Source organism: Scyliorhinus canicula, chromosome 16, assembly GCF_902713615.1.
Source record: "Scyliorhinus canicula chromosome 16, sScyCan1.1, whole genome shotgun sequence".
In the NCBI taxonomy this organism is placed as follows: Eukaryota; Metazoa; Chordata; class Chondrichthyes; order Carcharhiniformes; family Scyliorhinidae; genus Scyliorhinus; species Scyliorhinus canicula.
The window spans coordinates 131,505,337-131,645,339 of record NC_052161.1 but is presented as its reverse complement, the minus strand read 5'-3'; the positions used below and the strand labels follow the sequence as shown (position 1 = coordinate 131,645,339).

At 49.7% G+C, this 140,003-nt stretch overlaps 1 protein-coding gene across 1 annotated transcript; it reads right to left on the bottom strand.

The window, feature by feature from the left end:
- Positions 1-19,120: 19,120 nt before the first annotated feature.
- mmel1 (membrane metallo-endopeptidase-like 1) lies at positions 19,121-131,456 on the bottom strand. The gene is made up of 23 exons (XM_038773851.1): positions 131,303-131,456; positions 131,057-131,220; positions 99,543-99,587; positions 97,707-97,868; positions 96,140-96,220; positions 83,530-83,625; positions 82,723-82,841; positions 71,043-71,108; positions 69,301-69,435; positions 63,221-63,310; positions 62,391-62,527; positions 57,752-57,845; positions 40,773-40,901; positions 37,517-37,615; positions 36,714-36,797; positions 35,527-35,630; positions 33,330-33,388; positions 31,140-31,259; positions 29,865-29,998; positions 26,788-26,853; positions 25,601-25,696; positions 24,174-24,250; positions 19,121-19,570 (listed from the first exon to the last, which is right to left on the bottom strand). Exons 1-23 carry the CDS (start codon positions 131,347-131,349, stop codon positions 19,471-19,473), a joined length of 2,304 nt encoding a protein of 767 aa, XP_038629779.1. The 5' UTR covers positions 131,350-131,456; the 3' UTR covers positions 19,121-19,470.
- Positions 131,457-140,003: the final 8,547 nt, after the last annotated feature.

Sequence of the window (140,003 nt, the reverse complement as noted above, 5' to 3'; positions counted from 1 at the left end):
TATTCTTAAACCCCCTTCTCAGGCAAATAAAGATGAGACCTCGGGAAGTTTCTCTGGTGATGTGATGCAGAATAGAGGCTTTTTTATTGTCAGCAAAAGGGAGTAAACATTCACCTCAGAACCGTTCTGCAAGGTTCAATAAGGGCAAAAAGGAAAATCACTGTACTGAATGAAGTCACTCCTTCAGTTGAAATGATTTAATATTCTCAGTGAGAAGGTTATGGACACGTACCTTTGCAGCCATCCTTCAGATGTGACGTTAAACTGAGACGGACGGACGTCCTCTTGGACGGACGTTTATGATCGCAGGTCACTGTTGTAGGCAGTTCTCCCTGGCGTCCTGACTTATCCCTCAGCCCAAATCTCTAAAAGGGATATTCTGCTCACTTATTTCGATGCTGTGTTTGGAAACTTTCTGTATTACAAATTGGCTGCCACATTTCCTCATGTCACAACAAGGGCTACACTTCGAAAGCACTAATTGGCCACAAGCACTTATAATTATTTTTATAATGATCTTTATTGTCACAAGTATGCTTACATTAACACTGCAATGAAGTTACTGCAGAAAGCCCCTAGTCGCCACATTCCGGCACCTGTTCATGTACACAGAGGGAGAATTCAGAATGTCCAATTCACCTAACAGCACGTCTTTCGGGACTTGTGGGAGGAAACCGAAGCACCCGGAGGAAACCACGCAGACACGGGGAGAACGTGCAGACTCCGCACAGACAGTGACCCAAGCCGGGAATCGAACCTGGGATCCTGGAGCTGTGAAGCAACAGTGATACCCACTGTGCTACCGTGCCGCCCCTTTGGGCCATCCTAAGGTCATAAGAGGCCACTGTACAAACGTCCACCAATACTTTTTCTGATGGCAAAGTACTTTCCCAAACTCATCCCTGGATGTATATTATGTTAAAAATAGATTAAGTATATTTTTATGAAAGGTTGTTTTCCAGAGGATCTTTATCAGCAAGTGATTAAATCAGGTTTAAAGCCATCCTGGTAAATGGTGAATTATCTAAATCTGTTCAAAATTGAGCTTATTTTTATTTTTATTTTTAGTCATGTCAAAACAATGAAAGTGTCTGGCCACAAGGTGGTGCAGTTACCCAACTACATTCAGCCAGAGCTCCTGCTCTGGGATTGATCAGAGATCCCTGGGCATAACCAACCACAGCCACAAGATCATGGATATCTGCAGCCGCCAGTGAATTTGAGTTGGTGCATGCTTTGGTATTTAATAGGAACATTCAACACCTGTCAATTTATCTCTTAGTTTCAAGTTATTACACAATCCCAGCTCAGCGCGATTAAGCTGATATCTTACCACCTATTCAGACAGATGTAAACGGTTCAAAGGCACTCTTTGAAGTAGACTAAGATCTCCCAGTGTACTGGCCCACATTCCTCTCTCAAACAACACCAAGTAACAGTATCAAATGTGTTGTTTGTGGGATCTTGCTGTGCAGAGATTAGCTACAGTCCAAAAATAATTAATTGGATTGGAAACACTTTGGATGCTGTCATGTGAAATGTAACTCCTACCCCTTTTCTCTCCTTGAAGAAATAGTTTGATGTTTGATTGAAAGGTGACACCTGCGACCGTACAGAACAGCTTCAATACTATCCCGGACTGCCAGCCAATCATTGTGCTCAAACCCTGGAGCAGGGTTCGAACCCGTAAACAATACAGTCGAGAGGTAACTGAATGCATCCAACTGAGCTGAGCCATCACGCAGTTAAACCAGTCCTGTGTTGCAGATAGAGAGAAGTTGTTTCATTCTGTCCAGGATTCTCCTGGTGAACATGTTCCACCAGAAATCGTCCTCCAGATACTGGACATTTTAGCCAGGATTGAGGGCGGAGAGGCAAAATTCCTCACCTGATGAAGGAGTGAGCTCCGAAAGCTAGTGATTCGAAACAAACCTGTTGGACTTTAACCTGGTGTTGTAAGACTTCTTATTGTGCTCACCCAGTCCAACGCCGGCATCTCCACATCATAACCTCCACTGTGGGAGAGAGTTGCCACATCTTGGAGTGCCTCGTAACAAATGTGGATTTAAAGGGTCCGTCTTCATTTTGATCCAGTAATTGGTTTCATTGTAATTAATCATGACCTTCCTAGTGACCTGGGATATCCACGCCTATATAGCCAAGTGAATTCACTTCAAAATAACTTGGGAAGGGGGTGGGGCTTGGGCTGTGAAAGATGCTTCTTCCTCTGTTTACAACTGGAATTGTGTCATTGCAAAGTCCAGCACAGCACTTGCTGAACAGGGGCAGGATTCTCCCCTACCCGGCGGGGCGGGGGGGTCCCGGCGTAGCGGAGTGGCGCCAACCACTCCGGCGTCGGGCCTCCCCAAAGGTGCGGAATTCTCGAATTCTCCGAATGCCCGAATTCTCCGCACCTTTGGGGGCCAAGCCCTCACATTGAGGGGCCAAAACCGGCACCAGCAGCCTTTGACGCCCGCCACCCGGCACCGGGGCTGGCCGAAAGGCCTTCGCCGGTTCGCGCATGCGCCGGTGGGGGATTCTCTTCCGCATTCGCCATGGTGGAGGCCGTGGCGGCGGCGGAAAGGAAAGAGTGCCCCCCACGGCACTGGCCCGCCAGCCGATCAGTGGGCCCTGATCGCGGGCCTGGCCACCGTGGGGGCACCCCCTGGGATCCGATCGCCCCACGCCCCCCCCCCCCCCCCCCCAGGACACCGGGGACCCGCTCGCGCCGCCAATCCCGCCGCCACCAGAGGTGGTTCAAACCTCGGCAGCGGGAGAGGCTTCCCAGCGGCGGGACTTCGGCCCATCGCAGGCCGGAGAATCGCCGCAGGGGGCTCACCGCTCGGTGCAGCATGTTTCCCGCCCCAACCAATTCCCGGGTGGCGGAGAATTTCTGCCACGGCGGGGGCGGGATTTTCGGCGGCCCCGGCGATTCTCCGACCCTGCTGGGGGTCGGAGAATTTCGCACCAAGTTTGTGAAGTAAGAGGCTATCCACCTGAGTTATGTAAACATTGCACTACCGATGCAATGATTTGCAGTAACACCAAAGCTAATCTCCAGTTATTAGTTATGTGCCATTCTTTGCCCAGCCATGAGATTGAGCCACACTATATCACTGGAAGGGAACATTCCTGCCTGGTGATTGTCGCGCGATGTCCGTTCATTCACGGGGAACACTTCAGCAGTCAAGGGCATTCAGCCTCTGATCTCCAGGTAAGCGTTCTCCAAGGCGGCCTTCAGGACGCACGACAATGCAGAATCGCCGAGCAGAAACTTATAGCCAAGTTCCGCACACATGAGTGTGGCCTCAACCGGGACCTGGGATTCATGTCACATTACATTCATCCCCCACCATCTGGCCTGGGCTTGGGAAATCCTACCAACTGTCCTGGCTTGAGACAATTCACACCTCTTTAACCTGGGGTTACCCCTATCTCTGGATCTGTAAAGACTTAATCACCTGCTAATGCTCGCATTCTAAGCATTGTCTGGCATCTTTGACTTTGTCCACATATATGTTTCTGGAACATGCACCTGAGGAAGGAGCTCAGAAAGCTAGTGTTTGAAACAAACATGTTGGACATTAACCTGGTGTTGTAAGACTTCTTACAGGATGGGGGGACATTGACAGTCAGGGACCTAGACACCGATGGCAGGGTCACAGCACTGGATGAACTGACAGAGAGATTCCAGCTAGCTAAGGGCAACAAACCCAGATATTGGACACAACGAGGAAATAAGAGGAAGACTTGGGGTTCAGAATAGAGTGGGGACTCTAGAGCGAAGCACTACATAGGGTCAACTCCACCTCCACATGCGCAAGACACAACCTAACGCAACTAAAAGTGGTACATGGAGGCCACTTAACAAGGACCCGAATGAGTAGGTTCTTCCCGGAGGTGGAGGACAGATGTGAACGGTGCCAAGCAGGCCCAGCCAACCACGCCCACATGTTCTGGTCTTGTCCCAGACTTGCAGGGTACTGGACAGCCTTCTTCGAGGCTATGTCCAAAGTGGTAGGGATGAGGATGGAGCCATGCCCGAACGTGGCAGTCTTCGGGGTATCAGATCAGCCAGATCTCTTCATGGAGAGGAGGGCGGATGCCCTTGCCTTTGCCTCCCTGATCGCCCGCCGTAGAATCCTGTTCAGCTGGAGGTCAACAGCACCGCCCAGAGCTGCAGACTGGCTGTCCGACCTATCAGAATTTCTCCAAATGGAGAAAATCAAATTCGCCATCTGAGGATCGGAAGAGGGCTTCCTCAAAACATGGGAGCCATTCACCCAACTGTTCCGAAACCTGTTTTGGCCAACAAACAACCTAACAAATAAACAAGTAGTCAAGAGCTGGGGAAAGTAGCCAGGGCATGATAGAAGAGAGGGATGGGAGGGAGGACCAGCGGGGTGGTGGTGGGGGGGGGGGGGGGGGGGAGAAGGGGAATAGGGAGGGGGGGAGAAGGGGAGTAGGGAGGGGGGCGAAGGGGGGTAGGGAAGGGGGTGGGTGGGGGAGAAAGGGAAGATAAGGGAACTAGATCAACAGAGGGAGCCAGGAAGGAGGAGGGAACACAAACTGGGGGGAGAGCGCAGGAAATGACAACGACCACAAGAAAGCACAGCAAGACGAAAGGGAGAAAGAAAGAACCGGAAGAAGGAACGACAGGCGGCCGAAGCTGAGGCAAATGGCCACAAACAAAAAAAACGACCATGAGATACAAGTGACATCCACATAACCCTTTCACCCAGTTTTGGTTTGTATAAAAAAAGAGAGGGGAGGGAGAAAACTGTGTCTGCTATGTGCGATGGAATTTTCTTTTTCACTTACTCTGTTTTTTTTCTGTTTGTACATTTGTAAGTATATCGGGCTAGATTCTCCCAAAATGGGACTATGTCCCCACGCCGACGTTAAAACGGTGGACTTTTACTGCCGAAATTCCTTGAAAAAAGTTAGACTAAATCATAGCTCTGCAGGGGGCGAGCAGGGACCCGGAGTGAATTGATGTGCCATCAATGAGCGCACGAAGAGTGGCGAACGTAACTGAGGCTTTAATAAACTAAACTGAAAGCCTCCTGGCCTCAGAACCTGAACTGGATCGGAGGCGGAGGCCAGCCACCTTTATACCGAGCCTGAGGGGAGGCGGAGCCATCAGGCAGAGGTTTACCATATTACATATAATACAGTGGCCTTTACCATAATACACATACTATACCTTACAGTGGTTTACCACATGAATTTTGCAGCTTTTGCCGCAGACACGGGCTCCCGCACTTCCGGGACATTCAGGGACATTCCGGGACCTCCAGTGGCCGTGCCTGCTCCATGGCGGACTTGGACCAGACAAAAATAAATCCTCGATCAGCCGCGCAGTCGAGCCTCAAACCCCATGCCTTTAATCGCCAGCCGCCTATAAGGCCCCTCCTGGTCTCCGATCCGCCCGCCCCCGACCAGGGCAGCTGTAGACTGACTCCGCAGCCACCACACCAGCATCCCGACCGGCAATAGGTGGTTAGTTCCACGCTGTCGGGAACTCAGCCAATCGGGAGTGGAACGTTGCTGAGCGGGCCTCTAGCAATGGGCCCCCGGCCACGCGGCTTACTCCGCGGTGAAGCTGATTTTTGGTGCCCGAAGAGTCGCTGGACTGGCGCCAGGCCCAATTACTGCATCAAACCGGATTCTCAGCCCCGGCGCCAGCCGCGAACACTGCGTCGGACTGCGGAGAATCCAGCCCATCATGTATAAAACCCAATTAAAAAATGAATTCTCGACAACCCCATTATAATTGTCCCAGAAAATGTCAAACCTCTTGAGAGTTTTTGGAGCTATTAACACTCTGGGTTTGACCATAAACTGAACTGGACTAGCAATACAAATACTGCGGCTACATAAGCAGGTCAGAGACTAGGAATCCTGCAGCGAGAAACTCAGCTTTTGGGCGCGATCCCCGGAAAAACTTCCAAATATACTAGCGATTGGGAATTATTGCGAGATTCCCGGTGCTAGGCCCAGCGAGGCCAGCAACGCTATTCAACGTTAATTGGTCCACTTAACGAAGCCTCATAGGTTTCTCACCCTGAATGCTGGCACACCAGCTGATTCGCCGGGACTGCGCTCACCAGCCCCCTGCTAACCAGGTCGAGCAACACTTAAGCTGCACTTACTCAGCCAACCCCAGCCAGTTAACAACAATGGCGTTGAGGAGACCAGATTCGGGGTCACTGACCGAGGGAGGCTCCTGAACACAGTGAAGGCCAGGAGGGAAGTCCTATTCCCCCGAGGGTCCTGGAGGGTGAGTCACAAGGCAGCCAGTGCTGCCTAGGACGAGGTGGTGGCAGCAGTCAGCTCGGGCAGTGTGACCAGGAGGACTGGCCTCCCGTGTCGGACGAATGTCAACGACTTACGCAGGGCAGCACGAGTGAGTAGACACCAACTCCACCCACCCTCACCCACCAAGGAAACATCTCTCCCGGCAACCCCAGCCCTCCCTCCATCCCCGTCCCCCTTCACCCCACTCTCCACCTTAACCCTTCCTTCACCCCACCCCTCCCACCACTATGAACCACGCCTGCGTCCCCCCAGTGTGCTGAGTAGCAACCCTGACCCATCCCGTGGGAGGGCGGCGGTGACCATCAGCTCTCCCGTGTTCCACCCCTCTGATGTGGGGAGGGGGGGTGGGGGGGGTAGAATCCTGACAACCAGAGAATTCTGGCCAAGGTGTTTGGTAACAGATGGCGACAAGAGGAAACACTTTTATTTTGCAGCAAGTGGCTAGGACCTGGAATCATAGATCATAGAATTTACGGTGCAAAAGGAGGCCATTCGGCCCATCGAGTCTGCACCGGCTCTTGGAAAGAGCACCCTACCCAAGGTCCATACCTCCACCCTAACCCCATAACCCAGTTAGCCCACCCAACACTAAGGGCAATTTTGGACACTAAGGGCAATTTAGCATGGCCAATCCACCTAACCTGCACATCTTTGGACTGCAGGAGGAAACTGGAGCACCCGGAGGAAACCCACGCACACACAGGGAGAATATGCAGACTCCGCACAAACAGTGACCCAAGCCGGGAATCGAACCTGGGACCCTGGAGCTGTGAAGCAATTGCGCTAACCACAATGCTACCGTGCTGCCCAATAATAATCGCTTATTGTCACAAGTCGCCTTCAATGAAGTGACTGTGAAAAGCCCCTAGTCACCACATTCCGGCATCTGTTTGGGGAAGCTGGCACAGGAATTGAACCCACGCTGCTGCCTTGTTCTGCATTACAAGCCAGCTATTTAGCCTAGTGTGCTAAACCAGCCCCTTAATGCGCTGCCTGAGAGGGCGTTGGAGACAAGGCCATGGAGCCGTTCAAGAGGAAATTGGATTATTGTCTGAAAAGGAAGAATGCACATGGCTACAGGGAGATGGCTGTGAGTGGTACAAGGTGAATTGCATCTTCAATGAGCCAGTACAAACACCACGGACCAAATGGCCTCCTCCTGGGCTACAGCCATTTTCTGATTCTAAACACTGGAATGTGAGTGAGGGGGGAGTTGTGTTCATACTTTACAATGCTCTGGTCTGACTGCGCCTCGAATATGATGTAGATTGGTGCTTTTCACCCAGAAAGACTATCTGAAAGTGGCCTGATAAGAGGCAGGTAAGATAACAGTACGGAAAAAAACCTCAAATAAAAAAAACTTAAAAAAGCAAAGTTCCAATGAAGGGCCAATTTAGTGTGGCCAATCCACCTACCCTGCACATCTTTTTGGGTTGTGGGGGTGAGACCCACGCAAATATGCAGAGAATGTGCAAACTCCACACGGACAGCGACCCAGAGCCGGGATCAAACCTGGGACCAAGGTGCCGTGAGGCAGCAGTGCTAACCCACTGTGCCAGCGTGCAAAAGCATCCGATTTTACTTTACATTAACATGGCTGTAGCAGTATCAGCGCAGGTTCAAACTAGTAATGGGCAATGTCAGGATAGTTTCAGTGAAATCTTCTTCACACAGTGGAGACAAAAGGAAATCCTGGAAGTGTTTTTTTTTAAATTGGATCCTCCAACCAGGAGAGGTTGGGGGTCTCTCTGGTTGGATGGCTGAATTTGGCCTTCCTCATCTGGTCATGAGGGGAGTCAAATCTCAAACCCACAGGATCGGGTGGAATGGCGATTTGACCATCACTGCTTCAGCCCAAGCTGGGTTAAAATAGCCCCCCCCCCCTTGCGAAGAGATCTTGTGGTGTGTGAGAGGTGGGCCGCAGAGAGGCTGAGACATCATTGGCTGAGTGGTTGGAGGCTGATTGTTTACTTGGCAGGGGCAGGGGCTGCAGCATGTGAAGCAGAAAACGTTTCCCATTTGCTGCTGCTTCCTCGCTGGCTCGTGGGAGGTTTATTGATACCGATTTCATTCTCGAGGCAAGCGATTCAGAAACCAAACACTTTGCACCAAACGTCAGCGCACAACAACAACCTGCATTTATATAGCGCCTTTAAGCTAACAAAACAGCCCAAGGTGCTTCACAGGAGCACTGCTCCAAGCCACATGAGGTACAGTTGACCAAAAGCTTGGCTAAAGAGCTGGAGGTTTTTAATAAGAATCTTAAAGGTAGAGAAGTTGACGGCAGAAGTTCCAGAGCTTAGAACCGGGGCATGATTTAACATTTTGGGATACAGTATGTGAGTAACTTGAGACATGGCAGTGATACGACTTTAGACTTATGGATTCACAAAACTTTCCCTCAGTGGGGTCTCCCTCACCTCAAACCTGGCTCTGAGAGCTGTGAGCAGTAAACAACTCTCATTGCTGTTGGATCAGACCACAGGGATGTGATGAGACCATCAGTTCACGAGACATGTGCTTTAAGATATGAACAGTCGTTTTAATCTACTTACAACAGAGCCAGCCTGCAAGACGATGAACTCTGGATGAACTGGTCGGCTGGTTCTCGGCATCAATCTTTTGTACAGCAGTCCAGGGGGAGGAGCCGTGGGCGGAGCCAAGGGTGGAGCCCTGTACAAACTCCTATGCATTCCCAGTGCTACTCCCCCTAGTGGTAGGGCAACGCAACTGCTCGTATGTCGAGCTTACAGTGACATGGTATAATATGTATTACAGTGTGAATTACATTCACCACATTCACCCACTACAAAAAAATCAAGTCCGGCGGGGGTGGTGGTTCACAAGTTGAGTCTGTCCGGTGGTCGAGTCGTCCGCTGCGATCTGCGGAGCACCGGGGTTGCAGCCTCTTGTGGTGGCTGGGTGAGTGTTGTGGGTTGGGGTACGATAGCGGACTGCGGGGGTGATTCCGTCCGAGCTCCATACCTGTCTGGTTTGACTTGGGACTGGGGGCGTGGGGGTTAGCCGGTGCGGGTGCGCGAAACAAATGTAGCGAGCTAGTAGGCGCAGGGGCACAGTTGGGTAGGGTGTAGAATGAGGGGTACCTCTGCAGTAATAGTGGGGATGCTGGATCCTGCGGGTGCTAGATCCCGGAGGGATACGGTGTCCTGACGGCTGTCAGGGAACTCTACGAAGGCGTACTGGGGGTTTGAGTGAAGCGGGCGCACCATCTCTAACAGGGGGTCAGTTTTGTGCGCCCTGACGTGCTTCCTGAGGAGTACAGGGCCCGGTGTCTTCAGCCATGCCGGGAGTGAGACCCCCGTGGTAGTGCCCCTGCAATAACTAAAGAGCCTCTCGTGAGGGGTCTGGTTGGTCGCGGTGCATAAGAGGGAGCTAATAGCGTGGAGCGCGTCTGGGAGGACTTCCTGCCAATGGGAGATTGGGAGATTCCTGGACCGGAGGGCCAGTAGGACGGTCTTCTAGACCGTCGCATTCTCCCTCTCCACCTGCCCGTTCCCCCTGGGGTTATAGCTGGTAGTCCTGCTCGAGGCGATGCCCTTATCGAGCAGGTACTGACGCAGCTCGTCACTCATAAAGGATGAACCCCTGTCGCAGTGTACGTAGCTGGGGAAACCAAACAGGGTGAAGATACTATGCAGGGCCCTAATGACAGTGTGGGAGGTCATGTCGGGTCACGGGATAGCGAAGCGGAAGCGGGAGAACTTGTCTATAATGTTTAGGAAGTAAACGTTCCTGTTAGTTGAGGGGAGTGGCCCTTTGAAATCGATCGCGAGGCGTTCAAAGGGCCTAGAAGCAGGTGGGCCCTGTCTGGTCTATAGAAGTGCGGTTTGAACTCCGCACAGATCGGGCAATCCCTGCTGACAGCTTTTACCTCCTCAGTGGAGAAAGGTAGAATCCGGGCTTTAATGTAGTGGGTGAGCCGGGTGATCCCTGGGTGGCAGAGGTCATTGTGGATGACTTTTAGGTGGTCGCTCTGTGCGCTGGCACACGTCCCGCGGGACAGGGTATCTGGGGGCTCGTTGAGCTTCCCCAGTCGATACTTGATATCGTAACTATAGGTGGAGAGTTCGATCCTCCACCGCAGAATTTTATCGTTTTTAATTTTGCCCCTTTGCGAGTTGTCAAACATGAAGGCAACCGATCTTTTGTCGGTGATGAGGGTGAACCTCCTACCTGCGAGGTAGTGCCTCCAGTGATGAACAGCCTCCACAATAGCTTGTGCTTCCTTTTCGACTGCCGAGTGTCGGAGTTCCGAAGCAGAGAGAGTTTGGGAGAAAAATGCGACTGGTCTCCCTGCCTGATTTAATGTGGCTGCAAGAGCGACCTCTGAGGCGTCGCCCTCAACCTGAAAGGGGGTGGATTCATCCACCGCCCGCATGGCCACTTTGGCGGTGTCCTCCTTGATGCAGTTGAAGGCCTGGCGCGCCTCAGCTGACAGGGGAAATAGTGTGGCCTTAAAGAGTGGGCGGGCTTTGTCCGCATATTGAGGGACCCACTGGGCGTAATAGGAAAAAAATCCCAAGCACCGTTTGAGGGCCTTGGGACAATGAGGGAGAGGGAGCATACGGTCGGGGCCCAGGACTCCATTTTCCACGACATAGCCGAGGATGGCTAGTCTGGTCGTGCGGAAAACGCATTTCTCCTTGTTATATGTTAGATTTAGTTTCTGAGCCGTCTGGAGAAAACAGTAGAGGTTGGTGTCGTGGTCCTGCTGGTCATAGTCGCAGATGGTAACGTTATCCAAGTACGGGAACGTGGCCCGCAGCCCGTACTGGTCCACCATTCGGTCCATTGCTCGTTGGAACACTGAAACCCCATTTGTGACGCCGAAGGAAACCCGGAGGAAATGGAAGAGGCGGCCATCGGCCTCGAATGCCGTATGGTGGCGGCCCTCCGGGCGGATTGGGAGCTGGTGGTATGCAGACTTCAGGTCCACCGTGGAAAAAATCCGATACTGGCCGATCTGGTTAACCATGTCTGCAATCCTGGGGAGGGGGTACGCGTCAAGGAGCGTAAACCTATTAATGGTCTGACTATAGTCGACGACCATGCGGAATTTTCCCCCTGTCTTGATGACCACCACCTGAGCTCTCCAGGGGCTGTTACTGGCCTCTATGATCCCCTCACTGAGGAGCCTTCGGACCTCCGATCGGATGAGCACCCTATCCTGCAGGCTGTACCGCATGCTGCAAGTGGCTACGGGTTTACAGTCCGGGGTGAGGTTGGCAAAGAGAGGAGGGGGGGAGATTCGCAACGTGGCTAGGCTGCAGATAGTGAGTGGGGGTAGGGGTCCGCCGAAACTGAGGGTGAGACTCTTGAGATTACACTGGAAATCAAGGCCTAATAAGAGTGGGGCGCAGAGTTCGGGCAGGACGTAGAGCTGGAATTTGGCATAGCTAGCGCCTTGGATTGTGAGCATCGTGGCGGTGCGCCCTTGGATCTGGACAGAGTGGGAGCCCGAAGCGAGGGAGATAGTTTGCCCCGCAGGGAAAACGGGGAGCGAACAGCGTCTTACCAGACCTGGGTGTACGAAGCTCTCAGTGCTTCGCGGAGTCGAAAAGGCACGGCATGCTGTACCCGTTGATTTGGACCGTCGCCATCGAGTTGTGGAGATGCTTTGGGCGCGATTGGTCCAGTGTGTCTGCGCTGAGTTGTGGGTAGTCGGCGGCTCGATCAGCTGTGCTGGAGTGGCCCTGTGATGACTGCCCTCTGAGTTTGTAGTCGTCAAGGTGAGTTTCAGAGTTTGAAGGGGATGGATACCAGGATGGCCGCCCCAATGAGTCGCACATGGCCGGCCGCATGGAGGAGGATTGCCAAGATAGCTGCCCCCATGAGTCGCACATGGCCGGCCGCATGGAGGAGGATTGCCAAGATAGCTGCCCCCATGAGTCGCACATGGCCGGCCGCATGGAGGAGGATTGCCAAGATAGCTGCCCCCATGAGTCGCACATGGCCAGCCGCATGGAGGAGGATTGCCAAGATGGCAGCCCCCATGAGTCGCACATGTCGGGTGGGGGCGCAGTCGGCATACAGGCTGCAGCACTTCGGGGCCTGCGGGCCTGTGAATTCAGGGAATGAGTGCTTTGAGCCATGGGAGGGTTAGAGGCTGGGGCTTTCTTCGCCAGACACACTCTGGCATAGTGTCCTTTTCGCCCGCAGCTGCTGCAGGTCGCGTTGCGGGCTGGGCAGTGCTGCCGCGGGTGCTGGGGCTGGCCACAAAAGTGGCAGGCTGGGGTAGCATTGTGGCTGGGCGGCCGCGCGGTGCAGGCCTGGGGGAGTCGCTGGTCGGGGGCCCATGACGGGGTCGCGGGGTCTGCGGGGAACGAGGTGAGGCTGCGAAAAGAGGCCTCCATAGTTGTGGAAAGTTCAACAGTCGCTTCAAGATTTAGAGCCCCCTTTTCCAGCAGTTGCTGGCGCACGTAATTCGATCTTAGGCCTGCAACAAAGACATCCCGGACAGCAAGTTCTCTATGCTCTGCAGCAGTTACAGCCTGATAGTTACAGCCCCGAGATAGAGTTTTTAGTTCTCTGAGGAATTCTTCTAGCGATTCCGTAGGCCACTGGCGGTGAGTAGTAAACACGTGTCGTGCATAGACCTAATTTACAGGCCTGACATACATTTTGTCGAGTAGCGCTAGGGCTTCAGTATATGAGCCGGTACAGTTTAGTTGAGTGGATATACGGTGGCTCACCCTTGCGTGCAGTAGGCTCAGTTTCTGCTCCTCCGTCGTTTCAGCTGTGCTTGCTTCAGCCAGGTAGGCTTTAAAACATCGGAGCCAATGCAAAGAATTGTATTTTGCCTCTGCATCCTGTGGGTCGAGTTTCAATCGCTCAGGCTTGAGGGCTGATTCCATAGTGGTTCCTTACTGTTTCTTAAGTAGATTAAATTGATGAGACCATCAATTCACGAGACACGTGCTTTAGATATGAACAGTGGTTTTAATCTACTTACAACAGAGCCAGCCTGTAACACGATGAACTCTGGATGAACCGGTCGGCTGGCTCTCGGCATCAATCTTTTATACAGAAGTCCAGGGGGAGGAGCCGTGGGCGGAGCCAAGGGTGGAGCCCTGTACAAACACCTATGCATTCCCAGTGCTACTCCCCCTAGTGGTAGGGCAACGCAACTGCTCGTATGTCGAGCTTACAGTCACATGGTATAATATGTATTACAGTGTGAATTACATTCACCGCAGGATGGTAGCAGTCGGACTCCGTGGATCTTGGTCTTTTACTGTGTGCTGGTCGAAGAATGGAATCGTGGAAACGCTGCTATGTGAAATGGTTTGAGTGGGAAACATGTGGCTCAGACTGTGCAAAGTTAACCCCCTATTTCCTCACCCTTGGCTCTGTTTAGAATTGCAGACCGGTGTATGATGTGTCAATCAGCCTGGCTGTCCTTAATTTGCCCTTAGTTATCCTGTCGCTATTGCATCACTGCTTTCATCAATAGTCTAAACCAGTCATTTTCAAACCCAGGGTCGCAGCCCACCGGTGGGTCGTGGGCGGTTGTCACTGCGTTCCCGATCGTGGGGGTCATGTGTCGCGGCATTCCCGATCGCGGGAAGGAGTGCCTAACGTTGTGACCAGCTTTTAAAACTGCTGGCTTTCAGAATGGCGGCTGTTCCACTCATGCGTTCTCCCTCAGCAGTGCGAAGGCCCAGAGCCTAGCAGGGCCGACGCCTCCTCCTGACGTCAGCACCCTGACCCAAGAGCAGATTTTTCTTTTCAATCGCTTGAGTCTTCCTGCCTGGAACGGTGGCAGAGAGCAAGTCACATGGTCCTTACATCGACGTCACATATTCAGGCCGCGAGAGAGATTCCTCCATTTTGCAGCTGCCAGCAATGCTGGTGTGAACTCCAGAGCCTCTGGTGAACAACCCATGGAGAAGGTGCTGAAAACAGGAACAAAGCAGCCTAAAGATGATTGCTTGAGGTATGGGTCATTAATTGTGCCACTGCAAATCAGGATTCAAAGTTCATCGGCCAAATTCTCCGTTCACGAGACAAAGTGTTGATGCTGGGGCAGGATGCTGGGACTGTGGACTTCTATGACAGCAAAACTGGCGCTGGACCTGGACCGGTTTAGCGACCGTAGAGGGGCTAGCATGAGGGACTAGTATTACGTGGTTGTGCTGGAGCGTGCCTATCCCATTCTTGGGCCAGCTAGGGCCTGAGGGCATCTAATGGTGTGGCCTGGAGGAACACCCAAACGACCCATGGTACTAAGTTCACAATGGGCAGTCAGCGGCATGCGCAGCTGCATGGCTGCCTTGCCGGCTGCGGAAATGGTGTTCTGTGCCCGTCCACCCCGACCCCACAGCCCACCTCCTGGCCACCCCCCGCTATTCCCCCCAGACCTGGCAGAAGGCCCCCCCAGCACAACTGTCAGTACATTATGGCGATGTTGGACACTTTCCGTACAGCACCTGTTTCACGATTTTTAAAAGCACACGTGGACCTCGCCGTCAGGAATTCCCCCCAGTAGAGGCAAAGAATTGTGGAAGCCCTGGAAAATACCTGGTCAGGCCCACGAATGATGTGTAACCAGCGTTTACTATTGTGCGGAGTCGAACGCATTGACGCCGCTGTCAATTACGATTTGGCATGAACCTGGTGCCCGCCACAATTTTGGCGTTAAAATCAATTCTCCGCCCAGTCGCCTTTCCTAATTTTGCCGTCGGCTGACAGAGAATCCTGCCCCATGTGTGTTGTATGCAGGGAAGTACTGGCAAATGAAAGTTTAAAACCCTGAAACCTTCAAAGACATTTACGAGTTCAAGGACAAACCTCTTGATTTTTTTTCAATGGATGCAGTGAGATCTTAAATCACCAGCTGAAGTCATGATCAGAAATGTAACATTGATTAACCAAGCAAGTGAGATGGTGAGGACCAAGCAGGCTCACCTGTCACATTAAAGGTAAGTGAAAATGGTGGGTCACAAAGTTTGGGCGGCGTAGGTCGAGAAGGTTGGTCGGCGTGAGACATGAAGGCCGGTCGGCGTGGGTTGTGAACGTTGTCCAGCGCGGGTGGCGAATGTCGTCTGGCATGAGATGCAACGGTCGGCTGGCATGGGCCACGAAGGATGGCTGGTTGGTAAGAATGGGTCCCGGGTAAAAAAGTTAGAAAAAACACTGCTCTATACTCAGACCAGAAAGAATCTAGTTACTAATTTCTTTAGTCGGCATGTTGAACATTGAAGATAAGAAAAATAGGATGGAATTCACCTTGGGCAGTAAATCAAAACAGCCCTCTGCAATTCTCTTTGTGCACACCACCCGATTTTCTTTTCCATAGGAATGTTTTATCATTCAGTTGGATCCTGGTGGATCTGTACCTTAACCTCCATCCACCTGCCAATTGGATTGTATTCCTTAATATCTTGAATCACAAATTGCCTGCAGTGCAGAAGAGGGCCATTCGGCCCAGCGACTCTTCACCGAGCCTCTGACAGAGCACCCTACCTGGGCCCACTTCCCCACAACCCCACCTAACCGTTAGACACTAAGGGGCAATTTTAGCATAGTCAAACCACCTAACCTGCACATCTTTGGACTGTGGGAGGAAACCCACGCATACACGGGGAGAATGTGCAAACTCCACACAGTCACCCAAGGTTGGAATCGAACACGGGTCTCTGGTGCTGTGAGGCAGTAGAGCTAACCACCGTGCCGCCGTAAAACACTCGACCATGTCGCACATTTTGCACGACTGAACACGATCAATTTTGCTCCAAACATGTCCTCATTTAGAATAGAATTTGCTCAAACCATAGACGGGCAGAAATAGAACCAAGGAGGATTTCATTTCAGATTTTGGGTGTGGGGGAGGCAGGGTTTAAATAAAATGTTCAACATGTTTGAAATATCAAACTCCCCCAGTCTTGGAAAGAAATATCTCGGATTCTTGAAAAGTCCTGTCATTTGGAAAGTGGAATGCTCAAATGCCCTTCCCACAGATGCAAGAAAACCCGTGCTGCCTTCTAAGAACTGAACCGTGTGATTAAATTTGTCATCTGCCATGTAAATAAATGCTGCATTTTGTTAGTGGGTTTCAATGTTAGACTTCAATAATATTCCTCAGAATTTCATGGTGCAAGTCCCTCCCCATGCAATTTTAGAGAGATGAATGTTCACATCGTGATACTTTTTGCAAATCTCTGTTGATGCAACTTGTTCTGCCTGGATTTGTAATACAATAATAATCTTTATTGTCACAAGTAGGCTGACATTAATGCTGCAATGAAGTTACTGTAAAAAGCCCCTAGTCGCCACCTTCCGGCGCCTGTTCGGGTACACAGAGGGAGAATTCAGAATGTCCAAATTACCTAACAGAACGTCTTTCAGGACTTGTGGGAGGAAACCGGAGCATCCGGAGGACACCCATGCAGACACGGGGAGAACGTGCAGACTCCACACAGACAGTGACCCAAGCTGGGAATCGAACCTGGGACCCTGGCGCTGTGAAGGAACAGTGCTCACCACTGTGCTACCGTGCCGCCCATCATACACACCTGGAAGGCCTAAAAGGTCAACTCCTGGCCTTTGCTGAGTTACTTGATCTCGGCCAAAAATGGTAGGGCCACAGTGAGAAAAATATCAATTGTGTTTTTAAAAGATTCTACAATGTAAGTTGCTCACACAGGTAAAGTTTTTGAAGAATAGGGGACAGAAAACAATTAAGAGCCAATAGGGCAAGTCTTCCTCTCTGAAGGTATTGAGTCCTTGTCCATTAACCAGGGTTGAGCCCAGACTGTGAGTGTTCTTCAGCTATTCAACTGCTGCAGGCATGCTTTGGTCTGTTAGTTGGTGCTGTGACTATGCCACCAGCCCCGTGTACTGTTTCTGATGCTGTGTGTCGGTAGCATCCAGTATTGTTGAGGTGATAATGATGAAAAGGTGAAAAATTCCCCTGTCATTATTGGCTCAGTTAAACGTGACTGCTCATGGTTGGGTGAGCATCTCAGGCATCTGGTGCCATTTTGATCTAATTCATTCTCAGGATGCAGATGGTCCGTCCCTTTTTACAACTGAGTGGCTTTCCCTGTCTTAGTTAAGAGCCACTTATTGGAACAGGAGTGAAAGCAGACAGCATGCTCGTTCCCTGCTCAATCCTTTACCCCTGCCCAAACTACCTCTGCTAAACTGAAGCCACAGTGGAGGCTAATCCCGACTCGTCTTGTGCTCTGTGCACGTCTGGGAAGTCCATCAGAAACCCATTTTAACGTCTCTCATTAAAAAGCAGCAACAATGCATAATGTTTATTACGTATTTATCTGAAAATACCAACAGAACAGGAATATATTAAAATTGGTACAGTGCAACAAGATTAAATAGAGCAATAAAAGACAATTTGCCAAATAATTTTTCTGGATATAAACAATACAGTATAAATCATAGATATACTTTTCAAATATACTACAAATAAGGTGCAACTATTAAAAAACTTAAAGCACATTGAAGTGAATGCTATTATAAAAGGTTTTCAAATACCGCTTATTGAAATTTATGTTTAGAGCAGCAATACGCCTACAGCTATGAGCACTTTGGGAAATATAATAGTTGGAACAGTTAGAAGCAACTGGGACACATCATTTTAACAAGTCATAGCATTGGCATGCAAAAACTGGACATTCATTAAGTCTTGCTCTTAGAACATAGAACAGTACAGCACAGAACAGGCCCTTCGGCCCTCAATGTTGTGCCGAGCAATGATCACCCTACTCAAACCCACGTATCCACCCTATACCCATAACCCAACAACCCCCCCCCCCCCCCAACCTTACTTTTTAGGACACTACGGGCAATTTAGCATGGCCAATTCACCTAACCCGCACATCTTTGGACTGTGGGAGGAAACCGGAGCACCCGGAGGAAACCCACGCACACACGGGGAGGAAGTGCAGACTCCACACAGACAGTGACCCAGCCGGGAATCGAACCTGGGACCCTGGAGCTGTGAAGCATTTATGCTAACCACCATGCTACCGTGCTGCTCTTGAGACTGACCCGAGTCGGTGTGTACAATAGCCCCAGTTAGTCTTCCTGTACCCATCTACAAATACCGTGGTCTCTGTTCTCAGATCAAATGATCAGAGTTTGCAATTTGTGTAAAACTCCCCAGAACTACAACTCATGAACACATAGCTGTATCTTTTCGAACAAGGAACACTTAGTGGACTAAAGCACCTCAATGTTATTACTGAATGAAAGTATTAGTTAACAGTCATGTTAAGGTACCAAACGGTCAGTGTTGAAAGCACTTGCTTGACCAGCCTAAAAAACAATTCCCCTTTAATTATCTCCTCTCTTTAAATCACGTTCATATGTTTTGGTCCTGTCCAAAGCTGGAGGATTACTGGACGTAGGTTTTTAGGGTAATCTCTAAAGTGGTGCACTGGACCCAGGCCCTTGGGAGCCAACATTCGGGGTGTCGGACCAGTCGAGGTTGGAAACGGGTGCGGAGGCAAATGTTGTGGCCTTCGTGTGATCTGAAGGCGGATCCTGTTGGGATGGAGAGCAGCCTCTCCACCCTGTGCCCTGGTGTGGCGGGGGGACCTGCTGGAATTCTTGACTCTTGAGAAGGTTAAGTTTGAACTGAGGGGAAGGATGGAGGGGTTCTACAATTCATGGGCATTATTCATTATGCACTTTCAAGAACTGGTTAACATCGAACTTTAGTGGGTGGGGGGGGGGGTTGGGAAGGTTGGGGAGGAGGGGGTGTTGGGAAGGTTGGGGGGAGGGGGACTGTATGTGTTACTGGTGACTATGGATGATTCCTGATTCCTTTCTGTCATTTGTTTATGTTAACATCCGTCAGTAGTTTGGGGGTTGGTGGGAGGATGCAATTGTTGTTGATTTGGGGATTGATATATTCGTTACAGATTATTGCTTATTGTTGGTGGGTGTCAATTTGGGAGAAAATGTGAAAGAGGAGAACAAAAATATTTTTAAAAAAATTATCCCCTCCCATTGTAGACACATAGAGCAGCAGAGAATGAGAGAAATAACCTTGGCTGTGATTGATTGCAGAAGGATTATTAGGCACATCTATTGGCTTCTGTCAGCGTTCATGTAATCCAATGACATAAAAGGTTTTGATGGTGTGAACTAACTGTGGGTCTTTGGTTACCACACCCGGCATTTCTTGCCTGGGTACATCGTATTGCCTTTTTTACACTGGAAGGCCTCAGCAAAAGCTTCAAAGTTCTGGAGAGAGCCAATGACTCTGTATAGAGGGAAAAAAAGGACAGAACTTACATTCACCTAGCGCCTTCCATGGGCTCAGCAGTTCTCTACAGCCAATCAAGAACTTATGAAGCAGGGCATCTTATTTATTCCATATGTAAACTAGTTGATCACAGCAAGGAGACTTTTGGATGGAGTTCCTTTCAAGAGCAGATGCAGTACACATCTGCTCATTTGGTAAAACTGCTGTTCAACTTAAAATCTGATAACAGCCTGCAATACAACAGACCTGGCTTCTCCCATTATTTACATTTACATAAGCTATATCCCACTATGTTCCATGCCCTGCTTAGCTGGAACTAAACACCAATCCCTCATAAATTATCTATACTCCAGGGAATCTCCAGCAATCAAAACATGATTCCATTCGCCCTTTATCTGTAACCAAGTAAGTGGTTAAAATCAATAATTGTCTCACTCTTTTATGACTCCTTAATTACAACTTTGGCAGACACACGCCAGGTTCTTTAATAATATTACTGCAACAAACATATACCATAACCCAGGATTTTAATAACATTACTGCAACAGAATATATAATATAATATATAATAATTTCCACATTCATAACAATTTCAATACCTGTAGATTTGTGCTACGCAGCAGTACTGTTTACATCTACAACAGAGATTCATTGTGACTGTATATGGATGAAATCCTACATTTTGGGGCCACCCGCAAAGTGACTTCGCGTGTCGGGGGTATGAAGGGCAAGTTGGCTGTGGTGGATTGGGGAAATACATTAAAAGGTATGACGGTGGACAGGCAATGCCGAGCGTTTAAAGAATTAATACATGGTTTACAACAAACGTACATTTCTTTGAGGCACAACAACGCAACAGGAAAAGGGAGTCAATTATGGCTAACAAAAGAAGTTAAAGATTGTATGAAATCATAGGAAGGCTATGAGGATTGGGGGAATGTTATAATTCAGCAAAGGAGGACCAAGTATCTGATAAAGAAAGGAAGATAAGAATGTAAATTAGCAAAATACAGAAAAACAGACTGTAAAAGCTTATATAGGAATACAAAAAGGAAAAGATTAGGAAAGACGAATGTGTGTTACAGGCAGAGACAGGAGAATTTATAATGTGGCAGAGAAGCTATATAATTCATTAGACCAAAGAAAAACAAAATACAATGGGTGCGATTCTCCGCTGCCCACGACGGGTCGGAGAATAGCGGGAGGGCCTTCCCAACATTTTTCCCGCCCTCCCGCTATTCTCCCCCCCCCCCCCCCCCCCCCCACGGCCGCCCCACGACACGAATCGCTGCTCGCCGTTTTTTACGGCGAACAGCGATTCTCCCCAGGCCGATGGGCCGAGTTCCCAGGCCTTTACGGCCGTTTTCACGAACGCAAACACACCTGCTCTCACCGTTCATGAAAACGGCCGCAAAGTGCCGTCCCGGACAACCATAGCACCGATTGGCACGGCCGCACCGATCGTGGGCAGCGGGTCCGATACCCGTGCACTATTTGTTCTTCCGCCGCCCCGCAGGATCAGTCTGCGGGGCGGCTGAGGGGCATGACAGGCTGTGCATGCGCAGGTTTGACGCATATGCGTGATGACGTCATCCATGCATGCGCGGGATGGAGCCGTCCAACCTGCGCATGCGCGGCTGACGTCATCGTGCGCGTCAGCCGCCGTGACGCTTGGTGCGCGGGCTTAGCGGCGGTCGCTAAGCCCGCGATGGCGTGCTTCACGGGGCCGCGCTGCTAGCCCCGCCCGGGGGGGGAGAATCGGTCCCGGGAGGGGGCGCGGAGGCTGCCGTGAAACACGGCCAGTTTCACGGCAGCTTTTACGACTCGCTGCATTTGCGGAGAATCGCGCACAATATTTCTAAGTTTGCAAATGATACAAAATTAGGTGGTGTGTGTTTTGAGGATGATGCCAGGACGCTTCAACTCGATTTGGACAGGCTGAGTGAGTGGGCAAGAATATGGCAGATGGAATATAACATGGCTAGGTGTGAAGTTACCCACTTGGGAAGGAGGAACAGAGGTGCAGAGTATTTCTTAAATGGGGAGAGATTGGGAAGTGTTGATGTTCAAATAGACCTGGGTGTTCCTGTTCATAAGTCACTGAAATCTAACATACAGGTGCAGCAAGCAATTATGTTGGTCTGTATCACACGAGGATTTGAGCTCAGGAGTAAAGATATTTTGCTTCAATTGTGCAGAATTTTGGTTAGACTACATTTGGGGTATTGTGTAGTTTTGTCACCTTACTCAAGGAGTAATATACTTGCCAGAGAGGGATTGCAGCGGAGGTTCACCAGACTAATCTCTGAGATGGTAAGATTGTCATGCGAGGGGAGATTGAGGAGGCTGGGCCTCTATTCTCTCGAGTTTAGAAGAACGAGAGATGATCTTATTAAAGTGCACTAAATTCTCAAGGGACTGCAGGGTAGATGCAGTAAGACGTTGAGATTGACAGCCACCATCTGGAGCAGACTCGAGGGGCTGAATGGCCAATTCCTGCTCCTACATTCAAATCCAGCATACTGGGTCATCCCATGGACTTATTTTTGTTTAGTATTAGAGTGACCAGCCTCTGCCATCTCTGAAGGTTGTGGGTTTAAGCTTTGTTGAACTGACTGTCTCAATTTGCAAGCTGTTAAAGCTGAAGCTTGACATCACCTGACCATTACATCTCAATGAATATACAGTACGCAAATATACCATTCAGTCCACTGGTCTACATAAGTGTTTCTGCTCCACACGTGCATTCTCCCACCCTTCTTCATTACCTTATTTCTTCATCCTTCAAATGCTGATCTAGCTGTCCATTGAACGCATCAATATTATTCACCACAATTAATCCCCTTGGTTGCAAGTTCCACATACTACCACTCTCTGGGTCAAAATATTTGTCCTGAATTCCTATTGGATTTATTAGTTTTTATGTTATACATTTCAGAATGGGAGAAGAATTTCTGGTGGGCAGAATCCACATTCCCATTGAATTTCTAGTGGAAATGCACCCACAATGTTTGTTTAACCTTAAGTCACTGCATGTTCACTGCTTTCTGCTGATGTCCTGGGTGATTTGTGTCCATAGAGTAAATCTACCCAATGCTACACCCAAATCACCAGTTTTGAGTTCAAATAGGCTCAGGATTAAGACTATGAAGAGGAGAATGGTCATGCTACAAATTCAGTGCTTGCTCTTCCAGGCTGGAAGCAAAGAAACAGATATATTCTTTCCTCAGCCAGGTAATAACGGTACTAAACATGTTCAGTGCCTCAGTAAGTTGATGTGCATTGATACTAGGCAGCATTCTCTCTTTGTGACTGAACTAAAGGGTAGATGTTAAAATTTAATTTCCACATTGCACTGTCAATGAATCTCATGACTGTGCTGTATGCCCTGAGTGCCTGCCGGAGCCTCCTCTTGGCTGCCAATCAGCAGCACCATCCAAGGCTGCAGACTGGCTGTCCAACCCGGCGGAATTTCTCAGGCTGGAGAAGATATCCGTGGGTGGGAAGAAGGCTTTCACAGGACGTGGAAGCCATTCACCAACTTGCTTCAAGACCTGTTTGCAGCCATCAACTAATAATGGTCCGATTAGTAAGTTCATGGATGACTCCAAGGTTGATGGAGCGGCCGATAGTGTTGAGGATTGTCAGAGGATACAGCAGGACATAGATAGGTTGGAGACTTGGGCAGAGAAATTGTAAATGGAGTTTAATCCAGACAAATGTGAGATAATGCATTTTGGTAGGTCTAACATGGAAGGGAAATATACCATACATGGCAAAACTCTTCGGAATATAGAAAGTCAGAGAGATCTGGGCGTGCAGGTCCACAGATCTTTGAAAGTGGCAACACAAGTAGACAAGGTAGTCAAGCAGGCATACATAATGCTTCCCTTCATTGGACGAGGCATTGAGTATAAAATCTGGCAAGTCATGTAGTTGTGTAGAACCTTGGTAAGGCCTCCCTTGGAATATTGCGCACACTTCTATTCGCCACACTACCAGAAGGATTTGGAGGCTTTGGAGAGGGTGCAGAGGAGGTTTACCAGGATGTTGCCTGGTCTGGAAGGTGTTAACTATGCAAAGAGACTGAATAGACTCAGACTGTTTTCATTAGAATAACGGAGGTTGAGAGGTGACCTGATAGATTATAAGGGGCATGGGTAGAGTGGTTAGGCAGGCACTCTTTCCCAGGGTGGAGGGGTCAATCACCAGGGGGTGTAGGTTTAAGGTCCGTGGGGCAAAGTTTAGATGAACGCACCCAAGAAGAACATGGGTGACATGCAGAAGGGAGGAAATTTACAAGAGATGGGCTTGCAGGCAAATTAATGCCTGACCACATTGTACATAATCCACTGTAAATACGCATTTTGACTAAGCCTGGCAATGTAAATGTAAAGTCCGCAGGTGAAGTATTTTCATTAAGGGGGGTGGGGGTGGGGGGGGGGGGGGGGGGGGGGGGTTGTTACAGTCGTCGGTTGGAACTTCTTCTTTTGTTGATACATGTGTTGGTTTTGTTTGGCTTTGTAAATTTGTTAAAAGTTCAATGAAAAAATATTTTCAAAAGAGAAATGATTGCACTGTATGGACAGCCGTTACATACCTGAACGTCTGGGGACTGTGTTCACCCGTTTGAATTAATTGAAAGGCATTGTCAGGCTTGTGTATCGCACAGCATATCTGGTGAATATAAATAATTGTTATACAGAGCAGTAGCAGTTTTCATACATAGATGTGATATCTGATGGACTGAACGAATGAGTGAGCATGCAAACCAAATTATAGCTTTATATCAGCCAGGAATTTGGATGAAGGTTTCCTCCTGACAAGCTATTCCAGCAGCATGGGAGTTTGAAGGAGATGGATTTGAATTTGGATTATGAATAATGTTCTCAGTTTGTGCTACGACTGGGGGAACCTCGCCCGTTCACAGTAAGCCGGGAGCTTCAACCCTAGGCCACATGTATTTGACACCGTGGGCGTACCACTCCCAACTTGCTGTCAAGGAGTGAGTTTTCTCTAACAGTAGGAGAAATGGGGAAATCAGTCCTAAAATGAGAGACCAAACAAGTCTTGAAATGTTCACTGACTTAGAAATAAATTTGGTTCCTAAGATCCATCAGATTGGATGAGATAAGTCCATACCTGGGACGAAATTCTCCGACCCCCAGCAGGGTCGGAGAATCGCCTGGGGCCGCCGAAAATCCCGCCCCCGCCGTGGCAGAGATTCTCCGCCACCCGGGAAGTGGTGGTGTCGGGAATCTCGCCACTCCGATCGGAGAGGCCCCTGCGGTGATTCTCCGGCCCGGATGGGCTGAAGTCCCGCCGCTGGGAGGCCTCACCCGCCGCCGAGGTTTGAACCACCTCTGGAACGGCGGGATCAGCGGCGCGAGCGGGCCCCGGGGTCCTGGAGGGGGCGGGGGGCGATCGAACCCCGGGGGTTGCCCCCACGGTGGCCTGGCCCGCGATCGGGACCCCCCGCTCAGACTCCGGGCCAGTGCCCTGGGTGCGCTATTTCTCCTTCGCGGCCGCCACGGCCTTCGCCATGGTGGAAGCGGAAGAGAAACCCACATCGCGCATGCGCCGACCGGCGAAAGCCTTTCGGCCAGCCCCGCTGCCGGGGGCGCCTGTTTTTTGCGCCAGTCTTCTGGTGCCAACCGCTCCGGCGCGGGGCTGGCCCCCAAAGGTGGGGAGAATTCCCCACCTTTAGGGAGGCCCGACCCCTGAGTGGTTGGCGCCACTCCCCTACGCCGGGACCCTCCGTCACGCCGGGTAGGGGAGAATCCCGCTCCTGGTTGTGATACTTGGGAGACCTCTTTGTTAAGGTTCAACATTACCCCATTATATATAAAATGAAGGATTCAGAGAAGTCCAAAAATCATTTCATTAATCCCCACTTTACTGTTCTACATATACAGTGATGGCAAAGGTAAGAACCCTTCTTTAAAGTCACTTCACTTGGCCCCCATTACTGCCCCATGTGCCTCATTCTGCAGACTTAAACGCATGACAGGGCTGCCCCCGTATTACCTGTCCAAAACTAAGGAAGAAAAGTTGTTTGTGTGTCAGATCCAAGCCGGGCAGTTTCAATTCTTCACCTTCTTTTGTCACCCATTTTAAATAGGCCTGAAAAATACATGGTGAAGATAATAAAATCCAAACTGATGCAATGGGAAATGGGAAGAAAGAATATTCTTCTGCGTACAACATCCTGTCAAACTGCCCTCCCATGTAGTGGCCCTAACCTGCAATCACATGGTTCCCACAACAAGCAGCTGAACTACTTTCATCTGAATTTCCTTTTAAATCCTGTTGCGCTTGTTGACTCTCCTCTCCTGAAGCAGATGATTTGAGCAATTCCATAGTGCTGGCATCTGTGTGATACAATGTGTGCATAGATAGTAAGTAGTGGCAGGCAACCTGACCAGAGAGAATTGGGTGGAGTTTGTATCACAGCCCACAGTGATACTGTTCCCACCCATTATTCAAACAACTGGCTGATTTTATTTTAGCCTTAACCTGCATGGGTGAGACCAATTGTAGAATGTCCTTACCTATTCTGGCGGAAATGGACTAGCTCGGAGCTCTTTATAGTTGGTTTGGCACCAGGGTAGTGGAAAGTAAATTCAGTAGTAACTTTCAATAGGGAACTGGATAAATAATTGAAGAGGACAAACCTACAGCTAATGAGGGACGAGCAGGGCAGTGGGATTGATTGCAAGAGTAAAGCAAAGTCACCAATGATCATCACACTTCAGGTGAGAGGGCAAGGTTGTGAAGGCTGGGTCTACAGCCGGTTATGGGAATTGAACCTGTGCTGTTGGCCTGCAACACAAACCTGCGTTGGCCTGCGCTCTGCATCACAAACCAGCTGCCCAGCCAACTGAGCTAAACCGGACCCCAGGGATTGATTTGTTTTCCTCTTTCAAAGAAACGGCATGAGTGCTTCAGGCCAAATGGACTCCATCTGTGCTGCGTCATTCTGAGACATTGTAAACATCTAATGCAGCCAACACAATAATGCTTGTTAAAGCAAACTCAATCAAGCATGGCACTTAACAATGATCTTAAACAGAACTAGCCATGACTCTGCGATCTGGTATTGTCGATGGGGAGTGGCACTCACAGGAGTTTGTATAACCTGTGATTTTGTCTGTTCATTATACTGGTGGGGATTACAGAATCTGAAGCACAGTTAGTGGCCTTCCGTGCTGTACCTTGTATGCCTGTCTGATACCTCCATTGTCTGCGATATTTTCTCCCAAAGTACTGATCCCGTTCACCTGTTGTCAAAAGAAATTCCAGAATAAAGTGAAACATTGCATACCACGCACAGGAAAACAAACTGCCAGCTGCTGGCGACATCAGATAAAGGATGGGGCATCTTGAATTCTTTCTTCAATTATATTGTCTCTGAAAGACATGCACAACATCGTTCTCTAGATCAGGGAACCGAAAGGAGTTAGATTTATGATCGAAAACATTGCGACAGGCGCAGCTTAAAATGACTGATGTCAACAATAGAGGACAGGTACTGCCCGCCTGCCGGCCTCCAGTTAATACTTTAAAGGGAAGAATTAACTTGTTTAAAATGAATGGATTGCCTTCATTAGTCTCGCAGACATGGCGATGCAACCTGAACACCAGCATTGGTTCCCGGTGGTGGGCAAATGTAACACGGACTTAGAAAATAAATGAGAACTAATAGATCTGCATCAGGGCATTCGAAGGGAGAGGGGGTGAGTGATAGGACAGTCAGTTTCTGTGGCAAGCTTCCATCTCGGAGGTTTATGCCGTGGTGGTCAACTCTGTGTCAAGCATTGCCTGGGGTGGCTGTCGAGAAAGGAAGTGGGCTGAGAAGGTGTAACAATTCGCTTGGCCTTTGTTTTCTCTGGGCTTTCTGTTCAGCCAGCTGAACTTTCTCATTTCTGCTCACCTTTCCCAATGCCCTTCCAAACAGTCAGCCTCCAGAGGTCAGCGGCGTCAGCGACTGCCTCCCTGCTGTCAGTGTCACTTTCAACCGTCTTCATATCTCGCTGCAGAGGTCAGGGCACCCAGTAGATCGTGGTGCAGTGGCCAATGTACAGAAGCTCTTTGGGTACAGTGCTGTTATCCATCTAAAGAATGTGGCTGAGCGAACATAGCCATCATTGGCTCAGCAATGAGTGTTTGCTGGTGTAATTAGCATGCTGCAGGACTTCTGGACTGGTGAACTTGTCCTGCCAAAAGATACAGGGGGACTGTCTGAGACAGCAAAGGTGCAAACTGTTCAGCCTTTTCGCCTCCTTGGCATATGTTGTCCATGTCTCACCACTGTAGAGGAGTGCATTGCGGACGCAGACTTGGTAGACGTGCAGTTTTATGTTTTAGTCAGTTTGCTGTTGTGCCACACTCTATTACTCAGATTGGCTATAACAGCTGAAGCTTTTGCATTGTATGTGCTGATTTCAACATCGAGGTGACAGATTGTTGGTGGGTGTGGAGACCAGATATGTGAAGCTAGCAACCTCTTGTGTCACTTTGTCAATGCTGATCGATGGCAGTGTGGCAACATCCTGGACCATGAGTTCATCTTCCTGATGCTGATGGCAAAACCAAACATTTTAGAGGCGCGAGAGAGTCTGTCCATTTGCTGCTGAAGGTGTTCCTCTGTGTGGAATGTTAGTCCAGTAGCATCGCAATAGAGCACTCTGATGAGAACTTCATCCATCTTTGTCTTGGATCTGAGGCAGGCAAGGTTGAAAGGCAGCTTTCCATCAGTTTTGATATGTAAGTGGACACCCTCGGTCAATGACCTGAAGTCATATGACAGCAGCAAAGGAAAAAATATGTCAAAGTGTGTTGGTGCCAGAGCACAAAAATATTTGCTCCCACACGGGTTCTGATACTGCCCATCACAGATGACCTCATCCATCACATTGCCAAGGAAAGAGGTCACATCTGGCAGCCAGATTTCTCCAACAGCCAGCTTATTGACGATACAAAGATATTTTAAAACAGAGAAAGGTTACATAATTGGAGAGAGTTTGCAGTTCAGGAAGGTGGGTGTTGGGAGGATATTCTTAATATTCCCATCATTACAGGGGCAGCCTCCTTTTTGGGGGATGGGAATCCTGCCAGGGGCCAGCTGTGAATAGTAACGGCCAAAGCATCTGGAGCAGAAGGGAGGTTGGGGGTGGGGTAAGGCCCCATCAAAGCTTTAGCTTAAGGAGAATTCCAGAAAAGCATGTCAGTGAAGCAACATCATGATACATTTGATTTTGAATGGAGAGTGATTTGAAAGAAATTATTGCTCAAAACTCTGAAGAGAAAAAGTCAATAACATCAAAGGGAAATTATTGACAATAAAGTGAGAAAGTCACGTTAGGCTGGAAAGATGAAAGAAAACCAAAATTTGCATTCATATAGTGCCTTTCCCATCTGCAGGATGAGCAAAAGCACTTTGTAGCCATTCAATTTATTTTATAGTGTAGCTACCGCTGCAGTGAAGGGGGTTGCAGCAGCTAACTTACATACATCACGGTAGCACAGTGGTTAGCACTGTGGCTTCACAGCACCAGGGTCCCAGGTTTGATTCCCCGCTGGGTCACTGTCTGTGCGGAGTCTGCACGTTCTCCCCGTGTCTGCGTGGGTTTCCTTCGGGTGCTCCGGTTTCCTTCCACGAATCTCGAAAGACGTGCTGTTCGGTGAATTGGACGTTCTGAATTCTCCCTCTGTGTACCCGAACAGACGCTGGAGTGTGGTGACTTGGGGATTGTCACAGTAACTTCATTGCAGTGTCAGCCTACTTGTGACAATAATAAAGATTATTATTATCATCAAGGCTTCACGTACAATAATGAGATAATTTGTCTGTTATGGTGATGCCCAGGCGGCACGGTGGCACAGTGGTTAGCACTACTGTCTAACAGCGCCAGGGACCCGGGTTCGATTGCGGCCTTGGGTGCCTATTTGTGTGGAGTTTGCATGTTCTCCTCTTGCCTGCGTGGGTTTCCTCCGGGTGCACCGGTTTCTTCCCACTGTTCAAAATATGCAGATTAGGTGGAGTTACGGGATTACGGGGTTACAGAGCTAGGGCCTAGGTAGGGTGTTCTTTTGGAGGGTCAGTGTAGACTCGATGGGCCAAATGGCCACCTTCGCACTGTAGGGATTCTATGGATTCAATGTCTCATCACTATTGACTGACTAGGAACACTGCCCCCATTTACCAGTTGAGTAGGAATTCCACCACACGTACTGCTCCTTGCTCTCACTTGAGAAAGAATAAAACAGAGAGCGATAACACCATACTTACATTCTGTCCACCAGCCAAATCCCATGTGTAGTTTCCATACTGATGTACCATGCAACGCGATTGGTCATTGAAATTTGTGGCTGAGAAATTGCTCCACCCGTCATACAAGGTGCCATCTTTATCGAAATTTTTTCCTGGAGATTACACAATGTGATGAAGACAGTTTTTTCGTTTTGAAACAAGAGCCAAATTAAAATGTAGCTTTATGCTATTATGAAGCATAACAGACAATGTAAATTGACTTTTGCCAGGATGATCCTCAACTCGATGTTGATTAACACTCACAGTCTTCCAAATAGAGCAAATACTTTATTTTAAGTTTTTAAAAATAAATTTAGAGTACCCAATTAATTTTTTTCCAATTAAGGACAATTTAGTGTAGCCAATCCACCAATGTGCAAACTCCACATGGACAGTAACCCAGAGCCGGGATCGAACCTGGGACCTCGGCATCGTGAGGCAGCAATGCTAACCACTGCGCCACCGTGCTGCCCTGAGCAAGTACTTTATTGAGTAATGTTAACAAATAAACTGTGAGTTTGTTCTCTCTCCAAAACTTATACTTATACTAGATGTTAAATGAACAAGGTTGAATAAGAATTAACTATGATTAACTACACCTACACTCTGAGTTGTCTCTCTCTACCTCTGGTCACTAGTCACTGTCCACATGAAGAGGCGGATCTTGGCTTGAGACTGTCTTTTCATACCCATCTCTAGTGCTGCCACCTAGTGATTACTTAGCTGTTATGTCTGTACATTAACTCCTTGTGTACAAACAGATATGCAGATAACTACAAAAACTAACAATTCACGTAACAAGCCCGTCTTACGGGACTTGTGGGAGGAAACCGGAGCCCCCGGAGGAAACCCACGCAGACATGGGGAGAACCTGCAGACTCTGCACAGATAGTGACCCAAGCGGGAATCGAACCACAATTGTAGGGTATTAGTCATTTTCTGGTTTGTAGGACGGTCAGTAGGCAAGGAGCTCCCTAGGAACAGGCATTTAGGTAGTCTGCCCACTTAAATCATGACAAATCAGGCCACACCTCTCAGCCTGCAACCTATCAGAAGGTCAGCTGTAGAAGCAGGACTCCATTCATTTCAGAAGCTTGGCAGTCAGGCTGGCAACTTTATTTCTAAAACTAGTTGCATGCTTCAATGTCAGGATAAGAAAAGCAACAAAGCAACATGGGAAAAGTAGCTAATTGACACATCAGCAATGTCTTTTAACATAAGTCACAGGCAGATAACCAGTCTATTGATGCCCACCATTGTTATCAAATCCATGTGTTATCTCATGGCCAATCACCACGCCGATTCCTCCAAAGTTAAGTGCTTGAAGCTGCTGTTTATTGACGAATGGAGGCTGTAGAATCCCAGCCGGAAATACTGCAGGAAGCAAATAATCTGATCAAGCATTGGCTATCCAAAACCATGGAGATGTGCTGTTGCATACATAGCGTTGTAGAAATAATATGAAATACGGAAGAAAAAATAGGAAATGAAAAGTGGAATTATGTAAACATGAAAAAAGTTAACTCAATTCAGTTTGTGGCTCATTCTGGACTAGTTTTCAGACAGTAAATAGGAAGAGACTGTTTCCACTGGCGGGGGGCGGGGGGCGGGGGGGGGGGGGCAGTTTTCTTATTTTGCACAGCAAGTTGCTATCATCTGGAATACATCAGCTGAAAAAGGTTCAGTGGTAACTTGCAAAAGGGAATGGGATAAATACCCAGAAAGAAAAACAATTGCAGAGCTATGGGGAAAGAGTTGGAACAAGAATAATGGCCACCTTCTGTGCCACACCATTTTAGTATTCTATCTAATATATTGTCAAGTGTCAGTCCTGGCTGGTTGGTAGCTCCCTCATTTCAGAGACATACATAAGTTTTTAATTCAAGAACCACTTAAAGACTTTAACACATGATAGGCCCTGATATTTCCAAGCAATGATGATTGGTGGGAGGTAAAACATTTAAAAGGGGTAAAAGGAAGGGAAATGGGACTCATTGTATAGTTCACTGTAAGAGCTGGTACAGGCATAACAGGCTGAATGGTTTTGTCTATGCTGCATGACTCCAATTCAATATAGGATAAGGTGAAGCTGACCTAATTGTTTCCCAACAAGATGGAAACTCAGCTCTATACAAAAAAACAACAGAATAAAGGGCATCTTTGTGCATCTGCAAACGTGATGCAGCTCAGTGAGCCCATCTCAAATTAAATCAACTCAATATGCGAAATATAATTTAAATGGGAATCGAACCCAATCCAAAATCAGCTCAGTCTCTAGCTTCATACAGACTCAAGTCAATGCAAATCCAAATTAATATGGATTCAACTCCAACCAGGGGCGGGATTCTCTGTTGGCCACCACCAAAATCGGGGCATGCAATCGGGCGGCGAATAGCATTGGCGAATCGTGGCAGATTCTGGTTTGACGCCGAATCGCAATGCTCCGCCTCCCCTAAAATGGTGTCAATGCGACGCATGCGCGCATAGTTGAAACACCGTTCGCATATCTTTAGTGGGACCATCCGCAATTCTCCGCCTCCGATGGGCCGAGTTCTCAATGGTGCGGTCCATGTGTGCTCTCACAAGTAGTGAACCTGGCCTGGTGGCTGCTGAGAGAGAGAGAGAGAGAGAGAGAGAGGACGTATGGACAGTGTCCAGCACCGCCATACTTCACCGACAGCCATGTCGCTGGCCGGGGGTCTTCTGCCAGGACTGGGGGGAGTCGTGGGGGGTGGCCAGGAGGTGGACAGTGGCATCGCGGTGGACGGGTATGCAACACCATTACCTCAGTCGGCAAGGCAGCCATGCAGCTGTGCATGCCTCTGACAGCCCACTTTAAACCGGGTGCCCTGGGTTGTATAGGTGAGCCCATTGGGGCACCTCCGTGGGTGCCCTCTGGTGTCAGCCGACCCATCAGCTGTATGGGCGCGCCAGCACAACCTGTCCCATCTTTGCTGCCGCAATCAGTGTGTGTGTGGGGGGGGCGTATGGTCTACGCACGGCTGCAACTTGTCAGCCCTACAAGTGTCCATCATGGACCCGGCAATTCCCGCACCGTTTTTCATGGGTTTCGATGATGTTCTACGCAACGCTGGTGCCAGTCCCTTACCAGTAGCAGAATCGGTGCAGGCGTGGCACCATCCTTACCTGATCTGGCCTGGCCTACATGTGGCTCCAGATCCACGGCAATTTGGTTGGCTCTTAACTGACCCCTCAAGGGGGCAATAAATGCTGGCCCAGCTGGCGTCGCCGACGTCCCATGAACAAATTTTTTAAAAGTCAGCTGAGTGAAGCACATAATGAGTAGTGAACTTGAGACCTTTTTGTCTCCATGGCTCTGCTCTTCACAGCTTAAACAGCTTAAGCAGCTTAAACAGTGAGGGGAGGCTTCAACATTCACTTCCACAGTGAAACCAATATTAATTTTTCAGCATTATGACATACGTATCTGGTTTTTATTAACCGAATAAAGAGCCTTTACAGCTGCAGCTCCCACAAGCCATCTGAAATAAAGCAGAAGTCGTAGCGTGGGGTCAGAAGTATAACAACCAGCTATTATGTCTTTTATTTGCATTTATAAAAATTGAAAATTAACACGGTGAAAGTGATAATGGTTCAAAACAATAATGCAAAGGAGGGAGCAGAGAGCCAGCTTTATAACTATGACCCACAGCGACCTGATCATAAGGCGGCTTCAATGTTGAATTCTTTTAAATAGTAGGAGCTAAAGACTTGCAGGTAAATAAGTTTTATTTAAGTTCACAAGACTAAAGAATTGAAAATTCAAGCCAAGAAACGCCAGGCCCACTTGAAATTCCATTAGGAATGTATTTTCTCATAATGCTGGATGGGATGGTTGGACATCAAGGCCTGTCATTAAGCTGGTTCAAAGCAAGTTTGAAAATTATTTGGTAGCAAGTAAAATAAAGGTAATAAGGTTTATGGAGGGCAGCACGGTGGCCTAGTGGTTAGCACAACCACCTCACGGCGCTGAGGTCCCAGGTTCGATCCCGGCTCTGGGTCACTGTCCGTGTGGAGTTTGCACATTCTCCCCGTGTCTGCGTGGGTTTCGCCCCCACAACCCAAAAAATGTGCAGAGTAGGTGGATTGGCCACGCTAAATTGCCCCTTAATAGAAAAAATAATTGGGTAATCTAAATTTAAAAAAAAAAGGTTTATGGAGGCACAGGTGATTTTATCCTTTGGGGACAAGGTGATATGGCATTTTGTGCATGACAGGAATGTTAAGAGGAAGTCTTCTGGAAGTTTTACTTGGCCTTTCTGAAGAATTGGACTGAGTTGGTTGGAGTACATTGGAGAGATTAGGCATAGTGAGTCAAATGGCCTTTTGCATCTATATATATGTACAAAAATTCTTAGTACAAAAAGAGGTGTTAATTGCAGTAATGCCTAATAAGATTCTTTTATCCCACTTATGTGGCAGGGCCAGCCCACAAGTACCTTGTCTATCATTCATGTCTGAGCCAAGGCCACAGTCTTGTCAGGCAAAGCATTTATAGAAGAATTACAGATCAGCCCATTGTTACTATCAGCTGGAATTCATAATAATAATAATATTAGCGTAACAAGTAGGCTTACATTAGCACAGCATTGAAGTTACTGTGAAAATCCCCTAGTCGCCACACTCCGACGCCTGTTCGGTTACACGGAAGGAGAATTCAGAATATCTAATTCACCTAACAAGCATGTCTTTCAGGACTTGTGGGAGGAAACTGGAGCACCCGGACGAAACCCATGCAGACACGGGGAGAACGTGCAGACCCCGCAAAGACAGTGACCCAAGCCGGGAATTGAACCAGGGACCCTGGCGCTGTGAAGCAACAGTGTTAACCACTGTGCTATCGTACTTACATCTGTATATTGAGCAATTGGCAGAATTTCCCAACAACTTCTGCATTAAACCTGGGGTGAGACATTTTTGCTTTTACCAAAATACTGAAATAAAATTGGCAATTAAACTATAAAAGCTTTAATTCATGCACCCTCACATTCCAGCAAGCGTCAATGGATGGTGATCAGGACCACAGGCATTGGCTGTTACTTTCCTTCACATTTAATAAGGCCAATTCTAATACTTTAATGATTGTTCAGATTGTAAAATGTAACTCAGAGCAGATCGGGAAACAACCTGAAACATCCGTGTCTGTATGGCTTAGTGCTACACCAGTATGTTTAATCATTAGTAAATTCATGCAACTGTGTAGATTCTGAACCAGTCGGCTGCTGCTATAAGGATGCACATACCCCATTTAATGCAGTAAAAACCTTATGGCCATTCACAGGCGTGTTGTCCAGCTTTGAAACTGTGTCACGTAAAGAGATGTGAGGGCAGTTGACTAAACATTTGGTCAAAAGGGTAAGTTTTAAATAGAATCTTAAAGCAGGAGAGAGGGTGGGGGACGTGCATAGCTTTCGGGAGGGAATTCCAATGCTCAGAGCCCAGGCACCTGAAGGTTGGTACAGCCACTTATGATGCAGCAAAGGGATTCAGGGATGGGCATGAGGCCAGATTTGGAGAGCACAGAAATCTCAGTTGCGGGGCAGAAGGAATTTAGGAGCGAGGGAGGAATGGTTCCTTGGAGGGGTTTGAACACACGGACTTCTACTCATTTGACACTTACTGATCTGGATCCACTTTCTCCCGTAGTTTCCCGAAAATTGCCTGCGCTGTCGCCTTCAGATTTAGAAGGACATTTTCAAAGTATTTGTTCTCACTGATGTTTAGCTGAATAAAGTACAACAATTATAAGTCCCACAGTTTGTGACTTCTGTCAACGCATCCATAGATTGAATTTTGATGTGAATGATAGAGTTGGTATCACTAAAGTATAATCTGTAAAGACAATGCGACTGCTTTGTCAATCCACTGCGGTTTGCCACTCCAGAGATTTGAAACAATTGGTCACACTCGATAATCCTTCAGTGTGATATATTTTTGATAAACTGCATGAAATATACAGGCACATGCTAGTTGCTATGACACCTATTGTCAGCAAGTTGAAGAAAGCATTACAACAGGATCAATCTCCTTTTGGAACTCTGTAGTATGTATATTATGAAAGATAATGGATGTATTGGAATGGTTACAAGTCGCTGACCTCACCTCTTTGTTTGGGCACACTAAGAAATCTCACAACGTTAACGTCCAAAAGGTTTGTTTGGAGTCACACTTTGTTTGGATAATAGTTACAAACGGCCTGAGTTATGACATTACCGTAATCATTTATTGAGATCACTGTCTTGTAATCATTATTATCTTTCAATCTTATCATTCTCCATTGACATCAATTTAATTCTCTCATGTCCAAGAGATTTTTCCAACAATGGAAAGATGCATTCGGTTTCCCAGAATACACAACCAACTCTGGACGATCATTGGCAAAGACCAAGTAATCAATTGTCCCAAATTAAAAAGTGTAGAAGCCAATGGCATAAAACCGACATGGGGATAAAGGAGTGAAATCAGTTTAACTAAAAGGAACCTATCAAAACCACTTTGGAGAACAATGTGACCATTGGTCACAGGTGTTTAACAAAGTTGAAGATTCATTCGGCAAATTTGCTCTGAGGTTCTTCTCAGACCTCCCTGGGTTCCTGACAAAGATTCAAAAAAATACTTGCCCTGCACAACTTAAGGACAATATCTGTACCTGCAGACACTTGGGAGTCTCTGCACAGGGGTGCCATCATTCTGATCCCTCAACATTTATCAAGTGTTACGTCACCAGATGTCATACAGAATTGATTCTAGCTGGTCAACACAAGGGTATGTCCATCGTGGATCCATCGCATAGTCCATTGTACTCACGTGTTCATATTCCTGATCCAGTTTGGGATTGTTGTCCTCCAGTATGTAATCCGGATATCCAATTTTCTCTTTTATTGCCAGAGCCTTTAGGATAAACAGTTACAAAGGGATATTCAAAATAATGAACAAGACTCTGATGCTAGAATCCTTGCTCATTACCTACTGATATCTTTATGGTTAGGGTTAGGATTGTACAATTGGCCTCAGTTACACTGGAACAGGCTTCCTGCTGCTGATCACTATTCAGTGGTTTCGGATATGAACATTGGGGTGAGGACAGGGTCCAACTGCAATATTGGTCATTCAAGGACAGCCCAACGCTTTCCACAATCTGAGGTCTTGCATGGCCATAGAATTGAGGCTCACCAAGAGGCCATTGCTTTCAAGAACAGAGAGGAGAAGGAAAAAGGAGAGTAGGATCACCCTGATTGATTTTCTTTTCTCCACTCTCTGATAAGGGGTGCTGATACCTGTTGTTGGAACCCAACTGCTACCCTACTTGAGAGAGACCTGCCATTGGTCTCAATGGATGTTTAGCCCAAGGCCAGCTGGCCTGTATGGCTCAATACCAAGATGGCTGATTCACTTTCTAAATATAAAAGAGAGCTCAGGATTTATGCTTTCCCCGAGACAAAGATCAATTGAAATCATTGAGGCAACAACATCTTGGGATGCAGTCTGATTTATTCAGAGTTTCACTGAATGGAAAACACCAACGGATTTTACCACCCCCATTCTGGCAATAACCTTTAGCTATCATAGGACGTTAAAGCCATGTGCCAGCATCATTAATAAAAACTGACCTTTTCCCGTACTTTCTGCTTGGAAGCTGCATCCATCCACTCCAGCTCATCCAATGTTTCAATAAACACTTCTCGAATTTTATCAATTAAATCCCTTACCTGGAAAAATGGAAAATAGTATCCAATGAGCGACACTAACAATAAGCTCACAACTCAATCTCTTGAACAATCTCCTGCCACCTCTCGGTCATTGGGTTGTGGGTTCTACAGAGACGCGGGTGCATAATTCATGCTGGCACTGCAGTGCCAACGATGAGGGAGTGCTGCACTGTCAGAGGTGCCCTCCTTTTGGATGAAATGTTAAATTAAGGCCCCACTTGCCCTCTCAGGTGGACATAATGGGCGGTATTCTCTCAGCCCATGCCGGGTCGGAGAATCGCCGGGACGGGCTCGAATCGCGCGACGCCGCCCCAACGCTGGTCCACCGATTCTACGGTGAGCGGAGAATTAGCACCATTGACGCAGGCGCAGATGGTGCAGCGCCAGTCAGGGGCCGCTATACGAGCCCCCCCCGGCAATTCTCCTCCCGGGATGGGCCGAGTGGCCGCATAAAAATCCGAGTCCCACCGGCGCCGTCCAAGTGTGGTCTTACCCGGCGGGATCTAGCCGTGCATTCTTTTGGGGGCGGCCTGGCTGGGGGGGGGGGCGGAGGGTCCAACCCCAGGGGGGGGCCTCTGCTGTGGCCTGGCCCACGATCGTGGCCTACCAATCGGCGGGCCGGCCTCTTGGCTGGGGGCATCTTTTGCACCGCGCCGGCCCCTGTAGCCCTGCACCATGTTGGGTCGGGGCCGGCGCAGAGAAGGACGCCACTGCGCATGCGCACAATCGCGCCAGTCGCAGCGCGCATGCATAAACCCGCAGTGCCCATTTGCCGCCGGTATCGACAGCTGGACTTGATTTGATTTATTGTCACATGTACCAAAGTACTGTGAAAAATATTTTACTGCGGCCGAGGAACATACACAGTGCATACATAATAGACACAAGAATAATCAGCAGGGAACATTGACAAATGGTATATCGACAAAACAATGATTAGTTACAGTGTGGAACAAGGGACCAAACAAAGCAAATACATGAGCAAGAGCATCATAGGGCATCGTGAATAGTGTTCTTACAGGGAACAGATCAGTCCGAGGGGGAGTCGTTGAGGAGTCTTGTAGCTGTGGGGAAGAAGCTGTTCCTATGTCTGGATGTGCGAGTCTTCAGACTTCTATACCTTCTGCCTGATGGAGGGGTCTGGAAGAAGGCAATGCCTGGGTGGGAGGGGTCTCTGATAATGCTGTCTGCCTTCCTGAGGCAACGGGAGGTGTAGACAGAATCAATGTGGAGAGGTGGCAAGTTTGTGTGATACGTTGGGCTAAGTTCACCACAGGCTGCAGTTTCTTGCGATCTTGGACTGAGCAGTTGCCAAGCTGTGATGCAGCCGGATAAAATGCTTTCTATCGCACATCTGTCGAAGTTTCTGAGAGTCAATGCAGACATGCCAAATTTCTTTAGCTTCTGCAGGAAGTAGAGGCATTGTTGGGCTTTCTTGACTGTTGCATCAATGTGAGTGGACCAGGACAGACTGTTGGTGATGGTCACCCCCAGGAACTTAAAGCTATTGACCATTTCCACTTCGGAGCCATTGATGCAGACAGGGGTGTGTCGTGCTGCACTCCCTGAAGTGTATGATCAGTTCCTTGGTCTTTCCAACATTTAGAGAGAGGGCATCATGCAACCAAGTGATTTATCTCCCTCCTGTAGTCTGATTCGTCGTTGTTGGAGATGCGGCCCACCACAATCATATCATCCGCAAACTTATAGGTTGAGTTGGAGTGGCGTTGTTCGCTCCAGTGCCGTGCTGTCCATCTGTAGGGCTCAGAATCGCTGTTCCTGGGGGCCTGTTGACGCCGTCTTAAAACGCGACGGCATTTACGACGGCGTCAACACTTAGCCTCAGGATCAGAGAATCCCGCCCAATACAACCCACAGAACAACTGAAAGAAGAGCAGGGGATTTCTCCCAGTGTCCAGGTCAATATTTATCCCTTAACCACCATGACTGAAACAGACAATCAGGGCACTATTTCACTGCTGTTAGCGGGACCTTGGTGTGCAAATTGGCTGCAACATTTCCCAACATTTCAACAGTGATTACACTCCAAAAAGTACTTCACTGGCTGAAACGCACTCCGTCAGTCTAAACCTCTCTTTCCTTTTCTAATATCTAGAGAGAAAATATCAGAAGATTGACCTTGTTACCACCACATGGTCAGTTCAATTTTTTAAGTTCTGAGGCTGGAGTGGGTGAGAATCTGACATTTGGAACAGGTTTTCTGTGCCAGTACAGTTGATAGCAGTCACACCTCTGGGCCAGAATCCACAGAATTGCTGCAGTGCAGGAGTAGGCCATTCAGCCCATCGCGTTTGCACCCTTCCTAGGCTCACTCCCCCGCCCTAGCCTCGTTATCCCATAACTCCACCTAACCTGCACATCTTTGGACACTAAGGGGCAATTTAGCATGGCCAATCCACCTAACCTGCACATGAAATGAAATGAAAAATGAAAATCGCTTATTGTCACGAGTAGGCTTCAAATGAAGTTACTGTGAAAAGCCCCTAGTCGCCACATTCCGGCACCTTCCGGCGACATCTTTGGACAGAAGCTTCAATTCACAGAGCAATTTGTAAACTTAGGTTACGTTCCCGTACTGTACGGAGAGAGTGATGCATTGCTAAAAAATACGCCGAAATTCACCGGCTATTGCGATTCGCTTTTCTCCTGACATCGCACCCCTGCCCGTTGAATTCCTGGTGGAATGGGGTGGCATCAATGGGAAATCCCATTGACAAGCGGCAGGGTTATAGAATCCCGCTGCCAGTGAACGGTGCGCCGCTGAGAAACGTGCGGCTGCGACACAGGAGAATCCTGCCCGTGATCTTTTGGAGGAGTCTTCAAATTTATACCCTGTCTGACAGTTATGCCCATTTCAGAGCAAGATGAAGATTCTTCTGATGGCACATTGCTTTACATAATAAGTTATTGCATGCAGCAATTTGAAGACTGATTTGGGAGTCACCCAGACCACTGCTGTTATTCTCACTCACATTTTGTGCTGACAGAATATATACCAATTAAAATGGGACAGTTGAGAAGTTTGACACAATTTGCATCGTCCTTGAGAAAGGCTCCTGAGTGAAACCTTGGGTGGGATTGTTATTCTTGCCAAAAAGAAAGGTTAATTACTGACATTGATTTGACATCGCCGTACCATTCTCTTCCTCTCGCCTGAAAATGCCTTTCTTACATAAAGTGCTCCCACTGCACTTTCCATTTGGTCGTTGGTGTAGCTGGCACATTCTCGCCAGCGAGCTTTTTCCTCACTTTTATCATACAGTATCTGTGGTAATGAAGGTTAATCAGGTTAGTTATTACAGTAAAATATATATTCACAAAGATTGATCCCTGCATTACAAAGTATGAGGTGGTTTAAAAGGATTCCACCATCACGATAAAACAATCGATTTTACCCAACTTAATTATCTCAATTTATGATCACTATCAGTTATAACTCGGAATTACAAATGTCATATGCAAAGGATTCATTTGGTAGTGCGCTTGCTTTTGGTAAGGAAGGTAATGGAATCAGAACTGCACAAGTATTTAAGAGGGTTACATAGGGGACTGGGCGGCACTGTAGCGCAGTGGTTAGCACAGCTCCATAGTTCCATGCGCAGTGGTTAGCACAGCTCCGTGGTTCCATGTTCGATTCCCGGCTTGGATCACTGTCTGTGCGGAGTCTGCACATTCTCCCCGTGTCTGCGTGAGTTTCCTCCGGGTGCTCTGGTTTCCTCTCACAGTCCAAAGATGTGCAGGTTACGTGGATTGGCCATGCTCAATTGCCCTTTGTGTCCAAAAAGGTTCGGTGGGGTTACCCTGTGAATAGTTAGTATAATGTTCGATAAAAGTTAGAGACCCAGATTCTCCATTCTCCAGAGGGCAGAATCCCAGAGATAACCTGGGACTGTACAGTATTTCCCAGCAAGTTTCAACTTTCAATGGGCAATTATTGTGTCTGGAACCCTCTAAAACTCTGATTTAAAGTCCGAGGCTTTGGATGGTTTGAACCTACTTAGCAGAATAGTTACCCAGGAAAATTCAGAAGGATTAAAACCAGTTCCAAATCCTGGGTGCAGCCTTCGTTCAAACATGAGCAAAAGAGCTGAAGTCAAGAGGTGAGGTGAGGGTGACTACCCTTGACATCAAGGCAGCCTTTGATTGAGTGTTGCATCAAGGAACCCAAGCTAAACTGGAGTCAATGGGAATCAGGGGGAAAACTCTCCATTAGTTGGAGTCATGCACTAGCTCAGAGGAAGAAGATTGTGGTTGTTAGAGGTCAATCGTCTCAGTCCCAGGACATTATTCAGAGGTTCCTCATGATAGTGTCCCAGGCCCAACCATCTTCAGCTGCTTCAATGACCTTCCCTCCATCATAAGATTGGAAGTGGGAATATTCACTGATTGCATAATGCTCAGCTCATCTGTGACTGAAACAGTCCAGGCCATATGCAACAAGGCCTGGACAACAATCAGTCCTGGGCTGATAAGTGGCGAGTGACATTTGCACCTCACAAGTGTCAAACAATGGCCATGATCAACAAGAGAGATTCTAACCATCTCCCCTCTACATTCAATGGCATTACCATTGCTGAATCATCCACCATCTACCCCTGGGGATTACCATTGACCAGAAACTGACTGGACTAGCCATATAAATGCTGAAGCTACAAGCGCAGGTCAGATACTCGGAATTCTGCAGCGAGTAACTCATCTCTTGACTCCCACTGTCCACCATCTACAATACACAAGTTAGGAATGTGATAGAATACTGTCCATTTGCTTGGATGAGTGCAGCTCCAAACAACATTCAAGAAGCTTAATACCATCCAGGACAAAGCAGCCCACTTGATCGGCACCCCATTCTTCACCGACACACAGTGGCAGCAGTACAATACCATTCAAGATGGATGGAAGGAATTCACCAAGGCTGCTTCAACGGCACCTCCCAAACCCATGCTCTCTACCACCTAGAAGAACAAGGGATGCATGGAAACCACCAGCTGCAAGTTCCCCTCCAATTCCCAAACCTTCCTGCCTTGGGAATATATCGCCGTTTCTTTCCTGTTGTTGGGTCAAAATCCTGGGACTCCCTCTCCAACAGCAATGTGACTCACCTCCACCTTCTCGAGAGCAAACAGGGATGGGCAATAAATGCTGGCCTAGCCAGCAACGTCCAAGAATTAAAAAATAAACTATATTGCTAAACCCACCTGACCATCCTTCTCACCTCTGATTACCCCACCTGACAACCTCCCCTTCCTCGAACTACCCCCAACTACCCTCCAAACTCCCACGACTAATAGCCCTGTTAGCTCAATGTTGCTTATTCAAGGTACAGTGTTCAGCAAGATAATAAGACTTGAGGCATATCATTCTTTTATCTGATTGCAATTATAATTCTCAGGCGAGCATTATATGCCAGTGGAATGGCAAGAACCGTGGAATACCATTCTTTTGGGTGTGTGAATTCTCATCGGTTAATTCATATTGTTGTGAAGGAAGTTAAAACTTGCTGCTTTTGCAAGCACAAATTGACTCTTGTTAAAATATGTTTTACTGTGAATTTACTGAAAGTAACTTTTAATCTAGTATTCCTGTATTAATTCCGCATTATTTGATTGTTATCCCTGCACAGCAATGGTTAAACATGGCAAAGGGTGCATCAAGTAAAGAGCATAACGCTTGGAAGGAACAGCAGGGCAAAGACAGTGCAGGAAAATCTTCAGCCGGACTCCAGAAAAGGAAGCAGTGAAAGGAAGAGAGAGGAAATAATTTAACTTTGCCCTGGCGCTGCGACCACAAGGAAGGCTCAGATCTAGCAGAGAAATGGCAGAACTGGTATAGCAGGTTCACCAAGTACAGAACAACATTGGGATGAGCAAAGAAGACTAGCAAGGAGCAGGTCAGCACCTTACTCTATTTCAAAGGTGTGGTGAATGTAACTTGGTAATTCACACTGTATCTTTGCAGTAGCGTTATCCGACCACTAGGGGGAGTAGCTCTGGGAATGCTCAGGAATTTGTACAGGGCTCCACCCTTGGTTCCGCCCACGACTCCTCCCCCTTGTGCTGCTGTATAAATACCCTTGTCCAGAGTCAGCCTGCAGTTCACCGAGAGTTCATCAACGGGTAACAGGCTGGCTCTGTAGTAAGTAGATTAAAGCCACTGTTCATATCGGAAAGCACGTGTCTGGTGAATTGATGGTTCCATCAAAAGGCAATCGATGTTCTGGTCAGACATGGCTTAAACTAAGTCACAGCGACATATGAAGGAGTTATCAAAGCCTTTGGTACTTCAGTCTTCAGAAAAACACCATTAGAGCGAGCAAAATGTAACAGGCAAAATGCTGCATTGACAGGAAGAATGCCTGCCAAACATGTGGAGTGACATTCCTGCAAGGAAGCCATTTTAAATCAGTTTGATTGAGCAAACACCTCATAGCACAACAATTAAAAGGAAAAAACTGTCAAGATCAGATACCATTGAAGAAATTGAAGGTATATAAGAGCGCAGATATTATGGCCGGCAAACTTCAAATTAGACACTGGAGCAGAAGTTTCAATTCCGTCAGACACAGAAAAGTGGCTCAAACCAGACAAACACCAGTGATCAACCATAAACCTCCATTGGTCCAGGAGGCATTCAACTCAGTCAATTTGATTGCTAAATTCCAGCACAGTGGAAGAAACTCTGCATGTGATTCACAATCAAGAACATTCACTCAAAAGTAAAAAGCTTGCACAGATCTGCAACTCGTCTTTAAAGAAGACAAATTATAAAGCCTTGGGGGAACTAGCCTTCCCTGGAACAAGAGATGAAAGAACTTGCCAAAGATGTACAAGGCAAGCTGTAAGCAACAGCAGATGCATCATCACACCTTCCTGTGGGACCGCCTGAACAAGGGGACATCAATCTTGTTGAGGAGACAGAGACTTTGGGGGTAGATGCAGTGCAAAGGGTTCATGATAAATATATAAATATACAGGGTAAGAACTTCCATGGAGCAGCAATCAATGAGATTGCCACTCCAGTGCTATTTACTTACCCTGACATGCAGCTGCCCGACCTTCCGGCTCAGACTGGGTGAGAATAGTGCATCATTATGGGTTCCTGCAGTTGAGTGAAGGGAAAGGAAGACACACTCCCATTTTACAGACATGCTGCAGCAAAATACATTTTAAAAACTCGAGGAAGAAATTGTCACTGGTAGGAATGGGGTTCGAAGGCTTGAATTGTTTCCTTTCTGGTCCTTTTTGAGGTTGAACGGCTTTGCAGAAATATAAATCTCATCATTAAATGGGTTTCTAGACTGCAAAATAACAGCCCTAATTTTCCATGGCAAATCTAGTTTGATTTAACAATGCAAATGTAGCAATTCCTTGAAACTCACTGAGAGCTAGATCAAAACTATACAAAGTCATTGCAGGCGGAACTGCACAAATCGTTTGAACCGCAGGGCTGGCCTTTTTCTTCCCACAAGTTGCTTATTTTGTTATTTTTTAAGAACACATTTATAACAATAACTTGCAGTTATGACTACTTAGCAAGTTCACATCTTACACAAGATTTCTAATAACATTTACTACTGTCTGTGGTCATGTTAATAGGCAGCACATAATGGAGCCTAAGTTATTTGGCTGCAGGTTTAACAAGCTCTCTAGTCTCCTCCTTCATGTTCTGATTGAAGTCATGAATGTCTAAAAGCCTTTACATACGCAAGCAATGCACTTGTAAAACCCTTCAAAGTTATAACTTCTTAAATGGCAGAAAACTTGGCAACTAACTTGAATAACGACGAATGTCCAATTCTGAAAACAGCTTTTACAGTTGCGTTCTGAGAAAGTATTGTCCCCAAAATGTTAACATGTCTTTTATCTTAACAGAAGTTGGCTGATCTGTTTCATCTGTTACTGAGTAAATGTTTTGATGCAGCTGTGAAACTGTGCTCCACTGGAGATTATTCCTTGGTATTTGGATCAATTCTAAGGACATAAGCAGAGATGATTTAACCTGCTTGCGGTGCATTAGCAAATGTAACTATTGGCCACAAGAAACTGCCAAGACTACTAGGTTGGATGAGAAGCTGGGTATTCTCAAAAGCCCTTCCATCACTTGGAAGGCACAATTGGGAGTATAATAGAATAGACTTGCTTGTCTAGGTGGGTTCAACTACAACAACACTCAAGAAACTTGGCACCATGCACGACAAAGCAGTCACTTGATTGGCTGCCCATCCACCACCTTAGGCATCCACTCCCATCATCACTGGTGCACTGTAGCAGGATTATGTATCATTCACAGGATGCATTGAGTAACTCACAAAAACTTCTTCGACAACACTCAGAAAACTGTGACCTCCACTTCCTAAAAAGACACAGACAGCAGGTGCCTGCAAACAACTTCACTTCTAAGTATCCCACCGGGTTGCACACCATCCCAGCTTGGACATTCATCACTGTGCCTTCATCGTCACTGGGTTCACTCAATGGATCGCAGCAGTTAACGTGAGGAGACTCGGCATCACCATCTCAAGGAAAAATAAGGGTTGGACACAAATTTTGGCCTTGCTAGCCGAGCCCATATCGGAACAACAGGTTACTTAGACCTTCAGATATTTTTGGTCACTCAATGAGATTATCAATGAGATTATGTCAGCTGCAATTCAGTTATTAGTGCTGTCATCTCTGAGACACAAGGGGTGTGATTCTGAGCACTAAGTGCATTCCAATCAAGCATGTAATTTCACTGCACTTACCTCTCTTTGATGTGGTAAATGTTTACAAACGTTGGGGCTGGGCTGACTGGGCCCCCGCATGGCGGGAGAGATGGAAGAGGAGTGACCCGGACTCCAAGGCGGAGTGGGGCCGGAGACCTGGGCGGTCGGGAATGGAGCGAGAGGCAGGAGAAGCACGAGGAGAGAGAAGGAGAGGAGGCTGCAAGGAGCCGGAGGGAGGAAAGGTACGCAGGAGGAGCCGGGGGCCGGAGACCAGGAGCGACCGGAGAGTCGCGCCTTCCCCGAGCGGAGATGGCACAGCTGAGCGCGGGTTTGTGAGCCGGCCCGACTAATGGAGCCACTCCCCTCACCCCCCGCACAGCAGAACGCTGTGGTTGGCAGCGGGGCATGCAACAACAACGCGGGGCAGCGAAACACAGGGCAGGAGGAGCGGCGGCCTGAGCCAAAGCGGGGTCCGAGCCAGCAGCGAGGCCTGACCGCCCCCCCCCCCCCTCCTCTCAGCGGCAACCAGCATGAGGCTGGCAGCAGTGGAACAAAGGAGGACTCCCATCCCGAGAAGCCATTCTCTCTCTCTCTTGTTCCAGGTGAGTGAGGAGGGGGGAAAAAAGAAAACAAAAACTCCCTCTTTTTGAGGGGGAAAAAAGAAAACGAAAACGAAAGGAAAAAAGAAAAAAAACAAAAGAAAAGAAAGACTCAGAAAAAAAAAACTGTTAAAGGGACAGAACACTCCCTCTCTCCTTCCACACTTCTCAAAAAGGAAAACCAAACTTACCTGAAAAGAGTCTCCTCAGAAGGGAGAGGGGAGATAAAAAGAGGGGAAGTGGGGGAATAAGGGTGAGAGAAAAAAAATTCCAGAAGGGAGCCAAAGCAGATGGGGCACCAAAAGCAAACGGGGCAATACACGAGCCCACTCAGACGAGCTAATGGGCACTCGAAGCGGCGGAATGGAAACTTTTCCGCAACTAAAAGAACTGGGCAGACAGGAGCTTCTACCCCCTGGGCCAGAGGGTAACTGGAAGGCAGCCTTTGCCGAGGTGCTGAGGGAAGACCAGCAGGAAAGCAAGGCAGGGGCCAAAGCAGACATAGAGGCCACAGTACAGACAGCAATGGCCAAGGCCCTGGCAAAGGTGCAGCTCGCCCTAGGGAGAGCAGAGAAGAAACTGGAAGCCCAGGAGGAGAAACTGGAAACCCAAAAGGTGACCATTAAGAAGCTGGAGAGGGCAGCGACTGACATGAGCGACCGGATCACGGCCCTGGAGAAGGAGGTGGCGAGACTGGGCACAACGCAGGGGAGCCTGAAGGGCAGGGTGGACAACCAGGAAAACCGCTCAAGACGACAAAATGTCAGGATAGTGGGCCTACCAGAGGGGATCGAGGGTAGAAACCCCATGGCCTATGTGGCCGAGATGCTGGGCAACATAGTGGGGAGAGAAACTTTCCCCAACCCCCCAGAAATGGACAGAGCACACCGATCGCTGCGCCCGAAACCCAGGGCGGGGGAACATCCGAGGGCCATTACAGCCAAACTGCACCGGTACACAAACAGGGAAACAATCCTGCGCTGGGCCAGGCAGAACAGAACCTGCAGATGGGAAGGGCACCCTATTAGAGTGTATGAGCGAGGATATTGGGGCAGATCTCACCAGGAGATGGGCTGAATTCAATAGAGCAAAAGCAGCCCTTCACAGGAACAAGGTGCGCTTTGCTATGCTGTACCCAGCGAAACTCTGGGTCACATACCAAGAAAGAGAGTATTTCCTCACATCCCCCGCCGACGCAAACAAATTTATCGAAGAACATGGGCTGGAAAATCAACAGCGAGGGTAGAAACACAGGGCCCCTGGTAAGGGGCAACAACATGCCGACGAGGATGGGGGGTGCCAGGCCCCCCCGGCCCCCACCCCCAACATGGCAAACGCACCCTGAACAAAAAGCAAACTGCCACCCAACGAACCGAGATAGCTGGGAAACCAGGCCCCAGCACAAGGGTATGAGAGTAGTGGAGAAGGGTGAGCAAACAGGGGGAGCGCAGGGTAGGGCGGGGGAAGAGGGGGCAAAAAAATGCAGAGGCTGGGCAGGGGAGAAGTGAGACAGTAACTCCCTAGAGGGGGTTGCCGCACTAGCAAGAAAGCTAGCACCGGGGACATGCAAAAAAGCAGGGGCGTAGCGGCCCCCCCAATAGAGGGGACGGTGCCATGCAGAGGGCGGGTGGGACCACTCAACAGAGGCGGGAGGGCAAATGGGGACAGGAGCAGGGAAAAGAGGGACAAAGGAGGGATATACGGGAGAGGGGGAGAAAGGGGGAGGAAAGGGAGGAACTGGGGGGGGGGGGGGACAGAGGGACAGAACACAGGGACGGAGGGACAAACAAGGCTAGAAAAGGAACAGCAATAGGGCTACAGAGTGCCGCAACCAAGGGCTCGGAACAAGGAATGGCTGCAAGCATCCACCCAGTACGGCCCCTGGGCGAAGGGAAATCCCAGAGTGAAGGGGGCTACCCGCGAGGCGGCCGCACAGCGGACGACCATGGTGGGGGCACCCTGGACGGAGGGAGGTCCCGGAGCGCAGGGGCCCGACCGCATGGAGAGAGCAGTGACAGCGACCATCCAGGATGGCTCCCTAACAACAGGGAACCCCGGAGGGCAGGGGCACGTCCACCAGGTGAATATGGTTAATCCCACAGGAGCGAGGGGACAGAAGTCCCCCACCAGGATAGTCACCTGGGATGTAAGGGGGCTCAACAGCCCAATGAAAAGATCCAGAGTCCTCAACCACCGAAGAAACATGAAGGCAGACATAATCTTCCTTCAAGAGATGCATCTGAGAGAGCAGGACCGACTGCGGGTAAGAAAGGGCTGAGTGGGACAGACCTACCATTCCTGTTACGGGATGAGGGCCGGGGGGTGGCAATACTGGTCAGCAAATGGACGATATTTAGGCGGTTGCGGACCCAGGGGGACGGTACGTCATGGTTAGTGGGACCCTGGATGGGGCACCGGTAGTACTAGTTAATGTGTACACGCCCAACTGGGACGACCCGAGCTTCATCAAGAAGGCCATGGCAGAAATCCCTGACATAGCGATGCACTGGCTAATCAGGGGGGGGGGGTGACTTCAACTGTGTACAAGACCCAATGACTGACAGATCGAACCCCAAGATGGAGAAAACCGCAAACATGGCAAGTGAACTCGGTCACTTCACGGAACAGATGGGAGCGGTGGATCCCTGGAGGTTCACCCACTTAGGGTAGAAGGAGTTTTCCTTCTTCTCCCCAGTACACAATGTTTACACCAGAATTGACTTCTTTGTGGTGGGGAAAATGGTGCTTCCGGGGATAGACAAAGTGGAATACTCCTCAATTGTGATATCAGACCATGCTCCACATTACATGGACGTGAGGCTAGAAACGGGCAGGGCCCAATGCCCCACATGGAGGTTGGACGTTGCCCTACTAGGCCTTCAACGAAAAGATATTGCAGGCCACAGCGGAATACACAGAGAACAACCAGAACGGGGAGGTCTCACCCTCCACATTCTGGGAAGCGCTGAAGGCTGTACTAGGAGAGGAAATCATCACTTTCAAAGGGCAAAGAGATAGGGAGGAAAAGGCGACTAGGCAGCAGCTGGTCAACTCCATACTGGAGGTAGACCGTAAATACACCGAGACACCGACCATAGAGCTCCTGGTGAAGAGAAGAGAGTTAAAAAGGAACTTTAAGCTGCTCTCGACCAGGAAAGCAGTGCATCAACTCAGCCAGGCACGTGGGACCCTGTACGAAGACGGAGACAAAGCCAGCCGCCTGCTGGCACACCAGCTGAGAAAGCAGGCAGCTACCAGAGAAATTGCGCAAATCAGGGATACTAGAGGCGCATTACAAACAGAGACAGAAAAGATCAACAAAGCATTCAGGGCCTTTTACCAAGGGCTGTACACCTCAGAGCTCCCAACGGGGGAGGCCGGGATGAAACGTTTCCTTAATGGACTGGACATACCAGTCGTGGGGGACGGCCAAAAACGGGGCCTGGAAACACCACTAGCACTGGGAGAGATCATGGACAGCATAAGCTCCATGCAGGTGGGGAAGGCACCGGGACCAGACGGATTCCCGGCGGACTTCTACAAAACATTCGCGACAGCGCTGGCCCCGCATCTGCGGGAGATGTTCACAGACTCGCTAGCCAGGGGCACACTGCCACGCTAGCACAGGCCTCAATCTCGCTGATACCTAAGAAAGATAAAGACCCAACGGAATGTGGATCATTCAGACCCATCTCACTGCTGAACGCAGACGCCAAAATACTGGCCAAGATTCTAGCCAAAAAGCTAGAAGACTGCGTGCCAGAGGTGGTCGCAGAAGACCAGACGGGCTTTGTCAAAGGTAGACAGCTTACCTTCAACATCAGGCGCCTGCTGAATGTGATAATGACCCCCTCCGGGGAGAAAACACCAGAGGTGATCGTCTCCCTAGACGCAGAAAAGGCCTTCGACAGTCAAATGGAAATACCTCATAGAGGTACTGGAGCGGTTCAGGCTTGGAACAGAATTCACTTACTGGGTAAAACTCCTTTACAACGCTCCCATGGTGAGCGGATGGACCAACAACACCGATTACCGATACTTCCAGCTGCACAGGGGCACCAGTCAAGGATGCCTGCTGTCCCCGCTGCTGTTCGCCCGAGCGATCGAACCACTAGCAATTACGTTCAAGGCAGCAAATAGCTAGAGGGGGATCCGAAGGGGCAGCAGAGAGCATAGAGTCTCATTCTGTGCAGATGACCTGCTCCTCTACATCTCGGACCCACAAAGCAGCATGGACGAATCATCGCAATCCTGAAAGAGTTTGGCAAACTCAACATGAGCAAAAGTGAGATCTTCCCGGTACACCCACACGTAGGTGGGGCAGCACTAACGGGACTGCCGTTTAAACAAGCCTGACTCAAATTCTGCTACCTGGGGATCCAAACAGCCCACGACTGGAAAGGGATCCACAAATGGAACCTCACTAGTCTGACGGAGGAAGTAAAAAAGGACTTGCAAAGATGGAACACACTCCCACTCTCCCTCGCGGGGAGAGTCCAGACGATCAAAATGAACGTGCTACCCAGGTACCTCTTCCTATTCAGAGCCATCCCGATCTACATCCCCAAGGCTTTATTTCAAAACAGTAGACAAACTAATCATGGCGTTCGTATGAGGGGTGGGGGGGGGGGATGCTTGGATCACAAAGAAGGTCCTACAAAAAACAAAATCCAGGGGGGGGCTAGCCCTCCCAAATCTACAATTCTACCACTGGGCGGCGACGCTCGAGCGAATAAGGGGATGGATCAAGGAGCCAGAAGCTGAGTGGGTGCGTGCGGAGGAGGCCTCCTGTAAGGGGAGCTCCCGCCGGGCCCTCGCCACGGCAGCACTCCCATCCCCACCCAAAAAACACTCCAGCAGCCCAGTGGTGACAGCCACCCTCCAATCCTGGAACCAACTGCGGCAGCAATTTGGCCTGACCAAAATGTCGGACAAGGCTCCCATCTGCAACAACCATAGGTTCACACCAGCACTGACTGACGCCACCTTCAAAAGGTAGAGGCAGGACGGAGGGACACTGACAGTCAGGGACCTCTACACCGACGGCAGGGTTGCAACACTGGATGAACTGACGGAGAAATTCCAGCTGACCAGGGGGCATGAGCTAAGGTATCTGCAGCTCAGAAACGTCCTACGAAAGGAGACAAGGACGTACCCACAACTGCCACAACAGACATTGCTGGAAGAATTACTGCACGTAAGCATATTAGAGAGAGGAAACTGCAGCGACATGTACGACCGACTGGTAGAAAGGGCCGACACCGTACTGGATGCAACAAGAGGAAATGTGAGGAGGACCTGGGGATTGAGATAGGGTGGAGACTCTGGAGCAAAGCACTGCATAGGGTTAACTGCACCTCCACATGCGCAAGGCTCAGCCTGACACAACTAAAAGTGGTACATGGAGCCCACTTAACAAGAACCCGTATGAGTAGGTTCTTCCCGGAGGTGGAGGACAGCTGTGAACGGTGCCAAGGAGGCCCAGCCAACCACGCCCACATGTTCTGGTCTTGTCCCAGACTTGCAGGGTACTGGACAGCCTTCTTTGAGGCTATGTCCAAAGTGGTGGCGGTGAGGGTGGAGCCATGCCCGAAAGTGGCGGTCTTCGGGGTTTCAGACCAGCCAGATCTATTCCTGGGGAGGAGGACGGACGCCCTTGCCTTTGCCTCCCTGATCGCCCGCCGTAGAATCCTGTTTGGCTGGCGGTCAGCAGCACCACCCAGAGCTGCAGACTGGCTGTCCAACCTCTCGGAATCTCTCCAAATGGAGAAAATCAAATTCGCCATCCGAGGGTCAGACAACGGCTTCCACAGAACGTGGGAGCCATTAACCCAATTGTTCCGGGACTTGTTTGTGGCCAGCAAACAAGGAGAAGAATAGCCAGGAACCAGGGGAAAGCAGCCATAACGTGATGGGGGGAAATAGAACGGGAGGGGACGACAACTCATTCCAAGAGGAAGGAAAGGCGAACCACGGGGTGGGGGGGTGGAGGGGGGCGGGGGGGGGGGGGGGGGGGGGGGGGGGGGTGAGGAGGAAAGGAAAGACGAACCGGGGAGGGAGGAGGGAAGAGACAGGGAACAATAGAGGAGAGCCGGGGAGGTGGGGGCGGGGAGGGGAGGCAGGGAAACGTTAACCAACCTGGCATCCACAGGAATAGAGAAAAAGGAGAACACAGGCGGAGGACGGGAGGACCGGCTGAAGCGGCAGTGTGCCCGAGAAGACAACGGCGGCGAAATCCGACCGGGAGAAGAGAGGGGCAGCACCAGACCAACTCGAGGACTGCCCTCTGGAAGTGCCTCGCCGGTACAAACGGATGCCTACTTACATGTATATAGATATATCACATCCTGTGTACACAACGGCGAAATATACTCTGTGCAAAAATCCTATTAAAAACATTTTTTTAAAAAGCTGCAGATGGTTTGTAGAAGCTGTCAATCACAGACCACTGATAGAAATCTATGAATGGCTCGTAGCTAATGGATCTGTGGAAACCAGGCGCAGGTCACAACTACTCTCATTCCAGGAATGGGCATGTGGAGCTGCAAGGCAAGTGTTACAGCTGTGTCATGTGAGAGTACCTTTATGAAATGGATGTTTAAGCAATGTACCTTTAAGAAATGGAGCAGCTCATATTACTGAAGTGATGTCAGAGGGTGGGGGGGGGGGGGGGGGGGGGGGGGAGCTGGGCTGAGCTCACTTCTGCTTTTGAGGAGAAAGCTGGGAGTGTTTGTGTGTTTTGCAAAAAACTGCAAGAAGAAAACACAGAACTGGTCTGTTGATGTCTGAAAATTCAAAGACTATAAGTATATTGAATGTGACCTCATGTCTGCTGTTAAAGGTGAAGTCTTTTGGAGATTTGAAGGAACATTTTGAGGGATTATTTAGTGTTGTATTATTTTCGGGGTTATCTTTGAAGTAAGGGGTGTTAAGTGATCCGATGTTTATTTAAAAAGGTTAAGTTGAATTCATGGAAGAAACATTGTTTTGTGTTTAAAAAACCCACGTGTCCATAATTGTAATACCACACCTGGAGACCAAGCCGTGTGCTTCAAAAGCAACAATACATTAAAGGGGGAGGTTGGTTGAACTCCATTATACATTTTGGGGTTCTGAAAACACCACTCCCATAACAGCTGTAATCCCTCTTGCCGCCCTGTCTGGACTGCTCTCCAGTTTCCCGGCTTGGGTCTCTTTTTTGGAGAGTGGAGATGGGAGCTGTACTTGGTGGAGCAGTTGCAATCCACCCCCCCCCCCCCCCCCCCACATATCTCAGCATCTGATGTATGCAAAGATCACATAGAGTGTATAGAAGAACAGTCAGTTGAAACATATCAGGTCAGGAGAGGAGCAGAGATGGGCAAAATAAATCAATTACTGGTCAGAGAGCGAAGCTGCTGAATGACCAGGTAGACCAAGTACCATGAAGGAGCAGGAAGTATTCCTCCACATACTCCACCGTTACAGAATTTAATGAGTATGGGTAGGGGATGTTGGTGCTGAGTGGCATCACATGGTAATACATTACATTTAAAGGTGAACATTCTACGAAATTAATATAATATTTCACTCAGAGGAAATGCCCTCAATTATTATTAACAGCTGAACTATACCAGATGGTCACATTTGTAAGTGGAGTGGTATGTCTCTTGATTAAATTGCTGTTAGTATGACATAATTCTAGAGAAACTACTCTGTAGGTCTGACACACTTTCTGTCCCTCTCGCACATTTTATTTCTGCAAGGTTTAAGTTTCTCTAGTAGCACATTGGTCAATAAATTTGTTAAGATGTCCTCGTGTACTATTCGCAACAGATTTTTATTATATTGTAAGAGTCCTTGCCGCTGATTCCCTAAGTTCCCCTTTCTTTATTTTTGCTGTTATCATTTTTGCTCCATGGATGTTTAACGGGAAAGGATCTTTCAGTACAGCTGCAGAGAGAATGAGGAATTTAGGAAGTTGCAACATAGTATATGGTGCCGCTAGCTTTGGACAGCAAGACCCAGACTTCTTGGCACAAGAGAGAAAATGTGGGACTCGGTTCGATTGGTTGTCTGGTGGCCAATGAATTGGCCAAAAGGCCGTATTTTGCCCGATAACAAGTGGTGATTGGGTCCTACTCGAATCAAATGATTTTCAGAGACTCAAGGAGCTCAGTTTGGATGCTGGGCATTCAGGGGAAAGACCTTCTCTCTCACTCTCTCACTCCAGAAAGGTTATGAGTTGCTGTATTTCTGAAACTGCAGAGCCCTAAGTCTACAGTAAAAACCATTACAGGCTGCAAACAGACAGCACTGCTACTGACCGAGATGAGTCTGAGTCCTGAAGGACTCTGTTGTGTGGCAGTACCACCGTGTTAAATGAGATTGATCTCGAACAGATCTTGCAACTCTAGACTCGGCATCCATGAGATGCTGAGAGCCATCGGCAGCAGCAGAATTGTACTCAGCCACAATCTGTAAATTCATAGACTGGAATATTCCCCCACTCTACCATTACCACCAAGCCAGGGTCACAACCCTGGTTCAGTAAAGAATGCAGGAGGACATGCCAAGAGCAACAGCAGGCAGGCCTTAAAATGAGATGTCAACCTGGTGAGGCTCCAACAGAGGACGAGTTGCATGCCAAGCAACGTAAGAGCAGAGCTAAGCTCTGCAGTCCTGCCACTCAGCCATGAATGAGGGCTGAAAATTAAATAACCAATTAGAGGAGCAAGGGAGGGCGATCGGAGAGTCAGACAAAATGGCACCTCGATCTGTGAGGAGCTTTTCCTGCTGGTGAACTTCTGCTCGTCAGCAGAACTCTCTGACAGTGAGGCCTCGGTGGAGAACTCCCCAAGGACAAAAAAACTGCAAAGTGCTGTTGAATAACAAGATGTTTCCTAGCACTGCAGGTGCGAGAAACAACCAGTTAAACGTGCTCAAAACTGGACATGGACGTTTTTCAGGTGAATCACACCCGATATTAGTACTTTGTAAACTTCTTTATTAGTTTTCAGGTTATAAGCAACTTTACCACCATCTTTTCTTTGTTTTAAAAGTAAAGTGACTCATTCCCAGTAAGAACAGAGAGAAGTAACAGCAACCTTCAAATGACCCATCCAAAACATGCTGGGCGCGATTCTCCCAACGGGAGACTAAGTGCCGACGCCGGCGTGAAAACCAGAGTGTTTCACTCCGGCGTCGGAGGCCGCTCCTCGCCCCCTATTCTCCCACCCCCAGGGGGCTAGGAGCGGCGCCGCGTCAATTTCGCACGCTGGGCCTTGGCGCCCGCGTCAAAGCGGCGCCGCCTAAATGACACGGCCGGCGGCGCTTAAATGACGTCACCTGCGCATGCGCAGGTTGGCCAGCACCAACCCGCGCATGCGCGGTTGACGTCCTCCCTGCGGGCGCTCCGCAAGACATGGAGGATTGATCTTGCGGGGCGGCGGAGGGAAAAGAGTGCGTCTTTTAGAGACGCCGGCCCGCCGATCAGTGGGCACCAATTGCGGGCCAGACCCCCACTGAGCACCCCCCCTGGTGCTCGATCCTCCCTCTCCCCCCCCCCCCCCAACCAAACAGGCCGCACACGCAGCGTTCGTGCGCTGTTCACGCCGGCAGCGGCCAGGTGTGGTTGGCGCCGGCGTGAACTGGTCGTATTGGGCAGGCCGCTCGGCCCATCCGGGCCGGAGAATCGACCGTTAGAAATGGCGAGCAGCGATTCGCCGAGCGGCCTGTCGTTAACCATGGCACCCTGTTTTGGGGGGGGGGGGTGGTAGAATCCCGGGCGGGTGCCAGGGTGGCGTGGCGGGAATCGCCCGGCACCTCCACGATTCTGGCACCCGACGTAGGGGTAGGAGAATCGCGCCCAGAGTCACTGAAATGGGTCTGATCTAGTACTAATTAAGTGAGGTTTTGAGACTATGAGCTCAAGATATGAATCATGGAGAATTACAGCATTTTTCCCTATCCTGAACAAATGGGCAGGGAAGATAGCCAAGCATTCTTTTATCTTAGCAAGAAGTAACAGAAACAAACTTTAATGAGAGCGATAGTCCCACTAGTAATTGACACCTTTGAGGGACAGTCAGGGGTCAATGGGAAATGACATCAATAGACGACCATCACCCTTGAGAAACCAATTAGAAACTGGTCATGCCCACCTAGACCAATCACAGATTGATTGTGCACCCCTTAAGCCAATTAACCATTGACCTTGCCTAATTTTGGCCAATTAGAATGCAATAACATCATTGATGGTGGGGGTTGTGGCTTGGAATGAGTTACTAAGCAGAAGCTTTTACTGAGCAAGATGCACACCAAGTGACTGCTGTCGAGAGGGAGGTAGAAGTTAAGGATAGAGAACAGAGATCAAAGATCGAGGGTTAACCTGTGTCCATGGTCGAACTGGAAAGCAAGAGTCATAGTACACTCGTCAAGTCTCGCCCTGTCTTTAGTTGGTACAACTTATTAAAGTAGTAAGTACAACTTATTAAAGTATAATTTATAAAAGATTTGCTGAGTTATTTCACCATACTGTTGTCGAAATGGTTATGGTCTCAAATTAACATGATTAGAATTTAAGTTCCAATAACACCTCGAACTTACAAATTGGTGACACCGACGTAGCAAAAGTTGAACGCATTACTTTTTTTACAAGTTCCAAATAGTATGTAAAATGCAACATTTGGAATTCACACACAATATGGCATGAATATCAGTCCCATTTCTTGCAAACATGATTAGGACATGTAGGAATCAAAGAAGTTAAAAGTAGCAGTGAGTATTGTACTGACAAATATTTATGCAGTGAGCAAAATTGAATGAAATGTGTACCTTTTGGAATTTGGCTTGGGCATCTCTAAAACGCCTGCTTAAGTTTGGAACATGCTTGAATACCAACTGCCAAGCCAGGTAGTTCTGGAAAGTTCTAAAACACAAGAGTTAAAGGCATGAGATTCAGTTGTAAAAGTTCAATATAGGCAAGGCATGGAAACTGTCAGTTAAAATGGGACTGCATTCACCTTCTTCCAGGCAAATAACTGCATGAGGGAAGGTTAAGGAAGTTAAGTCTTGGAAAAGGGAAAGTTTAATTAAACATGTAAAAGAGTTTGATAATACTGTTCCAGAAAGAAATGTTCACAGTGAAATGGTTCAAAACCCAGGATGGTTTCATTTAAAGATTACGGATCAACATGTTTTCAGGCTAGACGAGGGTGAGGGTTTGGTAGACCAGAGGTTAATTATGTACTGTGTGATGTTAGTGACAGACACGATAACATGTTCACAGGATGATCATTTCTCCGAAGACCAACGGTTAGCCCTGCTGCCCCTCACAGCGCCGAGGACCCCGGTTCGATCCTGGCCCTGGGTCACTGTCCATGTGGAATTTGCATGTTCTCCGTGGGTCTCACCCCACAACCCAAAGTTGTGCAGGGTAGGTGGATTGGCCATGCAATTTAGCCCCTTAATTGGGAAAAAAAAGAATTGGGTATTCTAAATTTATTTTTTAAAAATCAAAGACAAAATTCACTTAAATCATCCAAAAAGCCTCCCTCCACCCATGGGGACTGAACTTCTTTTTGTCAGCATGGAACTGGTTTTGAGCCACCGTTAAGCTTTCTCTAAATACTGAATCTGCAGCACATCCCACATAGTTCTTGACTGGGAAAATATTGAATTGTGTAGAAGTGTCTTCATATTTGATACTTGGCTTATGGGATCTCTGGGGGTTGGTTTTGATTACCAGAAGGATGCAGAGAGGAATTTTCCCTATATTAGTCCTGTTTCCACCACCCCACCCCATGCTTTTCTTTCTCCTCGGAGATTGCATGGCTACAGGAGGAAGGGATGAGTTTTAGACATGAATCTGCAACCACCATGGTGTGGGAGCAGGCATGATGGGCTAACTGGTCTCTTCCTGTCCGTGAAACTGTTGGTTTGCATGGTAACACGTCCACGTGACCGGCGCGGGGCCTATTTGCATAGTAGTGTGTGAGCCACCACCATGGGGAAAAAGCATGGGGCCCTGGGAAAGGAGTCCTGGCGCGGGCAGAGTGGACCTTGGAGCCAGAGAACGAAGACCTGTTTAGTAACTCTGTGCCTGTGTATAGTTTACCTTTACTTGTCAGCAATAAACCCTTGTTCCATGACACTGGAAGTCTCCCTAGTATTGCCTCAACTCACCACAGTTTGCAAATAAACAATTAAAATAATGGCTAATAGTTTTTCAGACTAGTATAATAATGCAATTGCAGTGGGTAGTAACCTGAAAGACTATTGTCATATCATATACCTACAAAATGGTATCAATAGGTTTGACGCACAATTAGGTTGGAGGAAGGGGTGTCCAAAATTTCCTTCATGAATTTATAAACATTGTGTGACGATCTTCTCTTTTTTTTTAACGAACAGTTTTATTGAGGTAGTTTTCGGCATTGTAAACAGTTACAGACATCAACAAAAAAAAGGCAAAAATGTGCAAACATCCACGTACAATCAATACTTCAATCATACCCTACTGCACAAGTTCGCTCCTCTCCCACTGGCACTACCTGCCAATTTATCCCTCCTACTGTACTCTACTCTAACCTCCCCCCCCCCCCCCCCCCCCCCCCACCCCTGCTGACGCTCACTCTCCCGCAAAGAAGTCAATGAATGGTTGCCACCCTCGGGTGAACCCCTGTATAGATCCCCTCAAGGCGAACTTAATTTTTTCCATACCCAGGAAACTCGACATGTCCGCAAGCCACAACTCAGTCTCCGGGGGCTTTGAGTCCCTCCACGCCAATAGTATTAGTTGCCGGGCTATCAGGGAAGCAAAGGCCAAAACATCGGCCTCTTTCTCCCCCTGGACTCCCGGGTCCTCCGAAACCCCAAAAATTGCCACCCCTGGACCCATCGCCACCCTTGTTTTTAGCACCCGGGACATGATCCCCGCAAATCACTCCCAGCACTCCCTAAGCATCGGACATGCCCAAAACACGTGTACGTGGTTCGCTGGTCCTCCTGTGCACCTAGCGCATTTGTCCTTTACCCCAAAGAATTTGTTCATCTGAGCCACCGTCATGTGGGCCCGGTGAACGACCTTAAACTGAATCAGGCCGAGCCTGGAACATGTTGCGGTCGAATTTACCCTACTCAGGGCTTCTGCCCAGAGCCCGTCCTCCATTTCCCCGCCCAGCTCCTCCTCCCATTTGAGTTTCAGTTCCTCCGTCTGGGACCCTACCTCCTTCATGAGCACCTTATAAATATCAGCGACTCTACCCTCCCCTCCTTCCCCTCTAGAGACTATTCTATCTTGGATCCCGATTGGCGGGAGGTGTGGGAAGGATGGGACCTGTCTACAGACAAAGTCCCGCAACTGTAGGTACCTGAAATAATTTCCCCTTACCAGACCAAATTTCTCCTCCAAGCTCCTCAGACTTGCAAAGCTCCCCTCCAGGAACGTATCGCCCACCCTCCCCACCCCCGCTCGCCGCCATGCTCGAACCCCCCACCCATACTCCCGGGAGCAAACCGATGGTTGTCACAGATTGCCGCCCAGACAGACGCCCCCATCTCCCCTACATGCCTCCTTGACTGGTCCCATATCCGCAGGGTCGCCGCCACTACCAGACTGGTGGAGTATCTGGCCGGCGGCAGCGGTAGAGGAGCCGTGACCAGGGCTGCCAGGCTGGTGCCCCTGCACGAGGCTGCCTCCGCCTGCTCCCAGATAGTCCCCGTACCCACTATCCACTTCCTTATCATGGCGATGTTAGCCGCCCAGTAATAGTTAATCAGACTCGGCAATGCCAGCCCTCCCTCGCTGCGGCTCCTCTCAAGCATTGCCTTCTTCACCCGCGGGGATTTTCCCGCCCAGACAAAGCTCATGATCATCTTGTTAAGTGTGACGATCTTCTCTGACTGCATTATTAATTAGCTTAAATAACAAAGGAGGTCTTCCCACTGTGTTTGCAGTGTCACTAAAATACAGCAACGAGTGTGGTGGATGCAGGAACTGTGAGTAAATTTAAGGTGGAGTTAGACAGATTTTTAATTGGTAATGGGTTGAAGGGTTGTGGAGAATGGGGAGGGCAGTGGAGTTGAGGCCAGGATGGGATCAGCCATGATCATGAAATGAAAATCGCTAATTGTCACAAGTAGGCTTCAAATTAAGTTACTGTGAAAAGCCCCTAGTCGCCACATTCGGCACCTGTTCGGGGAGGTAGGTACAGGAATTGAACCGTGCTGCTGGCCTGCCTTGGTCTGCTTTGAAAGCCAGCGACTTAGCTCTGTGCTAAACCAGCCCCTACTATTGAAGGTGTTTAAGCTCGGGAGGCTAAATTTCCTACTCCTGCTCCTAGGTCATGTGTTCTAGGGATGAGATACTCTGGCTGATTTCACAATCCAGCTTAGTCTGTAACATTGTAGGTAGCAGATGAGGAACATATCAGCCATGATAGAATGGCGAAGCCGACTCAATAGGCCAAATGGCCTAATTCTGCTCCTATATCTTATGAAGTTATGAAAGCTTGTCGATGAATTCTGAAGACGTTAGCAGAAATAGTGAGAAATCACAAGGGTAGGGTTAAAGGTCAGTGAAAGAATGGAGAGCTTTTTGAGCTGAAAATCTTTTGCTCCAATTTCATTTGCATGTAGCATGGGAGCATATTGGTTAGCACAATTGCTTCACAGATCCAGGGTCCCAGGTTCGATTCCCGGCTTGGGCCACTGTCTGAGCGGAGTCTGTACATTCTCCCTGTGTGTGCGTGGGTTTCCTCTGGGTGCTCTGGTTTCCTCCCAGATGTGCAGGTTAGGTGGATTGGCCATGCTAAATTACCCTTCGTGTCCAAAATTGCCCTTAGTGTTGGGTGGGGTTACTGGGTTATGGGGATAGGGTGGAGGTGTGGGCTTGGGTAGGGTGCTCTTTCCAAGAGCCGATGCAGACTCGATGGGCCGAATGGCCTCCTTCCTGCACTGTAAATTCTATGATGCTATGTCAATCACTGAAGCAATGTATCAGATTATGAATCCAAACATAATTCATGTAAATTTTAGTTCCATAATGAACCATTTTTATGATATACATAAGGCCGGGATTCTCCCTTTTGCGGACTAAGTCCCCACGCCCGCCGGAAAACGGGCGACAATCACTCTGGACATTTTTCTCGAAAGTCCGGGGTGATTCCCCATTTTCCAGGTGGCTAGCAGGCCCCCGGCGGGTATCCCGCAGCTCTGGCTGCCAGCCGGGCCCTGCTGTCCAGACCTCGCGGCCGCGCATGCGCACAGCGGCCGCAAGCGGGTCCACGCATTCGCGCGGCGCCGTCGACATGGCGGACCTACACATCGGGCCCGCGTGGAGGAAGTGCTTTCATTGTAATGGATCGTTGGATTCATCCACCGGAATGGAATCCGGAATTTCCCCAATTCCTCAAATGAAACCGAGCAAGTAGCGCAAACCATGAGAACACTGTTTAGAATCTGATGACTTTACCTCTTGGAGTATTTCTGGAAGATATACTGCAGTTTCTGAAGATACCCAACACAAAAGACCACAATTTCCTCTTCTGGATAGACTTCAATGTTGACACTCGACATGATCCCTTGAAGAAATTGAGTCCAGTTAAATCCCTGGAGACACAAACATGAAATCAATGAGTTTCGCCGATTAACCATTATCTGTATGCTCAATAATACCACAGCAGAGGCTGGGTATTACAATGATAAAAAATAGGCTCAGGTACACATAAGCAGATATACCAGAAGCATAGATGCCAACAGCGCTAAGTACACAAGTAGGAATTAAACACTCAATATTTTTAGAAAAAGCCAATATCCTCACTCTTTGAAAGTCAGAAAAGGCAAAGATAACAGAAAAGTACAAAACACCCACAGGCAGAATGATCAACACACAGCACATTGTGGAGGGGGTAGTGTACTTAAGAGTACAATGAATCATATTTAAATATATATATATATATATGTGGAGAGAGAGAGAGCTACCTGTACTTGAGGCATACAGATTGAAGATGGATGTACAAAGAGGGTCTGCCAGAGAAAAAGGAATGAATGTGCACATGATTAACAATTCTGGTACGGGCAGTAAGGGAATCATTGCCCGTAGTGTCCTAATAAAAAAAGTAAGGTTAAGGGGGGGGGGGGGGGGGGGGGTGTTGGGTTACGGGTATAGGGTGGATACGTGGGTTTGAGTAGGATGATCATGGCTCGGCACAACATTGAGGGCCAAAGGGCCTGTTCTGTGCTGTACTGTTCTATGTTCTATGTGGGCCCACAGAAAGCAATCACTAAACTAAAGCGACTCACATTGAGATCAAACTTCACTTGAAGCTGCGAAAGTGTCATCTTGTTGTAGAGCTGTGTAATATCTCGCCTTTCTTCCAGTGGTGCAGTGGCCTGAGGAGAGAGAAAAAGCTTTACTTAGGCTTCTATCGAATGTCTCCCTGATGGGAGTGGAGGAATCCGAAAATTACCTCATAATGACATCCTCAGGCAGCTCAGGAGAATAATTGAAAATTATGAAGTGAAGTGAGAGGATGGGAGACGTTCAAAGCTAAGGGTCATAAATATAAGATAGTCACTAATATATTCAATAAAGAATTCAGGAGAAACTCCTTTACTCAGTTGAGTGGCTTGAATGTGGAACTTGCAACCAGAGGGAGTTGTTGAGGCCAGTAACATAAATACCCCAGGAAGCTAAGAGAGAAAGGAATCAGGACTGATCCAAGCCCAGCTAACTGGGTGGTCACTTGGGCTGCAATTGAGTGGTGTTTAAAAAACGGAGAGAGGGAGAGAGAAAGAAAAATGAACAATAAGAAAATAAATAAATGGAAAATTGAATTTCTTAAGGTACATAACACTGCCTTACAATCTTACTTAGTGTTATTTAACTACATATTCCTACATCTTGGCAATAGTACACTTAAGGTCACATTAACCTGTCATGTGACTTGGCATACGTGAGAGTGGGAAAGTGCGGACTGTCCCCATGCACATTTTTTTATTAATAAACAATTTTATTGAGGCATTTTGGCATTGTAAACAGTAATAGTACAGAACAGTGTGTAAACAAAAACAATCCAACATAGTGCAAAAAACAGTTCCCCTCCCACAAGGACCCGCCTCCCCCCCGCGGACGATTAGTTTTCCGTGAAGAAGTCGATAAATGGTTGCCACCTCCAAACGAACCGACAGTGACTCTCTCAGAGTGAATTTAATTTTCTACAGACCAAGGAAGTTCGCCGTGTCCAATAGCCAGGCCTCCGACTTCGGGGGCTTTGAGTCCCTCCGTGCCAGCAGAATTCGTCGCCGGGCTACCAGGGAAGCAAAGGCCAGAACGTCGGTCTCTCTCGCCTCCTGGACTACCGGGTCCTCCGAAACCCCAAAGATTTCCACCTCCGGACTCACCGCCACCCTTGTTTTCAGTACCCGGGAAGCTCCCTGGTAAGAACGGGTCCCCCATCCTCTTAATCCCAGCCCTCAACCATATTCGGAACCCACCGTACATATTTCCCGGGGCAAAAAGGTGATTGTCGCAAATTGGGGACCAAACCGATACTCTCACTTCCCCACATGCCTTCTCCATTGGCCCCAGGTCCACAAAGTCGCCACCATTATAGGGCTGGTGGAGAACCGTGCCGGCGAGAGCAGCAGAGGCGCCGTAACCAGGTCTGCCAGTCTGGTGCCCCTGCACGAAGTGGCCGCTATCCGCCCCCCAAATCGACCCTGCATCTACTATCCACTTCCTTATCATAGCTATATTGGCCACCCAGTAGTAATTACTAAAGTTTGGCAGCGCCAGCCTTCCCCCCCCCCCCCCCCCCCACCTTGGTTCCTCTCGAGCATCACCCTCTTCACCCGCGGGGACTTTCCCGCCCACACAAATCCCATAATAATTTTATTGACCTTCTTGAAAAAGGAATGCGGAATGAAAATGGGAAGACACAGGAATACGAACAGGAATCTCGGGAGGATTGTCATTTTAACCGTCTACACTCTCCCGCTAGTGTCAGTGGGAGCGCATCCCACCTCCAGAACTCGTCCTCATTTGCTCCACCAACCGGGATAAGTTCAACTTGTGCAACCGGCCCCAGTCCCGCGCCACCTGTATCCCTAAGTATCCGAAACTGTCCCCCACTAACCTAAACGGCAGCCCCTTCAGCCAACCCTCCTGGCCCCTTGCCTGGACTACAAACAGCTCACTCTTTGCCATGTTCAGTTTATACCCTGAGAACTGGCCAAATTCCCTCAAGATTCCCATGATTCCATTCATCCCAGCCACTGGATCCGTGATGTATAAAAGCAACTCGTCGGCGTATAAGGAGACTCTGTTCCCGAACCCAAATCATCCCAACACCTCCCATAAATAGTCCCATTCAACACCGGTCAAAAGCCTTCTCGGCATCCATTGCCATGACTACCTCTACCTCCGTATTCTCCGGGGGCATCATGATCACATTTAGCAGCCTTCTTAGGTTGGCCACCAGCTGCCTGCCCTTGACTACCCTGGTTTGGTCTTCCATAATATCCTCACCTCCTTCGAGGAGCGGTCCCTGGAGGTGACCGGTGTGGCCGAGGGCAGAGCGGTCACCCACGCAGAGTCTGGGCTCCACCCAGAAGACATGTTAACCGTGAGTTGTTATTGCCTTACTGACTGACCCGTCCCTCCCACTGACCACATGTCCATTCTCCCGCAGGTCTTCCAGCCGATGACACCGGCCCATCCTGGGCAACACCATCTCCTGCTTGCTAGAAGAACACCTTGGAGAGCTCCGAGGATGCAGCCGTTATAGCCGCGGCACAGCTGTCATCCCCAGCCTGCACCAGTGCAGATAGACACACCTCGATAGGACGTGTTAGTGGGCAGGCTTCGGGGGCACAATCTGGTGAGCACCACACAGCAGCTGATGATGTATATCAGGGGGAGGCAGGAACCCTCAGGCGAGACAGCAGTCGGAGGGCTGCTGGATCCCAGCCTGATGCTGAGCCTGTGGGACAGGGTTGCCCGGAGCTGCTGGAGACATCAGGGATTGGCCGGGACATTCAGAGGAAGACGTCAGTGTCACTCCAGCAGACCCATAGCCATTTGGAGGAGTCCCATAGTCCACGGGCGCAGGAGATGGCACCGGGAATGCGTGGCACCGAGGCCAACACTGCCAGGGTGGTGACAGCAGTGGAGCCGATGTCGGCACCATTAGTGAAAGTGTCCAAGACGTCGTGCGGCCGGTGACGGCCATGGCTGAGCGTCTCGGCAGAATGTCTGACTCGGTGGGGGATGTTGCCCAGTACCAGGCCGACCTTGATGAGGTTCTATGCAACATGTCCCCTCTCAGATAGGCATGGCTGAGGCACTGCGGAACTTGTCACAGTCGCAGGTGGGCATGGCTGGGTGCTTGGCTGGACCCGGCCCATGGAGTGGGGATGGTGGCCACCAGCTCCCCTGGGGTCCATCCCTCTTCTGAGGCTGCGTCCCCACAGTCAGCACACGGGATAGGGTGACACGGCTGTGCGTCTGCCGCCGGCAAGTGAGCCGGGGACCATCGGGAGTGGGGCTTGTGCAGCACATTAAATACATAAAACACCTTTTTGCACAACCATTATGATGCTTCTGCCACTTCCTTCTGCAATGCGGCCTAGCCCCCGGACCCTTTGCCGATTTACCCAGACATCCTCTCCCCGTGGTGCTCACCCACCTTGTGTCCCACCCCCTGGGTGATCGGATGTTGTGTGTGTGGTGTTGCTTCCTGCAGTGTTCAAGCACAGTGTCCAGGCATAAATGTGTGATTGGAATGCTCGGCAATAACTCCCACTACTACATGACCCACCCACCCGCGGGAATACACTTGGGATGTGTGAAGTGTTCACTTAACCACGATTGCCAATTCCCTATTAGCAATCGTCTTCAGCTTCATGACCAGAGGTCTCAGCGTGGAGGTTATGGGTGGTCGGTGAGCTAGATGAACAGGGACAGGGGTTGCCCCTGGTACAAGTACACACAATCCAGGGGTTGGCATGCTGATGCCACAAGCGGTTGCCCCCCAGTTGCCCCCCTCAGCGCATCCCTCCACCCCCCCATAATGGCCCATCCTTGCAGAGAGTTCCCCCATTCCCCCACCCACAACCTAGGGTTCCCCCACCCCCCACCAATTACTGGGGTGGCAAAGCCAGCACTCCCGGGATCGTTGCCTGTGAGCAAAGATGCCGACTCACCTCCTCGGCTCCCCACAGCCCTTCCGCCAGGTTCCCCTTTTTCAAAAGGAGTACTAATCGACACCGGCATGACCACTTGCTGGGGAGGCCACTGAATGACGGGAGGCCTTGGATATGGGGTAGCTCTCGTTAATTTTATGGAAATGGGGCTTAAGTGGTGATAATTGGTTTCTCCTACACAACGGCGATATCCTGGTTTCGCCTGCGGGAGTGGGCCGGTTTCATCGCAAACTGTTTGGCGCCTGCCGCAGATCTCGCTTTTGGCCTCTTCCGCTATTCACCGGCCTCGCCGACCTCGTTATGCTTGTGCGAGAGTGCAATGAGGCCAGAGAATTGTGCCCTGGCTTGCAAAGGACCGAGATGTTTATGACAATAGATTTAGAGAGATTGAAGATGGGGGAGCACAAAATGCCAGCATCATGGACTGGTTGTGCTGATTGTCCTGTTTCTGTTTTGTATTTCCCACGTAATTATACAATATGATAGCTGATATCAACTGATGTGGTAGGAGAATGTGTAAAATCAGCCTCAGTGACCCCTGGGCTACACAGTGGAAAATATGAGCCAGGTTTCTTGCTCCTAATCACTACCTGTGATCTTCTGCAAGTGAGACCAGCCCCCCGCTGGGTCGGAGAATCGCCCAGAGCCGGCGTCAATCCCGCCCCCACCGTGTCCCGAATTCTCTACCACCCAAGATTCGGCGGGGGCGGGAATTGCGCTGAGCCAGTCGGCGGGCCCCCCGCGGCGATTCTCCGGCCTGCAATGGGCCGAAGTCCCGCCGCTGACAAGCCTCTCCCGCCAGCGTGGATTAAACCACCTACCTGACCGGCGGGATTGGTGGCGCGGGCGGGTGCTGGGGTCCTGGGGGGGCGCAGGGCGATCTGACCCTGCCATCTTCACCATGGCGGAGGCGGAAGAGACCCCCCTCCACTGCGCATGCGCCGGGATGATGTCAGCAGCCGCTGACGCTCCGGTGCATGCGCGGACTTACACCGGCCGGCGAAGTCTTTTCAGCACGGCTGGCGTGGCGCCAAAGGCCGTTCACGCCAGCCGGCGGAGCAGTAACCACTCCGGCGCGGGACTCGCCCTCAACGTAAGGGCTTGGCCCCTAAAGACGCGGAGACTTTCGCACCTTTGGGACGGCCCGACGCTGGAGTGGTTCACGCCACTCCATCTCGCCGGGACCCCCCGCCCTGCCGGGTAGGGGAGAATCCCGGCCCAGAATTGGGATCAACTATGATGCCCATAACAATCCTGCTGACACTCACAGGTTAGGTTTTTGCAAGGAAATTGGTCATTTGCCACTGGGCTAATGGTACCTGAGGGATTGTCCTCCATCGAGAGAGAGCGTCTCCAGGAAGCGTGCGTTGTGGGATTGGAGATTCAGTGGAGGGGGTTGTGGGGGGAGCGTGATGCGGTAAAAGAATTAGAAAAAAACAACAGTTATCATTTCACTACTAAATCTGGGGAAATTTATTGGCAAATATATGATACTGTTTTTTTCTGTAGGGTTTGTCACAGAATGACACAGCTGGATTTAACATGCCTTCACACTTCATTTGAATCTTATTCAATATTTGGACACATTTAAACATGTATCATTTAATTGTCAACTTAGTTGGTCACAAAAATATTTCTGAATCCAGATGCAGCTGTTTAACTGCACAACTGTAGGAAAATAATCAAGCGGTGTAAATACATATCAATGGCACAGAAATAGGTTCCAACATTTTGGAAATGCAAATTGTACCTCATACACGTGTCCATTCCTTATTTTCCAATGATTCCACTCTGCTGTTTTGTGATCAATATGCTGCATGTTTTCGAAACTCTATTGGCTGTTGGAGACCATCCATGTGCACCTTTTGCTTTGAGGTAGTATACCTGCCTCTGGATGGAATGGTGGCGAGCCTGAGCCCTGCTCCAGCCAACCCTGGCGGTAACTGAGAACCTCATTTAATGTGGAGCAGGAATTTAACAGTTTGAGTGGCATTAAGTGTCCAATATGACAGGACAAGAGGGACGGGCATGTGTTCAGTGAGAGCATGAGCTGGGAGCACACACTCAAGGAAGATGGTGCAACGTACTTCAACTCTTCAATGCAATTGCGTGCTCTACCTTCTATTAACCACACTGCCTTTAGGGAAAGGATATAGAAATATTTTTCAAATACTTACATTGAAAATTTCAATTTCAAGCTCCAGGACTTTTTTCATCTCTTCTTCAACAAAAGTGTCATTTTTTGTCACATTTCTGTCTTCTCTGACCATCTCAGCAATTAAAACCATAAACTGCAAATAAGCGTCACGCACCTTCAATAAGAGTAACACCATTAAATTCAGGGAGTCATTTGTCTTACAGAAACATACAAGTCTGTATCTTTGTAGACCCTTATATTGTGGGGTAAACTGTTGTCTTTCACACTCTTCAACACAATGCAAATGCATTTATCTTGTATTTGTTCTTTAGATGTGTGGAACACCAGCAAAGCAGTATTTATTACACATCTGTACGTACCGGGAGGGCGTTTAACACAATGCGGAATTTGAGTCACCAGTAAGTGTTTCAAGGCACAGCTGGGAAGTTAGTGAATTACTTCAGTTTTTAATGACAATTTCAGATTTATTTCCTGGTGCCAATCCAAAAACTTGCAGATGTTTTGAATTCTATTCAGAAGGGATTTGAATTTATAGGGCGGGATTCTCCGAGCCTCCATGCCAAAATCGCGTCCAGCGGGGGGGGGGGGGGGGGGGGGGATGGACGTCGAACCCAAGATCCAGTCTAACGGCACATCCATGATTCTCCGGGAATCACGCGCGCGGCCTACGCGTCGCGGGTCTGGAGCCATTGACAGAGGCCCCCGTGGCGATTCTGTGACGTAAACTGGCCGAGTTCCCGACAACGTGGTTATAACCACGTTTTGCCTGTCGGGAACAGCTAGTGGGGGCTGTGGGTCAGTCCACGGCTGCCCTGGTGGGGGGCAGGGGGGATTCTACACCGGGGAGGGGGACTCACAGATGGCCAGGCTATCGATCGGAGAATACTGATCTGCAGGCGCGTGCGATCTCGGGGGGGGGGGGGGGGGGGGGGGGGAGGGCCTATCTTTTTGGTGCAGGTCCGCGGTGTGGGTGCGCCATGTCGCGCGGGGAAGCCGACGCTGGCCGCCACCTTGCGCATGTGCGGACTCCCGACCGGAAATACGGGGCCCCGTATCAGCAGTCGGAACTGCGAGGAGTACTCCAGGGCCCTGCTAGCCCCCTTCAGGTAGGAGAATCACTTTGGACTTTCCTGGAGAAACGCCTGGGTTTTGGCGCTAGAATGGAGTGGGGACATAGCCCCGTTATTGGAGAATCCCACCCATTATCTCTGGGTTACTGAACCAACTTGCAGATGTTTTGGAATCTATTCAGAAGGGATTTGAATTTATAATCTCTGGGTTACTAATCCAGTACCATAACCACTGGGCTACTATGGCCAGAATTTTGGGACGTAAGGCACATGTCCAATATTCAACCTCACATGAATTGTAACATAGAGTTAATCATAGAGCCATAAATCAGATATGCTCCTGAGTTCCGGCATCCACGACCAGCAATTTTAGTTCTGTGCCATGAACACTAATCGGTGTACGTTAGCTCACAAGCTGAACAGGGTAGAGGTGAACTAGAGTGTTGTCTTCTGTTAATTTTCTAAGTTAGAATAAAGTGATGGTAATTTCTTATAATACACCTTCTGCAACAACCAGATTGCAGCAGCAGATTGCTATAAAACAACTGCATAATTCCCCTTGAAATAAAACAATGAGTGTCCTTCCAGTGAGGAAAAGTGGCAATCGGAAACTTGTGAATGAATGAAACGATACAGTGGATCTCACCAGTAAGAACCCATGATATTTTCTGCAGTCAGTTTCAGTCCTCACCTTGTATTCTCCTCCATCTCTGATGTAATGATCTCTGAAATGCATCCCAAAGTCGGTTTCATCAACCTGCGAGAGTAAGGGGCAAGACATGAAGCAAAAGGGCACAAGAACCGAACACTTGAGTCAGCAATCTGATTCCTGTCATGTAAACATGTCATGTAAATAATCTTGCAAATTGTATGAGAAATATTTTGATATCGGTTTATGGTTGCCAAAATTCACGATCAGAAATACAAAATCAAAAAATAACCCACCATGCGTCAGATGGTCCGGATCAAATTCATAACTTCAATTATTACAAAGTTCAAATATCTCAACGGATATTTGAAATTTCTATGAACACCTGATGAAGGAAACCTGGAGCATCGAGTGTCAATCATGTGGAGTGACAATCACTCATTAAAATATTGGGCGGGGTTCTCCAACCCCCCCCCCCCCCGCTGTGTTGGAGAATCGCTGGGGGGGGGGGGGCAGCGTGAATCGTGAATCCTGCCCCCGGCTGCTGCCGAATTCTCCGGCCCCCCAAAAATCCCGTCGACGTGAATCGCGCCGCCCGCCTCAGGGAATGGCGAGGATCGAGGCGGCGCAAAGCGCCCCGGGGCCGCTCAAATTCTCCCGACCACAGTTCACGTCGGCGTGAATCAAAGCACCTATTTAACAGCGTCAACCAGTTGTGATGGTTGGCGCCGGCCAGCGCGGAGGTAGGGCTCCGTGTTGGGCAGCCGCAGGAGAAGTGACGGCACGGCCGCAGTTGGTGGGAGGGGGGTTTGGGGGGGTTTGCCGGGGGGGGGGGGGCACGTTCCGGGGAGGGGGGTCGAGTGCCCCGGGGAGGAGAGAGCGAATGCTGGGGAGGGTGGGGGGGGGGGGGGTTTGAGAGTGCCGGGGCGAGTGCCGAGGAGGAGAGAGCGCGTGCCGCGGAGGGAGTGGCGAATGCCAGGGAGGGGAGGGGAGGGGTGAGTGCCAGTGGGGGGGGGGGCGAGTGCCGGGGAGGAGAGGGTGAATGATGGGGAACGGGGGGGGGGGGGGGGTAGTGCCGTGGAGGAGAGGGTGAGTGCCTGGGAGGGGGGGTGCGAGTGCCGAGGGGGGAGCGAGTGCTAGGGAGGAGAGCGCGCGTGCTGGGGAGGGAGTGGTGAATGCCAGGGAGGGGGGGGGTGCCGGGGAGGAGGGGGACGAGTGCCAGGGAGGAGAGGGCGCATGCCGGGGAGGGAGGGGGGGAGAGTACCGGTGAGGGGGTGGGGGCGAGTGATGGGGAGGAGGGCGAGTGCTTGGGAGTGTGGAGCGAGTGCCGGGGGTTGGGGTGAGTGCCGAGGAGGGAGTTGGGGGGGGGGGGGGGGGAGAGTACCGGTGAGGGAGGGGTTGGGGAGGGTGGGGGGGGGGAGAGTGCCGGGGTGGGGGGGGGGAGTACTGGGAAGGGGGGTTTGGGGAGCTTGTCTGCCTGGCCAGGTGCCAACTTCCAACAGTCGCAACCATGCAGCCCATGGCACCTGGCTTGGGGGTGGAGGGGGGGTACGGGCAATGATGACATGTTGTCTATCCCCCCCCACCCCCACCCCCTACAGGCCGTTATGTTTGGTAATCACCCAGCAATGTTGGTCACCGTGGTGGGAGCCGCACTTCTACATGTTGCCCTGGGGGAGCAGAAGCATGAGCGTGCCAGGGAGGCGGCGGAGCTGCCCCAGAGCAGCGTGCCGCAGGGAGGCAGGTAGCAGCCATCCAGGCTGAATGGCCGCCCGCCCGACAGGATGAGGAGGAGGAGGAGGTGGTGGTGCCACGGCGACGGAGATGCCCGATGAGGCCCCGTGTGTACCGGCCCCGCTCGTCGTACCAGGACCTCACGGACCGGGCATGCAGGAGGCGACTCCAGATGAGCCAGGAAACCGTTGCCCATATCTGCACACCTGGCGCCGTGTGGCACTGGGGGAGGACACCCTCTCCCTGTGGCTGTCAAGGTTACGGTGGCCCTGAACTTTTATGCCACGGGATCATTCAAGAAGGCGCCGAGTGGGGACCTGTCCGGCATCTCACAGGTATTGTTGCACCGGTGCATCCGTGCAGTGACAGAGGCCCGATATGCCATTGCAGACCGTTACATCCAGTTCCCTGTGGACCGGGCCAGCCAGGATGCCCAGGCAGTGGGCTTCACTGCGGCGGCCAGGATGCCCAGGGGGCGATCGATGGGATGCATGTCACCATGCGTCCACCTGCGGATAACAGGGCCATGTTCACGAATAGGAAGGGAACCTATTCCATGAACATTCAGGTGGTCTGCGACCACCGCATGATGATCCTGCACGTCTGCGCCTTGTACCTGGGCAGTGTACATGACTCATTTGTTTTGGTGCAATCTTTCATCCCCACCATGTTCGAGGGATGCCCACCCTTTGGCTGACGGCTGGTTGCTGGGCAACAGGGGTTACACGTTGGGGTCGTGACTGATGACGCCTATATGGAGGCCACAGATTGATGCGGAGAACCGCTACAACAATGCCCATGCAGTGACCAGGGGTGTGATAGAGAGGTGCTATGGGGTGCTAACGGGACAGATGCGCTTCAGATGCCTGACTGCTCTGGAGGAGCCCTCCAGTAACCGTAGATCGGGTCGGCCACATCATTGTGGTCTGCTGCGTCATGCACAACATAGCCCAGCATAGGAGCGATGTGTCACAGGCAGAGGAGGCGGGAGTGGAGGAGCAGCAGGACGAGGATGAGGAGGATGGGGGCAATGGTCAGGACAGACGGGCTGGACATGGACGGGAGGCTGCCCACCGTTACCGGCTGGGCCAGCGACACGGGACAGGCTGATAGCCGCCCGGTTCATGGTCTGGGGGGGGGGAGGGGGGCGGGCGTGGGAATCGCCGATGATAGGCACAGACTGCACATTACTGCACCAGCCTACCACCCTCACCCCACCCACCCATCACCAACCACACTCACCCCAACCACCCACCAGCAAATACCCTCACCCCACCCACCCACCAGCAACCACCCTCACCCCACCCACCCACCAGCAACCACCCTCGCCTCATCCACCCACCAGCCTACCATCCTCACCCCACCCGCATGCACACCACCCCTCCATTGCACATCCACCTGCGGCACAACGGGCCGGGCTCACACGGTTTCCGGTGGAAGCGCGTCTATTGCAGGCCATGGAGGATGATGCCAACCCGCTCTGCGATGAGCTCTGGGCTCCACATCATTGGCCAATGTCTGACCCATGGTGACAGTGAGGAATTGAACAAACGAATGTGATACAAAATGGGATAATTAGTTAGGATAATGTAGAGGATACCCGGGTATAGGAGCCGGAACAAATGAACTGAGCAAAGCATGGCCAGGAAGGGGGGAGGGGCAGTTGCTAGGATGAAAATGCTGAGTGAAAGGGGCCCCCCCAGGGCTGAAGAATGTGAAGTGAGCCCAGGGCTGAGGAATGTGAAATGAGCCAATCAGGATATATGGCCAGGTCAAGAAGTGTATAGGGATAGCCTATGGGAATTTTGCATTCATTACTGTTGCCTTATTTGGTCATATGTATGTGAAATTTGATGCAACTTGAATGTATCTGTACAGAAATGTTCTGTCCTTTGTTCACTCGCTGTTGAAGATCCAGGAGACTAGGTTGTGTCCTGCTCTCCCAATAGAGTGAGTCACCCAGCTAGCTGGTTAAAATAAACAATAATTGATACCTGCAAATCCGTCTCAAATTTTATTGAGACCAGACTGACATCAAAAGAATCAGGATTATCATTTGGTGCCGAAACCCGGGATTCTCAGACAATCACCTCTCATCTGCGAAATCAGAATTGGACTGATCTCAGATGGGGAAAGAGGAAATGGGCCCACGATATGAGTAGCTGGAAAATGACCTTGTCGATTTTCCTCTCTCTCTCGTAGTCTGATTACAGTCTAATCACTCGCATTTGATCAGGTAAGATTGTCTCGACAAAATCAAAGGTCAGTCTGGCGGATTAGAAGAATTAATTTCAGTCGATGTAGGTGCGACTGAGGGTTGATGAGAACTGAGGGGAATATCATAGTAATAGTTCAGTTAAAGGTTGATTACGGAATTGAGGGACTGTCACAGGGACAGTTCAGTTAAGACTGCTGATGGAATGTTCTGGAGACAATTCAATTCCGTACAATTGGAATTGGCTAAAATTGGTTATATTAAATTACACTTTAATTCGGTTAAGGTCTTTAACGGGTTGAGGGAATGTCACAGAGACAATTCAGTTACGACCGCTGATGGAATGTTCTGGAGACAATTCAATTCCGTACAATTAGAATTGGCTAAATTAAAAATTTATTCTTGGGAATATGGGTGAAACAAAGAATTGGGAGTTGGATGGCCACTAGGGGGAAACAGAAGTTTAGAACTGTATCGGAGCTCTCAGGATTGTTACAATTATATTGTGGTTTCTTGCAAATTCATACTTTTATTGTTCGGTTGGTTGAGATGAATGAAAGTATAATGCTTTGAATTCCTTTTGTTTGAATGGAGATCTCCAATGAATGAATGAGTCTGTTTAATAAGAACTTGTGAACTTCCTCTGGTATTCCTGGTTTTTAAAATGTTGTGTTCTGCAAAACGAAGTTGCACATCAATTAGGAGGAGCGAATACACGGCAGTTAAAGTGAGATTTAAAACGGGGTAAGTATTTGAAAGTTCTTTAGAAAATCAGTAATAATGATTAACATTGTGGGAGTTAATTAGGACACAATTCTCAGGAAGTAAACAAAAAGCGAAATCAAAATGTATAAATTGGGATTTGCAAATGATTAGTTTGAACTCGGCATAGTCCTGGAACAAAGAGATCTAGATTAGTCTGAGGCGGTGGAAGTGATATGGCACAACTCCACCGGGTCCTAGTGCCCGCTGCCTTGCAAGCAGATGGAGCTTTAGGGAATACAGATATGGGACTGGAGCTTAGATAGGGAATATTACTTGCAGTATCAGGAAATGAGAATCTGATGGCAGGAAAAGATTAATAAAATAGATGCATAAAAAGAAAAATTAAGGTATAAAAACCGACTGGTAACTGGAGGAAATAGTGAAAGCAAAACTAGCAATAGAAAGAATGACACGGTTAATCAGCACACAATTCCAGCACACAATTCGGGGAAACTGACACAGGCCGTAAAAGCAATATCACTTGACCCGAGGTGCCAAATGTGAGCTGGAGACAATGATCAAAGAGTTGGAACAGCACGGAATCATTCAAGAAGTCACATATGCATCGACAAATAGCCCACTTCAGGCAGTTAGCAAGCATGATGGTACATTTAGAATGGTAACGAATTACAAAGCATTAAACAAGGTCACAAAAAGAAGGATAAACGGGGTTTAATCAATTCACAAAGTACATTGGAGAAGGTGGCAGGCAAACCTTATTTAACTACTATAGATTTAGCCAACGGTTTCTGGAGTGTTCCTTTAGACCCAGACAGCAGGGAAGAGACAGCCTTTACCTTTGGCACTAAACATTGCGTACACTGTAAATTGCCATAAGGATATGTTAATTCCCCGAACCACTTTCGGGCAATAGTAAGGGAGCTGATTAAAGATGACTTGGCTTTAGTATATATTGATGATGTGTTAATTGGAGATGATGATCAGGGGACACATGTTGAAAGAGTGACCAAAATTATTAAAACACTTCGTGAAGTAGGATTTAAAATAGGGGGAAAGAGATGCCAGATTGGCAGGAGCAAAGTCGATTATTTAGGGTATTCAGTGTCAAAGGCAGGCAGGGAGGCCAGTGTTGGGATGAGAGAGAAAGTTACTAGAATCACAGCGCCTGTTTCATGAAGTGGGGTTCAGCAAATCATGAGAAATTTGGGGTATTTGAGACCAGTAGTGGAAGACTTTAGTCGTCTTTATGCTAGACCCATTTATGAAACTTTGGAAAAGGGATTTTAGATGGACCAGTGAAGCACAGTTTGGACTAGTTAAAAACAGCAGTAGCAACAATTGGGCCATGAGAGGAGACACAAGAAGGGACGATTTGAGCATTAAATTTGATCTGTACGCAAATGGATATGGTATGGTGCTTGCTAATCATAGTTCTCAGACACCTATCAAAATTTGATAGGAAATTGGGCAAGGGCTGGATAAAAGTTTTCGGACATCGCAAAATGTCTGGCAGCCATAACAAAAGTAGCAGAGGGTTACAACTGAATTTTAGAATTGACAGAGTTAACCAAGAGGCAGGGTTGCCAGCAAGGCGCGAATACAACTCGATGGGAAAGATGGGAAACCATTCTTTCACACCCTGCCTTAATGTTTATTCATAACATTACAAAGGGACAGAAACTTGATAAATCAATTAGCAAAACAGAGTTGGTATATACAGATGGGAGTAAAGTTAAGGAGGACGAAAACAAGCTAGATGGGCATCCATTTTAAACATTTCAGGAAAGAAATGGTGGAGAAACAGGGGAGTAGCATAAAACTGAAACACCGATGGAGGAATGGTCATGAGGGTACGCAGGCCCTCTTTTTCCTGGGAGCAGCAAAAGTAATTTGTACTTTTTAATCACAGCTGATAGAAGCATGGGGAAAGTTGCATTAGAGAATTGGTCCCCAGTTTAAAGGGATTCATTGTGAACATAATGAAACATCGAGTCAAAGGTGTGGCATGTCCTGTAGCCCAGTAGTTTGGTCAAGGAGCAATCATATGAAACCTAGGAGAATGACTGATACAGCGTAGTCAGATGATTTGATATTGCATTTAGAACGACAGAAATGGGGAAATGCACAGAAATGGGGAAATGCTTCAGCTCCCAGGGAAATTTGGGGAATTCAGTTTGTCATGATTGTTTTGTGAAACATCAGGCAACACTGATGATTGAAGTTTGTGACCACAAGATAGATTTTGACCATGGGATGGTGTGCTAATGACAAATTGTAATTACTGCAGTGAAAACCTAGCAGACGACAAGTGATTGGGAAAGGGTGTGCAAGCTTGTGGACAAGTGACAAACTTGTGGTACGATTAGTGAGGGAGTACGTAGTTTGTGCTGTTGGGATGACCTGGGGACGTAAAATTAGCCTAACAGTGCTCAGAGACTGTATCACTGCAATTATGCAGTGCCACAGGATAGATCATTTCCCCCAACCGCTTGGACAACGGGATCCCTGCTCAACCGATATACTGATTGTGATGCTAGCCTGTATACGGATCAAGGATACTGCTTCCTTTTTGATGGCACAGCGACCAATGCTCTGTCGCCTCCATTTCCCCGCCAAATCGCTATCAGGACTCTAGTCCCTACCACAGTCCCCTGCCCCTCTGCGAGCGGGCAGTCTGAGCACAATTCTGCCAGAGGGGAATCCTGAGCACAGCTAGGGATTGGACCAATAGGTTATCATGAAATGATAAAAGGAGGGAATGAGGAATTGAACAAACGAATGTGATACAAAATGGGATAATTAGTTAGGATAATGTAGAGGATACCCGGGTATAGGAGCCGGAACAAAGGAACTGAGCAAAGCATGGCCAGGAAGGGGGAGGGGCAGTTGCTAGGACGGGAATGCTGAGTAAAAGGGCCCCCCCCCCCCCCCCCAGGGCTGAAGAATGTGAAGTGAGCCAATCAGGATATATAGAGAAATACAGCACAGAACAGGCCCTTCGGCCCACGATGTTGCGCCGAACTTTTGTCCTAGGTTAATCATAGAATTTTGGACAATTTGTCATGGCCAATCCACCCAACCTGCACATCTTTGGACTGTGGGAGGAAACCGGAGTACCCGGAGGAAACCCACGCAGTCACGGGGAGGATGTGCAGACTCCACACAGACAGTGACCCAAGTCGAAATCGAACTTGGGACCCTGGAGCTGTGAAGCAATTGTGCTATCCACAATGCTACCGTGCTGCCCTTAAGAAGTTAACCTACACTCCCTTATTCTACCCTAATCCAAGTACCTATCCAATAGCCGTTTGAAGGTCCATAAATTTTCCGACTCAACTACTACCACAGGCAGTGCATTCCATGCCCCCACTACTCTCTGGGTAAAGAACCTACCTCTGACATCCCCTCTATATCTTCCACCATTTATCTTAAATTTATGTCCCCTTGTAATGGTGTGTTCCACCCGGGGAAAAAGTCTCTGACTATCTACTCTATCTATTCCCCTGATCATCTTATAAACCTCTATCAAGTCGCCCCTCATCCTTCTCCGTTCCAATGAGAAAAGGCCCAGCACCCTCAATCTTTCCTCGTATGACCTACTCTCCATTCCAGGCAACATCCTGGTAAATCTCCTCTGCACCTTTTCCAAAGCTTCCACATCCTTCCTAAAATGAGATGACCAGAACTGCACACAGTACTCCAAATGTGGCCTGACCAAGGTTTTGTACAGCTGCATCATCACCTCACGGCTCTTAAATTCAATCCCTCTGCTAATGAACGCTAGCACACCATAGGCCTTCTTCACAACTCTATCCACTTGAGTGGCAACTTTCAAAGAACAATGAACATAGACCCCAAGATCTCTCTGCTCCTCCACATTGCCAAGAACCCTACCATTAACCCTGTATTCCGCATTCAGATTTGTCCTTCCAAAATGGACAACCTCACACTTGTCAGGGTTAAACTCCATCTGCCACTTCTCAGCCCAGCTCTGCATTCTATCTATGTCTCTTTGAAGCCGACAACAGCCCTCCTCACTATCCACAACTCCACCAATCTTCGTATCATCTGCAAATTTACTGACCCACCCTTCAACTCCCTCATCCAAGTCGTTAATGAAAATCACAAACAGCAGAGGACCCAGAACTGATCCCTGCGGTACGCCACTGATAACTGGGCTCCAGGCTGAATATTTGCCATCCACCACAACTCTCTGTCTTCTATCGGTGAGCCAGTTTGTAATCCAACTGGCCAAATTTCCCACTATCCCATGCCTCCTTACTTTCTGCATATATGGCTAGGTCAAGAAGTATATAGGGATAGCCTATGGGAATTTTGCATTCATTACTGTTGTCTTATTTGGTCGTATGTATGTGAAATTTGATGCAACTTGAATGTATCTGTACAGAAATGTTTTGTCCTTTGTTCACTCACTGTTGAAGATCCAGGAGACATGGTTGTGTCCTGCTCTCCCAATAGAGTGAGTCACCCAGCTAGCTGGTTAAAATAAACAATAATTGATACCTGCAAATCCATCTCAAATTTTATTGAGACCAGACTGACAGCAAAAGAATCAGGATTACCAGCGTTACCACACTCCACTCGGACCGTCCCTGCATGCGGCCGTGACACTGCAGCGCACGGTCCCATCTTCTGCCCGGGGGGAAGGCGAGGGCGACCGGGGAGAGGTGAGGGACACACTCACCTGAGGCCGACGTTCTATCACCTCTCATACACACACAGGCGCTCACCTCACACCACATCCCGCACGCATCGGACAGAGCACAAAGGCAGCTTCTGTAGTTGTGAAAGTGATTTCAATAACAAACAGTGCATACACGTGCCCTAGCCCTTGTAACTAATCTGTGTCCTGCACCCGTGGCAACTTACTCAGTGTCTAATTGTTTGACCTTATGGGCCCTTTGACTACGCCTAGGTGGTTCCCCAGCAGAACCAGAAGTGGACTCCTTTGATTCCTGCCCTGTCACTCGGGACCCCTTTGGCGGCCGTTTCCTGGGGCGGCCCGGCCTAGATGGGCCAGATGGGGGAAGGGGGATATGGGGAAAGGGGGATATGGGGGAAGGGGGATATGGGGAAAGGGGGATATGGGGAAAGGGGGATATGGGGGAAGGGGGATATGGGGAAAGGGGGATATGGGGAAAGGGGGATATGGGGAAAGGGGGATATGGGGAAAGGGGGATATGGGGGATATGGGAGAAGGGGGATATGGGGGAAGGGGGATATGGGAGAAGGGGGATATGGGGAAAGGGGGATATGGGGGAAGGGGGATATGGGAGAAGGGGGAAAGCGGGGCAGGCAGTGGGGGGTCTCCCTTGGTGATGCACTCCCGACCTCTGCATCTGCAACCTCCCGGTCCTCCGATCCGCATGCAAGTTCCAGGGCCCTCATCATGGATGGTGAGTGGTCGCAGTTCAGGTGGACCCCCTCCGGTCCTCTCACGCTCCCGGTTGTTGTGAGCGCGCTTCTCCTGTGGGGGAGAGCGGGAGGGTGGCCGGGATAAAGGGCAACAGTGTTAGGCAGACATATACATGCGGACCAGCGGTTGTGTGTATGTCGGCAGAGGTTTACACCACATCCTGCCACTGCAGCCTGCATGGGTGGGTGCAGCCATGTCGGTTGCACCTAGGGCTGTGCCACCCATCCTGTGCGGGGGGGAGGGGGGGGGGGGGGGGGGGGGGGGCTGTGCCCGGACAAGGTCGTTGATCTTCTTGTGAGACTGGACGCCTGTCCTTGCTGCCACGGCCACGGCACTGACGGCCTCTGCCACCTCCCTCCACAGGCGCCGGCTGAGGCGTGGTGCAACCCTGAGGCGTGTTCGGCGTACTCCCTCCTCTGCTCCACTGCATCCAGGAGCGCCTCGATGTCCTGCTCCTGGAACCTCGGCACTGCACGGCGGGCGGCCATTTTGACGGGTCTCCGGTTTTGGGGGGGGAGGGGGGGTGCGGGGGCGTCTTTTGTGCTGCGGCGCGGGGGGAGCCACCTTTGTGCTGCGATGCGGGGGGGGGGAGCCATCTCTTGTACTGCGGCGCGGGGGGGAGCCATCTCTTGTGCTGCGGCGTGGGGGGGAGCCATCTCTTGTGCTGCGGCGTGGGGGGGGGCCATCTCTTGTGCTGCGGCGTGGGGGGAAGCCATCTCTTGTGCTGCGATGCGGGGGGGAGCCATCTCTTGTGCTGCGATGTGGGGGGGAGCCATCTCTTGTGCTGCGATGCGGGGGGGAGCCATCTCTTGTGCTGCGATGTGGGGGGGAGCCATCTCTTGTGCTGTGATGCGGGGGGGGAGCCATCTCTTGTGCTGTGATGCGGGGGGGGGAGCCATCTCTTGTGCTGCGATGCGGGGGGGAGCCATCTCTTGTGCTGCGATGTGGGGGGGAGCCATCTCTTGTGCTGCGATGCGGGGGGGGGAGCCATCTCTTGTGCTGTGATGCGGGGGGGAGCCATCTCTTGTGCTGCGATGCGGGGGGGAGCCATCTCTTGTGCTGCGATGCGGGGGGGGAGCCATCTCTTGTGCTGCGATGCGGGGGGGAGCCATCTCTTGTGCTGTGGCACAGGGGGAGCCATCTCTTGTGCTGCGGCGCCACACGGCTTCACTGACAGCGTGCGCGTCGTGACGGGTGACGCCGTCGTGAATGGCATCACGCCGCTGCTAGCCCATTCCGTGCCGGAGAATTCGCGACGTTTCGGAGGGCCCGATGCCGGAGTGATTAGGGATGTTTTGGCACCAGGTTCGGGCCATCGCGCCGATTCACGGAGAATCCCGCCCCTTGAGTTGCTTTGTTGGAAGTGTTTGCACATTGGGCGCTGTATGATGGCTATGTCATTGCAAACAAAAGTTTTAAATGCTCTCTTTAAAGTATTACATACCCTTAATCTTTCAGTGGCAAATTCATGGTCCCCATGCATGCAAACAGATAATTTCTTACATATCAGTGACATTCTACAATGTCACAGAGATTAACTCCCCATTTGAGCTGCAAAGGTATGTTCAAAACAATGACTTAAAAGTGTAAATGAATTAGATTTTACTCACATAAATGACATATTTACTCGAGTTCCTTATATCAATCCAAACAAATGTGTCAAAAACAACTCTCTGATTGTAATTTGTATGGAACAGTGTGAGGGTGGTCTCCAAGCTCCAATCAGGCTCTGGAGGAACAGAATGGAAGCAAGACTTATAAATTTGGTATGAAGCTTTAACACAGTGCAGAATGCTGGTGGACTTGGCCAGAATCTAACTTACCCTCATGATCCAAAAGAGAATAACAGGGGGAGTGGTGACTCAACTAAATGGTCTGTTGAAAGGTACATTCCGTTACTTAATTAAATGCATAGTCATTAATCAGTGCCTGTCAACTTAATCTCACCCGGCACCCTGGCATCTCTGGATCTTGTACCCTCCTCCTCTTGAGAAAGGTGTGGCAGCAATAAATGGAAAACCCAGGATAGACCACATTTCACCTATGTGGCGTTTACTCACTTAATATGTGCTTTAGGTGGACTGCAACGTGCTCTCACAACATAAAAGAAATGTTGCTTTAATATCTAAGAAGTTGCTCCAGTGAGGCATGAACCATACGTCACCTTTGTGGTCAGATAGATCTACATGTACAGCCCTGAAAAAATGCTCATCTCGGGATGTGCCGTTCTCTGCAAGTGTCTCTCCATTCTGGTAGAGATGGGTCCCAGAATTGTCCTGTTAAAATCTTTAAAGTGCAGCAATAACGGAAACAGAGGATTCCAGGCACACAAGAGCCTCTCAATGTTTCTCAGAGGTGTTAAAAAAGAGGTTAATGATAACTAAGCGGTGGAGACTTATTTGAAAATTGTTGCATGCCTTTCGTGACATCCCATTCAGACATGGTAACTGGCCATCCTCCAATTTCATCCAATAAATTTAAGAGTGGCGCTGCATCCATTTCCTCAATAGAATCTGCAATAAAGAAAGAAAAACAAGACTTGCATTTACATAGCGACTTTATGACCTTAGGATTGCACATTATAGCAAATTAAGTTCTCCTGAAGCCGGGTTACTGTCCTTGTTTCAGAATTTACCCAGAAGTAAGGCAAAAGAGAGAGTGTTTCTTGCAATCACAGTTAATATTTTATTAAGCAATTGGAAATTCTGTTCACACTTTATGCCAGAGACAGCTTCAAATTCATGAACAAACCGAACAAAGTTTGCATTCTCTTAAAAGAGGCATAATCATTCCATTGTTTTGATGCTTTTTTGTTTGCATGTTAGTGGTGGGTGGTTGAACGCTTGATAGCTCTAACAAATACATTTTTGTGCGCAGACGGTCCCAGTGATTTGCAGTGAATTGAATGAATTGTTGTAAACCCATTGCAACGTAAGTGTGATAAAACATAATTAACAAGTTCATTGCTTAATTTGAAACCAATAACCTTTGTGTTTGCAACACTCTTTATTAAAGTGAGAGATGATTGTATTCCAGAACAACACTGTTATGTTTTGTGCTTACTTTTTTTTTTATTCGGACACTGGATGTAGGTGTTGCTGGCGAGGCCAGCATTTATTGCCCAACCCGGATTGCCCTCAAGAAGGCGGTGCTGAACGGCCTTCTTGAACTGCTGCAGTCCATGTGGTGTACGTACATCCACAGTTTTATTAGGAAGGCCATTCCAGGACTTTGACCAAGTGACTGTAAAGAAACAGCAATATAGTTCAAAGTCAGGATGGTGTGTGTCTTGGAGGGGAAGTTGGAAGTGCGGATATTCCTATGCACCTGGTGCCCATGTTGTTTGTGGTGGTAGAGGTGGCGGGTTCCTGCAGTGCATCTTGTGGCTGGTACAACACTCCTGCCACTGTGCATCAGTGGTGGAGGGGGCAAATGTTCAAGGAGGTGGATGGAGTGCTTTGCCCGGCACCCATTCAGCCAAGTGGAGTGTATTCCATCACATTCCTGACTTGTGCCTTGTTGATTTTGGACAGGCTTTGGGGGACAGGAGTTACTTGCCACAGAATTCCTAGTCTCTAAACTGCTCTTGTAGTCACAGTATTTATATGGCTGGTCCAGTTCAGTTTCTGGTCAATGGCAACATCCAGGGTGGGAGGGATCCAGCAATGGTACTCTCAAAGGGAAATTGTTAGATTGTCATTTTTGGCGCTGGGCACTACCTGGCATTTGTATGTGTGAATGTTATTTGCCATTTATCAGTCCATCCTGAATGATGTCCAGGTCCTGTTACGTAAGGACATGGGTTTCTTCAGTATGTGAGGAGTCGGGAATGGAGCTGAACATTGTGCAGTCATCAGCAAATATCCCCGCTTCTGACCGTATGTTGGAGGGAAGGTCATTGATGGAGCAGCTGTAGATGGTTGGTCCAAGGTCACTACCCGGAAGAACCACTGCAGTGATATCCTGGGACTGAGGTGACTGACCGTCAATAATTACAGCCTTCTTCCTTTGTGCTAGGTATGAATCCAGCCTGCAGAGAATCCCCCCCCCCCCCCCCCCCCCCCCCCCCCGATTCCCATTGACTCCAGTTTTTCCAGGAGTCCTAGATGTCTCACTCGGTGAAATGCTGCCCATATACTTCAAAACGTCTGTTTGAGTTTAACAGAGGTGATTCCAAAAGCCCAAGCCTTCCTGATGGAACTAGATTCTTATCCTATGGTTTACAGTGTTCTAACATCCTTCTTTATTGTGCAAGGGAAATTAATGAGTTGCCAACTTGGAGGCATGCTGGGAAATGCTTGACGATAGTTCAACACTGCTTTTGGACTAAAATAAGTAGGTCAGGTAACATAAACAAAATACTGCTTAATATTCTGATCTTGGCCTTATTATGAAAACACATTGTCCTCTGAAAGATAACAAAATGTGTACTCGAGTTAGTTTTAGCCAAGGACAAGAACATACGTACTACGTATTTCATCATACGTACTTTCCAAGGTCTATTTAATAGAATTTACAGTGCAGAAGGAGGCCATTCGGCCCATCGAGTCTGCACCGTCTCCTTGAAAGAGCACCCTATCCAAGCCCACACCTCCACCCCAACCCCACAACCCAGTAACCGCACCCAACACTAAGGGCAATTTGGACACTAAGGGCAATTTAAAATGGCCAATCCACCTAACCTGCGCATCTTTGGACTGTGGGAGGAAACCGGAGCACCCGGAGGAAACCCACGCACACATGGGGAGAACATGCAAACTCCACACAGACAGTGACCCAACCCGGGAATCGAACCTGGGACCCTGGAGCTGTGATGCAATTGTGCTAACCGCCATGCTGCCCTATTTACTTCAGATTATAAAAACATGCTGTCTTCAATCGAATCTCAGAATGCAGTGCACTGGCTTTTGCAGCTGGAACACTCTCTCTCCACAAATATTTTGTGTAAATAAATTTCCTTAAATCAAACCTCGAGGAATTTGTCTTTATTATAATTTCCATGAGAAATTGGCGTAGTCGTTGCAGTTTCCCTAATTTAACGGAAAGTAAACCCCGAAACTAATCTCTAAACAGGACTCTCCCAGCTGAAAGGGGGGTCTGCAGCTCGGCAGCCTTAATTACTGGCCAGTCACTCATGCTAGGAGAATTATCTTAATTAATAAATTAATGATAGCTGCATGGAAAGAAAAAAGGTGCCTTAGAGACTAAGTTTTAAAAAAAAAAAAGACTTCGAGGTTTGTGAAAGGATAAACACCGGTGTGTGCTCCCTGTAGTATTTGTAAATGATTTTTGCGGTCGTTGTTATTGTTATATATATGTTCTAAAGTATTTTGCACAAGGAACGATTAACAATAAACTTAACGTCCCCTCACAGTTCATCCCGAAGCCTCAGTAAAGATATCCGGAGAGAGAAAGGTGAACCCCTTAAAGAGGACAGATAAGGGAGTCAAAATGAGTAAGAAAATGAAAAGAAAAATCGTAAAGCAACAGAATGAGGTAAGAAAACCTATATGTCCTGCATAGGAATCTAATGAAGCTGACTCCCCTCTTGAAACAAAAAAGAGGGGAGTAAAAGTAAATAGAAGATTAAGATAAAAGCGTAACAGATGGGTTCCTGTGGAAAAAAGGAATTCAGATTTCTGTGTGAGATAAAGCTAACGGTTAACTGTGATATTTGTGAGCTGTGAGAATCTGTGTGTTTTGTTTGACCAATCAATTTTAGTCAACGCATGAAGTGCTGAGTGGGTTGTATTTTTTATCGTCTGTCATTGTGAGTCAGAGATTATAATTTAAGTGATTTTGTTGAGATTTCTCTAATGAACTGAAACATTGGAAATTCGATCAGTTTAAAAGTAAGAAAGTGCCTTTACGAATAAAAGTAATTGAATATGAATAAGTTTTTAGATCATGTGAAAAGACATAAATGGCATTATTCAAAGTTCTCCGCTCCTTAGTTTCTGTAGGAAACATAGAACATAGAACAGTACAGCACAGAACAGGCCCTTTGGCCCTCGATGTTGTGCCGAGCAATGATCACCCTACTCAAACCCACGTATCCACCCGTTACCCAACAACCCCCCCCTCTAAACCTTACTTTTAGGACACTATGGGCAATTTAGCATTGCCAATCCACCTAACCCGCACATCTTTGGACTGCGGGAGGAAACCGGAGTACCCGGAGGAAACCCACGCACACACGGGGAGGACGTGCAGACTCCGCACAGACAGTGACCCAGCCGGGAACCGAACCTGGGACCCTGGAGCTGTGAAGCATTTATGCTAACCACCATGCTACCGTGCTGCCCACATTAACCATTTCAGCAAGCAGTTGACCTTTTCTGAATTAACAAAGAAAAATATATGTCTCTAAGAATAGCTAATGCCTATAAAATTAATCATTGGAAATTGACTTAAATGTGTGGTACTTATAGCCCCCTCCCAGGGGATGTTTTGCTGCTTCTAAAATACTGTTATGGTGTATCTTAGCCAGCTTTGAAGGATGCGATTGCAGTCCCACCCGGCATAAATGGGGGCTGAGTTCCCAATAATGATAATCGTTAGAATGAAGGAAATGAGTCCCTCGAACACTGGTCAGCAAATAGAGGGAAAGAGGCGATCAGGCAAGGGGCCAAGAAACATTTAACCCCCAGGAAGGATGTACCACAACTAGCGACACGTTCCCCTATTAGGCAGACAGTCACTCTGCAAATTAGGAGCGGTAATACATTGCATTGATAATGGAATGTTTATAGAACTGTCTCAAATACGAGCTCACTAGCTGCAAAATTTAATAACTTCTGAGCCTGCGCCCGATCGCCTTGTGTCTGTGTTGTATGCTGGCAGCTGAACGTTAACTCTTACAGTACCACTGTTAAAAAAAAAATTTTTTAAACTGCAGGAAGTCCTACAAAAGATTAATGAAACTTGGGCACAGCTATTAAAACACCTGATAGTGTCCAGACGAGGGAATGTACTGACCCATTGCACGGCTTGGTATGCTCGTGAGGATGAGCACGCATACAATTTACAAACACAAAGTCACTTAGGAACGCAGACCTCATTGCATATCACTCCTTTTAATTTTTCGGTGCTGTGGGATTAGGAATGTTAGTACTGTACAGTGACCTATAGTCAGAGGGACCTTTTTCGGATGGGTTTAATTTGAGAACCCCATTTAACATTGGCCGTAAGACATCCCACTAAGGCAAAGCAAATAGGAGAAGTGATCAAAGAGGCCAAAGGAAAAAAGTAATACATGGGATTTATATTGAAATGGACGGATGAAATTGACTGATAGAAGTTTATGGCAAACAGGAGGGCAAAGTGACCTGGAAAGAGGAGCAATGGCCCGCTACATTTGAAAGACAACAACCTCCCCGAGAAAGCCACCATTTACTCCCTTCAATCCTGGTCCAGGTACTGGCACACTATGGGCCCAACATAAAAATCATGTTGGAAAAGTACATTCTGCCCCAGCGCATTGGGAGCAGTTACAGAAGAACGTTGCCCTGCCCTGTTTAAAACTATACATTTGAAACAAGCCATGATTAGCGCCCCTGCCATGGGACTTTCAGCAAGCCCTTTACTCTTTATGTGAATGAAGCAGGGGAATTTGCAACAGGACTCCTGTTGCAAGAGCATTGAGGAGGGAAAAGACCCCTTGCGTATTACTCGGTCGCCCTATGTGCTGTGGTAAAGGTTATGCCAAATTGCTTAAGAGCAGTAGCAGCCACAGCGGCCACAGTAGAAAAATCAGTACCCCTTGTACTCGACCAGCCTTGTACAGTATTGGTTCCTCACTCTGTTTTGCTGCTGCTTAATTCATCCGCAACACAGCATTTTACTGCGGCTCGACATATTGGGTACGAAGTAATCCTCTCTAAAACCAACTTTACCTACAAGCGAGCGCCAGCTGTCAACCCTGCAATACTCTTGCCCTCGCCCTCGGAAGCAGAACATATGCATCATCATGACTGTTTATAATTGGTTGAAACCACCTCGACCTGATTTATTGAGTCACCCATGAGAAAATCCAGACATCATCTTTTTCACCGATGGGTCAGCGAACCAACCAAATGATATGACCCTCCTGGCCGGCTATGCAATAGTAACTCCATTCGAGATAGTGGAAGCTTTTGCTCAGCCTTCGGGAACGTCTGCTCAAGCGGCCGAATAGTTTGCCCTTAATAAAGCATGTATTCTAGCTAAAAATAAAACTGTCAATATTTATATGATTCCCGATCGGCTTTTGGGGCAGTACATGATTTTGGCCAATTATGGAAAAACAGGGGATTCATAACTTCCTCCGGCCAACCTATTAAACATGCTAAATTGGTTTTAAATTTACTAGATGCTGTTCAGCTGCCCAGCAAGATAGCCGTTTTAAAGTGTGAAGCGCAGACTACCGCAGACGATGAAGTCTCATGCGGCAATAGGTTTGCTGATAAAATAGCAAAGGAATTGGCTCTCAAACAGCAGCCACAACGGCAAGCGGCTGCAGTTGAACTTCCATCCACCATAACGGAACCAAAGTTAAAACAGGCCCAGGGGCAAGCCTATCGACAGGAGCATCACTCTTGGCTAAAAGCAGGTTGCATTTCAAGACAATTTTGATAGGTGGATAAGGGCTTTGAAAATAGACCAAACGTATGAAGGTCTCAGAGAAATTATACTTTTGGAGGAGTTTAAAAATTCAATTCCTGATGTAGTGAGAACTCATGTGGAAGAGCAGAGGGTTAAAACGGCGAGATTAGCAGCAGAAATGGCAGATGATTATGAATTAGTTCATAAATCAAAGTTTGATTTCCGACATCAGTTTCAGCCTGTGAGGGATAGAAACTGGGGACATGAGAAATACTCAACTGGTCAAGGTAAAGGTGATCTGATGGGAGATAATACGGAGAGTGTACCTCAGATTAAAAAAGAAATCCAGGAGGGTGGGTGGAAAAGAAATGAAAAGTTTCAAATGTTTTCATAGAATTTACAGTGCAGAAGGAGGCCATTCGGCCCATCGAGTCTGCACCGGCTCTTGGAAAGAGCACCCTACCCAAGCCCACACCTCCACCCCATAACCCAGTAACCCCACCCAACTCTAAGGGCAATTTTGGACACTAAGGGCAATATAGCACAGCCAATCCACCTAACCTGCACATCTTTGGACTGTCGGAGGAAACCGGAGCACCCAGAGGAAACCCATGCACACACGGGGAGAACGTGCAGACTCCACACAGACAGTGACCCAAGCCGGGAATCGAACTTGGGACCCTGGAGCTGTGAAGCAATTGTGCTAACCACAATGTTACTGTGCTGCCCACTGTAGTAAACTAGGCCATGTAAAGTCACAGTGTTGGTGGTTGAAGAAAAGCACTGGGAAGGCTGATGTGGTAAAACAGGATAAGGCAGGGTTTGTTAAAGTGGTAAAGGAAAACCCAAGTGAAGCGAAGGTGGTGCAAAAGATTGTACAGCCTGATCAAGAGATGATTGATGAGAAGGTGCCAGATCTCTTTAAAGAACTTACTTGTGTGGGTAAAGTTTACTCATGTGTATCAGGAGGAGCAGGTAAAGAAGTCACAATTTTAAGAGATACGGGAGCTAGTCAATCTTTGATGGCAAGAGATGAGGAGTTATGTAGTTTAAAAAACATAGAGCATAGAACATAGTACATTACAGTGCAGTATAGGCCCTTCGGCCCTCGATGTTGCGCCGACCTGTGAAACCCCTCCAAAGCCCATCTACACTATTCCCTTGTCGTCCATATGTCTATCCAATGACCATTTGAATGCGTTTAGCATTGGCGAGTCCACTATTGTTGCAGGCAGGGCATTCCACGCCCTTACTACTCTCTGAGTAAAGAACCTACCTCTGACATCTGTCCTATATCTATCTCCCCTCAATTTAAAGTTATGTCCCCTCGTGCTGGACATCACCATCCGAGGAAAAAGGCTCTCAATGTCCAGCCTATCTAATCCTCTGATCTCATCTTGTATGCCTCAATTAAGTCACCCCTTAACCTTCTTCTCTCTAACGAAAACAGCTTCAAAGAATGAAGATGAAGTTGAAGTGCATGTATGATTTGTCAAAGGAATAATGGGTGATAGTGGACATGTTTTTGCAGTGGGTAGAGGCTTTTCCAAACAAAAGAGACAATGCTATAACAATGGTAAATATTCTGTTAAAGGAAATAATACCTAGGTTTGGGATACAAATGGGTATTAACAGTGACAGGGGAACTCATTTCACTAGCAAATTGACCAAAGCCCTAACAGAAGCCATGGGATTTGATTGGAAATTGCATGTACCGTATCAGCCACAACCCTCAGGAATGGTGGAAAGGGCGGATGGAATAATTAAAACTGCAGTTCCAAAAGTGTGTCAACAAAATGGGTTGCTATGGCCAGATGCCATACCCATAGTAATGTATGCCCTGAAAAATCAGAGAAATCGTAATACGGGTTTAACCCCGTGAGATATTAATGGAATGTCCCATGATAACTGGAACTAAACCCCCAATGACTCCAGCGACCATAGCCTTAATGTGGGCAGATGAGGCATCACTAAAATATGCCCAGGCCATGTGTGAGACCGCTGAAAAAAAAACATGAAAAGGTGCGACAGGCTCAGGTGCATCCAAAAGAGGGAATTACACACCCTTTAAACCTGAAGATCAAGTATATGTGAAAGCACTAAACAAAGATTATTTTTCTCCGAGGTGGAATGGACCCTACCAAGTGCTGCAAACAACCTGAACAGTAAAGGAAAAGCCAGATGGGATCCACGCAACTCGTGTAAACCATATCATACGGAACTTTGAGAGTACTAGCGAAACGCTGACCTGAAGAGAATGATGGCATTGATGTTTTTATATTATCATATTAATCCAACATCATGGAGAGGATGAACTGCATACTAACAGCTAATATACATGTCTCACGCTTACGCAGAGAGGGTAAATAAATTCAGTTATTGGGTTTGTACACAAATTCCCAGATGCTTGGGGGAGGGCTTCCCTGTGCGACCTATCCCATTCACCAGTAAAGAGACAGCAGAATGGGCTCTAAGACAAAATAGTACAGGATGTGGTGAAGATACAAAGAATATGTTAGGTTGGAGATTAGCTGGATACGGTATGAATGGGTTTAAAGGATGGTGGTGGCCTAGATTTAATGTAACACACCAGCCGCCCTGTATGATCCTTCCCAATTATACTGGAGTCCCAAAGGGTAGCATATGCTTTAGGAAACATAAAACATATGGGACCTACCCAGTCGGCACGAGTCAGTGCGACCAGACCTTGAATTGGCAACCCTCTATGCTCCGCCTTACAGTTAAAGGACTATTCATCTGATTGGCTCACTTCACATTTCCCAATTCTGGGCCTTTGTTACCCAGCATCCTTTTCACCATTCTCTCCACGAGGCAAAGCTCCCTCCCCCCTTCCTAGCCATGCTGTGCTCATCCCTTTGTTCTCTGTCTGTGAACTCATTACCTTCAGGGTCCTACTGTCTATCATATTCGTTTGTTCACTTCCTCATTGATACCACCATTAGGAATAGCCACTACTGCATACGAACTACGTGAACTACGAGACATCCTTGAGCAGGTAACTAATGACACTGCAGAAGCTGTTAACCAGATAGAAACTGAGATGGTTGCTATAAGAGTGGTTGCCCTGCAGAATAGAATGGCTCTTGATTTCTTGTTAGCTGAAAAGGGAGGTACTTGACTGTTGCACGTACATCCCTGATAATTTAGAAAAAATTGATAATCTGGTGGATCATATTCGTAGAGAGGTGACAAGATTACATGAAAACGAGGGATGGGACTTTGGCTTTGGGTGTTAGGATCATCAGGACAGAGGATTGTGTTCTGGATTATAATCGCCATTGTAATATTGATTGTCGTATGGTTACTGTTTTAATGTTGCGCAAGATATTTTTATTTCTAACACGGGAGAACAGCCCTAGCCGCCTTGCCTCCTTGCTACCAGGTTCATAACACATAGGGAACTGTCATACATCCATTCCCCTTACATTATAAACCACCCTTCTCTATGGAGGACATGATAATTTACTAAAAGGTGTTGATCAAAAGATCAACAAGGAGGGAATTGTGGAAGGGAAATTAATGAGTTGCCAACTTGGAGGCATGCTGGGAAATGCTTGACTATAGTTCAACACTGCTTTTGGATTAAAATAAGTAGGTCAGGTAACATAAACAAAATACTGCTTAATATTCTGGTCTTGGCCTTATTATGAAAACACATTGTCCACCGAAGGATAACAAAACGAGTACTCGAGTTGGTTTTAGCCAAGGGCAAGAACATACGTACTACGTACTTCATCGTACATACTTTCCAAGGTCTCTTTAAGATAAACATGCCTGTTTACTTCAGATTATAAAAACATGCTGTCTTCAATCGAATCTTAGAGCGCAGTGCACTGGCTTTTGCAGCTGGAACACTCTGGAACACGCAAATATAATTGTGCAAATAAATTTCCTTAAATCGAACCTCTAGGAATTTGTGTTTATTATGATCTCCATGACATTTATGGATGTGGCTTGTACCAATGATTTTTCCCTTTGAACCATGCCTGTTGAGGTCTTACTCAGTGGAGATGAAATTCCACTTCGGAATGACACAAAATTTGCTTTGGCTGCCTTACACACACCACCTGATTTCTCTGTCCATGAGGTATAAAGCAGGAAGCTGATCGGCTCCATCTGTTTTACACCCACGCTGAAGTCAAATTTCAGCCTTTAACCTTTTCAACTCAACAGGCTTGTAGAAATAACTTGATTCCCTGCGTCAACCAATTTTATTTATTTCCAGCTCAGCCACTGTGTCCTTGAGATTAATGTGAAAACAATAAAAAGGACTCAAACATCGCTGTAAGAGCAACTTGTACTTGAAATTTGTGGCTTTGTCACAGCAAAGCACTGCAAGGCTGCTCGCAAAAAAAGGGGGGGGGGTGCGTTACGTGGGGCGGAGCGGCGAAATTACAAAGTAGGCAGGAATGGGAGAACAATTCTGGGAAACCGTAAACTAGGGCAGGTTTTGAGGAGAGATGGGAATTAGTGCTGGCCAAAGGATCTGACATGGATGAGTCCCAGGGAGAGAGGGATGCAGAGTTGGAAAGTGGAAGGTGAAAGCTGGGACTTAGAGCTTGTCCTTGGCTGCACAGACAATGTGACCTCGAGCATTGTGGAATCTGTGACCAAATATAGGACGTTAGAAATCAGTGCGCTGAATGACAGAGAGAGACAATGGATATCAGGAACAGCACAATTCTGCAGCATTAAAAGTGGTTCCAAAGGCAGAAGGGACCCTGGGTCTTACTAATAGAGGCGTAGAGCACAAAATAAAGGAAGTTACGATGAACGTTTATAAAACCCTGGTTTGGCCTCAAGTGGAGTATTGTGTCCAATCCTGGGGACTGTACTTTAGGAAGGATGTGAAGGCTTTCGAGAGAAAATATTTATGGGAATCTTCCAGGGGTAAGGAACTTCAGGTATGAGGTTAGATTGGAGAAGCTGGAGCTGACCTCCTCAGGGAGTAGATTGTGAGGAGATTTGTTCGGAATATTCCAAGTGGTTCAGATAGAGCAGATCCAGAAAAGCTGTTTGCTTTGGGATTGCGAAAGCAGAGGACACAAATATAAAGGGCTGGATTCGTCCGCCCCGCCCACCGCACAATCGCCACGGGCGGGATGCAGACCATGGAAAGGTCCATTGACCTCGGGCGGGAATTTCCGGTCGCCGGGCGGGAATGGCCGGAGAATCCTACCCAACGGGATTGGGAAGAGAACCAACGGCTGCATGAGGATTTTTGTAATGTAGCGAATGAGTGGGGTTAGGATCCGCAATGCGCTGTCTCGAAGGGTAATGAAGGCAGGTAGGATCGCAGCTTTCTAAGAGATGATAAATTTGAAGGGTTATGGGGAAGGAGCGCATGAGTGGAACTAGCTGATGGGCACTTGCAGCTAGTCTGCTGGGATTTAATGGGCCGAATGGCTTTCCTCTGCGCTGCAACTGTTCTATTTTTCTGATTAACACTAAACTGCTAAATTTCACAATAAAAGCATAACAGTCAGGTGAAAGGCTCTGCTGGTACACTTTCCTGTTCACTGATAGATTACGGGGAAGGCCACCTTTCCTCTGTAGTCCTGTGATCCTAGCAGCAAATTGCATGAAGAAAAGGACCAGGCAGTGAGAAAAGGTAATGAGACGGTGAATACCAGCTACTCATTCTTTCCTCACTCTTTACTGTACATCTCTAGAAGGCATTGGTGCCACAGACTGTTCCACCAGTGCCCACTGATTTCTCAACAAAGCAGTCAATCTTCAAGTAGTGGTTGGTAGAACAGAACTAGGTATTGCTGGAAAAAAAAGAGACCTGTCAAAATTTTTCATCTTGCACTCATCAGGGCACTTTGCAAGGATACTGATATAAGCGGGAAACAACATTTTATACTGTATGAGAAGAGAATGCTGATTGCTTGGCAAATTGACTCTGTCAGTCTCCATCAACTGGTACATTCTCCATGGCAAAGCTTCAACATGTCTCTTTTGTCAGCAACATTCTTCAAGTGTGCATTTAAGGGGATATTGCTGAATTTATGGGGGAGTTTGATAAAAATAAGGAAGAAAGGAGTAAAATGATAAGTTGATAGAATTAGCTGAAGGAGCGTGGAGCATAAACATTGACTATTTGGCTATGGAAGGCAGCATGCCCCAACTTGCTTCTCTCACCACCAAGCAGTTACACTTTTCAGCAGGAGCTACTAGTTAGTATCAGAAGCAAGAAGCTTATCTGACCCATGCTCCAGTTCCCCCTCAGTCCAAGGGTGATTGATCTTGATGCTTCTCCATGTCACCTGTTCTGGAACTCAGTAAGGATCGAAGATTTGACCTATCAGGTTTGTGTGCATCAGATCTAAAGGTGACAGTACATTCACTCATTGAGCTGCTGCAGGAATTATGGACATGAATGTATTTTTAAGGAAACAAATGAATTTAAGTTGAACTCACTTTCATTCATGCAGGATTTATACAGTTGTTTAGCCTTCTTAAAAGCATCACGGTCTCTGTCATCTGACTTTTCCAAAACACCTAAAAAGGCAGGGAAGCTGGGGTAAATATGACTCTAATCAAAGGATCAAAATTACCTTTAAAGCAACAGATCTCTCTTACACACTTACATACATACAAACTTAGGAATTAGGAGCAGAAGTAGGCGATTCGGCCCCTCGAGTCTGCTCCGCTATTCAATAGAATCGTGATTGATCTGAGTGTGGCCTTAAATCCACAAATTCCCAGTAACCTTTGACTCCCTTCTTAGTCAATACTCTATCTATCTTTGCCTTAAAATATTCAATGACTGCATCTCCACCACTGTCTGAAGAAGACAGTGCTAAAGATTCATGACCCTCCGAGAAAAGTCTTCTCATCTCCGTCAGAAATAGGAGACCCCTTATTTTTAAACCGTGCCCCCTTGTTCGAGCACCTCTCCCACAAGGGGAAACATCTATTCAGCATCCACCCTGTCAAGTCCCTTCAGGATTTTATATGTTTTGGCAAGATCACCTGTCAATCTTTGAAACTCCAATGGATACAGACTCACAGTCTTTCCACATAAACTCCACACCCACATCTTGGGCGTACTGCACCTGTGCATCTCACAAATTAAAACCAATTACTAGATAGTTAATGATTCTCTGCCTTCTTTTAATGAGACAGGTTAAAAGATAATGTTAACACAGTTACCTGTTGTGCTACTAACATGTCTGGGTAAGTTTATTGTGTTTCATAGCAGGACTAAACATCTCTGCAAACTTTTACATGTAGTATGATCACTGGATCTCTCCATGTATGTTCGTTGCCACACACCCCAGAATAAGATCATGTGAAGGAATGTGCAGAAACAATTGCTGGATGTATCCATTTACTAAAGTAACCATTATAACCCACGCCGATTGTGCTTTGCACACTAAAACCCATCTATGTAGAATAGAAAAATACTTTGTCCAGAAGGTTACCCAATCTAATGGGAAGCTGACAGGTTTGTTTTTACACCTTGTCTGATTTTACTTTCCAGTGAAGCCGACAAAAAAGTAAAGTCACGCTGGAAGTAAAAGTAAGTTGCAATCAGATCCTCTCAGTCCTCCAGTGGATGGATCGGGTTAAAATAACTTCCTTTTTGTACACACAGTCTGCCTGCCCATGTCCCTTTGAGTGCAGACACTGTCTGATTAACAATTCTGTTGCATTTCAGTGGTTAGCACTGCTGCCTTACGGCACCGAAGACCCGGGTTTGATCCTGGCCCTAGGTCACTGTCCGTGTGGAGTTTGCACATTCTCCCTGGATCTGCGTGGGTCTCACCCCCACACCCCAAAGATGTGCAGGATGGGTGGAGTGGCCACGCTAAATTGCTCCTTAATTGCAAAGCTTTAAATAGAAAAATTCTGTTGCATTTGAAGGAAATTAAATCACTTGTTTGTAGACTCCAGCAGGAGTGCCTTCCAGTGTTCTTGTTTAGCTTTATCTGAAAATAATATAGCTTTTTAAGTCCCAGTGTGGTTAGTTTTGGACTTTTACCTTTTAGAATGATTTCCATTTCTTCTTCCAGAATGTCAAATATGCTGTACCCAGATCTGCTCTCTGGTATGATGTGCCTATTCAGCCACCCCCCACAGGCATATTGGTAAAAATCTTCACATGGTGAGGCAGATGGATCCATATTCTGGATTATCCGGGCAGCTTAATAGAACAAAGAAAGTAATTATACATTTTATCCAGTTCTTTGGGGCCGTGTAATCAATGATTCTGTGTGTATTTCAGCATGATGAAGTATGTTGATACGTCAAACAGGAATAAACCATTTCCACTGGTCAGTGGGTCGGCAACGTCAAATTTAAAATCACCACAAATAAAATAAAGAGAGAGATTGAGATAAATATTTTTGTACAGTGGCTTGTTAGGACATGGATTTTTGAACCAGGAAGAGGACGGGAAGAATTCAATTCTGAGCCAGCCAAAAGCAAATCAATGGGCTGGATTCTCCACTATTGGGACCATGTCCCCACGCCGGCGGCAAAACAATAGAGCTTTACTGCAGACAAACTGGCATTGAAGGGACACGAATTCAGAGCCTTGCAGCGGGCTAGCAGGGACCCGGAGTAGGTCTCGCAGCTTTTGCTGCAGATACGGGCACCTGCACTTCCAGGTCGGAGGCCGCGCATCCGCGCCGTGTTCCAGGGCGGACTCGGACCGCGGAGCTGGACCCAAAAAAGAAAGTACTCGGGGCCCGCAGAATCAGTGAACCGGCGGCGGTCCCAGTTTCATGCGGGGACATGGATTCTCCAGCCCCACGCCGGCCGCGTTTTCGGCATCTGGGTGCGGAGAATCCAGCCCAATCCTTCCAAATGATTGCGAAATAAGTGCTCCCAAAGCTAGTGATTTGAAACAAACCTGTTGGACTTTAATCTGGTGTTGTAAGACTTCTTACTGTGCTCACCCCAGTCCAACGCCAGCATCTCCACATCAGAAGTGTTGGGGGCTGTATCGACAGCTAGGCTGCGAGTTCTATGGTGGCTCCCTGCTAGCCACCAGCAAAACGGCGAATGGGTGGCCGTTTTGCACCAGTTTTCCTGGTGTAAAACTCAACCATTTTCACGCCGGCATGGTGACTTAGTCTCCCAAACAGAGAATCCAGCCCCCTGGGGAATCCCAACGGCCCGAGAATTCCAGCCTACTTCTATTCACGGAGCTTAAGGAACTAGAGAAGGTGGGATTGCTCTCCTTAGAGAAGAGAAGGATAATGGGAGAGTTCAGAGAGATATTCAAGATTATGAAGGGTTTCAATAGAGTTTCTAAGAAACTGTTTCCACTGGAGTAAGGATTAAAAACCCATTTAAGGTAACTGGCAAAAACATTTAATTATGAAAATTTGGAGTGGGTAAGCAATTCCCTTTGATGGCCACCGTTCAGAAAACACCCCAGTGGCAGGACTGCATCCAGGAGCCATCCCCACATGGCTCCCTGTTACTCTACTAGACCCCCAGCCGCCCAGGTGGCTGTACAGCTACGATGGGCTGAATGGCCTTATTAATGCTGTAAGATTCTATGAGATTACGGTTATACTTAAGAATCACTACTTAACACTTAAAGACATATTTTCCTCCTCTGTCTGACCTTCACGAGGAAGGAGATGTGGGTATATTTGTGTGATTTATGATTTGCCTTTGTATCTACTTTTCTGTTAAAATTAATGGCGATAGGGGAGTGTCGTCCATAATTATTGTCACCTTATCAACAGTTTCTTTCCAAAAGGAACTGGCAGTACATAGATGTTTAAAAATACGATCGGCAATTCAAATGTGAGTGGTGTTACCTCCTGCTCATATTTAATGAAAGGGTCTGAACCTCACTCACCCGAAGCCACGCAGTCCGAGGTCAAGCAGATGGATAACTGTTTGTCTGAGGACCAAGAACAGGATAAGACTTCCGTCAGAAAACTGCAGCAGCCACTTAGTTTTGCTTCACCAACAAGAGTCAAACGGTATCAAGCAAACTACGATATTAGATTCTTCCCCACCAATACCACCGTTCCGTTACCTGTCCCGTACGTGAGAAACTGTCAGGGAGAACTTGAGAATTCTCTCTGGTGCCCTGGGTCAACATTTATTTCGTATTCATCACGGATTAACTGGTTATTTGTGGGACCTTGTTGGAAAGAAATGGTGACATGTTTGTCTGAAAAAGTGACGACTCAAAAGTGCTTCCTTAGCTATGAAACGCGTTGAGATGTCATAAGGATGTGAAAATTGTTCTCTACATGCAAATTCTTCCTGCTCTCTTTTATTAATACTCCATTGGCCATTCCTTCCAAACTTCCCTCTGTTGTACCAGCTGAGCTTCAACTGCACCATCCCACATGCTTCCTCCACCCCACCCTCCCTCTGCTTAAAGCAAGAATTGTTCTTTTTCAGGAACGTAAAACATTTACGTTTAAAACATTTTAAGGGCAGCACGGTAGCATGGTGGTTAGCATAAATGCTTCACAGCTCCAGGGTCCCAGGTTCGATTCCCGGCTGGGTCACTGTCTGTGCGGAGTCTGCACGTCCTCCCCGTGTGGGCGTGGGTTTCCTCCGGGTGCTCCGGTTTCCTCCCACAGTCCAAAGATGTGCAGGTTAGGTGGATTGGCCAGGCTAAATTGCCCTTAGTGTCCTAAAAAATAAGGTTAATGGGGGTTGTTGGGTTACTGGTATAGGGTGGATACGTGGGCTTGAGTAGGGTGATCATTGCTCGGCACAACATTGAGGGCCAAAGGGCCTGTTCTGTGCTGTACTGTTCTAATTCTAATTCTAATTGGAACTTCTTACTTTCCACAGATTTTCCTCCTTTCTGTAATCCATCAGGCTCCCAGGTCAGGGATCACGTTAACCTCATCACCCTGGCAGAAATCTGTTTTACATCGTGCTGATTTTAAAAACCATTTATGCCAATAGTGAGTAATATCCAGCCAATCTGATTGTGCCAGTTACCCACTGGAAACTGCTGCAGAAGATGGCGCCGAAGCGAGGCGACTCTCTGTGAGCTCTCCCCAACAGATCCACTTTTTACTTAACTTATTCTCGTTCTAATCTTTTAAAATTTAATTCGAAGACGAACATTATTACTAACCTCTCTCTTTTATCTTTTCTTGCAGGCCTGAACATCCTCCGAGGCCCATAGAGACCTTTTGACCTGACCCGACCTGACCTCCACGTCCCTGGATCGGGACCAAAACGGAAGTGAAGCTCCGACCTCGATTTGGAACCGACACGGACCTCGGAACCCGACCCGGCCTAACAACCGATGCCAGCCCCCGGATCGCTCAGCCCAGTCACCGGAGCTCCTGACCCGACCCCCGACAACAAGACCCGGCCCAACTCGACCCCGAGAGACCGCCCAGCGACCCGACCCGGAGAGGCCCGCCCAGCGACCCGGCCCGGAGAGGCCCGGCCCAGCGACCCGGCCCGGAGAGGCACCGCCCAGCGACCCGGCCCGGAGAGGCCCGCCCAGCGACCCGGCCCGGAGAGGCACCGCCCAGGCGACCCGGCCCGGAGACGGCACCGTCCCCGTGACACCGGCCCGGAAAGGCACCGCCCAGGCGACCCGCCGCCCGGAGAGGCACCGCCCAGCGACCCGGGCCCGGAGAGGCCCGCCCAGTGACCCGCCCGGGGGGGGGGGAAAGGCACCGCCCAGCGACCCGGCCCTATGACGAGGCCCGCCCAGCGACCCGGCCCGGAGAGTCCCCGCCCAGCGAACCCGGCCCGGAGAGGTCCGGCCCAGCGACCCGGCCCGGAGAGGCACCGCCCAGCGACCCGGCCCGGAGAGGCCCGCCCAGCGACCCGGCCCGGAGAGGCACCGCCCAGCGACCCGGCCCGGAGAGGCACCGCCCAGTGACCCGGCCCGGAAAGGCACCGCCCAGCGACCCGGCCGGAGAAGGGCCCGCCCAGCGACCCGGCCCGGAGAGGCCCGCCCAGTGACCCGGCCCGGAAAGGCACCCGCCCAGCGACCCGGCCCGGAGAGGCCCGCCCAGCGACCCGGCCCGGAGAGGCCCGCCCAGCGACCCGGCCCGGAGAGGTCCGGCCCAGCGACCCGGCCCGGAGAGGCCCGCCCAGCGACCCGGCCCGGAAGCCCGCCCAGCGACCCGGCCCGGAGAGACCTGCCCAGCGACCCGGCCCGGAGAGGCCCGCCCAGCGACCCGGCCCGGAGAGGCCCGCCCAGCGACCCGACCCAGAGAGACCCGGACAGCGACCCGGCCCGGAGAGGCACCGCCCAGCGACCCGGCCCGGAGAGGCCCGCCCAGCGACCCGACCAGGAGAGGCACCGCCCAGCGACCCGGCCCGGAGAGGCACCGCCCAGCGACCCGGCCCGGAGAGGCCCGGCCCAGCGACCCGGCCGGAGAGGCCCGCCCAGCGACCCGGCCCGGAGAGGCCCGCCCAGCGACCCGGCCCGGAGAGGCACCGCCCAGCGACCCGGCCCGGAGAGGCACCGCCCAGCGACCCGGCCCGGAGAGACCCGGACAGCAACCCGGCCCGGAGAGGCCCGCCCAGCGACCCGACCCAGAGAGACCCGGACAGCGACCCGGCCCGGAGAGACCCGGACAGCGACCCGGCCGGAGAGGCACCGCCCAGCGACCCGGCCCGGAGAGGCCCGCCCAGCGACCCGGCCCGGAGAGGCACCGCCCAGCGACCAAGGCCCGGAGAGACCCGGACAGCAACCCGGCCCGGAGAGGCCCGCCCAGCGACCCGGCCCGGAGAGGCCCGCCCAGCGACCCGACCCAGAGAGACCCGGACAGCGACCCGGCCCGGAGAGGCACCGCCCAGCGACCCGGCCCGGAGAGGCCCGGACAGCGACCCGACCCGGAGAGGCCCGCCCAGCGACCTGGCCCGGAGAGGCCCGGACAGCGACCCGGCCCCGGAGAGGCCCGGACAGCGACCCGGCCCGGAGAGGCCCCGCCCAGCCACCCGGCCCGGAGAGGCCCGCCCAGCGACCCGGCCCAGAGAGGCCCGCCCAGCGACCCGGCCCGGAGAGGCCCGGACAGCGACCCGGCCCGGAGAGGCACCGCCCAATGACCCGGCCCGGAGAGGACCGCCCAGCGACCCGGCCCGGAGAGGCCCGCCCAGCGACCCGACCCGGAGAGGCCCCGCCCAGCGACCCGACCCGGAGAGGCCCCGCCCAGCGACCCGGAGGGGCCCCGCCCAGCCACCCGGCCCGGAGAGGCCCGCCCAGCGACCCGGCCCAGAGAGGCCCGCCCAGCGACCCGGCCCGGAGAGGCCCGCCCAGCGACCCGGCCTGGAGAGGCCCGGACAGCGACCCGGCCCGGAGAGGCCCGCCCAGCGACCCGGCCCGGAGAGGCCCGCCCAGCGACCCGGAGAGACCCGCCCAGCGTCCCGGCCCGGAGAGGCCCCGCCCAGCGACCCGGCCCGGAGAGGCCCGCCCAGCGACCCGGAGAGACCCGCCCAGCGACCCGGCCCGGAGAGGCCCGCCCAGCGACCCGGCCCGGAGAGACCCGCCCAGCGACCCGGCCCGGAGAGGCCCGCCCAGCGACCCGGAGAGACCCGCCCAGCGACCCGGCCCGGAGAGGCCCGCCCAGCGACCCGGAGAGACCCGCCCAGCGTCCCGGCCCGGAGAGGCCCCGCCCAGCGACCCGGCCCGGTGAGGCCCGCCCAGCGACCCGGAGAGACCCGCCCAGCGACCCGGCCCGGTGAGGCCCGCCCAGCAACCCGGAGAGACCCGCCCAGCGACCCGGCCCAGAGAGGCCCGGACAGCGACCCGACCCGGAGAGGCCCGCCCAGCGACCCGGCCCGGAGAGGCACCGCCCAGCGACCCGACCCGGAGAGACCCGCCCAGCGACCCGGCCCGGTGAGGCACCGCCCAGCGACCCGGCCCGGAGAGGCCCGCCAAGCGACCCGGCCCGGAGAGGCCCGCCCAGCGACCCGGAGAGACCCGCCCAGCGACCCGGCCCGGAGAGGCACCGCCCAGCGACCCGGAGAGACCCGCCCAGCGTCCCGGCCCGGAGAGGCCCGCCCAGCGACCCGGCCCGGAGAGGCCCCGCCCAGCGAACCGGCCCGGAGAGGCCCGCCCAGCGACCCGGCCCGGAGAGGCACCGCCCAGCGACCCGGAGAGACCCGCCCAGCGTCCCGGCCCGGAGAGACCCGCCCAGCGACCCGGCCCGGAGAGGCACCGCCCAGCGACCCGGCCCGGAGAGACCCGGACAGCGACCCGGAGAGACCCGCCCAGCGTCCCGGCCCGGAGAGACCCGGACAGCGACCCGGCCCGGAGAGGCCCGCCCAGCGACCCGGCCCGGAGAGGCCCGCCCAGCGACCCGGCCCGGAGAGGCCCGGACAGCGACCCGACCCGGAGAGGCACCGCCCAGCGACCCGGCCCGGAGAGGCACCGCCCAGCGACCCGACCCGGAGAGGCACCGCCCAGCGACCCGGCCCGGAGAGGCCCGCCCAGCGACCCGGAGAGACCCGCCCAGCGTCCCGGCCCGGAGAGGCCCGCCCAGCGACCCGGAGAGACCCGCCCAGCGACCCGGCCCGGAGAGGCCCGGACAGCGACCCGACCCGGAGAGGCCCGCCCAGCGACCCGGCCCGGAGAGGCACCGCCCAGCGACCCGACCCGGAGAGGCACCGCCCAGCAACCCGGCCCGGTGAGGCCCGCCCAGCGACCCGGCCCGGAAGCCCGCCCAGCGACCCGGCCCGGAGAGGCACCGCCCAGCGACCCGGCCCGGAGAGGCCCGGACAGCGACCCGGCCCGGAGAGGCCCGCCCAGCGACCCGGCCCGGAGAGGCCCGCCCAGCGACCCGGCCCGGAGAGGCCCGGACAGCGACCCGGCCCGGAGAGACCCGCCAAGCAATCCGACCTACCTGGAGATGGAAGAAAGAAAAATCCACGTGGAGGCGCGACCGAGCCTACTTTAAGAGCCGACCCCAGGAGCGCCCAGAGAGGGAACAGACCATGGGACCCAGCCCAACCTGCCTCAGAAAGCCTCTGCCCACGACCCAGGACCCCCAAAATGGCAGAGACCCTGCGCGAGGACCCGAACTCGCTGCAAGGTATTCCCGTGCCCGCAGAATGTCGGGACTCATCCGGATCGCAAACATGCCCCCCTAGCAACCCCTCTACCACAACCAGCGCCCGGGATCCTGCCAGACCCGGCCCCAGAAATGTAACCAGCGCCCTGGTCCCCGCCAGTGCCCTGGACCCGCCCAGACACAACCACCTACCTTCCACAAGGTCAGACTTCTCCCATCGGATCCCAGGATCATCCAGCTGCAGCTGCCGACTGAGGAAGCGATGAAAACGCGGCGGTCTGCAGATTAGACTGAAGCAACGTGGTTGGTAGGGGCTGGTTTAGCACAGGGCTAAAGAGCTGGCTTTGAAAACAGACCAAGGCAGGCCAGCAGCACGGTTCAATTCCCGTACCAGCCGCCCCGAACAGGCGCCGGAATGTGGCGACTAGGGGCTTTTCACAGTAACGTAATTTGAAGCCTACTCGTGACAATAAGCGATTTTCTTTTTTTTTTCAAGACCCCTCTCCCCAGCATACTCTTGGCAAACGTCCAAGCGATCGAAAACAAGCTGGATGAACTTAACGCCAGACTTACCTCTCAGAGGGAAGTAAGAGACTGCTGTGTGCTCTATTTCACAGAGACATGGCTCAGCACCGCCTCACCGGACTGTGCCATACAACCTGAAGGCTTCTCAATTCACCGGGCAGTCCGCACCATGTCATCAGGCAAAGCAAAGGGTGGAGAGGTTTACCTCCTCATCAACGCCTCTTGGTGCTTGGATGTGGCGGCCCTGGAGGCACCAGGAGGCGTTGATGAGGAGGTAAACCTCTCCACCCTTTGCTTTGCCTGATGACGTGAGCGGACTGCCCGGTGAATTGAGAAGCCTTCAGGTTGCACCCCAGACCTGGAATACCTGACCGTGAAGTGTTGCCCATACTATCTTCCACGTGAGTTCACTTCAGCCATTATCACAGCGGTCTACATCCCACCCCGGGCAGAAGTGAGGAATGTGATGGACGAACTGTACACAGTTATAAACAACTATGAAACGGAACACCCGGAGACCTTAATTCTTGGTGGCCGGAGACTTCAACAAGGCCAACCTCAAGAGTACAGTAAGAAGTCTTACAACACCAGGTTAAAGTCCAACAGGTTTGTTTCAAACACGAGCTTTCGGAGCGCAGCTCCTTCCTCAGGTGAATGGAGAGGTATGATCCAGAAACATTTATATAGACAAAGTCAGAGATGACGGACAATGCTTGGAATGCGAGCATTTGCAGGTAATCAAACCATTACAGATCCAGAGAGAGGGATAATCACAGGTTAAAGAGGTGTGAATTGTCTCAAGCTAGAACAGTTGGTGGAATTTTGCAAGTCCAGGCCAGATGGTGGGGGGTGGATGTAATGCGACATGAATCCAAGATCCTGGTTGAGGCCGCACTCATGCGTGCGGAACTTAGCTATACGTGTTTGCTCGGCAATTCTGCGTTGTCGCGAGTCCTGAAGACCGCCTTGAAGAACGCTTACCCGGAGATCAGAGGCTGAATGCCCTTGACTGCTGAAGTGTTCCCCGACTGGAAGGGAACATTCCTGCCTGGTGATTGTCGCACGATGCCCGTTCATTCGTTGTCGCAGCGTCTGCATGGTCTCGCCAATGTACCACGCTTCGGGGCATCCTTTCCTGCAGCGTATGAGGTAGACTACATTGGTCGAGTCGCACGAGTATGTGCCGCGTACCTGGTGGGTGGTGTTTCCACGTGTAATGGTGGTATCCAAGTCGATGATCTGGCATGTCTTGCAGAGATTGCCCTGGCAGGGTTGTGTGGTGTCGTGGTCGCTGTTCTGAAGGCTGGGTAATTTGCTGCAAACAGTGGTTTGTTTAAGGTTGCGCGGTTGTTTGAAGGCCAGTAGTGGGGGTGTGGGGATGACCTTGGCAAGATGTTCATCTTCATTGATGATGTGTTGAAGGCTGCGAAGAAGATGTCGTAGTTTCTCTGCCCCAGGAAAGTACTGGACGACGAAGGGTACTCTGTCAGTGGTGTCCTGTGTTTGTCTTCTGAGAAGGTCGGTGCGGTTTTTTGCTGTGGCGCGTTGGAACTGTCGATGAGTCGAGCGCCATATCCCGTTTGTACGAGGGCATCTTTCAGCATCTGTAGGTGTCTGTTACGCTCCCCCTCGTCTGAGCAGATGTTGGAACATCTCATAATAAACTCATAATGCGGAAGAAAATAAGAACAACAACAAAACATCAATGAAAATGCAGCACATAGTCCTGATGAGGAACTGAATTTCAATGTAGTATCTGTACAAGGTGAATCACATTGGTTCTGGGTAATTCCAAAACTGAATAGACAACCTGGAAAAGTGGAGGTCGATAGGAGGGCTGCCATCTCCTTAAAACATGAGACCATCTATGAACAGAAATTGAATCACCTGCTAATGATATCCTGAGAACCTAAACTGAGGAAGCAGTGTATCTACTAGGATACACCACAGTCAAAGCAGAGTTTAGTGTGCATCAGTCCAATTCTCTAGGTCATGTAATTTTTTTTTAAAAAATAATTTTTATTGAAAGAGTTTTTCCATACAAACATTTACCCCTACTAATTTTTAAATTATTTACAACACAATCCCTCTAGGCAAATATCCCTCCCTCGCCCGCCCTCTCGCGCGCACCAGTCCCCCCCCCCCCCCCCCCCCCCCAGGCAACAACTTAACAAACAAGGCAGCCTTCAGTTTCAGACATGAGCAGCGAGCAGACTTGCCCGCGTTACAGTCGTGCATGTCCCCCCACGACCCTTGCTGCCCCCCCTCCCCTCCCCCCCCTCCCCTCCCCTCCCCCCCCCTCCCCTCCCCCCCTCCCTCCCCTCCCCCCCCCTCCCTCCCCTCCCCCCCCTCCCTCCCCTCCCCCCCCCTCCCTCCCCTCCCCCCCCTCCCTCCCCTCCCCCCCTCCCTCCCCTCCCTCCCCTCCCCCCCCTCCTCCCCTCCCTCCCCTCCCCCCCCTCCCTCCCCTCCCCCCTCCCTCCCCTCCCTCCCCTCCCCCCCCTCCCTCCCCCCCCTCCCTCCCCTCCCTCCCCCCCCTCCCGCCCCTCCCTCCCCCCCCTCCCTCCCCTCCCTCCCCCCCCTCCCTCCCCTCCCTCCCCCCCCTCCCTCCCCTCCCTCCCCTCCCCCCCCCTCCCTCCCCTCCCTCCCCTCCCTCCCCCCCCCCCGGGTTGCTGCTGCCACGTCCCCGAACGTCTATCTCTGATCTAAAAAGTCAAGGAAAGGTTGCCACCGCCTGGAGAATCCCTGTACCGACCCTCTCAGGGCAAATTTGATCCTTTCTAGCTGAATATAGCTAGCCATATCGTTAATCCAAGTTTCAACGCTTGGAGGCCTCGCGTCCTTCCATTGAATTAATATCCTTCGTCGAGCCACTAGGGACGCAAAGGCCAGTATTCCGGCCTCCCTAGCCTCCTGTACCCCCGGTTCTACCCCGACCCCAAAGATCGCAAGCCCCCATCCTGGTTTGACCCTGGACCCCACCACCTTCGACACCGTCCTTGCCACCCCCTTCCAGAACCCTTCCAGCACCGGACATGCCCAGAACATATGCACATGGTTCGCTGGGCTTCCCAGGCATCTGACACACCTGTCCTCACCCCCAAAGAACCGGCTCATCCTTGTCCCCGTCATGTGAGCTCTATGCAGCACCTTAAATTGAATGAGGCTCAGCCTCGCACACGAGGAGGAAGAATTGACCTTCTCCAGTGCATCCGCCCACGTCCCGTCTTCTATCTGCTCTCCCAGCTCCCCTTCCCACTTGGCTTTCAGCTCCTCCCCTGATGCTTCTTCCGCCTCCTGCATTATCTTGTAGATGTCTGATATCTTCCCCCCTCCGACCCAGACCCCCGAGAGCACCCTATCACTCGCCCCCTTACTGGGGAGCAAGGGAAACCCCTCCACCTGCCGCCTAGCAAATGCCTTCACTTGTAAATATCTGAACATGTTTCCCGGGGGGAGCTCAAACTTCTCCTCCAGCCCTCCCAGGCTCGCAAACCTCCCCTCTATAAACAGGTCCTTCAGCTGCCGTATGCCCACCCTGTACCAGCTCTGAAATCCCCCGTCGATGTTCCCCGGGATAAATCTATGGTTCCCTCTTATTGGCGCCGCCAACAGACCTCCCATTTCCCCCCTGTGTCGCCTCCACTGCCCCCATATCTTGAGGGTGGCCGCCACCACCGGGCTCGTGGTGTACCTCGTGGGGGGGAGCGGCCATGGTGCCGTTACTAGGGCCCCCAGGCTTGTGTTGCCACAGGACGCCCTATCCATTCGTTTCCAAGCTGCCCCCTCCCCTTCCATCATCCACTTGCGCACCATTGACACATTTGCCGCCCAGTAGTACCCCGAGAGATTGGGTAGTGCCAGCCCTCCACTGTCCCTACTCCGCTCCAAAAAGACCCTCCTCACCCTTGGGGTGCCATGCGCCCACACGTAGCTCATGATGCTACTCGTCACCTTTTTGAAGAAGGCCCTAGGGAGGAAGATGGGCAAGCACTGAAATAAAAACAAGAACCTTGGGAGGACCGTCATTTTGATTGACTGCACCCTCCCCGCCAGCGACAACGGTACCATGTCCCACCTCTTAAATTCCTCCTCCATCTGTTCCACCAGCCTGGAAAAGTTCAACTTGTGGAGGGTCCCCCAGTTCCTTGCCTAGGTCATGTAATTGATAGTATGTTTTACATCAGGCACCTAAGAATATGGAAGCTATAATGGAGACTCCACAACCAACGAATGTAGCATAGTTAAGATCACTCTTAAAGTTAATTAGCTACAATGGAAAGTTCATCCCCAATCTAGCAACCCTAGTCAAACTGTTACATATCTTACTGTGCATGAAACAAAATTGGCAATGGACACCAGAAAGCAAAAAAGCATACCAGTCTGCTGAACAAGCACTGAAGAGATCGGAAGTGATTGGTACACTTCGACCCAAAGTTACCATCATAACTTGCTTGTGATGCTTCGCCATACGAGTTGGGGTGGTGGAGTCACACAACTATCTTCAGGGGAAGACTAACCAATAGCTTTTTCATCATGTACCTTAACAGGTGCTGAATCATACTATGCTCAGTTGGTGAAGGAAGCACTGAAAATTTCACCAATACCTTATGGTCATCACTTCACGTAGTTGACAGATCACAGGCCCGTAACAGTTAGTTTTTGGCCATATAAAGGTATTCCTTCATTGACAGCAAGTAGACTCCAATAATGGTCTTTGATTCTATTTGTACATTCAATTGAGATCAAATGCCGACAGTCAAGAAGACAAGCCAATGCTGATGCATTTGTCTTTGTCTGGCAGTCTGCGCATCTCCACTGTGCCCCCCCCCCCCCCCCCCCCCCCCGCCCCCCCCCATATCCAGTTCTCTCTAACTTTGACAGGGAGTCAATGAGACTCGAAACTTTAGCTCCCTTCTCTCTCCACAGATGCTGTCAGACCTGTTGAGACTGTACAGCATTTTCTCTTCTTGTTTCAAATTCCAGCATCCACAGTAATTTGCTTTTATCTGATGCATTGTCATGTTCCTGGTCAGATAACAGCCAGGAAAGAAAATATCTTCTATTGTGCGCAGATAGAGCACGTTCCCGTGACTGCAGCTCAAATCCAACGACAGACCAGAAATGATCCCGTATTGATTAAGGTCCTGGAAAAGGTGTTAAAAGTGAGGATAGCTTTTTAACACATCCTGAAGTAAAGCCGTATATTTCCTGGAATCTTGAGTTGACAGTACAAAGTAGATCCCTGTTGTGGGGGATGAGAATGATAATTCCTCCAAATTTACTGAAAAGGAAATTGGAACAATTACGTGAAGGGCACCCAGGTATAGGTTGAATGAAGTAACTTGCGCAGAGTTGCATTTGGTGGCTAGGAATCGATGCCCAGATGGAGGAAAAAGCAGGACTGTGCCAGACATGTGCATGGGTAAGGAACGGATTGTCATTGTCCCCATTGCATCCATGGGAGTAGCCTAAAATGCCTGGGCAACGTCTACACATTGACTTTGCTGGTCCATACGAGGGGTGTGTTTTCATGGCCGTAGGAGACTCACATTGCAAGGGGTGTGTTTTCATGGCCGTAGGAGACTCACATTGCAAGTGGTTGGAGGTGGCCCTGATAAATCAACAACCACAGAACAAACCATTAAAAAACTTGATGAGATTTTTGTCAGATTTGGGAAACCAAAACAAGTCGTGAGCAACAACGGTCCAGAGTTTATGGCTCAGGAGTTCGAGGACTACTTAAACTTGAGTGGCCGTCAACATATAAAATCAGCATCCTACCACCCACCATGAGCAGTTTAGCAAAACGGTTTGTTCAGTCTTTGAAGCATACACTGAAAGCTTCTGAACACCACGGTTCATTACATCACCACTCAAACAATTTCTGGGCAATACATCGCAACACCAAAGATGTGACTACACGGAGTTCCCCAACTCTATTACTAATGACGATGAAGTGAAGAACTCCCTTTGATTTACTCTTACTGCAGGAGACATCTACGATAGGAGAATGCAATCAGCAGTTGCAGATCTTGAGAAGAGAAGGTAATTTGAGAAAATGCTTGTTTAAACAAGGAGGGCACATGTTGGCATGCAGCTATACCATTCGTGAGATGTGGGTTCCTGCAACTGTATTAGCTCAAACAGGTCCAATCGTTGATACCTTACAATTGGGAGATGAGTTGGTGTGGGGACGACATGCAGATCAGCTGTTATCTACACACATCAAACTACTATCCACACAGCCAGATCATGTGACTATGACTTACAGTCAATCCACTAAAGAGATTGCAGAAGAATCCCCGGTTGCTATTAGTCTTTGTACTGTAAAAGAGACTCTAACACCTTCCAGGGTAGAGTCATTCACAGATGCACCTAAGAATACATCTAAGGTCACAAACAATCACACCCAGAAGTGTGCAGGCAACCAGTATGGAATAGACGCTCACCAGCTCGTCTTTCCTATTGACCGTATTACCACTCAGTAATAATGGACTGCCTGCCCTTGTACATATATTTGTAAATGACTATGTAAAATGACTCCTGTTATTTTTTGTGTTAGACCTTAGCTGTAAAGGGGGAGGGATGTTATATGTGTTGGCTGATATTGGTGTGATGCTGCATGACCCCTTTAAGAGTTGAGTCACGTGATAGTCTCTGACTTCATCGGCTATTTCCCAGGCTTAGAGTCAATCTCAACAATACACAACAGGAAGCTCATCGATGAAGCAGCTGAGGATGGCCGGGCCTAGGACACTATCCTGAGGAACTCCTGCAATGATGTCCTGGGACTGAATGACTGATCAACAACCACAACCACTTTCCTTTGTGCTAGGTATGATTTCAACTCGTGGAGATCTTTCCCCCGATTCCCATCAACTCCAGTTTTGCTCGGGCTCCGTGATGCCAACCTCGGTCAAACGCTGCCTTGATGTCACCTCACCTCTTGAGTTCAGCTTTTATCTATGTTTGGATCAAAGCTGTAATGAGATCAGAAACTGAGTAGCAAACTGTTAACCAAACACGTACAAGAGAGAGAAAAAGTTCCAAATGTGGCATTAATCATATATTCTACATCAAGAATCGCAATGAAGTGCAAAACATATTTCCCACACATTGTGGCCTTGGGTCTCCAGTATGCCAGCTATGTTTCATTTCATTTCATTTCATAGAATTTACAGTGCAGAAGGAAGCCATTCGGCCCATCGAGTCTGCACTGGCTCTTGGAAAGAGCACCCTACCCAAGGTCAACACCTCCACCCCATCCCCATAACACAGCAACCCCACCCAACACTAAGGGCAATTTTGATCACTAAGGGCAATTTATCATGGCCAATCCACCGAACCTGCACATCTTTGGACTGTGGGAGGAAACCGGAACACCCGGAGGAAACCCACGCACACACGGAGAGGATGTGCAGACTCTGCACAGTGACCCAAGCCACAATCGAACCTGGGACCCTGGAGCTGTGAAGCGATTGTGCTATCCACAATGCTACCGTGCTGCCCACTTCCTGAGAAACAAACTGATTTTGGTGCTTTTATCTTGACTATCAACTTGGCTTATTTGATGGCAAATGAGTGAGAAAGTTGTGTGCCTGAATACATCATTTAGATTGGCATTTCAGTGCAGTAGTAAGGGAATGCTGTGATATTAGTGAAGCCATCTGAGTAGCTCACAATATGGAATGGAATTAGCCATTGGTCACACATAAATCCTAAAGTTGAAAGATTTAATTGACCTGACACCGAGCAAGTCAACAGGACCAATGATACCACTCATTTCCACAGACATTTTGAGGTAGATTTTCAACTTACTATCAGTTATACATATATTGTGGGTAAGCCACCCATTGTAGAAATCACAAGATCTTAAATTCCATTGATTTCTGAGCTTCAAGTTGAAATTCTGTCCCACTGCTTCTTAGAATTGAGAAACACAAAAGGTTTACAAAATGTTTTTATATAAAAATCACCATTATGGTCATCTTTTAAATCCATCTATGAATGGCTAACAAAAATACTGCACCAGAACGGAATAAATACCTTCCAACCTGAATGCCAAAGGTGTCTAGCCATGAAAGATTAGCAACAGGATCCTACACGATTAAATTTTTTAGTCAGCGAGATCACACAACAGGGCGAATAATGATATCCAATTAAGAACTGTCTGGCTCAGGAAAAGTGTCAGGAGGAAAAGGGGCCTCGACCTTGCCAGTTCATTCAGTTTAACTTATTGCTGGACGACTTTGAACAATGCCTTCTCGACTCAATGTCACCGAAAACGCTGCATGGTGCAGAATGTACAGAAGTATTAACTTCTCATCATAGTGTTTTACAACTAGCCTGTGTGCATTGAACAGCATCATTATGTTTAATCTCTTAGGACAAGGGGAGGTTGCCCTTGTGTGACAGTAGATTGTAGATCTTGTTCATAACCTTATCTTTTCCACAAATACTGAGGTCTTAACTTCACCTAGTTCTATGCTGTACTCTTAGCTTGCAATCCATTCCCCAGCTGGTTACTATTGACACTCACCAATCCATCCCCCAGCTGGTTCCTACTGACACTCACTAATCCATTCCCCAGCTAGTTCATATTGACACTCACCAATCCATCCCCCAGCTAGTTCCTATTGACACTCGCCAATCCGTCCCCCAGCTAGTTCATATTGACACTCACCAATCCATCCCCAGCTAGTTCCTATTGACACTCACCAATCCATCCCCCAGCTAGTTCCTACTGACACTCACCAATCCATTCTCCCAGCTAGTTCCTATTGACACTCACCAATCCATCCCCCAGCTAGTTCCTATTGACACTCACCAATCCATCCCCCAGCTAGTTCCTACTGACACTCACCAATCCATCCCCCAGCTAGTTCCTACTGACACTCACCAATCCATCCCCCAGCTAGTTCCTATTGACACTTACCAATCCATCCCCCAGCTAGTTCCTATTGACACTCACCAATCCATCCCCCAGCTAGTTCCTACTGACACTCACCAATCCATTCTCCCAGCTAGTTCCTATTGACACTCACCAATCCATCCCCCAGCTAGTTCCTATTGACACTCACCAATCCATCCCCCAGCTAGTTCCTATTGACACTCACCAATCCATCCCCCAGCTAGTTCCTATTGACACTCACCAATCCATCCCCCAGCTAGTTCCTATTGACACTCACCAATCCATCCCCCAGCTAGTTCCTACTGACACTCACCAATCCATCCCCCAGCTAGTTCCTATTGACACTCACCAATCCATCCCCCAGCTAGTTCCTATTGACACTCACCAATCCATCCCCCAGCTAGTTCCTACTGACACTCACCAATCCGACCCCCAGCTAGTTCCTATTGACACTCACCAATCCATCCCCCAGCTAGTTCCTACTGACACTCACCAATCCATCCCCCAGCTAGTTCCTATTGACACTCAGCAATCCATCCCCCAGCTAGTTCCTATTGACACTCAACAATCCATCCCCCAGCTAGTTCATATTGACACTCACCAATCCATTCCCCAGCTAGTTCCTATTGACACTCACCAATCCATCCCCCAGCTAGTTCATATTGACACTCACCAATCCATTGCCCAGCTTGTTCATATTGACACTCACCAATCCATTCCCCAGCTACTTCGTATTGACACTCACCAATCCATCCCCCAGCTAGTTCATATTGACACTCACCAATCCATCCCCCAACTAGTTCATATTGACACTCACCAATCCATCCCCTAGCTAGTTCCTACTGACACTCACCAATCCATTCACCAGCTGGTTCCTATTCACACTCACCAATCCATCCCCAGGCTAGTTCCTACTGACACTCACCAATCCATCCCCCAGCTAGTTCCTACTGACACTCACCAATCCATCCCTCAGCTAGTTCCTATTCACACTCACCAATCCATCCCCAGGCTAGTTCCTATTGACACTCACCAATCCATCCCCCAGCTAGTTCCTACTGACACTCACCAATCCATTCACCAGCTGGTTCCTATTCACACTCACCAATCCATCCCCAGGCTAGTTCCTACTGACACTCACCAATCCATCCCCCAGCTAGTTCCTATTGACACTCACCAATCCATCCCCCAGCTAGTTCATATTGACACTCACCAATCCATTCCCCAGCTAGTTCATATTGACACTCACCAATTAATCCACCAACTAGTTCATATTGACACTCACCAATCCATCCCCCAGATAGTTCATATTGACACTCACCAATCCATCCCCCAGCTAGTTCCTATTGACACTCACCAATCCATCCCCCAGCTAGTTCCTATTGACACTCACCAATCCATCCCCCAGCTAGTTCCTATTGACACTCACCAATACAACCCCCAGCTAGTTCCTATTGACACTCAACAATCCATTCCCCAGCTAGTTCCTATTGACACTCACCAATCCATCCCCCAGCTAGTTCCTATTGACACTCACCAATCCATCCCCCGGCTAGTTCCTATTGACACTCACCAATCCATCCCCCAGCTAGTTCCTACTGACACTCACCAATCCATCCCCCAGCTAGTTCCTACTGACACTCACCAATCCATCCCCCAGCTAGTTCCTATTGACACTCACCAATCCATCCCCCAGCTAGTTCCTACTGACACTCACCATTCCATCCCCCAGCTAGTTCCTACTGGCACTCACCAATCCGTCCCCCAGCTAGTTCCTATTGACACTCACCAATCCATCCCCCAGCTAGTTCCTATTGACACTCACCAATCCATCCCCCAGCTAGTTCCTACTGACACTCACCAATCCATCCCCCAGCTAGTTCCTATTGACACTCACCAATCCATCCCCCAGCTAGTTCCTACTGACACTCACCATTCCATCCCCCAGCTAGTTCCTACTGGCACTCACCAATCCGTCCCCCAGCTAGTTCCTATTGACACTCACCAATCCATCCCCCAGCTAGTTCCTATTGACACTCACCAATCCATCCCCCAGCTAGTTCCTATTGACACTCAACAATCCATCCCCCAGCTAGTTCCTACTGACACTCACCAATCCATCCCCCAGCTAGTTCCTACTGGCACTCGCCAATCCGTCCCCCAGCTAGTTCCTATTGACACTCACCAATCCATCCCCCAGCTAGTTCCTATTGACTCTCACCAATCCATCCCCCAGCTAGTTCCTATTGACACTCACCAATCCATCCTCCAGCTAGTTCCTATTGACACTCACCAATCCATCCCCCAGCTAGTTCATATTGACACTCACCAATCCATCCCCCAGCTAGTTCCTATTGACACTCACCAATCCATCCCCCAGCTAGTTCATATTGACACTCACCAATCCATCCCCCAGCTAGTTCCTATTGACACTCACCAATCCATCCCCCAGCTAGTTCCTATTGACACTCACCAATCCATCCCTCAGCTAGTTCCTATTGACACTCACCAATCCATCCCTCAGCTAGTTCCTACTGACACTCACCAATCCATCCCCCAGCTAGTTCCTATTGACACTCACCAATCCATCCCCCAGCTAGTTCCTATTGACACTCACCAATCCATTCCCCAGCTAGTTCATATTGACACTCACCAATCCATTCCCCAGCTAGTTCCTACTGACACTCACCAATCCATCCCCTAGCTAGTTCATATTGACACTCAGCAATCCATTCCCCATCTAGTTCCTATTGACACTCACCAATCCATCCCCCCAGCTTGTTCATATTGACACTCACCAATCCATCACCCAGCTTGTTCATATTGACACTCACCAATTCATCCCCCAGCTAGTTCCTATTGACACTCACCAATCCATTCCCCATTTAGTTCCTATTGACACTCACCAATTCATCCCCCAGCTAGTTCCTATTGACACTCATGAATCCATCCCCCCAGCTTGTTCATATTGACACTCACCAATCCATCACCCAGCTTGTTCATATTGACACTCACCAATCCATCCCCCAGCTAGTTCCTATTGACACTCACCAATCCGACCCCCAGCTAGTTCCTATTGACACTCACCAATTCATCCCCCAGCTAGTTCCTACTGACACTCACCAATCCATCCCCCAGCTAGTTCCTACTGACACTCACCAATCCATCCCCCAGCTAGTTCCTATTTATACTCACCAATCCATCCCCCAGCTCGTTCCTATTGACACTCACCAATCCATCCCCCAGCTAGTTCCTACTGACACTCACCAATCCATCCCCCAGCTAGTTCCTATTGACACTCACCAATCCATTTCCCAGCTAGTTCCTACTGACACTCACCAATCCATCCCCCAGCTAGTTCCTACTGACACTCACCAATCCATCCCCCAGCTAGTTCCTACTGACACTCACCAATCCATTGCCCAGCTTGTTCATATTGACACTCAGCAATCCATCCCCCAGCTAGTTCCTACTGACACTCACCAATCCATTGCCCAGCTAGTTCCTACTGGCACTCACCAATCCATCCCCCAGCTCGTTCCTATTGACACTCACCAATCCATCCCCCAGCTAGTTCCTATTGACACTCAGCAATCCATCCCCCAGCTAGTTCCTATTGACACTCACCAATCCATCCCCCTGCTAGTTCCTACTGACACTCACCAATCCATCCCCCAGCTAGTTCCTACTGACACTCACCAATCCATCCCCCAGCTAGTTCCTACTGACACTCACCAATCCATCCCCCAGCTAGTTCCTACTGACACTCACCAATCCATTGCCCAGCTAGTTCATATTGACACTCACCAATCCATTGCCCAGCTAGTTCCTATTGACACTCATCAATCCATCCCCCAGCTAGTTCATATTGACACTCACCAATCCATCCCCCAGCTAGTTCATATTGACACTCACCAATCCATTCCCCAGCTAGTTCCTACTGACACTCACCAATCCATCCCCCAGCTAGTTCCTATTGACACTCACCAATCCATCCCCCAGCTAGTTCCTATTGACACTCACCAATCCATCCCCCAGCTAGTTCCTACTGACACTCACCAATCCATTGCCCAGCTTGTTCATATTGACACTCACCAATCCATCCCTCAGCTAGTTCCTATTGACACTCACCAATCCATCCCCCAGCTAGTTCATATTGACACTCACCAATCCATCCCCCAGCTAGTTCCTATTGACACTCACCAATCCATCCCCCAGCTAGTTCCTATTGACACTCACCAATCCATCCCCCAGCTAGTTCCTACTGACACTCACCAATCCATTGCCCAGCTTGTTCATATTGACACTCACCAATCCATCCCTCAGCTAGTTCCTATTGACACTCACCAATCCATCCCCCAGCTAGTTCATATTGACACTCACCAATCGATCCCCCAGCTAGTTCATATTGACACTCACCAATCCATCCCCCAGCTAGTTCCTATTGACACTCACCAATCCATCCCCCAGCTAGTTCCTACTGACACTCGCCAATCCATCCCCCAGCTAGTTCATATTGACACTCACCAATCCATTCCCCAGCTAGTTCCTATTGACACTCACCAATCCATCCCCCAGCTAGTTCCTATTGACACTCACCAATACATCCCCCAGCTAGTTCCTATTGACACTCACCAATCCATTGCCCAGCTAGTTCCTACTGACATCCACCAATCCATTCCCCAGCTAGTTCCTATTGACACTCACCAATCCATCCCCCAGCTAGTTCCTATTGACACTCACCAATCCATCCCCCAGCTAGTTCATATTGACACTCACCAATCCATCCCCCAGCTAGTTCATATTGACACTCACCAATCCATCCCCAGCTAGTTCCTACTGACACTCACCAATCCATCCCCCAGCTAGTTCCTATTGACACTCACCAATCCATCCCCCAGCTAGTTCCTATTGACACTCACCAATCCATTCCCCAGCTAGTTCATATTGACACTCACCAATCTATCCCCAGCTAGTTCCTATTGACACTCACCAATCCATTGCCCAGCTTGTTCATATTGACACTCACCAATCCATTTCCCAGCTAGTTCCTATTGACACTCACCAATCCATCCCCCAGCTAGTTCCTATTGACACTCACCAATCCATCCCCCAGCTAGTTCCTACTGACACTCACCAATCCATCCCCCAGCTAGTTCCTATTGACACTCACCAATCCATTTCCCAGCTAGTTCCTATTGACACTCACCAATCCATCCTCCAGCTAGTTCCTACTGACACTCACCAATCCATTACCCAGCTTGTTCATATTGACACTCACCAATCCAACCCCTACTTACTCACACACCTGATGCTTGCACACTTACTCACCTTTTCACTCACTTGCCTATTCACTTTCACACTTCCTCAGCCAAGAGCATGCTCTTTCACTCCTGTGTTCACGCTCACGTGCATCTGCTCATTCACACATTTTGAAACAGATACTCACTAATATGTGCTTGCTCACATTTGTATTCTCACACTCACACACCAAGTCACATTGACTTATCCAACCCATTGATACAGATCCAAGAGTTAACAAACTCTCCTTGGTATCTCACAGGCACTATTAAAAATGATTGAGGGACATGGATCTTCAGGAATTATCCTGTCAATGTAGCAGTTTTTATATTTTCATTGGAAAATAACTTTGCTTGATCCCCAGATTATCATTCACACTTACATAATATTCAATGTGAGAACATAATTAGTTGAAGTTGAACATGAAGTTGAACACACATGTCAGTCTGTTCTAGATTATTGTCTGAAGCACCTCAACATCTTATAGTTCTACAGCACATTTAATGTATCGAAATGTTCCAAAGGACATTAGTAGAACATTAGCGACGCAATGTCACGCTGACTTCAAGTGTCACGCAGTCATGCATGCAAATTCCCAATTCATATTTTTTTAAAAGAAAAACCAATCATTTCCAATTGATCCAGGAGGATATCTAGAAATAGACGCGATGATTTCAAATTGTAAACATGGTTAAGCGAGGAATGACTCTAAAATGCTGACTGTTGCTGTGGTTTTTCAGTGTGTCTCACAGGAAATAGACTGACCAATCTTCACAAGCATATACACAGGAAGGGAAAAAGTGACACTCCCACGGCTCAATAGGTTGCTGCCTGTCACTAGAGAACAGAAATAATGATCATATCTGAAATAATAACCATATTCAGGACATTAAAAATTTTTTTTAGATTACCCAATTATTCTTTCCAATTAAGGGGCAATTTAGCTTGGCCAATCCACCTACTCTGCACATTTCTGGGTTGTGGGGGCGAAATCCACGCAGACACGGAGAGAATGTGCAAACTCCACACGGACAGTGACCCAGAGCCGGGATCGAACCTGGGACCTCAGTGCCGTGAGGCAGCTGTGCCACCGTGCTGCCCTCATTCAGGACATTTATGAAAGTTGCCTGTTGCTTCTTCAATTATAATTGACACGATGAAGTGCTTGTGGTGAATTGTAGTGTTTTTTTTCTTTCCAGTTATTTTCCCTTATTTTGTGTTACATTAGGGTGCAGTGCCGTGGGCATATTCAAGTAGCTATTTTTGTATCTGTGAGTTTGGACTGCCAACAATGTTGCATATTTGCACATGGAGGGCTAATATCATCCTCGCCCAAAGACCATAGGCTGCTTTTCCCCTTTGAGGGGGAGAGCTGACTGGTGATGATTTAACCTGAGGGACACCTCAGGCGAGGGGCAAGGTTGAGAAGGCGGGGCCTTCATGAATAACCTCAGCTGGTAAGGGAATTGAACCCATGCTGCTGACCTGGCTCAGCATCACAAAACCAGCTGCCTAGCCAACTGAGCTAAACTTTCCAGCAGGAACCCCAGTTAGCATAAACATAGGAACAGGAGTAGGGGATTCAGTCCCTCAAGTCTTTTCGCCATGGGTTATATAGAACATATAGAACAGTACAGCACAGAACAGGCCCTTCGGCGTTGTGCCGAGCAATGATCACCCTACTCAAACCCACGTATCCACCCTATACCGCAACCCAACAACTTAACCTTACTATGACACTACGGGCAATTTAGCATGGCCAATCCACCTAACCCGCACATCTTTAGACTGTGGGAGGAAACCGGAGCACCCGGAGGAAACCCACGCACACACGGGGAGAACGTGCAGACTCCACACAGACAGTGACCCAGCCGGGAATCGAACCTGGGACCCTGGAGCTGTGAAGCATTTATGCTAACCACCATGCTACCGTGCTGCCCTATTATCTGCATCTACTCCCTTTCCACTCTGCTGTTTTTTTTCTGTTCTTAAGCAGAGCAAGCTTCATGCAGGCCAGAGGGAAAATTAATTACTGTCTATTCATCCCAGTAATTTGCTGCATAATTACCCGCACTTCAATAATAATTCCCGATCCTTGCATTTTCCATTTTATTGCACAATAAAGGCAGCAAGTAAATAGTTTTTAATGAAGTGTGAAATTCCTTCCAACAAATCAGCAACAGGAAGAAACCCAAACATCTGGTTGTCATTTCCTGGAGGAAGACGGATTTCCAATATTTATGACTTGCAAACACTTTGCTCATTTCGAAAGGAAGACACACAAGGAGAAAATTATTATCCCTTTTAGCACATTGTAGATCCCCAAGTTCCAGAAGGGCCATAGACTATCAATTTGTTTATAAATGTATTTCTTAAAGGTGTACTCTGTCTCCAGGACACACTCGCGATTCTTCACTCAGCACATATTAACAAAGTTCACTAGACAAATGGGGTTGAGGAACAGATAACCTTCTTAAGAACAGAAAAAAACAGGAGAGTGGAAAGGGAGGTTTACTCTCTTTAAATATCATGTGGCTATGTATGAAACCCCCAGCAGAAAGATCTGTATGTGACCCCTTCAGTAACATTCTCCCTAGACAGTGTGGGTGGGAGCCCTATTGGCAATATGTCATACGACTGGAATTATCTACTGAAAACCAGGTTTTCTCACTTCCTTTTGCACTCCTTCCTGTTAGATTTGCAGTTCTGCAGTAAAATTAAAAATCATTAATAGTAGCACAGTGTTTGTTCTCGACATATCAAAAGTGCTTCAAATGTTTGACCAAGTTCTGGTTATTTTGTACTTGAAATTTATTTTACATACAAACGTATGAATTAAGAGCCAGAATTGGCCAGTTGGCTGCTCAGGCTTGGTCCTCCATTCAATAAAATCATGGTTGATCTGATTATGGTCTTATCTCCACATTCTACCTCCCCTTGACTATTGCCAACATTTACAGGTGCACCATAGAAAGCATCCTTTTTGGCTGCATCACAGCCTGGTATGGGAACAGCTCGCCCCAAGAAGACAAGAAACTTCAGAGAGTGCTGAACGCCGTCCAGTCCATCACACAAACTCGCCTCCCATCCATTGAATCTGTCTACACCTCCCGCTGCCTGGGGAAAGCTGGCAGCATAATAAAAGACCTCCCTCCCACCCGGCTTACTCACTCTTCCAACTTGTTCCATCGGGCAAGAGATACAAAAGTCTGAGAACACGCACAAGAAGATTCAAAAACAGCTTCTTCCCCACTGTCACCAGACTCCTAAATGACCCTCTTATGGACTGATTAATACTAAACTCCTGTATGCTTCACCCGATGTCTATGTATTTACATTGTGTACCTTGTGTTGCCCTATTAGGTATTTTCTTTTCATGTACTAAGTGATCTGTTTGAGCTGCACGCAGAAAAATACTTTTCACTGTACCTCGGTACACGTGACAATAAACAAATCCAATCCAATTCTGATAACCTTTTGACTCCCTTGTTAGTCAAGAATCTATCTACCTCTGCCTTAAACATATTCAATGACCCTGCATTCCCCACTCTCTAGCAAAGAGATTTCCAAAGATTCACAACCCTCAGAGAAAAGAATATTCTCATCTCCATGTTAAATGGGAGACTCCTTATTTAAAAACCGTGCCTCAGAGTTTGTGTCTCTCCCCGAAGAGGAAATATCCTTCCAGCTTCCAACTTGTCAAGTCCCCTCTGGATCTTATATAGTTTAGTAAGTTCAACTCTCCTTCTAATCTCCAATGGGTACAGGCCCAAACCTGTTCAACCTTTCCTCATAGGATAAGCCCCATCCCAGGTCTCAGTCAAGTGAACCTTCTTTGAACTGCTTCTAATGTATTTATATCCTTTCTCAAATAAGAAGACCAAAATCGTACCTAGTCCTCTAGATGTGGTCACACCAATGCTGTACACAACTGTAGTAAAACATCCTTCCGTTTATATTCCTTTCCTCTTGCAATAAGCAGCAACATTTATTTGCCTTCCTAATCACTTGCTGTACCTGCATATTAACGTTCTCCAATTCATGTACCAGGACACCTAGATCCTTCTGTACCTCAGAGTTCTGCCACCTCTCGCAATTTAAATAATATGCTGCTTTGCTGTTCTTCCTGCCAATGTGAACAAGTTCCCATTTTCCCAAGTTACACTCCATCTGCTAAACTGTTGCTCATTCACTTAATCTATGTCCCTTTGTCGACTCATGTCCTCTTCACAACTTACTTTCCAACCTATCTTTGTGACATCAGAAAATTTAGCAAACATACATTCATTCCCTTCATCTCTTCATCAAAGTCATTGATTTAAATTGTAAATAGTTGAAGCCCTGGCACTGATACCTGTGACACTCCACTCGTCACATCTTGCCAAATTGGAAATGACCATTTATGCCTACTCTGCTTTCTGTTTGCTAATCAGTCCTCTATACATGCTAATATGTCACCCCTTCTCCCCCACCACCACATCTCCATAAACTCTTATTTTGCACAGCAACCTTTGATATGGCACCTTGTCAAATGCCTTCTGACGATCCAAGAACACCACATCCACACATCTTTGCAGAATTATACACATTTTCTTTCAATTTGGTACTATCTTTAACTCCTTTACTTAGCCAAGGATGTTGTGTCCTACCATGAGTCTTTATTTCTCACTGTATATTTTTTGAGCATTCTGAAATATCTCCTTAAACGTCTGCCCATTGCATCTCTTATGACCTATCCTTTAACCTAATTTCAAAGATCACCTTCGCTAGCTCTACTTTCATGATTGCCCTTATTTAAATTTAAAACCTAGGTTTTGATTCTTCCCTCTCTCCATCAAACTGAAAGTGAAAATCAATAACATTTTGATCGCAACCATCTAGGGGTGCTTCACTTAGAGGTCATTCATTAATCCTGTCTCATTGCACAATTTCAGATCTTGAATACTCTGCTCTCTGGTTGATGCTGGAATGTATTGCAGTAAGAAACCGATTCAAAAACACTCTTGGGAACTCATCACCCAGGTTACCATTGCCAATCTGATTTGTCCAACCTATATGTAGATTAAAATCACCTGTACCTTTCTCACAAGTCGCCATTATCTCTACCTGATTACCCTGTCCTACAGTGTGGTTACTGTTAGGAGGCCAAAAGACCACTCCAACAAATAAGTTCTTACCTTAACTATTTCTCATCTCTACCCAAACTGATTCTATGGGTGTGATTTAGCGACCCCATTGTGCCCGGCGTGGATCCTGGCGCAATGGGTGAATCACGCGCAAGTTCTAAATTGGGCTTTGCACTGGGCGGCAAACCTTAGGCGAGTCACCCGACTCACTCCACTCTGTCCACAAAGGTGGTCCAGATGTAACTGGACCTGGGAGGGAGTCTCCCAGACCATTGGATACCCAGGTGGTGGGGGAAGTGCTGGGTGCCACCTGGCATCCAGGTACCTTGGCACTGCCAGCCTGTCAGGCTGGTAGTGCCAACTGGGCCACTGCCAGGGCTCCTGAGTGGCACTGCCAGGGTGCTAGGGGCACAGCAGAGTGCCAGGCTGGTTGTGCCAGGGTGCCAGGTTGCCACTGCCAAAGGTCAGGCCTGGGAGAAGGGGGGTCTTGCCAGGTAGAGGGAAGATGATGGAGGGTTCCAGAGGTCTTTCCAAGGTTGGGGGGATGAAGAGGGGTCAAAAGAACAGGAGCGGGCCTGAAAGGCATGGGAGGGAAAGATCGGGACAGCCTCCAAAATGCCGCCCCGATAAATGTTTCTATAAGATCCCCCCTCATCCTTCTAAATTCCAAAGAGTACAGTCCCAGTCTACTCAACCTCTCCTCATAATCCAACCCCTTCAGGTCTGGGATTAACCTAGTGAATCTCCTCTGCACACCCTCCAGTGCCAGTACGTCCTTCCTCAAGTAAGGAGACTAAAACTGAACACAATACTCCAGGGGTGGCCTCACTAACACCTTATACAATTGCAACATAACCTCCCTAGTCTTAAACTCCATCCCTCTAGCAATGAAGGACAAAAGTCCATTTGCCTTCTTAATCACCTGTTGCACCTGTAAATCAACTTTCTGTGACTCATGCACTAGCACCCCCAGGTCTCTCTGCACAGCAGCATGTTTTAATATTTTATCGTTTAAATAATAATCCCATTTGCTGTTATTTCTACCAAAATGGATAACCTCACATTTGTCAACACTGTATTCCATCTGCCAGACCCTAGCCCATTCACTTAACCTATCCAAATCCCTCTGCAGACTTCCAGTATCCTCTGCACTTTTCGCTTTACCACTCATCTTAGTGTCATCTGCAAACTTGGACACATTGCCCTTGGTCCCCAACTCCAAATCATCTATGTAAATTGTGAACAATTGTGGGCCCAACACGGATCCCTGAGGGACACCACTAGCTACTGATTGCCAACCAGAGAAACACCCATTAGTCCCCACTCTTTGCTTTCTATTAATTAACCAATCCTCTATCCATGCTACTACTTTACCCTTAAAGCCATGCATCTTTATCTTATGCAGCAACCTTTTGTGTGGCACCTTGTCAAAGGCTTTCTGGAAATCCAGATATACCACATCCATTGGCTCCCCGTTATCTACTGCACTGGTAATGTCCTCAAAAAATTCCACTAAATTAGTTAGGCACGACCTGCCCTTTATGAACCCATGCTGCGTCTGCCCAATGGGACAATTTCTATCCAGATGCCTCGCTATTTCTTCCTTGATGGTAGATTCCAGCATCTTCCCTACTACCGACGTTAAGCTCACTGGCCTATAATTTCCTGCTCTCTGCGTACCTCCTTTTTTAAACAGTGGTGTCACGTTTGCTAATTTCCAATCCACTGGGACCACCCCAGAGTCTAGTGAATTTTGGTAAATCATCACTAGTGCATCTGCAATTTCCCTAGCCATCTCTTTTAGCACTCTGGGATGCATTCCATCAGGGCCAGGAGACTTGTCTACCTTTAGCCCCATTAGCTTGCCCATCACTACCTCCTTAGTGATACAATCCTCTCAAGGTCCTCACCTGTCATAGCCTCATTTCTATCAGTCACTGGCATGTTATTTGTGTCTTCCACTATGAAGACCGACCCAAAAAACCTGTTCAGTTCCTCAGCCATTTCCTTATCTCCCATTATTAAAACTCCCTTATCATCCTCTAAAGGACCAATATTTACCTTAGCTACTCTTTTTTGTTTTATATATTTGTAAAAACTTTTACTGTCTGTTCTTATATTCTGAGCAAGTTTACTCTCATACTCTATCTTACTCTTCTTTATAGCATTTTTAGTAGCTTTCTGTTGCCCCCTAAAGGTTTCCCAGTCCTCTAGTCTCCCACCAATCTTTGCCACTTTATATGCTTTTTCCTTTAATTTGATACTCTCCCTTATTTCCTTAGATATCAACGGTCGATTTTCCCTCTTTCTACCGTCCTTCCTTTTTGTTGGTATCAACCTTTGCTGAGCACTGTGAAAAATCACTTGGAAGGTTCTCCACTGTTCCTCAACTGTTCCACCATAAAGTCTTTGCTCCCAGTCTACCTTAGCTAGTTCTCTCATCCCATTGTAATCTCCTTTGTTTAAACACAAAACACTAGTATTTGATTTTACTTTCTCACCCTCCATCTGTATTTTAAATTCCACCATATTGTGATCGCTCCTTCCGAGAGGATGAGGCCTCATCTGGAATAATAAGTACGGTTTTGGTCCCCTTACCTAAAAAAGGATATAGTAACATTGGATACAGTCTAAAGGAGGTTCACCAAGCTAATTTCTGGAATGAGGGGGATGTCCTATCATGCGAGACTAAATAGTCTGGATCTGTATTCCTTGGAATTGAGAAGAGGTGACCTTATTAAAACAATTAAGATCCTGAGGGGGTTTGACAGGGTAGATGGTGAGATGTTTTCACTAGTGGGAGAGTCTTGAACAAGAGGACATCGTGACAAGATAAAGTACCGGTTATTTAAAACTGAAGTGCGTAGAAATTTCTTCTTGCAGAGGGTGGTGAATCTCTGGAACTCTCTGCCCCAGAAGGTGGATCATTAGAAATATTTAAACTGGAGGTGGATAAATAGTTGATAGATTCAGGAATAGAGGGCTTTGGGGAAACGGCACAGGAAAGGAGTTGAAGCCGGGTTAGATAAGCCATGATTGTATTGAATTGCGGGCAGATTGAAGGGCCTGGTGGCCTACTCCTGCTTCTATTTCTTGTATTGGATGGCGAGGTGCCTCTTGGTGCTTAGGTCACAGAGCAACATCCCGCTAAACACGCCAATCAGCAAACTTTAACTTGAGTCCTCTGGATTGCGCCCTTTATCTTGCTCTTCAGAACTAAAGTCATCTCTCTCTCAATTGTACTAATGTCATTGTTAATTAACAGAGCTCCACCCTTTCCTATCTTCTCATCCTTCCCAAATGCCGCCTAACCTTGAAAATTCAGGACACAGTTTTTGTCATCCTGCAGCCATGTCTTTGTAAGGTCTATAAGATCTAACACATTTATTTTCATTTGGAAAGAAAATGCACAATTTTTAGATATACCCCAGTGTAAACAATGTTGTCAAAGGTCATGTATGCTGTATACCTCAGATCGTGTGGAACAAGACACTGTTTGGTGCTGTAAAGTAGATTGTCCAAAAAAAACCTGTGGCTGAGGTTTTACTGCAGGGTTGTAGTGAGTGTATGCAGGATAGCACATCAGCAGGAGTGCATCGCATGCAGCCTAATAGTTCAACGAATGGATTACAGGCAGGATAACATCCCAGCAGGAATGAATGTTACACAGGATTCCTGCAATCAAATGATGTGTGTTGAACAGTATGTGCTAATGTACAACATCACTTGAGTTCAACTGCGCAGTTCATCAGACAAATGTGTTTTTGGTGGAAAAATAGTATTTGTATGATTTATGTCAGATTAGTGCAACCCTTTCCAGCAGCATGGGTAACTTGACTTTATCAACACTTTAACCCTTCTTCATAGTCTCCTCACTGGAGAAAGTCCAAACTGCTCCCTAAAACACTAATTACTAACACTGACTAATCTTAGAGAGATGCAGGCATGATAATAACTAAATTATAGTGTTCCAAATGGGATAAATTAAATATATTTGACAAATATTATGCTGGCAGAGTGTGTTAGGGCACGAGTATGCTCCACTTTTGGAGTCATGGAGCAGAGTGTTGGACCACACTTTTTCCCTGAGCTCGTGCCTGCTGCTTTGAACTGGTGTTCAGACACAGAATGAAGGCTTGCTCTTTCCCTACACAGGAACAAGAGCCACCTGGAACAATATCATGTCACTTCAAAATCAATTGCTCAGAATTGTATCTGTTGGGAAAATCAGAGCGCGGGGGGTGGGGGGTATTTTGAGCGTCAATTGCCAGCATGTCTTATTACAAAATCTAGTTACTCCTTACCAGTGCGATATCGCTTGCAGATCCCAATAACACAAGTACTACTGTAATTATTGTATCGCTGTTATCAGGCAGGGGGTAGGGGTGGGGGCAGGTCAGTTAGCTCAGTTAGCTGGATGGCTAGTTTGCGATCTGGAGCAGCGCCAACTGCACGGGCTCAATTCCTGTGCTGGCTGAGGTTATCCATGAAGGCCCTGCCTTCAGAAACTGAGGTGTGGTGACTCTCAGGTTAAATCACCACCAGTCAGCTCTCTCTCAAAAAGCGAGAGCACCCTATCCCTTGGGAACTACAGCGACTTTCATTGCTATTGTCATTTGCACCATTACGAACACTAAGCATTAATATCCCGAGTGTTAATATACTTGAAAACAGAGACAAATGCTCATCATTTGGAATCACTGAGATAGGCTTTAACTTCAAGCAGACTTCAGATATTTCGCTCAGGCAGCACATTGACCCATCAATTCTGACTTTAGGAATGATGTTCTTCTGTTTTCTTCATTTCCTTTTCTAAAAATATCACTGGATGAAAATTAACATTATTTTTAAAAAATAAATTTAGAGTACCCAGTTCATTTTTTTCCAATTAAGGGGCAATTTAGCGTAGCCAATCCACCTACCCTGCATACCTTTGGGTTGTGGGGGTGAAACCCACGCAAACACGGGGAGAATGTGCAAACTCCACACGGATAGTGACCCAGAGCCGGGATACGAACCTGGGACCTTGGCGCCGTGAGGCAGCAGGGCTAACCCACTGTGCCACCGTGCTGCCCGGAAAATTAACATTATGACTAAAATAAGCACGGACACAAATGTGATTACTAACATTATAATTTGCACTTATGCCCTGACTATCACTGCCAAGGTGACTTACAGTAGCATTTTTCGCTAACATGTACATATACTTGACAACTAACAGTACCATCGACAGTTTTAAACAAAGATGACAAACAGTTATGGTTAAAAAAATGTCAAAACTTATTACAGTCGCTTAATATCAAAAATATCATCTTAATGTCCAACATATCTTTTAATGAGCATTAGCAAAAAGATGCAAATGGGAAATTTTATATGCCACCGGAAAACCTAAACTGTATTGTTTCCGAGCACTATACTTACAGGATGCAATGAAAAGAAAATCGCTTATTGTCACAAGTAGGCTTCAAATGAAGTTACTGTGTAAAGCCCAATGTGTCACTGACAGAACCAAGCTATCCTATCAGTTGGCCAGTAGGTCCCATCCAGTGGCAATAGTACAAAGCCTTTAAAATAGCAGTTAGATTGCAATGTTGGGAATCCTGTAGTTTAGCACCTCACTGCAGCTATCATGTAACAGGTCTGAAAGCCCGATAAAATGATTATCTCCTTCAAGTGACTTCTTCATTTGCACCTTTCACAACTTCAGTCCAACTCACAGCATTGTACAGTCAGTGAAGTACTTTTGAGGTGTAGCAATTATTGTTGTGTAGGAAAAACAGCAACCAAATTGTACATGGCAAGAGCTGACAAATAACAATGCGATAATGGCACGGACATCTCCCCTGTTTTTTAAAATAGCGCCCTCCACCTTTGACCTCCATCTGGGAGAGTACATAGGGTCTTGGTTTAATGCCTCATCAGAACAAAAGTACCTCTGACAGTGCAGGACTGTCTCAGCACTGTATTGGAGCTCCAGCCTAGATTCTAGTGCTCACATCACTGGATTCTGACTTATACACACCACCTTTTAAATCAGACACAGGTTACCAACCGGAGTACAGCTGTCTATGAGGGACATCATACTCTAGGCTAATGCACTTCAAACTCTACACATGCACATTTTACAGCACTGATCATTTGACTGTTCCTCTCACTAGCTTTGAACTTAATTGTAGCAATTAACTGAAGAAGCATTTGAGGGATCTTCTGTTCCACACCAACATACTCTTCAACTGCCCTCTGACGTAGCCTAACAGACCACTCCGTTGTGATCAAGCCATTACAAAGACAATTACAGCAGCTCAAGAAGACGTCCTTCGGGGAAATTAAGGATGGACAATAAATGTCAGTCATGTCAGCGATGCCCCCAGCCTGAGAATTCTTAATAAAGTTAAGAGGCGTGGTTTATCTCCGAGGCTGCAGATATCACCCTAACTTATCAAGTGTCACCTTTTGGGAGTAGGGTCTGCTGTTACCTGACCAGGTTATCCCTTACCTCTCTGGGCTGTGTACATCACAACCAGCGCCACCACTGCGCACGCCATAAGCAGGAGCACCACAGTCAGAGCAATTTCAATGGAAGTCCAACTTCTCTTGGCTGATTTTGTCGACTTCTCCCCGATGTCCATCTGGCTTTCCGACGTGCCCGTTATAGTGACTCTGTACGAGAAAAGACAGCGAGTCAGCACCGACTCGACCAGAACAGGCTGCAAACCGACCGGACACAAATAAACCACTTTACATCTGCACCCTGGCCTGATCCTCCATCTCCATCTCCCCTTCCTGCATGGATAAATCCCCCAATTCCTTATCGATGGCCTGGCTCTTCCTGAAAGCAATATTGTGATCCGCGGAAGTTGGGCAGTGGAGAGCGGGGTTGCCGATGGCATATGGGATGTGGGAGCCGGGCAATGTGAGCGGGTGGCAGACACTAACTTTATAATGGATGTCCTGCCATTCAAATGGCACGAGGGAGTGAGGGGTGGGATTTGGAGAAGCAAAGGTGTCAAGGAGAATACTTCGGCCAACAAGCATTTATCAGCCTGGTGACGGCTACTCCGCCCCCCCCCCCCCCCCCCCCCCCCCGGGCTGTTTCCTTCCTGACATTGATCCTACATCAAACAAAAGGGGGTGGGAGCTGAGGAATGGATACAACACGCAGGGTTTTACTCCGTGGAGTTGCTGGCCACCAGTAACCGCACCGAGAGGAAGGGGTGGGGGGTGGAGAGCCTCCCAGAGCGGGGGGGGGGGGGGGGGGGCTCCCCAGTGCGGGGGTCCCTCCCCAGTGGTGGGGGGGGGGGGGTAGGGGGGGGCCTCCCCAGTGCGGGGGGGGACCCTCCCCAATGCGGGGGGGGGGTCCGCGGGGGGGGTCCCTCCCCAGTGCGGGGGGTCCCTCCCCAGTGCGGGGCGGGGGGGGGGGGGTCCCTCCCCAGTGCGGCGGGGGGGGGGGGGGGGGGACGACGACTCTCCCCAGTGCCGAACCCAAGCATCCCCACTTGTCAATTTCAGCTGCCTTTCATTCATTCAGTTTCCCAGCGGCGCTGGAGTCAGTTTCCTGCTCTCGGGGAGCTCAGTACAGAGAGGACGAACTGCCGGCAATCTGTGGAAGGGCCGGGGCGCCGTCCTCAAGATAAAAATCATTGGGCATCTTTGAGTCGTTGTCCGGGTCCTGCTGTGACTTTCGAAGCTTCACTCTGAGCAGCGCTTATACACACACACACAAATCAATTCCAGTCGCCACTGCAAAAGTTAGTAAAGTTTTCGCCTCCGTTCGAATAATGGCCAGAGGAATTTGGCAGGAACTCGTTCTACCTGGAAGCGGCACTGCGATATCATCCCAAATATGCGGAATATTGCTTTAAGAATGTCCCACGGTTTCACAACCAACTGACTCAGAGGCAGGGGTATTACTATAGCTGACACCGAAGAGGAAGAAAATGGTCCCAAGAGACATCTCACAATGTAAAAACATGATAGAAATGCGTGAAAAGCGAGGAATTTTATATTACTGCTCAGTTTTTCAGAATATTTCCATTCATGTCATACCTGTGCTTGATGATATTTGGGTTACAAACTTGACTAATATAAGAAGAAAGATTTCCTTGAACATCAATTTGAAGTTTGAAGCGTTATCTTATATTTGTATAACACTTTAGAATGTCCCAAGTTGTCCAAAATGCTCGACAATCAAGGAGTTCTTTTGGACGCGCAATCATTTAAAAGCAACAGGAAGATTCCACAAATAGCAAGGTGTATGGTAGGTGGTTAGGTTACTGGCCTTGTAATCCTGGGTTCAAATCCCAACACGGTAATTGCGGATTTTAGATCATAGATCATAGAATTTACAGTGCAGAAGGAGGCCATTCAGCCCATCGAGTCTGCACCGGCTCCTGGAAAGAGCACCCTACCCAAGGTTAACACCTCCACCCTATCCCCACAACCCAGTAACCCCACCAAACACAAAGGGCAATTTTGAACACTAAGGGCAATTTATCATGTCCAATCCACCTAACTTGCACATCTTTGGACTGTGGGAGGAAACCGGAGTACCCGGAGGAAACCCACGCACACACGGGGAGGTTGTGCAGACTCCGCACAGACAGTGACCCAAGCCGGAATCGAACGTGGGACCCTGGAGCTGTGAAGCGCTTAATTCCCTTAATTCCCAGAATCACTGAATTGTTACAGTGCAGGAGGAGGCAACTTGACCCAGTGTGTCTGCAGGGCCCTCCGGATGAGTAATTCAGCAAATGCCGCTTTGCTTCCTTTGCCAATTACTCTAAATCTGTGCTCTCTCGTTCTCAATCCTTTTTCCAGCGGGAACAGATTCTCCCTGTCTACTCTGTCCAGACCTCTCATGATTTTGAACACCTCTATCAAATCTCCTCTCAGCCTTCCTTTCATTAAGGACAACAGTCCCAACTTCTCCAATCCTATCTTCAGAGCTGAAGGTCCTCATCCCTGGAGCCATTATTGTGAATGGTTTCTGCCCTCTATCCGGTCCGGCCTTCACACCTTTCCTAAACTGAGGTGCCCAGAACTGGACACCAATACCCCAGCTGAAGCTGAACTAGTGTCTGAAACAAGTTCCACACAACTTCTTTACTCTTGTATTCTATGTTGCTATCAACAGAGCCGGGCGGGATTCTCCAACACCCGCCGGGTCGGAGAATTGTCGGGGGTCGGCGTGAATCCTGCCCCCGCTGTCCTCCGAATTCTCCGACCCCCCCAAAAGTCGGCGAGGCATGAATCGCGCCGCCCGCCTCAGAGAATGGCGGGGACCTGCGTAACGCAATGGGACCCGGGGCTGCCTGAATTCTCCCGTTCAGATGGGCCGAAGTCCCACCGACGTGACCACGGGTCACGCCAGCGTAAATTAAACCACCTTATACAATGGCATCAACCAGTGCTGATGGTTGACGCCGGACAGCGTGGAGGTAGGTCACGGCGTGGAGTGGCCGCAGGGGAAGTGACGGCGTGGCCGCAGTCTGTGTGGGGGAGGGGGGTATGGGGGGGGGGGTGAGAGGGGGGTGAGTGAGGGGTGGGTGAAAGGGGGGATGAGGGGGGAGAGGGTGAGTGAGGGGTGATGAGGGGGGGGAGAGGGTGAGTGCCGGGGAGGGGGGAGAGGGTGAGTGCCGGGGAGGGGCGAGAGTGTGAGTGCCGGGGAGGGGGGAGGGGGGAGAGGGTGAGTGCCGGGGAGGGGGGAGAGGGTGAGTGCTGGGGAGGGGGGAGAGGGTGAGTGCCGGGGAGAGGGCGAGTGCCGGGGAGGGGGAGAGGGTTAGTGCCGGGGAGGGGGGAGTGGGGCGAGTGCCGGGGAGGGGGAGAGGGTGAGTACCGGGGAGGGGGGAGTGGGCGAGTGCCGGGGAGGGGGAGAGGGTGAGTGCCGGGGAGGGGGGAGAGGGTGAGTGCCGGGGAGAGGGCGAGTGCCGGGAGGGGGGAGAGGGTGAGTGCCGGGGAGGGGGGGAGAGGGTGAGTGCTGGGGAGGGGGGAGTGGGCGAGTGCCGGGGAGGGGGAGAGGGTGAGTGCCGGGGAGGGGGGAGAGGGTGAGTGCCGGGGAGGGGCGAGAGGGTGAGTGTCGGGGAGGGGGGAGAGGACGAGGGAGGTTGTTCGCCTGGCCAGGTGCCAGCCTCCAACAGTCGCGCCCATGCAGCCTATGGCACCTAACTGCTGGGGGGGGGGGGGGGGGGGTATGGGCAATGATGACATGTCGTCGTTCCCCCACCCCCCACCCCCACCCCCTCACCCCGTGCAGGCCGTTATGTTTGCTGATCAGCCAGTGATGTTGGCCGCCGTGGCGTTAGCTGCACTTCTACATGTTGCCCTGGGGAAGGAGGAGGAGGAGGAGCGTGCTACGGAGGCGGCACAGGTTGCCATAGAGGAGCATGCTGCAGAGGGGCAGGTGGCAGCCGCCCAGGCTGGAGGGCCACCCACCCGACAGGATGAGGAGGAGGAGGTGTTTGCGCCACGGTGACTGAGACGCCCAAGGAGGCCCCGTGTGTACCGGCCCCACACGTCGTACCAGGACCTCACGGACCGGGCATGCAGGAGGAGACTGCGGATGAGCCGGAGAACCATGGCACACATCTGCCACCTGATGGCACACCTGGCACCGCGTGGCACTGGGGGAGAACACCCTCTCCCCCTGTCCATCAAGGTTATGGTGGCCCTGAACGTTTATGCCACGGGGTCATTCCAGGCTCTGAGTGGGGACCTGTCCGGCATCTCGCCTACACCGGTGCACCGGTGCATCTGGGCACTGACAGACGCCCTCTGTGCCATTGCAGACCGCTACATCCAGTTCCCTGTGGACTAGGCCAGCCAGGATGCCCGGGCAGCGGGCTTCACTGCTGTGGCTGGGTTGCCCATGGTCCAGTGCACGATCGATGGGATGCACATTGCCGTGCGTCCACCTGCGGATAACAGGGCCATGTTCACGAATAGGACGGGGACCTATTCCATGAACATTCAGATGGTCTGCGACCACCGCATGATGATCCTATGCCTGGTACCCGGGAAGTGTACATGACTCATACGTATTGGCGCAGTCTTACATCCCCGGCATGTTCGAGGGACGCCAACCCTGGCTGAGTGGCTGGTTGCTGGGCGACAGGGGTTATCCGTTGCGGTCGTGGCTGATGACGCCTATACGGATGCCACAGACTGACGCGGAGAACAGCTACAGCGATGCCCATGCAGCGACCAGGGGTGTGATAGAGAGGTGCTTTGGGCTGCTAAAAATACGTTTCAGGTGCCTGGACCGCTCTGGAGGGGCCCTCCTGTACCCGTCAGATAGGGTCGGCCGCATCGTTGTGGTCTGCTGCGTCCTGCACAACATAGCCCAGCAGGAGGGTGATGTGCCACAGGCAGAGGAGGGGGGAGTGGAGGAGCAGCAGGACGAGGCGCAGACCTCCCCAGATGAGGAGGATGGGGACAATGGTCAGGACAGATGGGCTGGACATGGGCGGGAGGCTGCCCACCGTTACCGGCTGGGCCAGCGGGCACGGGACAGGCCGATAGCCGCCCGGTTCACGAACTAGGGGGGGGTGACAATCACCGAGTATGGGCACAGACCGCACCCCCCCCGCCACCCACCCACCACCAACCACCCCCCCCCCCACCCCACCCGCATGCACACCACCCCTCCATTGCACTCCCTCTTGCGGCACAACGGGCCGGGCTCACTCGGTCGCCGGTGGAAGCGCGTCTATTGCAGGCCATGGAGGATGATGAAGCCTCTCCCTGCGATGAGCTCCTGGCTCTACATCGTTGAACAATGTCTGACCCATGGCCACAGTACCACCCTCCACCCGGACCATCCCTGCATGCAGCCGTGACACTGCAGCGCACGGTCCCGTACTCTGCCCAGGGGGATGGCGAGGGTGACCCGGGGGAGGGGGGGCACACTCACCTGGGGCCGACGTAATACCACCCCTCACACATACGCTGGCGCTCACCTCATACCACACCCCCCGCATGCTTCGGACAGAGCACAAAGGCAGATTAGTATGTGTGAAAGTGATTTTAATGACAAACAGTCCATACACGTGCCCGAGCCCCTATAACTCATCTGTGCACTGCACCCATGCCAACTTACTCAGTGTCTAATTGTTTGGCCTTCCGGGCCCTTTGACTACATCTAGGTGGTTCCCCAGATGGTACAGCTGAACTGGTGGACTCCTGAGATTCCTGCCCTGTGACTCGGGATCCCTTTGGCAGCCGTTTCCTGGGGCGGCTCGGCCTAGATGGGCCAGGTTGCGGCTCGGGTGACTGGGATGGCGAGCTGCCAGCCTGTCCTGCCCGTTGCCCACCAGATGCACCTGGGACGGAAGGGGGGGGGGGGAGTTTGAGGTGCCGCGGTGTTCTGGGACCTCCCTACAGGGGACCCGGGACGGGCCCCAGCACCTCCTCCTCCTTCGGGGTGCCTGATGTCCCCTGGGCCTCTACATGGGTCGGGGGTGCAAACGGACTGGCCATCCAATGCCCCCCCCCCGACACCTGGCGCTGCCAGTCCTGGAAGCCTGCCCTGGTATCGACAAGGGTCTGCAAGCTTTCAGCCATGGAGCTCAGGGAGTTGGCCATCCCTGTCTGTGTCTGGGCAACGCCGGCCAGCACCTGGGCAATGGCGGCAATTCCCTCAGCGATGGCTTCCAGCGACTGGGCCATGGCCTGCTGAGACTGGGCCACGGCCTGCAGAGACTGAGCCATGGCCTGCAGAGACTGGGCTATTGCCTGCAGAGACTGGACCACGGCCTGCTGAGACTGGGCCACGGCCTGCAGAGACTGGGCCATGGCCTGCTGAGACTGGGCCATTGCCTGCAGATACTGGGCCATTGCCTGCAGAGACTGGGCCACAGCCTGCTGAGACTGGGCCATTGCCTGCAGAGACTGAGCCATTGCCTGCAGAGACTGAGCCATGGCCTGCAGAGACTGAGCCATTGCCTGCAGAGACTGGGCCATGGCCTGCTGAGACTGGGCCATTGCCTGCAGAGACTGGGCCACAGCCTGCTGAGACTGGGCCACGGCCTGCTGAGACTGGGTCATGGCCTGCAGAGACTGGGCCATGGCCTGCAGAGACTGAGCCATGGCCTGCAGAGACTGGGCCATGGCCTGCTGAGACTGGGCCATGGCCTGCAGAGACTGAGCCATTGCCTGCAGAGACTGGGCCATTGCCTGCAGAGACTGGGCCATGGCCTGCAGAGACTGGGCCATGGCCTACTGAGACTGGGCCATGGCCTGCAGAGACTGGGCCATTGCCTGCAGAGACTGAGCCATGGCCTGCTGGGACTGCGCCATGGCATTGAGCGCCTCTGCCATCTGCCGCTGGCTCTGGCTCATGTCTTCCTGTGAGAAGGCAGCCATGTCCTGGGCCATGGACGCCACCTGCATGGACAGCCCCAGGCCTTGCATACTGCTCCCCATGTCTGACACCGTCGCACCTGTTGCCTCCACCACGGACGCCACCCGTGTGGTTTCGGCCCGGGTGGCACGCATGGCCGGCACCACTCCCAGCTCCTGGACGCGGGTGCACTCCTCCACCTGCATATGCAGCCGCCATAAGCCGGCCGTCACCCCCTTGGATCGTCTCTGGTCCGGTGACTGCATCGGGTCTATGGGTGGGTGTGGTAACTCCAGGAACCGGGGACCCGTCTGGGAGGAAGGTGTTTGCTTGGGCCAGGATGCCCTCCGACCCCCCGGCCCCTCTGCTGCTCCTACCTCCACCCGTTGTACCAGTACGGCTGTGTTGTGCGCACCAGTGAGTGTACCAGACGCCTCATCACTAAAGTGCCCAACCGAGGTGAGTGTCTCTGCGATGGTGGAGGGTGTTGGAGAAAGCAGTGGAGTTGTGTCGTGAGCATCGTCTGACCCAGAATGCATGGTCCCCTGGGGTTGCGGTTCGTGCCCACCCATCCGCTGTGTGTCACTGTCCTGTCTTTCGGTATCATGAGTGTCGGTGTCCCGGGTAGGGGTGTCCTGGGTAGGGGTGTCCTGGGAAGGGCTGTCCTGGGTAGGGGTGTCCCGGGTAGGGGTGTCCTGGGTAGGGGTGTCCTGGGTAGGGGTGTCCTGGGTAGGGGTGTCCTGGGTAGGGGTGTCCCGGGTAGGGGTGTCCCGGATAGGGCTGTACTGGGTAGGGGTATCCTGGGTAGGGGTGTTCTGGGTAGGGCTGTCCTGGGTAGGGGTGTCCCGGGTAGGGGTGTCCTGGGTAGGGGTGTCCTGGGTAGGGGTGTCCTGGGTAGGGGTGTCCTGGGTAGGGGTGTCCCGGGTAGGGGTGTCCCGGGTAGGGCTGTACTGGGTAGGGGTGTCCTGGGTAGGGGTGTCCTGGGTAGGGGTGTCCCGGGTAGGGGTGTCCTGGGTAGGGGTGTCCCGGGTAGGGGTGTCCTGGGTAGGGGTGTCCTGGGTAGGGGTGTCCTGGGTAGTGGTGTCCTGGGTAGGGGAGTCCCGGGTAGGAGTGTCCTGGGTAGGGCTGTCCCGGGTAGGGCTGTACTGGGTAGGGGTGTCCTGGGTAGGGGTGTCCTGGGTAGGGGTGTCCTGAGTAGGGGTGTCCTGGGTAGGGGTGTCCTGGGTAGGGCTGTCCCGGGTAGGGCTGTACTGGGTAGGGGTGTCCTGGGTAGGGGTGTCCTGGGTAGGGGTGTCCTGAGTAGGGGTGTCCTGGGTAGGGGTGTCCTGGGTCGGGCTGTCCCGGGTAGGGCTGTACTGGGTAGGGGTGTCCTGGGTAGGGGTGTCCCGGGTAGGGGTGTCCTGGGTAGGGGTGTCCTGGGTAGGGGTGTCCTGGGTAGGGGTGTCCTGGGTAGGGGTGTCCTGGGTAGGGGTGTCCCGGGTAGGGGTGTCCTGGGTAGGGGTGTCCTGGGTAGGGCTGTCCTGGGTAGGGGTGTCCTGGGTTGGGCTGTCCCGGGTAGGGGTGTCCTGGGTAGGGCTGTCCCGGGTAGGGGTGTACTGGGTAGGGGTGTCCTGGGTAGGGGTGTCCTGGGTAGGGGTGTCCCGGGTAGGGGTGTCCTGGGTAGGGCTGTCCCGGGTAGGGCTGTACTGGGTAGGGGTGTCCTGGGTAGGGGTGTCCTGGGTAGGGGTGTCCTGGGTAGGGGTGTCCTGGGTAGGGGTGTCCTGGCTCGGCTGCGACGGGGGCCTGTGGCTGCCCCCCTCGTTGCTGGGTGTCACACGCCTGTGTTGCCGCACTCGCACGAGACAGGGGCGTCGTCTCCGTGCTGCTCCGGGCCTGTCCCAGTCTTGTGGCCGCCCTGGGGCATAGTGTGGGCGTCGCATGGTGGAGGGGCCGGGCCTGTCCCTGTCTCTTGGCCACCCTGGGGCGTCCTGCGGGTGGTCGGCATCCGCGGGGATGGGTGCCCTGACGTTTGGTCCTGCAATACACAATACAGCAGCATGGTTAGACACGAAGGCGGTGATTGGGGGAAATGGGGCGGGGGGATATGGGGGAGGGGGGATATGGGGGA

Bases quoted from the DNA above. Each gene is read 5' to 3' on its own strand.
- mmel1 (XM_038773851.1), bottom strand. From the start codon at position 131,349: ATGCAGGAAGGGGAGATGGAGATGGAGGATCAGGCCAGGGTGCAGAT. The intron at 97,869-99,542 runs GTGAGTGAGGTT...TGTTCTATTAAG, and splicing joins CTCGGACTGCGTGGCTTCGG to CTGCCCGGATAATCCAGAAT. The intron at 71,109-82,722 runs GTGAGTAAAATC...TTACTCTCGCAG, and splicing joins CGAGTAAATATGTCATTTAT to GTTGATGAAACCGACTTTGG.